This window comes from Monodelphis domestica, chromosome 2 (genome assembly GCF_027887165.1).
Source record: "Monodelphis domestica isolate mMonDom1 chromosome 2, mMonDom1.pri, whole genome shotgun sequence".
NCBI classification, from domain to species: Eukaryota; Metazoa; Chordata; class Mammalia; order Didelphimorphia; family Didelphidae; genus Monodelphis; species Monodelphis domestica.
Window position 1 is genome coordinate 377,771,599 of NC_077228.1, and position 121,839 is coordinate 377,893,437.

Below are 121,839 nucleotides of genomic sequence, written 5' to 3' on the forward strand. Positions count from 1 at the left end.
AATGGTGAAGACTATGCCTCTCTTCTTAGTAAATCAGTTTCCTTAAGTGAGGTAAATGAGAGAAACCTCTTTCACTGAGTCAACTAGGTAGTACAGTAGATAAAGAGTGGGGCTTAGAATTAGGAAGATCTGAGTTCAAATGCAACTTCCCTTTCTGCTTCAGTTTTCTCATTTGTAAAGTGGGAATAATAATAGCAATACCTCCAGGATTGTTATGAGGATATAATGAAATCATATTTTTAAAACAATTTGTAAACTTTTTTGGGGGCAATTTTATTTAATTAGTCAATTTAGAACATTATTTGTAAACTTTTAAGTAACAAATTAGTGCTAGCTATTATTATTCCCATTTAATAGAAGAGGAGACTCAACACCAGAAAGGTTGGGTAACTTGTCTTGTATCTCCTCCTTTTTCCCTACCTCTGACCCTCCTTGAGCTCTGGGCCACAGAGACCCCATCTTTTGGACTGGTGGGAAGAGCAATATAGCTGCTTATCCCATGTGGATTATCTTGGAGTCACCATTACTATCCTTCTTATCACTGACATGCCTTTATGCCCTCAGAACCTTGAGGCCATAAAAACCCTTTTCCTCTCACTAGAAGCAGTTCCTTCTGTTGAGTTTGGTTCTAAATAATATCCTTAAATACAGAATGTAAATCTTTCCTCACTTGGATGGACTATTTCAACTCAACTCAATGATGAGCTGGCTGATATTTTTATAATAAATTATAATATTACATTATGATTTTATGTATTATATGATATTTAAATTTAATTATAGATATCTATTAAAAGTTATATAAATTATTGAAATATAATTATAATTTTAGAATAATTATATATAATATGATTTCTCTCAATAGGTATGACTGGTTTTCTTGGCCAGTCATATCAATTTCTTTTTTTGACTTAATGAGATTCACATCTTGTAAAGAGAACACAGAGTTTTATTTATCAATCTCTTGTTTGAATAATTATGCTAAAAGAGGGACCTTACCCTTAAATATGTATTATACATCTATGTATATAACATATTATATATCCACTCTCATCTTCTGCCTTGATAGGGATACATCTCCAGGAGGATATCTTTGGAATTATCCTATTGGCAACTCAAATTCAATGCATATAAAATTGAACTTATTTTTCATCCAAGATCTGTATCTTCTCTTAGTGACTTTTTAAAAATTATTGAAGATGCCATCTTCTTACCAATCCTAACTAAATTGATATCACCTATTTTTTTAATTTGATTTGATTTTTTCTCTCCCTGACCTATATCTTCACCAAATCCATTCAGTCTTTAAGATCTTGGCCTCCATAATATATCTTGCTTCTACTCCTGCTCATATTTCCCTAGTTTAAACCCCTTTTATTACTTTTCTGGTCTAATATAAATAGATTCTTTAAAAAAAATAAACTTGTTACCTTCTGCCTTAGAATCAATGCTAAGTATTGGTTCCAACACAGAAAAGCAGTAAGGATTAGGAAATGAGTGTTAAGTGACTTGTCCAGAATCAAACAACTAGGAAGGTCTGAGGTCTGATTTGAACCCAGGATCTCCTGTCTCTGGGTGTGACTCTCAATTCCCTGAGCCACCCAGCTGCCCCAATGTAATTGATTCCTAACTAATTTCTCTTCCTTCAGTCTGTCCTCTTTTTAATTTAATCATTTATTCATCCAACATTGTAAAAAACCTTTACTTTCTGTCTTAGTAACAATTCTAAGACAGAAGGGCAAGGGTTAGACAAATGGGTTTAAGTGACTTGCTTGAGGTTGCTCAGCTAGGAAATGTATGAGGCCAGATTTGAATCCAGGTTTTCCATGCCTGGTGCTCTACTCACTGTGCAACAACACTGTGCCCCCCCCCCCCCCACAAAGATCTTTATTAAGTAATTTACTGTGGGTGAAAAAACTTTTAGATATTGAGGATACAAAGGCAGAAATAAAATAACATCCCTCCACCCCCATCCACAAAGACATTTCCACCATTTTAAAGGTGGGGGAAAACCCTTCACAAATTAGCAGTCTAAAATAATTTTCAGAGGGAGAAGGAGGGCACTAGCAACTGGGGAAATCAAGATGGGTCTGTGTCTCAGGTAGCATTTGAATTGAACTTTGAAGGAAGTGAATGATTCCGAGAGATGGAGAGCAGGAGGAAGGCATGGAAGGTAGACTGTGCTAAGGCATGGAGTCTTGAGATAGAAGGTCATGTAGGGGAAATATAATGGCCAATGTGACTAGATTGTAAAATGTGTGAAGGAGAGAAATATACAACAAGCCTAGAAAAGTAGGCAGGAGTCAGATTGGGAAGGGCTTATAAATACCAAACAGGCAAGTTTGTGTTTTATCTTAGAAACAAACAAACAAAAAAATCACTAGCATCTTAAGGCAGGAGTGATATGTCTCATCTCTGTAGCTATGTGGAAAAATAGATCGGAGGGGAAAGAACCTTGTGCCAGGGAAAACAATGAAGAGATGGTCCAGGTGAGGGACTGAATTAGGATGTGAGTCACGCTAGTGGAGAGATGACTTGTGTGAAAGATGTTGTAAAGGTCAAATCACTAGGACTTAGCAACTTATTGGATACCAAGAAGGTGATGGAAAGGATGAAAGAGAAGGAAAAATCGGAATCCCTTTGTCCATCAGCACATGTTTATTAAGTGCTTAGTATGCCAGGTATTGCTGGAGATATAAATACAAAAGTGATAAAAGCCTCTGCTTTCAAAGCTGAAGGATGACACCATCGTTGTGAACTTGGATGCTTGGAAGGAACAGAAAAGGGAGGTTGAGAAGAGGAGAGCATTTGGGGTGAAAAATGCTGAGTTCTGCTTTGACCATATTAAGTTTGAGGTAACTATAAAATATCCTTTTAGTGATGCCCAGTAGTCAGCTGATGATTCAGGTCTGGAGTTTGAGTTTAATTTCCCAGAGTGGGAAATTAAAATCTGGGAGTCATCTGCACAGAGATTACAGCTTGGGAGCTGATAAATCACTGAGAGAAAGGTTTTAGTGGAAGAAAAGAAGGAGACCCAGGACAGAACCTGTCAGCACACCCATGTATAGGACATGGATGATGATCCAGAGAAAGTTCCTGAGAAGGAATGGCCAGATAAGTAGGAAGAGAATCGGGAGAGAAGGAAACGTCACAAAGACCAATAGGGAGAATATATCTAGGAGGAGGAGTTGTCAAATAGTGTAGAGAGGTTAAGAAGGATGAAGGCTTAGAATGGGCCATCAGACATGGCAAATAATAGATTACTGATAATCTTGAAATAGACAACTAAATGATTTAGTAGATAGAGGACTGGGCTTTGTGTAATTGGAAATTTTGTACCCTCGGATTCCATCTCCCAGAATTCTTTCCTTGTCCCAAAATTCCTTTTCCCTTTCTGTTTACTTGGGTTCTTGCTTTGTTGTATATAAATTTTTGTAACTCCTCCCTCTCTCTCCTCTCTTTTTCCTGCATGCTAGGATGGGTGAGCTCTCTCTTGACTCTAGCCTTTAGTTTCCTTTTGCATCAAGTTAAATATTAATAAATCTTATTAAATATAATACTTGGAGTATTGGATATTAACTTTTTAATCTATAGCTTGGAGTTGGGAAGACCTGATTTCAAATATGCCCTCAGACATTTACTAGCTGTGTGACTCTAGGCAAGTCACTTACCTCTGTTTGCCCTAATTTACTGGAGAAGGAACTGGCAAACCACTCCAGCATCTTTTCCAAGAAAAACTCGTGGATCATATGGTCCTTGGGATCACAAAGACTTGAACATGATTAAATAGCAATCTTAAGTAGTTCACTTGACAGTTCAGGATCCAGATGGGGATTGAGAAGAAATGAAAGGCAAAACAAGTAGAGCTAACAAGTATAAACAGCTTTTCTGGGAGTTTGGCTACAAGAGAGAGGTGGAGTATAGGACACTACTACATCGGAGTGATAGGATCACATAAACGGGAGATCTACTTGTTTTTCCTTAAATATGGAGGAGTTCTGGACATGTTTGTAAACAATAGTGAAGAAATCCATGTATAAGATGAGAATGAAAATTAGGGAATGAGAGACTATAATCAAATGAGCATGTTTTCCTGATAGGAAAGGAAGGGTTAATGAGAATAAGTTGAAGGGTTAGCATTGCTACTTCTTTCTCTAAGACTAGAGAAAAAGAAGAGAGAATAGAGGATAATGCTGAGGAAATTTGATGTGGGGTGAAGAAGGAGCCTGATTTCAATATTTCTCTGCCTGTCCCCTAAGTCTGGAGGTCTGTCTTCACCTCTTAGACTCCCTGGTTTCCCTCAGCTGCTAGTAATTTTCCCTCTAAGGTTCATTTGTGTCTACTCTGTATGTGTTTTTTCTTTTCTTTTCTTTTCTTTTCTTTTTTTTTCTTTTCTTTTCTTTTCTTTTCTTTTCTTTTCTTTTCTTTTCTTTTCTTTTCTTTTCTTTTCTTTTCTTTTCTTTTCTTTTCTTTTCTTTTCTTTTCTTTTCTTTTCTTTTCTTTTCTTTCCTTTCCTTTCCTTTCCTTTCCTTTCCTTTCCTTTCCTTTCCTTTCCTTTCCTTTCCTTTCCTTTTCCCTTCTTTTACCTTCTTTTCCCTTCTTTCCCTTCTTTTCTTTTCTTTTCTTTTTCTTTTCTTTTCTTTTCTTTTCTTTTCTTTTCTTTTCTTTTCTTTTCTTTTCTTTTCTTTTCTTTTCTTTTCTTTTCTTTTCTTTTCTTTTCTTTTCTTTTCTTTTCTTTTCTTTTCTTTTCTTTTCTCTCCCTTCTTTTTTTTAACCCTTATCTTCTGTCTTAGAATAAATACTAAGTATTGGTTCTAAGGCAGAAGAGAAATAAGGGTTGGGCAATTGCGGCTAAGTGACTTGCTCAGGGTCACATAGCTAAGAAGTGTCTGAGGTCAGATTTTAATCCAGGAACTCCTGTCTCTAGGCCTGGATTTTACCCCTGAGCCCCCAAGCTGTCCCTGCCCATTTATTTTCATGTTGTTTCCTCCATTTGAAGGTAAGCTTTTTGAGAAAAAAAGGCTGTTTCATTTTTTCCCCCTTTGCATTCTCTGATCTTAGCACAGTGCCTGAAACAGAGTAAGAACTGAATGTTTTTGTTGATGGGTTGTTTGGTTAGTCTCATCCCTCTAGGAACTGGAGACCTGACAAGCAGAGCAGTTGTCTGCCATGGAAAAATCTTGGGACCTGGAATTTGAGGATCTGGGTTTGAATTTTGCTTTGCTATTTATGTGGAAGTCACTTAAAAGCTCTCTCTGGGTTGTTAAGGTAAATACAGGTTGAGTCAGTAACCAGGGAATTACAATGAGAAGAGAGGGAGCTAGGGTGTGAAAACCAGGCAGACATGAAGAGAGAATGATATTAGCTGGGTGGAGACCTGCAGGTCAGCCAAAATGCAGGGAGAAAGACAAGAGAATATTTGAAAGGAAGCCAGTCTTCCTTGGAAGTTCATAAAGCTCAAGACAGTCATAGAGAGGAGGAGAAGTTGCCATGTTACAGCATATAACTTCATGGCTTACTTCTGATTGTGAGTTGAAACATGCCAACCCCACACACCCTTGTGTCTTAAAGGTAATGGTTGATTGAGATCTAGGAATTAGATACTCTTCCCTTCCTAGTATAAGACAAATCATTCTACAATTCTGGTATTCAATTTCTTCATGTGTAAAATAAGGGGTTGAGATCATAGATATATAATTTTTTTGGGGGGAACTCTGAAGTTATCTAGTCCAACCTCCTTATTTTACAGATGAGGAAACTGAGGCCCAGAAAGTTTAAATGACTTTTCCAAGGTGCTACAACTCAAGTGTGTCAGAGAAAAGATTGAACCCTTGCCCTCTGATTCCAAAGCCATATTTACCATGGTACCACATCTAGCTGTTGCCCTTTGGATTTCTCCATCTTCATTCTCCATCATGCCTCCATTCCTGATACCTCTACCCCATCCCATGCTTCCTACCTTCCTTCTATGTGTTGTCTTTGCCCATTAGAATTAAATCATAAGCTCCTTTGTGGCAGAGACCATCATTATTATTTATATTTGTATTAATATCTATATTATTTATTATATACTATATAATGTAGATGTATTATATTATTTAAATATCTATATTATTTATATCTCTATTATGTATATGTATATTATATCCCCACCCCTTAGTACAATTTCTGGAACATAATAAGTGCTTAATAAATGTTTATTGACTGACTGACTGACTTTGACTATTTTAACTTCCAACCTTAAATCTATGATCTATTAGATCTATTTAGCAGAAAAGAAATGGAAGCTCAGAAGAAAGTGAAGTTCATAGTTAAGTAATGTGTCCCAGTTAACTTAGATAATAAGTGGTAGACCTAGGGGTTTCAGTCTCCAACTCTGGAACTCTTTTTACTACATGTAATACAAACAATCCCAGCCCCAATTCATTGTGTCCTTTCGGAGGGCAGCCAGTTTTTAACATTAGAAACTACCTTCCTAGCACAAACCCACTTAGAATAATGGCAGAAACATTGCGTTGAAATTTTGAACATCTTCTTATAAGCAGAATTTGGAACTCTTTCACATGCAAAGCCAGTTTTCTCCACCACCAGAAAAGGCCAGTTCATACCTCCACTGGCTCCCACAACCCACGCACAAACGAGACAAACCAGATCTCCAGCCCTGGTGTCCTTGTTGGTGTCTTCTCCTCTTGTCTCCTGCCCACAACAGATAGGAGAAGGCTTTAAGATTCCAGGAGATTTCCTTCCTATGGAAAGAAATATAAGAGAATGAGAACTATCTGCACATAAGAGTGGAAAAGACTGCATTTCCCCAAGTCATCCACAGTGTAGACATTCTTTTGGATCCTTGGTCTTCACCCTATGTCTTATCTAAGACTGCCATGACCCAGTATAACTGCTGCTTCTGAGTTGGATAGTAGTGTAAAGACCACTAGCAATGAATGTGTTTTTTCTCTGCTTAAATTGTAATGAGCAACCCTGGAGAGTCCATAATTCACAGTGGCTGCTCCTGGTTGCTGTCCAGCAGCTGGACTCAGCTGCTTTCCTTGTGCCACCTTAGGCAACGCTAATAACTTTGCTTCAGAGGAGTCCCAGTGGGTGAATCCAAGAGGCTGAGGTGAAAGACTCTAGTTTGGGATGGGTTATGTTTCTTTGGCATTTTTGATTCTCCCATGTCTTTTCCTGTGTTGTACAAGACTGAAGGGATAGCCCCTTCCATAATAGGTCTTTGTATTTATTCCTTTAATAATTAGAGCAGCCTGTTTTCTCACACTTGAGTGCAGTGGGAGAATTGAGCCATTCTTCCATTGCACAAGTTATTGCCTCAAGAGTGAAGAAGCACCAGCTTCATGCAGCTTCCAGAAATGCCTGATGTTCCCAAGGGCGTACCTTCAGCTCCTGGACAATCTGGATCATGTGGGTGTCTCTTTATATGCTTCTTGACTATTTCTCATGATTTTATATATGGGAGAACTCCCTTCACCAAGGCAGATCTCCATCCCCGGGGAGAGGACCGGGCTCTAGTCTCCTTCTTTTTCTTCTGGAGAGTGAGCCAAAATTGGCCTGGACTTTTAAGTGTATGGACCAATGTACTGGGTTTCATTCTCACTCTGGTCACTAACCAGTTGCTTGAACTTGAAAAGAAAGCAGTCTATTAAGGGCATCAAAGCTCTTGAATAGAATATCCCCAGAAAAGGAATATTATTATGTTATTTCATTATCATTAGCTGTAGGAAATGACCAAAGTTCCTTTTCCCTTTCATAGGAAAGTGAGCTATCTCCTTTCTTCTTAATCATCTCCAAACATTCATGTTGTGGTTTACATTAGGCGAGAAAAAGCAAAATGCTATGGAAGCCTCTGATGTTCATTATTCTAGGTTTCCCCCATCCTGATGCAAGATATATTGATTTAAATTTAATTGTACATCAGCTCAGAAGACAGGGGAGAGAGGCAGGATAACTTTACTAAACTCCCTTCTATTGTTGGCCTTTTTTGTCTGAAAGTCACTTTAATAAAATTTAAATAAAACTAAAGTCAGTTTCTTATTCTTGCTCTACTAATCAGAAACTCTCCTGATAAGTCATGGCCTGGATGTTACTTTCCCCGGTTCAAGGATAACCTCCTTCCACTCCACCTCACCACATGGATTGTTTAATGACCTTTACATAAAAGGGAAAGACATACCCTTTATTATTTTCTACCAGCTCGCTGCTGTGGGTTAACAGAGAAAAAAAGAGTGTCTCATTCACTCTACGGTACCAGGATGCTGGTATTTTTGTGGAGTTTAGCTTCTTGCTCCATTTTGTTTTCTACTTATCAGTTATGACCTCTTCCTTTCACCAGATAGTTCCAGTCAAGCGAGTTTACATTAGCATGTTAACACCTCTCTCCTCTCTTTTTTTGGAAGGAAGGAATGTCTTCCTGGAGATGTAGGAAGGAAACCTGCTCTAACGAGATAATATTTGTGAAGGGCTTAACACAGTGTCTGGCATGTAGTCGACATTTAATAAATGCTTATTTGCTTTTCTCCTCTTCCTTAATGTCATTGGTACCTGAAAATTAACTTTTATAATTAATCACACAACAAACAGCCTGTTGGGTTGTAGAAAAAAAATTCCTACTCTTTTTTTTAACATTTTTTTTCTTTTTTGTTATGAACTTAACAATCACCAGCAAACATTTCAATATCAAAGATCAAAAAAAGGCAATTATACATGAAAGTGAGAACTTCTGCTATATATATATATATTTTTTTTATTTTCTAAAATGTACATTAAATTTAACTAAGAAATAACATAATTTCCCCAGCTATGTCCCCTTCTCTTGTTTCTTTTTGTTTTCTTCCCTTTATTTTTATTGTACTATTTTCTTTTCCTCCCTCATCTTAATCTATCCTCACTATGGACATAACCAAGATAAACAAGACCCAAATCTGGTGCTACTTAGCTCATTCCATAGTAATGAGATAATAATGAGCATGAGGCAAATGAAAACAAAGCTTTTCTGATAAGAACTGGTGGGAAACTGAAAAGCAGCCTGATAAAAACAAGACTTAGGCCAATATCTTATACAACAATAAGCTCAAAATGAAGGAGGCAATTAGGTAGCTCAGTGGATTGAGAACCACTGAGAGTCCAGAGATGGGAGGTCCGGGGTTCAAATCTAGCCTCAGATACTTTCTAGTTGTATGACCTTGGCAAGTCACTTAACCCCCATTGCCTAGCCCTTACCACTCTTCTCCATTGGAACCAATACACAGTATTGATTCTAAGATGAAAAGTAAGGGTTTAAAAAAAAAAAACAAACTCAAAATGGATATGCAACCTGAATAGTAAATAAAATATTATACATAATTTGAAGACAATGAGATCAACTTCCTTTCACAACTATAGTTCAAGGAAAAGTTCTTAAACAAACAAAGGATAATGGCTATCACAAAAGTTCATAGGACCATAGTTCTTGAGCTTGATCATTGAGTTCAACATTCTCATTTTATAAATGGGAGAAGACCCAGGAGGGAAGACTAAAACACTTGCTGGGAGATTTGGGTTTTAATAATAATAATAAAATACCCCCTTTTTAAAACCCCTTACCTTTCATCTTAGAATCAATACTAAGTATTGGTTCCAAGGCAGAAGAGAAGTAAGGACTAGGCAATGGGGATGAAGTGACTTGGCCAGGGTCACAAAGCTAGAAAGTGTCTGAGGTCAGATTGGAACCCTACATAAATGTATTTTGACTGACAAAAAATGTTGTATATGACCCTTCCTTTTTCATAATACTGCCAGTACAGGTCCTCATCACCTCACATTTGAACAACTGCGATAGCCTGCTGATTGGTGTCTCTGCTTCGGGTCTTTTGCCATTCTAGTCCATTCAGTTGTCAGCTGTCAAAATGATCTTCCTAACATGTCTAACCACATTATCCTTTCAGCCAGCAAACTGTAGTGATTCTTTACCTTTATAACCTAGCCCACTGCTACCTTTCCAGTTTTATTACATTTTAGTCCTCATTATATAGTCTTTAATATAAAGATACTGACTTCCTGGTAGAATGGCTGGACTCAAAAAGTAGCTGTTGTTATTCAATATAGTTGATGCTGCTAATGGTTCAATATAGACTCAAATAGTAGCTGTTGATGGTTCAATATCATCAAGGCAAGAGATTGCTAGTGGAGTATTCCAGGGATCTGTGCTGTTGTACATTTTTATCATTGGCTTGGGTAAAGGCATAGAGAGTATGATCATCGAATTTGCAAATGGCACTAAGGTAGAAGGGATGAATAACACAAAGGATACCAGAGTCAGTATCCAGAAAGATTTTCACTGACTAGAATTGGGTTAAATTGGGTTAAAATGGAATTCAATTGGAATAAAAACAAAGGCTTACATTTGGGTGCAAAAATCAGTCTTTTCAGGATAAAGTGGACAAGGCTGGTTAGATAGCAGTTTGAAAAAGATGGAGGGAGATAAGTGGATTGCAAGTTCAATATGATACAGCATATTCAATATGATTCAGCATACCCCTCTCCCCTCATTGTGATCTTGGGGGCTACATTAGAAAAAGTTGTTTTTTAGTCATGTCCAACTCTTCATGACCCCATGGACCATACTGTCTATGAGGTATTGTTGTTGTTATTTCAGCAATGATACTGAATGGTTTGCCATTTTCTTCTCCAGGGTATTAAGGCAGAGGTTATGTGACTTGCCTAAGGTCACATAGCTAATATGTATCTGATTTTGGATTTGAACTCTGGTCTTCTTGATTCTAGGCCCAGTGCTCTGCCCACTGAACCATCTAGTTACCTCCTAAGTAAAGAAGTCAATTGACTTGCCCAGAGTCATACATCTAGTAAGCACTTGAGGACAGATTTGAACTGAGGTCTTTCTGATTCCAGGTCCAGCACTCCATCCACAGAGCCACATAGCTGCCTATGAGGCAGGAAATAGAGATTAAGGGACTTGCCCAAAGTGACATAGCTAGTAAGCATCTGAGGCTGGATTTGAGCTCAGATCTTCTTGACTCCAGGCCCAGCACTCTATTACCTGAGCTATTTAGCTACCTCATTAGGAAAAAATAGAGCTTCCCAAAAAAGTTGATGACAGTTCCACTATACTCTGCTCCCATCCAAATTCATCTAGAGTATTATAATGAGTCCTAAGGAATCTCAGATTAAGAAGAATATTGATGAACTGGAGAATGTATAAAGATAGACAACTAGGATGGAGTTGTGCCTTGAATACTCACCATATGAAGATTTTTTTTTGAAGAGTCTGAACTAAACAAGTCTGAATACTATGAATTCTGACAAGGCTTGGCTGCAAAGAAAAGATATAAAAAGTTGTCTTTGTAGAAATGGGGGACTATTGGCACAGAACATGGTAACACTGCCAGTCTTTTTCAATATGTTGGTTAGTTTTTTCCCCCACACCCCCATTTTTGATTCTTTATCTTAAGGAATGGCTCTCTGAAAGGGACAGAGAAGAAGTATTATTATTGATATAAAAACATTATGAAAATAAAATTTTTTTTTATAAACCCTTACCTTCCGTCTTGGAGTCAATACTGTGTATTGGCTCCAAGGCAGAAGAGTGGTAAGGGCTAGGCAATGGGGGTCAAGTGACTTCCCCAGGGTCACACAGCTAGGAAGTGGCTGAGGCCAGATTTGAACCTAGGACCTCCCGTCTCTAGGACTGGCTCTCCATCCACTCAGCTACCCAGCTGCCCCCGAAAATAAAAATTTTAAGTGAAAGGCATTTTATGAAATTCATAGTCTGAGGCTACTATAGCAACTCCCACTCAAACTTGCAAGTGTCATCTCCTTAGTGTTCTAGGGAAGGGTTCAGGGTGGAGAGAATTTTTAGTTGCATTACCCATAAGCCACAATCAATGTACTTCTCTCATTGATTATCAACTGACACCAATTAGACAGCAAAATTTAATTAACTTTTATTTAGGGGCATTGACTAAGATGGTAGAGTAAAGACATCTGGTACAAAATGTCCCATTCAAAAGTCTGTTACATTCTCTCTCACAAGTAGGGACAGCTGGCTGGCTCAGTGGATGGAGAGCCAGACCTAGAGACAGAAGGTCCTGGATTCAAATATGACCTGAGACATTTCTTAGCTGTGTGCCCTTGGGCAAATCACTTAACCCTCTATTGCCTAACCATTATCATTTTTCTGTCTTAGAACTTGGTATCAATTCAAAACAAAAGGTAAGAGTTAAAAAAAAAAACAAAAAAAAACATCACCACACAAAACAAGTACATAGAGAGTCCAGGGGAATGTGAATTCAAATTTAGAGAGCTTATCTGGCAAAATGGTAACTCATAGTTCTTGACAATTCCTTTGGTAGGCTCCATGAAGTTCCCTTGAGATATGGTATTGCTTAATGTTGGATTCTTTGTAGACTCCTGAAGTTACTCTGCCCCAGCATGTTTAATTTATCCCTGGTTTCTCATGTGGACACATCCTGCTGAATTCCAACAAAAAGTCTAAATCCTCTTTCTGTTAGAAATTCACAGTCATCTTCCAGTCAAGGACTGGGGTAGGGAGGATATAGAGGTTCTTCTTCCCCTCACCCTCTAAGTGCTTCCCTCTTAGAAACCTGGCTTGAACCCTTTCTCCTTTAGGTTCCCAGACACTCTCAGGCTGGGTATTAATTGTGAGACATGGGAGGCACTGGCAACTGGACATCCAACATGGTGGCCCCACATCAAGGAAGGCACTGAGCTCTATGAGCAAAGCAGAATGGCAGTAGCTCAAAAGAAATGTGAGATGTGTATATTTAGAGACATCTTTATTCTAACTATTCATATAGGCTCTTTGTACCTGATCTGTGGTAGGGTCTTCCAAGCCCTCACTGTACATTGACCCTGACAGGGATATCATTTTGGTCCCCTTTGTGTACGAAGGACAACAACCAGCCGACCTTCAGCTAAAGAATGACCCTGTGAATTTCAAAAGGCTAAGAGGGTTGAGACTTTTCATTTGCATCCAGCAGTATGTACGTGTATATATACACATAAATATATCTGTATGCTTCTGTTTATTCAGATAATATATCTGTATGGGGTGTCTAGGGAGAACTAGACCTATGATTTGAGGGCTTGCCAAACCCTTTTCAGGGCTCCTCATCCACCTCTGGTGTCCACCATTCACACACCTCTCACCTGTGGCTCCAAAAAGTTGTAATGTGCTCAATAGTCACATCTTGGTAAAACCATCTCAGCAGATGGATTTATGCAGATTGTAGAGTAACTGACAGGACTCAGACATGCCAGTGAATTAGAGGGATGTACAGCCCAGGCACGTGAGGCAGATGGTGTGGGAAGCTTAGAGCTTGACCAGCCATCAAAGACATCCAGGTCATTCACTGCATCTCAAGCCATCACCCATCATCTTGATTTTCATCTTGCCAATGGACTTTGATGACTCTGGAAGAGATGGGGCTGGCAACTTTGCACAATTCTGCCTCACTTAAATCCAGCTCATGCGAAAGTCAAGACAGTTCCCCATGATGCCATTGGTCCTCTTTGGGAATGAATATATATGTATATGTATTTATACAATGCATGCACACCACATGTAAATGCATACATAATACATGCACACATATATGTACACATACTATACACATATATTATATTTATGTATATGTGCTGTTCATCTTTTATTTTCCCAAAAGCCCCAAAGCCCATTGTACATAACTATGTTTGTATATGTGCATGCATATGTAGGACATTGTGTTTATTTCTCAGAGTGGTGCAAAGTCTAGATGAAATATAGTTTGGTCTCTGTAGCAGCTAATAGTTTAGTGTGCAATCAGTTCTGAAATGTTAGCTTTTGGTTCTATGGCAGAAGAATGGTAAGATCTAGGTAATGGGGTTAAGTGACTAAGAAGTGTCCGAGTTCAAATTTGAACCCAGCACCTCTCATCTCTGGGCCTGGCTCTCAATCCACTGAGATTATCTAGCTGCCCCCTTATTTAGAGTATTCTGGATTTCTTTCTTCTTCTTTTTTTAAAAATATATTTTATTTGATCATTTCCAAGCATTATTTGTTAAAGACATAGATCATTTTCTTTTCCTCCCCCCCCCACCCCCCATAGCCGACGCGTAAGTCCACTGGGCATTAGATGTTTTCTTGATTTGAACCCATTGCTTTGTTGATAGGATTTCTTTCTTCTAAACGTTCCTTCTCTTGTAGAGATCTGAGACAATTCCTTTCCCCCTTTTAGTTGGCTGGCTTGTCCCCTACATGGGAATTGGTGGGTTATTTTCACCTTTCTCCCCATTTATGTTGTTTCCAAAGGGGAAGATTCCCTTCTGGGCCCTATTTCACAGAAGTTGATCCAAGTCAGAATGGCCTGGGAGCAGAAAAGATCAAACTCTTAAACCTAATTTAAGCCTGGTACCTAGAGATATAGAATATTTTCACTTCAGTCTATAATAGCCCTTAAGTAATTGAGTTACTGGAGGCCCTTAAGAAACAGGGAGAAGGCTGAGGACTCCCTTTGGATTTTATTATGTATCAGAGATGTTGACAGGAGCCTTAGGAACTATTTAGTAGCCTTGGAATGATCCCAGACTCCTGCTTGCCCTTAATCTAACGTTCATAACCAAATAGTTATCAAATCTTGCTGTTTCTCTCTTCACAGCATCTCTCCCACCCAACCCCTTCTCCCTACTCACACAGCTATCACCTTGATTCCCATCCTCCTCACTTCTCAGTGGGCTTCCTGCCTCCAGTCTCTTACCGCTCTATCCATCCTACACATTGCTGACAAAGTCATTTTCTTTAAGTGCAGACCTGACTGTGGGACTCCCCTATTCAAACAACTCCAGTGGCTGTCTGTTGCCCTGAGGATAAAATATAAAACTCTCCTGTTTAGCTTTGAGAACTCGAATCAATCTATCTTTCTAGCCTCATTGAACACCATTTCCTTTACCACATTCTTCCATCTAGTCAAATTAGCCTTCTTTCTTCTTACAACACTTTCCTGATCTTCCCAGCTGCTAGTGTTGTCATTCTTTCAAATAACCTTGTGCATGTTTGCATTTATTAACTTTATTTCTCCTTATTAGAAGTAAGCTCGTTGAGAGTAGATTGTTTCATTCTTTAAGTTTGTATCTCTAGTGTCTGATGCTGACTGATACATAGGAGTTTAGTAAATACAAGTATCCCTTCCACATTGAGCGGGTGGCGGGGGTGGGTGCATGGTGCTCCTAAGATCTAGAAAATCTGTGTAAAATTTTTTTGGCCTCTCCTTTGTACCAGAGAGGAAGTCAGGCTCACTCTTCTTCCCTCCCTCCCTCCCTCCCTCTCTCCCTCCCTCTTTTCCTTCTTTCCTTTTTCCCTCCTTTCCTTCCTTCCTTCCTTCCTTCCTTCCTTCCTTCCTTCCTTCCTTCCTTCCTTCCTTCCTTCCTTCCTTCCTTCCTTCCTTCCATTTCCGAGTTTCTAAACTTTTTCTATGTCAATTGCTAACCTTTACATGTTGTCTGCTCCTTCTGCAAAACTAGACAAAATTCCATTTAATTTCTTATATCGACCTCAGAAGTCAAGATATGGAAAGTCATGATGTGGAAGGTATGCCTGTAGTCATTTGGTTAATTTAATACAATCATTAAGTTAAAAAAAGAACCATGGGCCTATAGAGACTAAATGATATGTCCACAGTCACATAGTTACTTGCAGTGCTAGGACTAGAAATCAGGGTTTCTGACTCTATGTTCAGTGTTGGGTAGCTTTGTGGCACAATGCCAGGCAGCAAGATTCATCATCCTGAGTTCAAATATGTACTCAGACACTTACTAGCTGTGTGTTCTATGGCAATTCATTTAACCGTGTTTGCCTCAGTTTCTTCATCTGTCAAATGACTTGGAGAAGAAAATGTCAAACCACTCTAGTATTTTTGCCAAGAAAACCTAAATGGAGTCACAAAGAGACAGATATGACTGAACAAGTTCAGTGAATTAAAAATAATAACAACAACTATTTTATTAAGACCCTGGATAAGTTACTTAACCCCAATTGCTTAGCCCTTATTGTGCTTCTGTCTTATAATTCAATCTAAGGCTTGGTTTTTTTAAACCCAACTATTTTATTGAGTAGTAAAAACTTGAGTTATTTAACAAGCACCATTTAGAAACTGTTGCAATATATGGTTTTTGTTGATTTTGTAATTGGTGTATAAAATAGGCCATATTTGTAATGGTGCTTTATAGTTTACAAAATATTTCAGTTTATACAAGCCTTTAGCTCCTAACACTCATATAAGAATGTTTTACACATACTTTGTTTATCAATAAAAGTAATTGTCATTTTGCTTTTGTGCTTGTGCTATGCACAATCTCTAGGAACCCTAAAGAGAAACTCTTCTCCAGGTATCTTGAGAAATAAAATAAAATAATAAGAGAAAATAGAGAAATAATAAGAGAAACAAAAGAAAGCTCAGCGAGAAAAGCCCAGTCAGGTGGAGCCAGCACATGGTTGGATGGCAGAGTGAGGGGCTTGAGGCAGTGTAGTTTCCCTCTTTCCCCCAGCCTCCAGCTGGTTGCCCACAGTAGAGCCCAGCCCCCTTCCTGAAGCTGCCAGCTTGGCTCTTTGCCAGGGGAGAGGGAGAGAGAAGAATAAAAAGCCTCAGGTGCAGGGAGTTGGTTCTGTTCAGAACATTGCAGAGAGGGATGGACAAAGGGGGAGAGACCCAAGGGAAGGGCTCCCATGTCTTACTCTGTGTATGTGTACATGCAGTTTTGTGTGCCTTCCAGATACTCTCTAGCTGTGTGATGATGGGCACATCTTAGCCTCAGTTTCCTTATCTTTAAAATGGGGGAAAGAGTTAGTCCCCCACCTCACTAGGTTGTCTTGAAGCTTGAATACCATCATCAATATAAATTACTTTACAAATTTTAAAAACAGTGTAAAAGTCTCAGGTATTATTAAGAAATTGTGGGGAGCAGCGAGGTAGCACAACAGTGGATGGAGAGTCTGGGTTTTAAATCTGGCCTCCGACACTTCATAGCTGTATGACCCTGGGCAAGTCACTTAACCCAGTTTGCCTAGCCCTTATTGCTCTTCTGCTTTTAGAATCAATACTTAATATCTATTCTAAGACAGAAGGTAAGGGTTAAAAGAAAAGTTGGGAAAGAGAGAGTAGGCATGGGGGAGGTCAATCATTTTAAACTAAAAGGGCAAGCTAGAGTGTCTGACTTGGTCCTCATTGACTTAGAAAGAAAAGAAAGATCACGGTTCAAATCAGAGAAGAAGAAGCCCTTTCCATCACGTCAAGTGTTGAGTGCAATGATTTTTAATTTTTTAAAACCCTTACCTTCCGTCTTGGAGTCAATACTGTGTATTGGCTCCAAGGCAGAAGAGTGGTAAGGGCTAGGCAATGGGGGTCAAGTGACTTGCCCAGGGTCACACAGCTGGGAAGTCTCTCAGGCCAGATTTGAACCTAGGACCTCCCGTCTCTAGGACTGGCTCTCAATCCACTGAGCTACCCAGCTGCCCCCTCTTTCTTTATTTTTTAAATGGCATTGTGATTTGAGATGAAACTTTAATAGCCATTGGACAGGAAGAACTCAATGGATCTTTTAAAACTGATTTAACTGTGTTATTCCTATTTGTTTTCTTTAGGTGCAGCAAAGGAAGTACTTAGGAACTAAATCTATGCTTTTTTTGGCATAGGGAACTATAAGGTAAGGAAACTTGCACCTAAATGGAAGAGTGGATAAAGCACTCAGTGGCTCTGGAGTCAGGAAGATATGGGTTAAAACTCAAACCCAGACACTTGTTAACTAAATGACCCAGGGCAAGTCACTTGGCCTTAGTTTGCCTCAATCTCCTCATCTATAAAATAGGTATAATAATAGCACATATCTCTCAGTTTTGTGAGGGACCAATTAAATAGTGCTTAGCACAGTGCCTAGCACATAGTAGTTTTTTTTAAACCCTTACTTTCCATCTTAGAATTAATACTATAGGTTGGTTCCAAGGCAGAAGAGGGGTAAGGGCTAGGTAATGGGGGTTAAATAATTTGCCCAGTCACAGAGCTAACAGATATCTCAGACCTTATTTGAATCCAGGACCTCCTAGGTCTGTTTCTCAATCCACTGATCCACCTAGCTGACCATCAGTTTATTAAATGTTTGTCTCTTGTTCCCTACCAAAACAGGCTGGCATTTTCTCTGTAATTTATAGTCATAAAGAGTTGCCCAGAACACTAAGAGGGACTTGCCACGGGTCACCCAGCCAGTATGTATCAAAGGTAAGACTTGAAATCAGATCTTGGTTTTGAGGCCACTTTCTATATTCTATACCACATTATCCCTGGAACAAGATGGTACTTGGGTAAAAGATAGCTACAGTGATGGATGTAAAGCTTTCTGTATCTCTAGGCTCCAGGCTTACTGTAGGTTTTAGATCCTCTCTCCTGGACCGCTCAGATTTGGATCTTCTTCTGACACCAGAACTAAGAAGAAATCTTTCACCTTAGTTATAACTGAGGTAAGCCTATGGGGTGGGGAAAAAAGGTGAAAAGAAGATATCTTTATACCTAAGAGATACGTTTACCAAGTAAAAGAGGGAGAAGGGTTACCCCAGAAAGCCACAAAAGGGATGTGTGTGTGTGTGTGTGTGTGTGTGTGTGTGTGTGTGTGTGTGTGTGTGTGTGTAACTGGGGTAGGCACCTACACTAAGGAAATCTTGGGAAGTTGCTAAGAAAAGATCATTAGCCAACAGGCTGCTTTCCACCCATCATCCTACCAGCCAAGTCACTCTTATAATTAGGTACATTTGGATAGAAACCAGCCAGTTGATTCCATTTGTCTATCCCTCTGCTCTTGGATTCTACTCCCCATCTCCCTCATTGCCCATTCTTTTGTAGCTAGTTTCTTTTGTGTGTGGGAGGCTTAGTTAAAATGTTTTGACATAGTAGGAAATAATAAATTGGAAGGATTGGTGGAGACTAGAGTACCCCGTCTGGAGTTAGCAATAGGTGGAGAGTGGAAGGACTGGGATTCAGATCTAGGCTCAGCCTTGGGCCACTGTTGTGACTTTGGACTTGTCTCCTCTCTCAGAGTCTCCAACTTCTTCACCTTTAAAGTGTGTGTGTGTGTGTGTGGGGGGTAGACTAGATGACCTCCAAAATCTCTTCCAGGTAAAAATCTGTAAATCTCTTTTTCTTTGCAATCAGCCTTGGCATCCATTCATGGGAATCTCTTCTCTAATCCTACCCGCTCACCAAGAGAGACAGTCCATTAATTAAATGCTTTTCCATTTTTCATATCTTTGTCTCCAAAAGCAGCCAGATTAAACTATCTCTTCAGATAAAGGACCTGTTGCCTAGTGAGACAGTGGAATAAAAGCTCCAGTCTCATTTTTCTTTTGTTGGATTTTGCCCTTTTATTTATGGTTTGAGCTAGGATATAGGCTCCTTTCTCTTTAAAACAAGGATCCCATCTCATTCCATGTGAATTTTACAGTGGTTCAAAGTCTCTGAATTACCCAGTAGGCTCCTGGCTCAGGGACATGAAGGAAACAATGCTCCCCATAGTGTGCCATGACATTGCAGGATGTCAGCCAGAGCCACACCAGCCCTTGATTTTGCTATCTTTAGGCTTTCTTGGATCCTTTTCAAGGTAGAATTCACTTTATTGTTATCACTTGACTTGGGTTGGATTTTGCCTTTGATCTCTCAGCAACTCTCGCCTAGCTCAGATCACAGACTTTCCTTAATCATTCAAAGACCTTAGTGTGTGTGTTCTGACATCCGACTTGCCCCTTTCCTCTTTCTCTGAGGGCTCTGAGATAGTTTCACTGGATAAATGACCCTTGACAAGTCACTTAACCCCCATTGCTTAGTCCTTGATATTCTTCTGTCTTAGACTTAATACTAAGACCAAAGATAAGTGTTTTAAAAAAAAGGAGAAATTATTTATAATCCATATGTGTCAGAGGTAGGAACTGAATTCAAATTGGTTAGTTTTTAAAAAATCTAAGACGATCCCTGTATCCATATTAGAGAATGTAGTGGACAGAGTGCTAGACCTGGAATTAGGAAGATCTGAGTTCAAGTCTTGCTTCAGAGACTTACTAGTTATATGACCCCACTGGGAAAGTCACTTAAACTGTTTGCCTCAGTTTTTTCTTTTGAATTAATTTATTTAGTCAATTTAGAATATTATTCCTTGGTTACAAGAATCACATTATTTGTCTCCCTCCCCTCCTCCACCCTTCCCACAGCCACCAAGCAATTTCATTGGGTATTATATGTGTCCTTGATCAGAAACTATTTCCATGTTGTCCTTTACTCTAGGATATTCATTTAGAGTCTACATCCCCAACCACATCCCTTGTCAACCCATGTATTCAAGCAGTTGTTTTTCTTCCTTCCTATGATTTCTAGTGTTTTAATAGGAATAGGTGTTGTATTTTGTCACAGGCTTTTTCTGCATCTATTGAAACAATCATGTAATTTTTGTCAGTTTTCTTGTTAATATGGTCAATTATGTGGATGGTTTTTCTAATATTGAACCATCCTTGCATTCCTGGTATGAATCCTACCTGGTCATAGTGGATAACCCTTGTGATAACTTGCTGGAATCTTTTTGCTAGTATCTTTTTTAAGATTTTTGCATCTATATTCATTAAGGAGATTGGTCTATAGTTTTCTTTCTCTGTTTTTGGCCTGCCTGGCTTTGGAATTAGTACCATGTTTGTGTTGTAAAATGAATTTAGTAAAACTTCTTCTTGGCTTCTTCTGTCAAATAGTTTGTATAACATTGGGGTTAGTTGTTCTTTGAATGTTTGATAGAATTCATTTGTGAATCCCTCTGGACCTGGGGATTTTTTCTTAGGGAGTACTTTGATGGCTTGTTCAATTTCTTTTTCTGATATGGGGTTGTTTAGGTAGTCTATTTCTTCTTCTGTTAGTCTAAGCAATTTATGTTTTTGTAAGTATTCATCCATATCACCTAGATTTCCATATTTATTGCCATATAATTGGTCATAATAGTTTTTTTTTAAACTTTAAACATTATTTTATTTGGTCATTTCCAAACATTATTCATTGGAAACAAAGATAATTTTCTTTTCCTCCCCCCCCCCCCCCCCACCTCTCCCATAGCCGATGCACAATTCCACTGGGTATCACATGTGTTCTTGGTTCGAACCCATTTCCATGTTGTTGGTATTTGCATTGGAGTGTTCATTTAGAGTCTCTCTTCAGTCGTATCCCCTTCCCCCCTGTAGTCAAGCAGTTGCTTTTCATCTGTGTTTTTACTCCCATAGTTTATCCTCTGCTTGTGGATAGTGTTTTTTAGATCCCTGCAGATTGTTCAGGGACATTGCATTGCCACTAATGGAGAAGTCCATTACGTTCGATTGTACCAGTGTATCAGTCTCTGTGTATAATGTTTTCCTGGTTCTGCTCCTCTCACTCTGCATCACTTCCTGGAGGTTGTTCCAGTCTCCATGGAATTCCTCCACTTTATTATTCCTTTTAGCACAATAGTATTCCATCACCAACATATACAACAATTTGTTCAGCCATTCCCCAATTGAAGGGCATCCCCTCATTTTCTAATTTTTGGCCACCACAAAGAGTGCAGCTGTGAATATTCTTGTACAAGTCTTTTTACTTATTGTCTCTTTGGGGTACAAACCCAGCAGTGCTATGGCTGGATCAAAGGGCAGACAGTCTTTTATCACCCTTTGGGCATAGTTCCAAATTGCCCTCCAGAATGGTTGGATCAATTCACAACTCCACCAGCAATGAATTAATGTCCCTACTTTGCCACATCCCCTCCAGCATTCATTACTTTCCTTTGCTGTCATGTTAGCCAATCTGCTAGGTGTGAGGTGATACCTCAGGGTTGTTTTAATTTGCATCTCTCTGATTATAAGAGATGTAGAACCCTTTTTCATGTGCTTATTAATAGTTCTGACTTCTTTGGCTGAGAACTGCGTGTTCATGTCCCTTGCCCACTTATCAATTGGAGAATGGCTTGATTTTTTGTATAATTGATTTAGCTCTTTGTAAATTTGAGTAATTAAACCTTTGTCAGAGGTTTTTATGAAGATTGTTTCCCAATTTGTTGCTTCCCTTCTGATTTTAGTTACATTGGTTTTGTTTGTACAGAAACTTTTTAATTTGATGTATTCTAGATTATTTATTTTGCATTTTGTGACTCTTTCTAAGTCTTGCTTGGTTTTAAAGCCTCTCCCTTCCCAAAGGTCTGACATGTATACTATTCTGTGTTTGCCTAATTTTCTTATAGTTTCCTTCTTTATGTTCAAGTCATTCACCCATTTTGAATTTATCTTGGTGTAGGGTGTGAGGTATTGATCTAAACCTAATCTTTCCCACACTGTCCTCCAATTTTCCCAGCAGTTTTTATCAAATAGTGGATTTTTGTCCCAAAAGCTGGGATCTTTGGGTTTGTCATATACTGTCTTGCTGAGATCACTTACCCCGAGTCTATTCCACTGATCCTCCTTTCTGTCTCTTAGCCAGTACCAAATTGTTTTGATGACCACTGTTTTATAATATAGTCTGAGATATGGGACTACAAGGCCTCCTTCCTTTAATTTTTTTTTTCATTATTTCCCTGGATATCCTTGATCCTTTGTTATTCCAAATGAACTTTGTTATGGTTTTTTTCTACATCAGTAAAAAAATATTTTGGAAGTTCCATGGGTATGGCACTAAATAGATAGATGAGTTTGGGTAGGATGGTCATTTTTATTATATTGGCTCATCCTACCCATGAGCAGTTAATGTTTTTCCAATTGTTCAAGTCTAGTTTTAGTTGTGTGGAGAGTGTTTTTAGTTGTGTTCATAAAGTTCCTGTGTTTGTCTCAGAAGATAGATTCCTAAGTATTTTATTTTGTCTAAGGTGATTTTGAATGGGATTTCTCTTTCTAGTTCTTGCTGCTGAGCTATGTTGGAATTTTATAGAAATGCTGATGACTTACGTGGGTTTATTTTGTATCCTGCAACTTTGCTAAAGTTGTTGATTATTTCGATTAGCTTTTTGGTTGAATCTCTAGGATTCTTTAAATAGACCATCATGTCATCTGCAAAGAGCGATAACTTGGTCTCCTCATTGCCAATTTTAATGCCTTCAATTTCTTTTTCTTCTCTAATTGCTACTGCTAGTGTTTCTAGTACAATGTGAAATAATAGAGGTGATAATGGGCATCCTTGTTTCACTCCTGATCTTAATGGGAATGCATCTAGTTTATCCCCATTGCAGATGATATTAGCTGATGGTTTTAGATATATACTGTTTCTTATTTTTAGGAATAACCCTTCTATTTCTATGCTTTCTAGTGTTTTTAATAGGAATGGGTGTTATATTTTATCAAAGGCTTTTTCTGTGTCTATTGAAATAATCATGTCATTTTTGTTGGTTTGCTTGTTGATGTGGTCACTTATGTGGATGGTTTTCCTAATGTTGAACCAGCCCTGCATTCCTGGTATAAATCCTACGTGATCATGGTGAATGATGCTTCTGATCACTTGCTGGAGTCTTTTTGCTAGTATCCTATTTAAGATTTTTGCATCTATATTCATTAGGGAGATTGGTCTGTAATTTTCTTTCTCTGTTTTTGGCCTGCCTGGCTTTGGAATTAGTACCATGTTTGTGTCAAAAAAGGAGTTTGGTAGAACTCCCTCTTTGCTTACTATGTCAAATAGTTTGTATAGTATTGGGGTTAGTTGTTCTTTGAATGTTTGATAGAATTCACTGGTGAATCCATCAGGCCCTGGGGATTTTTTCTTAGGAAGTTCTTTGATGGCCTGTTGGATTTCTTTTTCTGATATGGGGTTATTTAAGAAATCTATTTCTTCTTCTGTTAGTCTAGGCAATTTATATTTTTGTAAATATTCATCCATATCACCTAGGTTGGTATATTTATTGCCATATAGTTGGGCAAAGTAGTTTTTAATGATTGCCTTAATTTCCTCTTTGTTGGAGGTGAGGTCCCCCTTTTCATCCTTGATGCTGTTAATTTGCCTTTCTTCTTTCCTTTTTTAATTAGATTGACCAGTACTTTGTCTATTTTGTCTGTTTTTTCAAAGTACCAGCTTCTAGTCTTGTTTATTAGCTCAATAGTTCTATCACTTTTGATTTTATTAATTTCTCCCTTAATTTTTAGGATCTCTAGTTTGGTTTTCTTCTGGGGTTTTTTAATTTGTTCGTTCTCAAGTTTTTTGATTTGCATTTCCAATTCATTGATCTCTGCCCTCCCTAATTTGTTAATATATGCACTCATGGATATGAATTTTCCTCTAAGTACTACTTTGGCTGCATCCCATAAGGTAAGGTTTGAAAGGATGTCTCACCATTGTCATTTTCCTCAATGAAATTATTAATTGTTTCTATGATTTCTTCTCTAATTAACTGATTTTGGAGTATCATATTATTTAATTTCCAATTAATTTTTGATTTGGCTCTCCATGTACCCTTTCTGATCAATATTTTTATTGCTTTGTGATCTGAAAAGGTTGCATTTATTATTTCTGCTTTTCTGCATTTGAGTGCCGTGTTTCTGTGACTTAGTGTATGATCTATTTTTGTGAATGTGCCATGTGGTGCTGAGAAGAAGGTGTATTCCTTTTTGTCCCTATTTATTTTTCTCCATATGTCTATTAACTCTAATTTTTCTAAGGTTTCATTCACCTCTTTTACCTCTTTCTTATTTATTTTTTGATTTGATTTATCTAAATTTGATAATGGTTGGTTCAAGTCTCCCACTAATATGGTTTTACTGTCTATTTCCTCCTTCAATTCTCCTAGTTTCTCCATTAAAAATTTGGTTGCTATACCATTTGGGGCATACATGTTGATTAGTGATACTTCCTCATTGTCTATACTCCCTTTTAACAGAATATATTTACCTTCCCTATCCCTTTTGATCAGGTCTATTTTTGCTTTGGCTTTTTTTTTTTTTGGTGAATATCAACCCGCCTCATATCTGTTTCTTGAAGACAACAAATGGTAGGTTTTGGGTTCTAATCCAATCTGCTATTTGTCTATGTTTTATGGGTGAGTTCATCCCATTCACGTTCAAAGTTATGATTTTCAACTTGTGGATTCCCTGTCATTTTGATATCTTCCCCTAGTTCTGACCTTTCTTCTTTAGCTATATCCTTTTGAACCAGTTATTTACTTTAGGTCAGTCCCCCTAGTCCCCTCCCTTGATATGCTTCCCTTTCTAGCCCCTCCCTTTTTATGCTCCCTTCCCCTCCCCTTCTCCTTCCCACCCTTTTTATACTCCCTCCCTCCTCCCCCTCCTTGATTTTCCTTTCTTTCTTACCCTGTTGGATAAGATAGAATTCAGGATCCCTCTGGATCTAAATGTTGTTCCCTCTCAGATTTGATTTCACTGAGAGTAAGGTTTAAGTAATTCTACTTCACGCTCTCTTCCTCTCTTTCTCATATGAGAGTTCTTCCCCTCCCCTTCCCATGTGTATCTTTGTATGGGAAAGATTATTCTATTTAGCCCCCCCCATTTCTTGAAATAAATGTTAGTATTATTGATGATTCTCCCCCTTCCTTTTTCTTTCTTTTCCCCTCCTTTCACCAAATCTTCTTGATGCCCCAATCTTTCCCTATGCATGATTTTTCTAACTACTCTTATGATGCATACAATTTTTGAGAGTTACACAATACATTTTCCCCACATATTAATATATATATATATATATATATATATATATATATATAATTTGATGTAAATGTAGTCCTTATAGAAGAGAGTTTGACTTAAAGAAAAAGATAAGATTTATCTCCTTTTCCCTTTCTTTCATATTTACCTTTTCATGTTTCTCTTGCTTTCTGCGATTGGATATCAAATTTCCCCCTAAATTCTGGTCTTTTCTTAGCAAATGCTTGGAAATCTTCTATTTCGTTGAATGCCCATACTTTCCCCTGGAAGTATATAGTCAGTTTTGCTGGGTAGTTGATTCTTGGTTGGAGACCCAGCTCTCTTGCCTTTCTAAATATCGTGTTCCATGCTTTGTGGTCTCAGTGTGTTAGCCGCTAAGTCCTGTGTGATCCTTATGGGAGCTCCCCTATATCTGAAGCTCCTCTTCTTGGCTTCTTGTGGGATTTTCTCCTTTTCTTGGAAGCTCTTGAATTTGGCGATTACATTCCTGGGGGTTGTCTTTTGGGGATTTAGTATAGAGGGTGTTCTATGAACCCTTTCTATTTCTATTTTGCCCCCTTGCTCCAGAACATGTGGGCAATTTTCTTCTATAATCTCTTGTAGAATATCATTGAGGTTTTTGTTTATCTCTGGTTTTTCGGGGAGACCAATAATTCTGAGGTTGTCTCTTCTTCCTCTGTTTTCCAAGTCTGTGACCTTTTCAGTGAGATATTTTATGTTTTCTTCTAATTCATTAATTTTTTGGCTTTGCTTTATCGATTCTTGCTGTTTTGTAATCTCGCTGTCTTCCAGTTGCTTAATTCTGGTTGTTAGGGACTGGTTTTTCTTTTCAGCTTTGTCTGCCCTTCTATTAGATGCTTCCAGCTCTTTCTCCAATTGTGAAGTCTTGTCTATCATACTACTGATCTCTTTCTCCCATTTTTCTTTCCAAAAAGTTTCCATCTTTTGGGCATGCTCATTATCTTCCAGTTGCTTAATTCTGGTCGTTAGGGACTGGTTTTGCTTTTCAGCTTTGTCTGCCCTTCTATTAGATCCTTCCAGCTCCTTCTCCAGTTGTGAAGTCTTGTCTATCAGACTGCTGATCTCTTTTTCCCATTTTTTTCCCTAAAAGGTTTCCATCTTTTGGGTAAGCTCCAGTTTGAGATCTTCCAGAGCTTGTGGATAGTTTCCATTTTGGGAGGCATGTTCTGATTTTGTTTGGATTTCATCCTCATTCTCTTCTTTTCCTTGGGTACTCCCTCCATAAAAGTTTTCAATAGTCACTCCCCCCCCCCTTTCTTCTTGGAGGCTTGATTTGAGCCATGTGAGCCATCCCTTTGGTGATTTTATTCCACTTTCTTTTTTGGTCTGGGGTCTGGGTGGTATGCGTGGGTTTTCAGTGAATTTAGGTTGCCTCAGACTAGTTCTTCCCAGTCACCGAGGTTTCTTAGAGCACGGGCCCTTGTGTTCAGCCCATCTGCCCAGGTGTTCAGCTCCACTCAGGTGCTCAGCTCCACCCAGGTGCTCAGCACAACCGCCCCGGAGTTCAGTTCCGCAGCCCCCTATGCTTAGCGCAGGATTGTCCCGTGAAACTGCCCTGAGAGGTCATTTCCTTGCAGTCTTTAGATCCCAAGGACCCTGGTGTGCCCCCCCCAGACAGAGACGCTCTTCACTCACTTGCTGTCCCAGTGAGCGCTCTGATAGCTTACTCTGGTTTGATGAGGGGGTAGGGGGGAAGGGGCGGCTCAGTTCACGTTTTTGTGCGAGCTTTTCCTCCTCCTTATAGTGTGGAAATGTTCAAACCCCATGTACCTTCGTTTCTGTGGGATACTGGAGAGTCCCTCAGTTCTTCCAAAGGTGATTTTTATGCTCTTTTGATGTAGTCTATTTCATTCGGTGCCAGGGAGGGGAAGGGAGTCACGTCTAGTTTGCAGCCATGTTTACCCGGAAGTCAGCATAATAGTTTTTAATGATTGCCTTAATTTCCTGTTCTTTAGAGGTGAGATCTCCCTTTTCATCTTGGATACTGTCAATTTTGTTTTCTTCTTTACTTTTTAAAATTAAATTGACCGGTACTTTGCCTATTTTATTTGTTTTTTCAAAGTATCAGCTTCTAGTCTTATTTATTAAGTCAACAGTTCTTTGACTTTCAATTTTATTAATTTCTCCTTTGATTTTTAGGATCTCTAATTTAGTCTTCATCTGAGGATTTTTAATTTGTTCACTTTCTAGATTTTTAATTGGCATGCCTACTTCAATGACCTCTGCCCTCTCTAATTTGTAAATATATGAACTCAAGGATATGGATTTCCCCCTGAGTACTGCTTTGGCTACATCCCATTGATTTTGAAAGGATGTCTCATCATTGTCATTTTCATCAATGAAGTTATTAATTGTTTCTATGATTTGTTCTTTAATTAACCAGTTTTGGAGAATCATATTATTTAATTACCAATTAACTTTTGATTTGCCTCTCCATGTACCCTTAGTAATTATTATTCCATTTCATTGTGATCTGAGAAGGTTGCATTTATTATTTTCTGCTCTTTTGCACTTGTTTGCAATGTTTTTGTACCCTAATACATGGTCAATCTTTGTGAATGTACCATGTGCTGCTGAAAAGAAGATGTATTCCTTTTTTTCTCCCTATTTATTTTTCTCCACATATCTACTAACACTAATTTTTCTAAGATTTCATTCATTTCTCTAACCTCTTTCTTATTTATTTTTTTATTTGATTTATCTAGTTCTGATAGAGGAAGGTTCAGGTCTCCCACTAGTATAGTTTTTCTATCTATTTCATCCTTGAACTCAACTAGTTTCTCATTTAGAAATTTGGATGCTATGCCATTTGGTGCATACATGTTGAGTAGCGATATTTCCTCATTGTTTATACTGCCTTTTATCAGGTTGTAATTACCTTCCCTATCTCTTTTAACTAGATCTATTTTTACACTGGCTTTGTCAGACACCATGATTGTGACTCCTGCATTCTTTTTATCAGTTGATGCCCAATAGATTTGTCTCCATCCTCTTACTTTTACACTATGCAAATCCACCTTCCTCACGTGTGTTTCTTGTTGACAGCATATGGTAGGGTTTTGGTTTCTAATCCACTCTGCTATTTGCTTGCATTTTATGGGTGAGTCCATTCCATTTACATTCAGAGTTATGATTACTAGCTGTGTATTTCCCAGCATTTTGATTCCCATTCCTAGTCCTGCCTTTTCTTCTTTCACTATTTCCTTCTACACCAATGTTTTATTTTTAATCAGTCCCCTAATTCCCCCCTTATTTTACTTCCCTTCTTACCCCTCCCTTCTTATTCCCCCCTTATTTTCTTTATAGTCTTTTTAAATTACCCCCCCCCCCCATACCTTGTCCCTCCCTTATACTGCTTCCTTCTCCACCAGTCTGTTTGTTACCCTTCTACTTTCCTATAGGGCACAAATCAATTCTCTGCCCCAATGGATTGGATTGTTCTTCCCTCTTTGAGTCAATTTCTATGCACGTAAGAGTTGAGTATTTCCTATCTCCAACCTCTTTACCCATCTAGTGTATTGATGTTCTCCCCCCTCCCGCCATGAGCTTCTTTGTGACATAAAAAATTACCCCCTTTTGTTTCTTTTCCCATTTATTTTAGTATTAACATCTTTTTGTAGCTCTACTTGTATGTATATATATATACACACACATATATATATAAACACACATATGTATCTATTTATGCTTAAATATATCTATGTACATATTTATGTCTTGGCATTTCATCCTATACAGTTTGATACTGTTCTCTCTTAGTGTAATTTTTCTAGCTGCCCAGGTGATAGTAACAATTTTTAAGAGTTACCAATGATCTTTTTTCTTATAGAGATACATATCATTTTAACTTATTGGATCCCTTAAAATAAAAGTTTTTTTTTTGTTTTGCTTTGTTTTTCTTTTTTACTCTTTTTAAATTATCTTTTGATGATTCTCTTGAGTTCTGTTCTTGGGCATCAAATTTTCTGTTCAGATCTCATTTTTTCTTTACAAATGCTTGGACTTCTTCTATTTTGTTAAATGACCATGCTTTCTCCTGTAAGAATATAGTCAGTTTTGCTTGGTAGTTGATTCTTCATTGTAGACCTAGTTCTCTTGCTTTTCAGAATATCATATTCCATGCCTTTCGGCCCTTCAGTGTAGATGCCGCCAGATACTGTGTTATACTCACTGTGGTTCCATGATATCTGAATGACTTCTTGGCAGCTTGTAATATTTTTTCCTTGGTCTGATAGTTCTTGAATTTGGCTACAACATTCCTGGGTGTTGTCAGTTGGGGATTGAGTACAGGAGGTGATCTGTGAATTCTTTCAATCTCCACTTTTCCTTCTTCTTCTAGAATATCAGGGCAATTTTCTTGGATAATTTCCTGTTGTTTGATATCTAGGACTTTTCTTTTGTCATGGACTTCTTGGTAGACCAATGATTCTTAAGTTGTCTCTCCTGGAATGATTTTCTAAATCTTCTGTTTTGCGAATGAGATGCTTCATATTTTCCTCAATTTTTTCATTCTTTTGATTTTGTTTTATAGTTCCTGCTGCCTTGTAAAGTCACTTGCTTCTAATTGTTGTATTCTTGTTCTTAAAGACTGGATTTCATCCCTGGATTTTTGGTCATCCTTCTCCTTCTGGTTTGATTTTCTTTGGAGTTCATCTTTCATCTTCTTTGCCTCCTCTTTCATCTCCTTTGCCTCATTTTCAAGCTGATTAATTTTGCCTTTCAAGACACTGTCTTCTGTTTCCAGATGACTTTATCTTGTTTTTAAAGTTTTCTTCAGCTTCTCTTAATTGTGTTTTGAATTGTATTTTGAGTTCTTCCAAAACCTGTATCTAATTTGCTGGGTTTTCTTTTTTTTCTTTCTTTCTTTCTTTCTTCTTCTTTTTTTTTTGCTTGGAGTTTCCTCATCCTTCTCTGTTTCATTTGCTCTTTGTTCCTTGTCTTTATAGAAGTTGTTGATTATAATTTCTTTTTCTTTTTCTCTTGTTTGCTCATATTTACCCCTTCCCCTGCTGTTGCCTGAGCTTTTGCTCCTTTCATTTTTTTGTGGGTGTGGTTTTGGACTTTTCTTTCTGCCTACACCCTTGGAATTTTGTCAATAAATCTCTCAGTGCAGTCTGTGGGGGAGGGGTGTTGGAGCTTGAGCTTCTCTACCCTCTGGAGGCTTTGATGAGATTAAGTCTGGCTGGGTTGCTGGATGTGCCCTGGGGCCAAAACCTTGGGAAGGGGGGGAGCAATATAGAATGACTCTGCTGCTGTAACTATGCCTCCCCCTCTACGATCTGTGTTTCTCCTCTATCTGCTTCTTCACTGCCTGTGTTGGGTGCTCTGAGCCTGGCACAGCTTTGCCCACAAGGTACTCCCTTAGCGTTTTAGGTGGGGGAGGGGTCCTGGGACCTTCCTTCTTTCATCCTCTTAAACGGGAGTGTTGTGGGCATACCTTTTAAATTGAGTCCAGCAGGAGTGTTCCTTGGCTCTGTCTTCTTCTTAGGTTTGATTTTCAGTCCCCTAGTAGCATTTAGTTTGCAATTGGTAAGGAAGGTTTTTCAGAGGTCTGAACGTTTGCTGCCTCTACGCTGCCATCTTGACTTCACCCTTGCCTCAGTTTTTTCATCTATAAAATTGGAATAATAATAGCTTCCATTTCACAGGTATATAGTGAGGTTGAAATGAGATGATGTTTGTTAAACACTTAGTCCAAGTGCCTGGCATGTAGGAGGTCCCTATAAATATTAGTTATTATTTAATCTTTCTCAGATTCAATGACCTTTAGAAGTGTTGTTCTGAGGGACAAATTAAACAATATTTGTATTGTAATCTGAAAACTTTAAAATATCACATACATGTTAGCTGTAGTCTTAGTAGGCTTTATATGGAAAATTATGGAAATATTTTTTGAAATTTATACACTATGAGGCAAGAAACAAAAAAAAACATTGCTTTTATTTGCATATAGAGAAATAGAAATTTAAGTGTTTTGGAGCCTATTGTCCTTTTCCAATGTAGGCAGAGGTACCTATTACAAAGACATATGGAGATAATTTTTGGATGTTTCCCGTTTTACTAACTCGTAATATGATCTCAAGCATGTCAATGTCTCAGGTCCTCCAGCTCCTCCTCAATAAGAAGGCTATATCAGATACCAGAAAACAATGTCTTAATTGTTTTAGACACACTTCTACATAAAAAAGGCTGATGGAGTTCATGACTGGCAGATATTCCTACTAAAGGCAGGAATATGGACCAAGAGGGTGGACAGTAATGACTTTGCCTCCTTTACATACTTTTGGGTCCTGTCAGATTCATTTGCTTGCTAGTCAGGGACCCTAGCCTTAAAATAGTCATTTTGGAGTTTTTTTTGGGGGTGGGGGAGCCCAGGATCCTCAGGAGAATTAAATAGTTGTTACAAGTGTGACAGAGGCTGGCACTAGAGAAAAAGTACCAAGCTGAAGAGTGTGTGGAACTGATCACCTCAATGGTGGAGGGGACCCAAGAGATTGGAATCTTGAGGGCAGAAGATTCTGGCTGGAAGAGCAGATGGTCTCTCATCCTGGTGAAACCAAAGAGAGAAGGTGGATAAAGACTTTCTCCTGAGGGTTACCCACTTTTTCCTGCTTGTTGCAGGAAATCCCCCCCCTCCCCCATTTCCCAATTGAAAAAAGACTATTGAAGGGAAACCTGAGAAAGGCATTTTAAATCTGTCAGACTTTACCTCAGCTCCTGTTGCCCTGGTTCTGAACTGTGGCCAAGGGGCCAAACCCAGAGTCAGTCAACCTGACTTTCTTTCAGGGGACTCAGGCTGTCAAAGCCCGAGTTTCCTTCAAATTTGAGGAGGGAGGGAAAAGGGTTTAGATAGAGAGAGGGACCCCCTTTTCTCCACTTTCATTTCCCATTCTTTCCCTGTCAGTTATTCCTTTTTATTACCCTGATTGAGTTAATTGACATTAAAGCAGTTATCTTTCCCCCAAGTTGTGAATCTAGTGTGAGTGAACAGATCAAGGGGAGAGAAGAAACCCTTTAGTCTCAAGTAGTGGAGGGGAAACAAAGGGGACAAGAGCAAATCTGGGAGAGTAGCCATAGCTAAGGAGGGAAGGCAGAAGGGGGAAAATCCTCAAACCCCCTCTCCTCTCTCTGAGCCAACCCTAAACATCACCTGTCCTCTACTAGGTCCTGTTCCCTTTACCATCCCCAAATCTTTTCTCCATTACATCTGCTGTCTCCCCTGAACCCCACTTTGAGAAGGGAGGTCTCTATTCTCTTTCTCTCTCAATACTGAAAGACTTAACCCCTAGAATACACAAGGAACTTTCAGTCAGATAACTCTCTGGGACAACAAACTTCAAATAAACCCCAGACACAGACAGTCAAAAGAATTGACTTAACTTTAGCTGGAAACCATTCTATCTGACTTTTCATTCAGTTCTCTTGAGCTAGGTATGGTGGCTCCCAGCCCCTTGCCACTAAGTCAGGGGGAAACTTTCTAATCATTGCTCTTTAGTAGAGATTTTCAGTGATAAAGGCAGATATCAGATAGCCCCGGGTGCTCCTGGTGCTAAACAGCAGGTCTCTAAGTTCTCTTTCATCTCCATAATTCTGTGGATATTTCATAAAGGAAAATCCACCTCTCTTCTCCATTATCTAGCCCTGTGTTGGTGAGAGGGTGGGGGAAATGTATGCATGACACACTTGAAAATTTAATCTACCTTGTTAACATTTTCTTAAGACTAGAAATCAGGTAATAAATCACGTCATGACTTATAGCATTTGCCAACTTCTAAGGTATAAATGCTGACAGTGAAAATTTAACAAACAATTCTTGTGAGCAGGTTTGAGCTGGCTCCAGCCCAAACCTGCCTCATAAAATCTCTAGTTTCTGGGGGACAGCTGGGTAGCTCAGTGAATTGAGAGCCAGACCTAGAGATGGGAAGTCCTGGGTTCAAATTGGACTTCAGACTCTTCCTAGCTGTGTGACCCTGGGCAAGTCACTTAGCCTCCACTGCCAAGTCCATATCGCTTTTTTGCCTCAGAATCAATCTAAGGTGGAAGGTAAGGGTTAAAAAAAATCTTTAGTTTCCTTCAGGTCTCAGCTTAAAAGCTAACTTTGTCATGAGATTTAATCTGCTTCCTCTAGATACTGATGTCCAAGATTATCTTTGTATGGGTGGGATTGAAACCTCCCACCCTATTTTAGCCTTTATATTTTAACTAGTGAGAGCATGTCTCAATTAATAACTGAACAGACTTAAATTTGTTAAAAGGCCTTCAAATCCGAGTGACACAGGAACTCACAAATTAGAGTAATTACACATGAATCATGTTTGGATAGGCTGAGGAAATTTGGCTATGCCTCAAGGACCATCTTTAAATTATCAAGTGAACTGAGAAAGAACAAGTTTACAGAAATTGGACAAAATGTGGATTTAGTCATAAAACATATATGTGCAAATTAGCTGAGGTATCCATGATTTTAACTCTTAAGACTTCAACATAGTCTATATGGTACTCTTGAAATTATGTTTCTTTATGCTAACATTTCTTTAATTTTTAATAAATAAAATCTTTCTCTGCTTTTTGATAACATGAAACTGTTCCCACACAATTAAGGCCCCACTCCACCTCACTGACAAAGAGATTCAGGTCCTAACATCGATGCTATAGATCATTTTCCTTTGACATTGTTCAAATCCCATCTGAAAGTTGATTCTTCATATTCAGTATTAGCAGTGTATATTAAAAATACATTTTCCTTGTTTTTCTAATCCTATGAGCCATCACTCTTTCATCCATAAGAGCAGCAATAGCTTACATCATTTGATATTCAGTATTGGCATATCCCAAGGAGGACCCAACTAGGAGAAAAGGTGAATCTTTAACTTGGGTCTTGGTCAGTCAGATCTTCTTACCCTCTGTCCCTTTGGCAAGAGGTGAGCATCCTCAAATGATCTGAAAGCTTTGAATTTCCCATCTTCCCATTGGTGTCCTAATAGCATCCTATATCAGCTAGTGACAATGTCTATGTTGAGAGCCAGGGACAGATGGGCACAAATTCACCATGCCAAAGGGGGAACTTCTGGAACACTTCACAAATAGGAGAAAAGGTCTTCCAGGAACTAGATTATGTTACCTCTTTGAGACATGTGTTTTTCTAAGTTTGAGCCCACTTTTCTCTAGACTTTGTATGAAATAGGGGCATCTTTTTGAGTTAGCTTTTCTTATTGTTCCATCTTAGTATGTTTTTCTAAAGCTACTTAAAAATGGCTGACCAAAAGGATTCTCAGCTGATAATCTTGGGGAAAACATGTCAACTTGAGCCAATGGTATTTGCAAATCACCTTTGAGACATCCCTAGAAAACTGAGGGGGAGATGTAGCCAAGTTTGGTGGGACTAATTTATGAGTGGGAGTGACATTTGATAAAAGGATCTTTAGAAAGCATTTGGGTTATATCTTGTAACAATTTTGCTTATGTTTTATATATGCCTACTGTAAAAATTAAAATTAATTTCCAATAATTTTAAATATTATATTTTAAGAGATTTATTAATGATCATTAGAAGTAAAGGAATAAAAATGTATCAAAATAAAAAGCGCATGCCCATGGCTAATCTACTGGTTCAAAAACCCCATGTTCCACCACAGTCACTGATAGGAAGCAAAGAGAGCGAGACAGGAACCCCGCCCAATATATCCCCCTGTCTATGTCAGCTTGTGTTGACAGGAAGTCAGTGGGCTCCAGGGAAATGTAGTTTTTAGGATAGCATATTTCCAATTATACACTACTTAAAGTATTGTGTTGTTATTGTTGTTCTGTTGTTTTTCTCATGTCTGATTCTTTATGACCCCAATTGGATTTTTCTTGACCAAGATACTGGACTAGTTTGCCATTTCCTTCTCCAGTTCACTTTACAGATTAGGAAACTGAGGCCAACAGGGTTGAGTGACTTTCCCCAGGGTCACACAACTGCTGGGAAAACTGGAAAACAGTGTGGCAGAAAGTAATCTTTAACCAATATCTCTTGCCATATGCCAAGCTAAAATAAAAATGGATATGACTTAGAAATAAAGAGTGGTATCATAAACAATTTAGGGGAGCACAAAATAGTTTTATCTGTCAGACCTCTGGATAAGGGAAGAATTTATGACCAAACAAGACATAGAGAGCATTGCAAGATATAAAATAGATAATTTTCACCATATTAAATTTAAAATGTTTTGCATAAACAAAAGCAATGTAAACAAGAATAGAAGGGAAACAACAAATTGGGGAATTTTTTTTATTTTTATAGCAAACATCTTTGACAAAGACCCCATTTTTCAAATATAGCAAGAACTGAGTTAAATTTATAAGAATACAAGGCATTCCCCAATTGACAAATGGGTAAAAAAATATGAACAAGCAGTTCTTAATTTAAGAAATTAAAATTATCTTTATTCATATAAAAAAGATGTTCCAAATCACTATTAATTTGAGAAATACATACTAAAACAACTCTGAAGTACTACCTCATACCTATCAGACTAGTTAATATGATAAAAAAAGAAAACTGATAAGTGTTGGAAGGCAAGAGGGAAAATCAGGACACATACACTATTGGTGGGGTTGTGAACTGATATAGCCATTCTGGAGAACATTTTGGAACCATGCTCAAGGGACCAACCAGCAATACCAATACTAGGTCTATATCCCACAGGCATTAAAGATAGGGGAAAAGAATCCACCCATACAAAAAATTTGTAGCCTTTTTTTTTTTTGTGGTGGCAAAGAATGGAAAACTGAAGGGATGTCCATCAATTGGGGAATGGCTGAACAAGTTGTGGTATATGAATAAAATGGAATACCATTGTTTCCACAAGAAATGACAAACAAGATGATCACAAAAAAACTGGAAAGACAAATTAATTGATGCGAAGTGATCAAAACCAGGAGAATAATGTATACAGTAACAGTAATAATATATAATGATCAACTGTGAATAGACAACTATTATCAGCAATGCAAAGATCCAAGACTCTAAGGGACTTATAATGAAAAAGGCTATCCATTGCCATAGAAGAAACTGGAGTCTGAATGCAGATTGAAACACACTATTCTTCATTTTATTTCTTGCATGAATTTTTCTCTAGTATAAGTGATATGCATCTTCTTTTACAACATGACAAACACAGAAAAATGTACTGAGTGATAGCACATGTATAATATATATCATATTATCTGCCTTCTTGGAGAGAGGTGGAAGGAAGGGAATATGATGAGAAAATGTCAGAAAATTATTATTAAAATTGTATCTACATGTAACCTGTAAAAATAAAAAACCCAAGACAAAAGAAAATGATCTATTCACATACTTGGCCACTTTTCCACTTGTCTTGATTTCCCCATTTTATAGATTAGGAAACTGAAGGTCAGTCAAATGAGATGACTTGCCTTAGATCACAAAACTTGTAAGTGTAAGATCTTGGACCTGAAGCCAGCTCTTCCGATTTTGCCCTTTTTGTGATGCTTCTTCTGTTAGTCACAGTCTGTAAATAAAATATATGGGACATGAATTTAGGGAGGTATTGGAAGGGAGTAGGGAGGAAATATAATATTTTTTCTTTCATTTAATGTGCTTTAAAAAAGATAAATAAGCTTAGAAAGGGAAGCAACATCATCTAAATGAAATTGGCAGATGTAGCTATGTCAGGAGGTGATACAAACATTGTGGAAGAAAGAGAAATAGTACACATGGACCTAAATAAAAATGTGGCTAGGAAATAGCAGAGATTTACTTTGGAAAAAATCCAAGTACAACATCTGGGGGAAAATAATTTGGAACACACACAGCCATCTAAGGGTGGGAGAAACCTGGAAAGCAGCAATGCTGAAAAAAAGTCAGTGAGGGCTGACAGAAAATGAACAGGGGAATTCTGCACTTGAGGCAGCCTACAAAATGGCAGCAACTTGTTAGGCTAAAGGTGATTGCCTTCTGTTTAAGACATGGAAAGAACAGGGGACATCTGAAGCCTCTTTTGGGTAATGTAGGTCAAGAAGATGCCAATAGATAGGGAGAGCAATCACAACCATATAGGGTATGAAGTAATTGACTGAGAAAGAAAGATAAAATGCATGGTCTTATCTCCCTTAATGTCTCCATGACCTGGTTAAGGGGCAAAACAATTCAATCATTAAGATAGTTGTTTTATTTAATGCCAAGCAAGTATTTTGACATTTTTTCTCAATAAATTGATTGAGTTGGCCAGTAGGGATTATGTTGTTGCATAGATATCGATCAGGGCAATTTAAAAACCACAAAAACAATGAAAAAATTAGAGAAATGCAAATCAAAAGGACTCTGAGATACCATCTCATGCTGAGAGCCATCAGACCATGATGCCTTGACAGAGTCATGCATGGTAGTTGAGGAGACCACAGAGTGGTCCTTGGTGAGATGTGATTGCCCACCCAGTCCCCCTTTACATGACCTCTCTCATCAACATCCCTTACCTATGAATTGACATGATTATTATTCCCCCTAGTCTCAAAAGAAATAGTGCAAGAGCAAAACACCTTTACTCTAACTCCCCAAAACATAACCAAAAAGATCAGACCCTTAAACCCAATCCCCAAAAGACTATCATGGGTTACCTTTTACTTAGGTACATAATTCCCAGCAAAACTGCAGCTAGAGGCCAAGCCCAGAACTTCCCCACTCACAGAAACCTATTCTCATGAAGTCAGCACACAAATCAATCATAAAGGCCCATACAATACATACAGGTACACTACAAGCACATCAAGCTCCAATATGCCTCAGTGACTCAATCACACAAATCAGTAACTGAGGAACTCCCTAGAAGCCACCAGTCTAAATTTGAATTATGTTCCTAGTACCCCTCAGCCTCAATGATATGATTTTTGAATTGTCTTTTAAGAATTGCTGATTATTCCATTTTATTAAAAGCAACAAATAATTTTCCTTGATTGTTTGTAAGCTCAAAACTTCTCACAGGGTAATGAGAAAATTAAGCCACCTGTGACAAAATCATTTATCTTGTATGCTGTCTGTAATGACAATATAAGAATATAGAATGTCAATCAAGTGATTTGTTAAAAGTTAATGTATCACTTTTCCAATTATCTCTCTTTGAATATGTGTGTTAGGTAATGCAATCTGCATGCCAAGAAAATGGGTATAAAAATAAAAATCAAGCCTGGGAATGACAGAGCAGCTGTCAGATGCAAAGCAGTCCCATGGCCTTACTGGTTAAGCTGTCTTCCATTTGTTATTTATTTTGACTGATCATTTGGCATTTTTTGGGAATTCTGGAGTCTCCAGTGAGGCTGGACCCTGACCACAGCAATCTCACATCTAGCAGATTGGCCAAAATGACAGTAAAGGAAAATGATAAATGTTGGAGGGGATGTGGCGAAATTGGGACACTAATGCATTGCTGGTGGAGATGTGAATTGATCCATTTTGGAAGGCAATTTGGAATTATGCCCAAAGGACTTTAAAATAACACATGCCCTTTGATCCAGTAATACCACTACTGGGTTTGTACCTCAAAGAGATAATAAAAAGGGTTGTGCAAAAATATTCACAGCTGTGATGACAAAAAGTTAGAAAATAAGAGTATGTCCCTTGATTGGGTAATGGCTGAACAAATTGTGGTATCTGATGGTGATCAGATAGATCACAAGAGAATACTATTGTGCTGTAAGGAATAACAAACTGCTTGATTTCTATATGAATTGGAAAGACCTCCATGAACTAATGCATAGTAAATGAGCAGAACCAAGAGAACATTATACACAGAAACTGAAACACTGTGGGACAATAAAATGCATTAGACTCTGCTACTAATAGTAATGCAATGATCCAGGACAATTCTGGGGAACTTATGAGAAAGGGTGCTATTCACATCAAGAGAAGAACTGTGGGAGTAGAAATACAGAAGAAAAACGTATGATTTATCACTTGGTTACATGGGTATATGTTTGGGGGTTTCAGTTTTAAAAGATTACTCTATTATAAAAATGAATACTATAGAAATCAGTATCAAGTGATAACACATGTATAACACAGTGGAATTGCTTGTCTGCTCCAGGAGGGGGTAAGGAAGAAGAGAGCATGAATCATGTAGCCATGGAAAAATATTTTAAAAATATTCTATAATTAAGAAATATATAAAATCATGAATTCAAGTCGAGTGAACAACATTTATTAAATTAAGTACCTATTGTATTAAGAGTACTGTATTTTTTCATCTGACTTGTACCTGAAACCTTCCATGTGTTTCTCCCTACAAAAATGTAAACTTGAAGGCAACTGTCTCATTTTTCCATTTTTTCACCTAAAGTTAGCATGATGTTTTGCACATAATAAGTGCTTAAAAGTGCTTTCAAATTTTGTTCATTTATTTATTCAATAATTTCTGTTCTTGTGAAACCTACAGTTCAGTAAGAGAATATAACATATAAATAACTCTAACTGTTATTCAGTTGTTTCAGTCATGTCCAAATTTTCATTGTACATTTGGGATTTGGGGGGTAAAAATACTAAAGTTGTTTGCCATTTTCTTCTCTAGCTCATTTTATATATGAGGAAACTGAGGCCAAGTGACTTGCCCAGGGTCACACAGCTAATAAGTGTCTGAGGCTACATTTGAACTTAGGTTTTCCTAACTCCAGGTCTGGCACTCTATCCACTTCATTATTTAGTTCCCCTCTAAGTAATTCTAATACAAAATACAATATAATCCAATACAAAATAAGAGTATCAGAGACATACAATTAGTTTGGTGAGGCCCAAGTGGTGGGAGAGGGGGAGATCAAGGAAGATTCTCTAGAAAAGCCTTTTGGGATTTAAAAGGTGGATTCAGGAGTTCAATAGCTGGAAGGGCATTTCAGGGATAAGAAGTATTATGAGCAAAATACAGAGACAGAAAACTGTGGATATTTAGGAGATGTCAAGTAATCTAATTTGAGTGGAGTGTAGAATATGTTGAAAGATCAGCATAAATAGGACTAGAAAAATAAGGCTGTGCCAGACTGTACAGGACCCTGAATGACAGTTTAAAGACTCTGAACTTTATTCAACAGATAATAGGGGAGCTACTGAAGAGTTATGAATGCATAATGTCCTATATACATAATGGCAGACCAAATCCATGCATAAGATTTGGCTTGGAAGGGAAGATAAATAGAAAATATGTTAGGGGGCTATTGAAATAGTGTAAGACATCCCTTAGGCTAGGTTGGCATCAGTGGGAATAGAGAAGATTATAGGGTCATAGATGTAGAGTTAGAAATGATACTTGATAGAAACAATGAAGTCAGGATGATGTTTTTAGGGAAAGATAGAGACCTTGCTTTGGAACAGGTTGAGGTTAAGTGCAAATAAAGGTGGAGATGTCTTGCAGGCAGTTGGAGAAGTGGTCTACTGCTGAAGAGATAACAGTTGTAGATGTTCATCCTTCATTTTCAAAGAGGACCAAAAACATCGAAGGGTGATATTTTGACATATAAATTCGATTTAAGTGAAGCAGAATCCAACAAAGTCATCAGTTTCATTTAATTTAATTTAAGAGTCAGCCATGTCCAGTGACAAGACAAAAGTGAGAATGACTGGGACATACTGGATGACCTTGTCTCTTAAATGTCTGACTGAGCTCTCTAAGAACCATGGAGCCTCCTTCCTTCATCTTCATGGCCATTGGAACAAATTGTTCTCACCTGTCCATTTGATCTGGGAAGTCTTCACATGCTTGAGGTAGACATTTTCCTAACTCATTTATGGGTTTGAGGCTTGTCAGTTATACTCAACCTGGTTTAAACTATCTACTGACACAATTTTACTGGGGTGTTGCTGCTGCCCAAGCTTCAGCTTCTTGGAGCCATGGGTGAGAGTTGGGTGAAGGTGGACACCAAAGGTGGATGAGCTGTCAGAGATGCTAGTCCTCTCTGAGTACCTCATACAATCCCAATAGTTACAGATGTTGCTTTAGGTTCCTCTGTAGAGAAGAGATTGATGAAGTTCTAGGAATGAATGAGATTGGCAAGGGAGATATTGGAGAGAAAAGAGAAGATGGGACAAAACCTTGAAGACTGCTTACCTCAAGGGGTCTGGAAGAGAAATGGATCTAATGGTTAGAGGAGTAAGAGAGTTAGGAAAGTTTGGTTCCTCTGAAGACAAGGAAGGAGAGGATTTCTAGAAAGGAAGTGATTAGAGTGTTAAGTACTACAGAAAGGTCAAGGTGGATGAAGATTGGAAAAATTATTGGAATTTTGTAATTGAGAGGTCATTGATGGGGCAACAAAGAGTTGGGAGGATCTGGGTTCAAATTTGGCCTTAAATATGTCCAGACTTTGTGACCCTGGGCAAATCACTTAAACCCTAATTGTCTAGCTCTTGCCACTCTTCTGTCAAGACAGAAGGTAAGGGATTAAAAAAGAAGAAAGGAGAGATTATTGGCAAACCTGGAGAAAGCATTTTCAGTAGCATGATAGGGACAGAAGCCAGATTACAAGGGACTAAATAGAGGAGCGGGTAATGAAGTAGAACTAATGAATATAGACAATTTTTTGTTAAAAACAAATGATTGTGAAGTATGATTTATAAATAATGATCCAAATAGGGATGGATGTGAGGGAGGGAAGAGCATAAATTCAAGAAAGGGAATTCTCTCATAGGCATCAGGAATCAACTTGTTTTTTTTATTTTTATTTTTTGTTGTTTCTGTACTAGTTTGTCAAGGTTGATACATTCAAACTAGATAAACCCAGAGAAGATATGTGATAAGGGAAATATCCTGTATTGGCATCACCTTTATGAGTAATCTAATATGTATGTTTTTATCTTTAATTTGGAAGGCATTTAGGACAGGGCTTCCTTTTATTGGTCAATGAGTAAGTATATATTAAATGCTTGTATGTGCTAGACATAATATGTGTTAGACACCATACTGGGGATACAAAGATGGCCTTTGTATCCTTGAGAGAAGTTCCTGCCCTCAAGAACTTTGCATTCTACCAGAGGAACTGTGTCTTTTGAGATTATTGCCCATTGTTAATGTGAGTGGATTAATCCAGGGGGCATAATTTAGAGAACAAGTCATGATTTATTTTTACAATTTTGTCTTATTTTCATTGTTTTGTTTTGGTTATCATCACATTTGTGTTAAAGCATGTCCCTCTTGGATGTCCATCAATTGGCTATTGGCTGAACAAGCTGTAGTGATATGATTATAATGGAAAAGCACTGTGCTATAAGAAATAGATTTAAGAAATTTAAGGATTTAAGAGAATTCTGGATTTAAGAAAAATCTAGAAAGAAACTGATGGAGTATGAAAGCAGGCTGAGACATACTACATTTTACTTTATTTCTTTTCTTTTACTTTGGTTATTCTAGCTCTCTTTCACAAAATGATTAATGTGAAAAATGCTTTATGCTATTACACATGCAAAATCTCTATTAGATTACTTGCTCTCTGAGGGAGTGGGGAGGGGAGGGAGGAAGTCAGGGTGAGAATTTGGCTCAGATGGATAAAATATTTTTTTTTTCATGTAATTGAGGGAGGTACATTTTCTTTATTTTTCTCTTGGGCCAAATTTCATCATTTAAATTACATAGTTTTCAGGTTGGTTCCTCTTTTTTCTTCTTTATTTTCTATTTACATTACTGGAGTCATGGCAACATAGACTGCTTTTCTGGTTCTACTGACTTCTCTGCATCAATTCGTATGCCTTCCCATGAGTCTCTGAATTCTTTTGATTTTTTCATTTCTTATGGCAAAGTAATATTTCATTACATTCTTGGGCCACAATTTGTTTAGCCATCTCCCAAATGTTGTACCCTGTGATTTACTATAGTATTAGTGTCAGAAAAGCCTTCTGGAAAGGAAAATCAATTTTTATTAATGATGATTTATTATTTAAGTAATCAATCAAAAAACTATTATTAAGTGTATACTATGTACCAGGCACTGTGATAAATGCTAGGGATGCAAAAAGAGATAAAAGACAGTCCTTGTCCTCAAGGAACCTATAATCTAACACTGGAGGTAACATACAAATGAATATATACAAAATAAGATATTATAGAGAATAAATAGGAAATGATTAACAGAGGAAAGGCACTAAAATTAGGAAGACCTGGGGAAGGCTTCCTGTAGAAGTTAGGATTTTACTTGGCACTTCAAGGAAATTAGGGAGGTCAGTAGTTAGAATAGAGGAGCATGGGATGGCCTGAGTAGAGATGGGGGTGTCTTTGTTTATGGAACCCCTACTTACTGGCTAATTTGAGAGTAAAGTGTTTGCTGTGCTGGGATATTCCTAGTAATCTATTCTACTTTGCAGATACTGTTAATAAATTAATCTTCACCTGTGGGAGTCTCCTGCTGATATTTGAATTAAAAAAAAACTTTCTGCTTTGTTTTTAGAGGGAGTATAAAGCCACTGGGAGATTAAGTTTTTCTAGAAAACTTCTGTTATTAAAAATTAAGATAAACCACTCCTCTTTGCCATGATATTGAAACAATAGTCTTCAGTTATACCTTTTTGAGAATTGATTTTAGTTAGAAGAATGAGTTCTGGAGGAAAGGATTGGATCTTTTGAATTTGTTCTGTTAACACTTAGCTTAGTATCTTGTATCAGATGATCCCTAATTAATATTGTTTGATGTTGAACCAAAAAGAAAGGTCTTTTGCCTCAATTTTTTTTTAGCCTTTGTCCACTCATCTGTCAGTTTAAAGTCATCTTTTCCTAGACACCTTGTCTTGATTTCGGCTTTCAGTGTGCCCATTTCCAAACCCAGGCTTACTGCCAAGACCTCCTTTGTTTCTTCTCTGGCCTTCAGTCAAGTCTTCAGTTCTCTGCAGCAACTTCTTTCCTTCTGTCCTGCCATCTTTCACTCTTTTCCTTCTGTCTTGTCAGCTTCCTGCATTATTCTTTTGGCTTAACTCTTTGCTCTTCCTGCCAGCCCATCTTTATTATTTTTTTCCCTCTTTTCCCACTTTCTACATCACCGGGTGTGTGTGTGTGTGTGTGTGTGTGTGTGTGTGTGTGTGTGTGTGTGTGTGTGTGTGTGTGTGTGTGTAGGGTCTTAATGAAAGGGAAAGTGGGCATTTGTGTTACCAAAAAAATTAGTAGCTAAATTAGAGACAACTTGATCTGGGTCAGGAAGTTAATTTCTCTTCAAAGCCCAACTCAGATCTCACCTTCTCAGTGATACCTTCTCTTCCCACCTGGAATCCCAAATGGACTCACAGTTTTGTGACACTTAGGGTCTTGGTCATCATATGGGCATTTATTCAAGGGTGTTTTTTTTTGAGGGGGTGGGGACGTGAACCTGTGATTTCTGCTATGTACAGAAACTTCCTCTACTGATATATCTTGGCAATTGCTTTGCATCTAGAAGCTTAGAGGTGGGCTCCCAGACAGATTTTAGGATTAGAGCTTCCTTAATGAAAGAAACAGTGGAGGAAATAAACATTTATTAAGAAAGTCACTGGGTTAAGTATGCATTTTATAAATATGATCTCACTTGATCCTCACAGCAACCTTGGGAGGTAAGCGTTACTATTTCCCCCACTTTACAGTTAGGGAAACTGAGGCAGAGAGTAATGAGGTGACTTGTCCAGGTTCACACAGCTAGGAAGTATTTGAGGTTAGATTTGAGCACCAGTCTTCCTTACTCCAGGTCCAATACTCTATCTACTTTGCTACCTCTCTGCATCCAGGCTACTGATACCAGTGAACTTCAGGGCTGTAAACTCATTCTAGACATTCCAAAATTCTCTGGACTGTCAATGGAAATGTATGATTTGAGGTGACTTAGTGGATAGAAGGCCAGGTCTGGAGAAGGGAGGTCCTAGGTTCAAAACTGGCCGCTGACATTTCTGTGTGACCCTGGGCAAGTCACTTAATTCACATTACCTCGTCCTTAACTTTTTTTTTTTTTGCTTTGGAACCAATACTCAGTATTGATTCTAAGACAGAAATATGGTTTTTAAAAAAAGAAGAAAAAAAAAGAAAGAAATTTATGATTTGGAATTGCCCCATTATCACACAAGATTGGGAGTCAGACAATGGGATGTCTCTCATTCCTTCTAATTTCCATTAGACAATGTAAGCTCCTTGAGGGCTGGAGTTGAATAGTCCTGAGCATTTAGCAGACTGCGCATTTCAAACTTTAATAAAAACTGGTCAATTGTCTGTTGATTCAAGAACCTGTGATTCTGTGCTTTTTCTTTCTTTTTTTTTTTTTGCTGAGGAAGACTGGACCATTGGCCAAGTGTCAGGCTAGAAATCCATTATGTGGGATAATCCTTTCCCTCCACTTCCCCTGGAAGGTACAGGTTGCCTTACAGGGCAGAAGACAAATGTCCAAATACTTTTCATTGTAGTTCAGTTCTGGAGGTCCTTCTCCGGGTTCATATGATATTCTGAAATGGTTCTCAAACTTTTTGTCTTCAGGACACCTTTGCAATAAAAAATTATTGAAGACATGAAAGAGCTTTTTTATTTATATGGGTTATATCTATCAATATTTATTATATGAGAAATTAAACCAGATACATTTAAAAATATTTGATTGATTCATTGAAATAACACAATATATTACGTCTTAATAGAAGTGATTATTAATGAAAAATAACTGTTTTCCAAAACAATAGATGAGAAGAATAATATTATTTTATATATTTTTGTAAGTTTCTTTAATGTTTTACCTAATAGAAGACAGCTGTATTCTCATATCTGTGTCTGTATTCAATCTGTTGCAATCTGTTGTTTTGGTTGAAGTATGTGATGAAAATATAGTCTAACACAGATTTGTAGATGGAAAAAGGAAGAATAATTTAATGGACAAATAACATCTTGGTTTTATTATGAAAGTAGTTTTGACCTCATGGACCCCTTGAAAGAATCTCTAGGATGTCCAGGGGTCTTCAGTTTGAGAACTGCTAGATTAGATTATTTCTGTGATCCCTTCCAATGCCATTAGAATTTAAGCTCCTTGAGGGCAGGAACATAATAGTCCCTAGTACTTAACTATGTCTGGAACATATAAATGCTTAATTAAAGCTAAGCTTGATTGACTATTGATTGAAGAGCCTGTAATTCTATGTTTTCTTGGGGAAAACTGGTTCACTGTATAAACTAGTCATGGAAGATTACCCAGGTGAAAGGCTAATAGTCAGTTGTAGGGAAAATACTCCTCTCTCAAGTTTTCTGGAAGGTACAAGTTATCCTACAGGTCATCAGACAAATAATTAATTTGGGGGAGGGGAAAGCCCTTTGCAGGGCTCCTCATCCACCTTTGGTAGCCACCTTTCACCCAACCCTTAATCTCTGTTTCCAAGAAGCTGTAGCATACCTGGTGGCCACACTGAGTAAAATTGTCTTGGCAAATGGACTAAACCAGATTGAGGGTAACTGAAGGGCCACAAGCCCATTGGTGAGTTAGCAGGTTGTCTGCTTCAAATATATGAAGATTTTCCCTGGTGGAATGGGCAGATGAGAATAATTAATTCTAATGGCCATGAAGATGACTAGAGCAGGTGCTGTGGTGTATTCAGAGCTTGGTCAGGCATTGAAGGCATCCACTCCATCCAGGCTTATCACCAGTTGTCCTGACTTTTTTCTTGCCACTGGACTTGGATAACCCTGGAAGAAAGAGCCAGACTGATGACTTTGGGCAACTCTGTCTCATTTAAATCCAATTCACACACAAGTCAAGACATCACTCCATGATGTCATTGATCCTCTTAAATAATGAAGGATGAACTAAACCCTAATTAATTAACAATTTAACTTAACCTTTCTTTACCTCATTTTCTTTCTCTCTAAATGAGGTTAGATTCAATGGCCATTTTAAACCTATGACACCATGATCCAATGACAATGAATGAAGAACCTAATAGCCAACAATTTTCAACTACTTTTGCTTCCCCAGGTACAAAGCAAGGACAAAAGGAAGAGAAGGGAAACAGACTACCAGCCATCCCATTTTAGTTGTAATTTATCCAGGTAAAGACACCAATTTGAATCTTAATCGGAAGCAAGCCAGATGGCTTTGTTTTGTAGTTGACTATAAGAGGCCAATTTTTTTTCTCTAAAACTTGAGTTCAGAAATCTTGAGCATTGCTTTCGGGAAACTCTCAGCATTTGTTTCTCTAGTGGTGAATTCTCCTAACACAAATAGGAGAAGCTGCTTATAGCAAAGAAAGAACCTGGGGCCTGGAAGATGTGCCTTCCATCTGCTGAGTCGTTTTTCTGCACATGGCTCAGATTTTCTTTTTTCTTTAACACTTGTCCAGTAACTGTGTGTAACAAGCCACTTGTGCCAAGAAACTGACAATCTGTGGGCCCAAAGATGAAGAAAATGAATTTCTTAGTGGAAATTATAAGACTTTAGGACAAAAATGCAATTTTTACTTTTCCTGTCCCTACTATTCTTTCTCTTTTGCAAGACAGAAAAATTCTGGAATTTCCAGCATTTTCAAGTTATTTAAAAAAAATGAATCATAGTGTAGTGGACTATAAGGTAAATGTCTCAATCTCTTGAGTACAATATTTGCTGCCAAAAAACAGTCAAGTTTTTGGGGAAAACCAATAATGGCCAAACCTTCACAATTTTCTTCTCCTATCAAAAATAATTCCCAATTTCTATCATAAAATATTTAAAAGTCTGTTTTTAACAGGAAGTAAACTTAGAGGTCACTCTTTCCAGTTTCTTGTTTTAACAGCAATGAGGAAACAGCTCTCAGAATGGACTTAACTGATGTTGTTGTTGTTTGTATTGTTTGTCCTGGTTTTAAAGAAGACCAATGACATCATGGGCAACACCTTGATTGTCTCTCTTCCAAAGTCATGAAGTCCAGCGGTAAGACAAAAGTCAAGATAACTGGTCATGGCCCTGAATGCACTGGATGCTCTTGGTGTCTTCTATATCTGACCAGCTCTAAGTGTTACATAGGTAGTAAGGAACCAAGCTGAAATGTGATTTCAGATCCAATGATTCTAAGTTCAGAATTCCTTCTATTACACTTAAAAATGCAATATTGTTCTATTTCTGACCCTACTCCTTACAACTCTTATTTCTGTTTTCTGGGGATCAAAAAGAGTAAGAGTTAGTGATTAGTGGTGGCTTGGCTCTCTTGACTAATGGAATTATAGAGTATTAGAGGAAGAAGGGGTCTCAGATCATAGAATCTCAGAGTGGGAAGGAGCCACAGAAGCAATCGTTACCTAACCTATACATAAAGCAAGATGAATGAATGAATGAATGGATGGATGGATGGATGGATGGGTATAAAAGCATTTATTAGGCAATTACTATGTGACAAGGATATGCTTAGCACTGGAAGTACAAAAAAAATCAAGCAAACAGGATCATTTTTGACTTTATTTTCTAAAAGAAGAAGACAATATTTTTGTCATTGAGTAGTTTTTCAGTCATGTCTGAATCCTTGTGACACCCTTTGGGATTTTCTGGAAAAGATATTGGAGTAGTTAGCCATTTCCAGCTCATTTTATAGAAAAGGAAACTGAGGCAAACAGAATTAAGTGATTTGCCCAGGATCACACAGCTAGGCAATGTCTGAGGGCAGATTTGAATTCAGGAAGATGAGTCTCCCTGACTCTAGACTCTTCACTCTATCCACTGTGCCCCACTAGTTGATAGCACCTAAGGGGGACCAAGAGTTGGAAGGGGATGGGCTGTGAGGGTACCCAGTATATGTGAAGGGTTGGTTTGGAAATGATCAAGTAGAGGACTGGCTCTGTGGCAGATAAGGAAAAACTTACCTCTTAGGGATCAGTACCAAGGGTGGGAGTCAAAGTTCCAGAGGTGAGAGGAGGAGGACTATAGGGCAGGAGGCATAGTTTAGAAATGGATCTCCTTCCTGGGTTCAAATCTGGCTTCAGATACTTCCTATCTGTATGACCCTCAGTAAGTCAATTACCGCCATTGCCTAGTTCTTGCCACTCTTCTGTCTTAGAACCAATGCACAGTATTGATTCTAAGATGGAATGTAAGGTTAAAAAAAAAAAAGATGAATCTCCCCTAGAACATTCCTGTTTTACAGATGAGGGTAAATGGTAAAAGGGTTGATTGGGTGTTAGTCATGGGAAGATCTGAGTTCAAATCCTAAGCCATCTAGCTGCCCCTACATTTTTTTTTTATATATAGCATATAATAAATCTTTTAACCTACTTTGAACCAGAAGTAGAACCAGTAACAGTCATATTGAACAGTGATCAACTTTGAATGACTTGGCTATTTTCAGCAATGCAATGATCTAAGACAATTCTGAAGGATTTATGATGAAAAATGATATCCACCTCCAGAGAAAGAACTTTTGAAGTCTGAATGAAGATCAAAGTATACTTTTTAAACTTTCTTTTTATTTTTTTTGTGGTCTGTGCTTTCCCCCCCACAACATTACTGGTATGGAAATATGTTTTGCATGACTGAACATGTATAACCTATATCAAATTGCTTGCTTTCTCAAAGGAGGAAAGGATATAATTTAGAACTCATAATTTAAAAAAAATCAATGTTAAAAATTATTACTTGTAATTGGAAAAAATAAAATATTAAACAAAGTTATCCTATTTTGACTGTTTCTTTTTGAACTTCCTTTAATTTCTATTCTGTACAATTAAAAAAATGCTTCAATGGCCCTCTGTCTTTTATTTGGCAATCATATTGATGGCTCCTTTCTCCTTGCCAAATCCAGGGCCCAATAAAAAAAAAAAAGCAGAACTTTTTTTGGTGGGTAACAAATAATCATAGTCAAACAAAACAAATGTATGCATTTGCAATCAGCAAAACTGTATGGCCTGATTCTGGCCCTTTGTGAGTCCATTCTTTTTTGGTCCTCTGGATTTGTGATTGACCATTATAGTGATAAGTTTTTCAAAACTGTTATTATTTGCAAAATTATTATTTCAATATAAGAAAAGTTTTCCTGTTTTTGTTTATTTCCCTTTGCTTTCTTTCATAAGAGTTTGTCCAGATTTCTTTGAAACCATTTCTTTCGCTATGTCTTAAAATGAAATAAAATTTCATTACATTTATTTAGGGGGAACTAGGTGGCTTAGCAGATCACTGACCTTAGAGTCAGGTAGACCCTAGTTCAAATCTACCCTTATAGACTTATTAGCTGTGTGACCTTGAGCAAGTAACTTATTCTATGGCTGCCTCAGTTTCCTCATCTGTAAAATGAATTTTAATAATAGTATCTATCTTCCAGGTTTGTTATGAGGAGCAAATGAGATAATTGTAAAACAAATTAGCATAGTGCCTGGCTCATAGAAGGCATTATATAATGGTTAGCTATTTCTTCTTCTTAATTTACCATAATTTGTTCAGACATTTTCCAGTTGATGGCTATCACCTTTATTTCTATTTCCTTGCTACAACAACTAGAATTGCTATAAATATTTTTGTACACATTTGTGCATATAAATATTTTGTACATATAACCTCTCTCTTTGGAGTATTAGACTAGTGGTGGTATTACTAGGCTTTAATAAAGAATATAGTTTAATAACATTTTGGAAATAGTTTCAGATTGTATTCCAGAATAGTTGAACCAATTAAAAAAATCCATCTCTAGTATGCACCAATGTGCTTGGCTTCCCATTCCTCTGCCATTAATTGTTTTTTTTTCCCCTTAATTTGTCATCTTGCCAATCTGATTGATAGATGTGAGGTATAATCCTGTAGTTGTTTTCATTTGAATTTCTCTAATTATTAGTGATTTGGTTGTTGATAGTTTAGATTTCTCCTTCTAAGAATTGCTTAGTTGTACATATTGGCTATTTTTTGGGGGGAATGGTTTTTGTTTTTATATATTACAACCAGCTTCTTATGTATCTTGACTATCAGGCTTTTATTAGAGGAGCTTGCTGCAAAGGTTTATGAGACATTGCCAAAACTTATGTGATTCTTTACTTCTGTATTCTTGCTATATTTTCCCTAGGACCCGGAAGCTCTAGATTTTGGTTGTTTTATTCCTGGGACTTTGAAGAATTTCTTTGGGGAGATGACTAGTGAATTATTTCATTTTTTTTACTTATTCTCTGGGTTTAGTTTTCGTTGATGAGTTCTTAAAATAGCAATAGATATTTCAGTGTAAAAGAGTGCTGGGCCTTTATTTTGTGGTCATGGCTTTCTGGTAGATTTGTGATTCTTAGACTTTTTTTTCTTCTTGACCTCTTCCACAGGTTTGATGAGTTTTTTTTTTTTAATATGTGATATTCTTACACACGTTTCTGTTCTTTCAGTCTTTTGATTTTATTTCATTATTTCTTATTGTCTCATGGATTTTTTTTTAAACTCTTACCTTCTGTCTTGGAATTAATACTAAGTATTGGTTCCAATGCAGAAGAACACTAGGCAATTGGGTATAAGCATCTTGCCCAAGTTCATATAAATAGGAAGTATATGAGGTCAGATTTGAACCCAGGACTTCCCTTTTTGAGGCCTGGTTCTCAATCCCCTCAGCTACTTAGCTGTTCTGTCTCATGGAGTCAATAACTTCTCTTTGTTTTATTTTAATTTTTAAAGATTCTGTTAATAGTAAAGTTTTGTACTTCTTTTTTTAAGCTACTAATTTTCCTTTTGACTCTCTCCTCTAGAGCTCTACTTTCTTTTTTGGTTCTTTCCTCTAGAGTTCTAATTTAATTTTGAATATCTTAAAAAACAAACAGACAACATTTACTTTTTTTCCCCAAGAACTTGAGTTGACCTTATGGCTAAATTCTAGCTTTGTTTGAAGAGCTCCTTGTAGATCAGAAGAGTTATTCTCTTCTTTCGAGATTGCATATTGCTATGTTTGTTTGCTTTTTTTGTTTACTCATTTTTCCACTCTTATACTTCCTGAATTGAAACTTCATGTTAAGGCTAAGCTCTGGGAACTGCTGGAAGAAATGATGAGGGTCTTGTTTGGTCTAGATCTATATAAATTGATGCCCTGATATTATCTTTTCCAAGGGATGAGCACTATGTTCCTCCAGAGTCTGGGGGCAAATTAAACCAGTGAGCTCCATACTGAGCAGTCTGATCTTGGGTCTAATCAGATCACGGCTGTCTTGGTCTGATTTTTGTCAGCTTCTGATCTGACTCCCAACCTGGATCAGGACCTGGGTGGATCTGCCTTAGGCTTTACTCTGTTAAGAACTCCAGTAAATAGCACCTGGCTCTAAAGTCTGTCAGCCAGCTAGATTCAGAGAAATGGAATTACAGGATTTCCCTAGGTCTAGGCTTCTTTCCCTGATTATTCAGCTGAAGTGCCAGTCCCTATACCCTGTTCCCAGGTCACAGCACCCAGTGACAGAATTGCCCTTGTCCCACTCTCTATGTCATGGTAAACAGCACTGGATCCCCATGATGACCCTTCAAATATTCAATGATAATAGTCATGTTTCATCAAGTCTTAAAATTCTCTAACTATATAAGTCCTTTCCTGTCTTAGTCACCACAGAAGTTTTCTACTTTGCCCAATCTGTACTTCTAAAATGTGGTGCCCTGCATGGAAAAGAATACTCTAGCTTAATTATTGTTTTAGAAATTGGGAAATAGACCTATCAGGATTCAATGACTTGATATAGTAGTAAGAGCATAAAATTAGGAGTCAGGAGACTTTAACTTCTGGTTTTGCCATTAACTAGCTGTTTCAAGGGCAACTTGGTGGTGTATTGAATGGAATGTGGAACCTGGAGTCAGGAAGATCTGAGTTGAAATCTGTCCTCAGATACATTCTAGCTGTGGGAACCTGGGAAAATCATTAACTGTTTGCCTCAGTTTCCTCATCTATAAAATGAACTGAAGAAGGAAATAACAAAGCACTTCAGAGTTTCTGCCAAGAAAACCCAGAATCAGGTCATGAAGCTTTGGACACATTTGAAAACAACTGAACAACAACAAAATTTTGCCTTTGGGTCTGCATTTTCTGCCTCTTCTGTCAGCTACAGATTCTTAACTCTGTTATAGTTTAGATGTGACAGATTCCATATCATCAAAATAAAAACCCAGAGACCCCCAGCTTTAAGAAACCAGGAACATGATGTTTTTATTTGAAAGCCCCATTTTGTCCAGAGCATTCCTATTTTGAATTGAGGGTTTTGAGGGTTGTGGTTGAAAGGGAACCACATTTACATGACAATTCAGCAGCAGCTCAGCCTTCAGAGAGGGAGAGAGAGAAAAAGAGGGGGTGGGGAAAGAAGGGACAGATTGAGGGAAGCAGGGACCGAGGGAGGGAGTGACAGGGAAGGGAGGGAGGGAGAAGAGAGAGAGAGAGAGAGAGAGAGAGAGAGAGAGAGAGAGAGAGAGAGAGAGAGAGAGAGAGAGAGAGAGAGAGAGAGAGAGAGAGAGGAAAGGAGGAAGGAAAAGAGGAAGGGAAGGATAGAGAGAGGGAGGGAGAGGGAGTAGGAAAGAACAAGAGATGAAGCTGGACTCTGGGAGCTTATGTTGGAGCAAGGATTCAGAGGCAGAGTTTTCTGTAGCCCTCTCTAGATCCCAGGCACCTTATTTTTGGTAACAAATGCTGACACTTCACAGAATCTCAGAGTCAGAAAGGGCCTCAGAGGCCATTAAATCCAAATGCCACCTGGGCAAGGGTTCTCCCTCCCTCCAACCTCCACTGTTACATAGGAAGGTTGAAAGGATCGATGCCTTTGAAATGCCAAATGCTATTCTTCTTTTTCTCAGCAAGAATGATTTTTCATGACTTTCCGTTGGGCTTTGTGGAACGTTGGTATAGTATTGCAAGGGAAAAATAAAAACCCAAACTCCTCTCTCTATGCTATGCAGATGTTCAATATATTCATGGAAGCTGACTGGTGAACTCAAGGAGAGATGCCACATTCTTCACATCTCTACCAGTTGTGAATGAAATTGGAAATAGAAATAGAAATAAATGAACATAAAAGACATACTTAAAAATTTTAGTTATTAATTTGTTGTTCATTTGTGTCTAACTTGTGAATCCATTTGGGGTTTTCTTGACCAAAATACTAAAACCATTCACCATTTCCTTCTGCTCATTTTAAAGATGAGAAACCGAGGCCAACAGGGTTCAGTGACTTGCACAGGGTCCCCAAACTGGTCAATATCTGAGGTTGAATTTGAATTCAGATCTTCTCAACTCCAAGCTTTAACTGACATAAGCTCAAATCCCCCTTTCTCAGATTTACCTAATCTATTCCTTCTGACAAGTAGTGTTGTTTTTTTAAGGGAAAGAAAATACAGTAGAGTTGATTTTTACCCTATAGAAAGAGCTATAGTGAATGGAGGGCTGGCATTTGGATTCAAGAAATCTTGGGTTGAAGTCCTACCTGTGACACACTAGACCATAATTAAGTTACTCTCAAAGATTTCTTACCTGTCTTCATTGGTACAGGAAGATACTGAATCAGGAATTCTCTACAAATTTGGAAAACATAGGTATGGATTAAACCCTCTATCTCTGTCTGTCTGTCTCTACCCATCCATTCGTCCATCCATCCATCCATCCATCCATCCATCCATCCATCCATCCATCCATCCATCAAACTAGCTAGCTATTGCTAGGTAACTATGGGCAGAGCACAGGATGGGGAATCAGGAAGGCTTGAATCGGTTTGAATCCTGCCTCAGATACTATCTGTGTACTCCTGAGAAAGTCATTTAACTTTTGCTAGCTTCAGTTTCCTCATCTATGAAATGGGAATAATAATAGTACACGTCTTCCAAGGTTGTTGTGGAGATCAGATGAGATAAATATTTGTAAAACCCTTTGCAAACTTTAAAGTGCTTTATAAATACTAGCAATTATCATATCTATCTGTCGTGTGTGTATATTTATTTATACACAGACTCCAAAGCCTGTTCACTATACCATGCTATAATAATTATCAGAGCTGTAAAATCCTGTGCTGGGGATCAGATGTATAGAATCTGAAAGCTGTGTTGAGACAAGCAGTTCATGTGCCAAAGACTAGGGGGTTTGATTGCAAGTATATCAGCCATATGATGTAGCTTCAAGGATTGATATAATTTTATGCTTTGATACTAAACATATACAAAGAAGTATATACACACATGTGTAAACACACATACATAATACATGTTTGTATATCTGTACATATGAATATACAGACACAAAATACACACATTCTTATACTTATATGCATCTTATGAGAAATAAATATGTATAAAGTATTTCCTATTATTTGCATACTCTACTCGCAATTATTAAATTGAGAACCTTGTTTTTATGAGCGTTTCTGACTACCATTTGCTCAGGGCCAGAGAGATTAAGTTATCCCTTGGGAAACCCAAGAAATAAGGCACTAATATCTTCCTCCTCCAGCTTTTCTTCCAAGCCACTGTGTGTATTTTCAAGTGAAAACATCTTTCCTTACAAATGTCAGAGTCTTTCAGTAATTTTATTTTTTTTGGTCTTGAAAATAGGGGCAGGATGGGGGGTGAAGGGAAAGAAAAACCACCTTGAGGTATATAATTATTCCTTCTTATTTCCAAGCACGAGTTTTCGTTCCCAAATGCACTGTCGGGATGCAGGATGATGCACAAGCATGTGATTCCGGGGGAGGAAGGGGGAGCCATCAGGGTTAGCAGGAATCACTGTCCTGAAATGGAACTTCAGATAGTCTCAAGCTACGTGGTGCGTAGGCGTTGTTCAACTACTCACTTAGGGTTATGGTACTTTCTCAAATAAAGTCTCTTACATGGTTTTTCAGTTGTGGTCCTTTTTCCTCCCAGTCTGCCCACATTGCAGATTAATTGCAGAGAAACAGTCCATGCACCAGTTCAAGGCTAGATGGTATCGTTGTGTCTTTAGATACCAATGTAGAAAGCTGGGGACAAAACTTGGTCCAGGCCAGAAGCTGGGAACCATGTGTGGTTTCTGCATCTGTAAACTGATGGCATTGAACTAGATGCCCACAAAGATCCCTTTCAGCTCTAAATCTGTGATTATATTATCTCAAGTAGGCAGTGGCCTAGGGTCAAGAGCCTGAAAGGGAACTCAAGAGGTGGTTTAGTGAAAAGGACACATTGACTTTGGAAGCAAAGGATCTGGGTTCAAATTAAGACTCTGTCACTCAGTATCTGGGCAAGTCACTTCACATCTGAGTTTTCTCATCTATAAAATTAGTGGTTTGAACTAGATATTCATGAACGTTCTTTTAGTTTCTAAATCTATGATTCTATTATCACAAGAAGGCAGGGGCACAGATTTATAAGTCTGAAAGGGAGCTTGAAAGGTGAACCTTCATACTTAATGCCATTTTAACACAACTGAATTGAGAAAATCATACACAAATTGTTGTCTTTCTAATTGCCGAGGCTCTCCTAGAGAGTTTTTTTTAAAAGAAAAAAGGGTTTAAAGGTTTCATAAATAAGTTAAGGCTTTTGTTCTAAGAGGGAAATGAAGTCTGCTTGCTGTATAGCTCAGCAGTCTCTGTGACATTTCAACCCTCTACTCTGCCATTAAAGCCCAATTTCCATTAGGAGTTCTATTTTTGAGATCCACACACATATATTTAAGAATATCATCTTTGGCACTAGTGTACATAATTCTCCTGTTCTGTCTGGTCACAGTAACCATTTCAAACACTCTTTATCAAATCCAGGTACAAATTTCCAATCCCTTTATAATTTGACATCATCTTGCACTGGTGGATGTTGCTAAGCTTTGTGTCTGCCCTGTGTTTCCTTAGTAACTAATGCACTTCAAAGGATAACAAGCATGTAGGAGCTTATGGGGGAAAGGAGAGAAAAAAAGGAATAGAATAAATGGCACCAAGAAAAACAGGGGATTTCTTGGAAGGTAGTGAAAATTTGTTGTTACTGTTCTCTTTAGCTTCCAAGTCCAGTAAAAGTTCTCTTAAATATTACCTCTTTTTTATTTTATGAATTTTTAGAAACTCATGGCATCAGATCCTTCTGGGCTCCTCTAAGATCTCATCTGAAACTATATATATGTAGAGAGGAGAAAAGCCTTGCATCATTTTTCTAGTAGGAGGTCTGGGCTACGTGGTACTATGGGAAACATTTGGAGTCAGTCAAAGGCTTCAATTGCTAGCTGTATGAGGTTGGGAAAATCACAACCTCTATGAGCCTCATTTTCCCTATCTGTAAAATTAGGGGGTTGGATTATCTCCAAGATCCCATCTTTTTCTAAATCTATGATCCTTTGATTGGTGTTGAGACATACACATAGGGCCTTAGATTTAGAGTTGGAAGAGATTTTAGATCTCATAATTTGTAAATGAAGACAACTTCCTCATTTAGCTCTGAAGCACTGAGCTCCAGAGAGATTAAGTGATTTGCCCCAAAGTTACATACACAATGGTGGAGTCAGAATTTGAATTCAGTTTCTTGGTCTTCACACCCAGCAATCTTTTAACTGAAACACATTGCCTCTCACTAGGACCCGTAGGTGACCGATATCTCCTATTCCCAGTGAGGGGGACAAAACTAATTGAAGCTGCAACCTTGATCTCTTTGCTATAATGTTCTAACCAGCTGATCTGGTTGGCACAAGCTACTTTATGAGAGACGAGTACTAGTGAGACTTCCATTAATTGTCCTAAATATGAAGAAAATACATTTTTCCCTATGATTGTTCTCTTTCATTACAATATTTTGAATAATCTGAATATGAATAAAATGAGGAAGATCCATATTTTAAGAGCGGCCAATGAATGTAATAAAGGAGAAGAGGTTGACTTAACAATCTAGAACCCTTACAGTGGCGATCCATCTTTCAAGTACATACTATTATATTTGGGCTATTCATTTTGTGTCAGTTGGCAGAAATTAAAAACAATTTAAAACTGAATGGAATGGCTGTTCCAATGGAGTTGCTGTAGTAGATGGAGCTGATTAGATTTTATGCTTGGAAGAAATAAAAACTCCACTCCTATCCTAAAGGTTAGCAAACTGAGGGCAAACACTGGTACCCATGCCCATTCCCGTAAAATAGCAGAAATGACATTAAAGCTTCTCCAAAGAAAGGGGATGAACTTAACCCAAAGAGAAGGATGCCCAGCAACTAGAAACAAATAAGTATATTTATGATAGAAATGGGATGTTATGAACTCATGACAACATTCAAGGCTTTGAGAAGTGATCTTTGAAAAGAGGTTTAGATAGTTAAAGAAGGAAAGAACTGGGCATCTTTCTCTTAAAAAGGGGATTTCTTTCATGGCCACTCAAGGACAGTTAAAGAATGAGATCTGTAAGGCCTGCCCTCTAAGTAAATGAATGAGAATTAAACTGGTAGGACTTGGCCAAATGGTTAAGATTATGCCTCTTCTTTTAGTAGAGCAATTTCCTGAGGTGAGATTAATAAGAGAATCCTCTCTCATTGAAGGAGCTAGAATCAGAAAGACCTGAGTTCAAATCTTATTTCAACTACTTATTAGCTATATGATTCTAAGCAAGTCACTTAACTGTTGTCTGCCTCAGTTTCCTCAACTGTAAAATGGGGCTAGTAATATGACTTATCTTCTAGGATTGTTAAAGATTAAATGAGATAATGTTAAGAGCTTAATCTGGGACATTTGTTGTTCAGTCATTTTTCAATTGTGTCAGACTCTTTGTGACCTCATTTGGAGTTTTCTTGGCAAAGATACTGGAGTAGTTTGCCATTTCCTCAAGCTCATTTTATAGTTGAGGAAATGGAGGCAAACAGGGCTATAAGTGACTGTCCCAGAGTCATACAGGTAGTGTAAGAAAGGAAAATCAGACCCAGCATAAAAAAGAGCAACCCAAGCAGGGAAGGAGGAAGGAAGACAGAGAATTCCAGGAAGGAACAGAAGAGCTGAGAAGATTCAAAGTAGTTACTTCACATCTCTTTGGGAGCTCCTCAAAGGTGGTTGGTATAAGAGAAATCTCTGAGGCAGAAGACCTCCTAAGCATTGACCATCTCTCAGTGAACCTAAACCACTTGGATCTAGCTAAAGATTAAGGAGTGGATAAGATTTTAATATAAAGCCATCCACCCAAACAAGACTTTCCTCTCTCCTATCCCCTAAAGTTGTCCTATGAGCTTCATGCTACAACTAGGGTAGATAGAATTCAGGACAGAGATCACAACTGACCAAGGAGACAGCCTGACCCTCAGGATTTGGGGAGGGGGTCAGTTGTTAGTTTTAGGGATCTCCCACTTCCCACTTCCCACTTCCCTTACTCAACAACCCTATGCTCCCTGTCTTGTGTGTCCCTTTAGAATAAAAGCATTTATCTTTCTAGATCAAGTTGCCTGCCTCATAATACCCAGGAAGAGATCTGGAGCTTGGGGAGGACTCTCCCTCAAAGAGGGAGAGTCAGCTTCAGTCCTTGACTTTTTTTTTTTTTTTGATTCAACTCAGGCACTGAAGGGACATATTCTGTCCCTCTAAAAGACAACTGGTGCTGTCTTCACTGGGGAAAGAGAGGGGAGGATCAATCTATCCCCCCTATCCATCTTCTGGCTCCATCCCACCTCTCTTACTCCTGAGTCTCAAATTAAACTTAGTGGGTGACTTCATTCTCCCATCCATTACACTAGTGTCTGAGGCCAGATTTGAACTCAGGAGAGTGAGTCTTCCTGACTCCTAGCCTGGAACATAGTAGGTGCTTATTTTCTTTCTTAAGCTAGGTATTAGAGAGCTAACATGAGATAATCCTAAAGTCAATCAATCAATAAGTATGTATTAAGAACCTACCAGGAAGTTTTTTGACTAGTTCTTGCATCAAAACTAAATTCAAGGGACAGCTAGGTCCCATCCAGAGAGTGCATCTAATCCCAGTGCCAGTGCTCAAAGACTTTTTTGCCCATTTTCTACATGAGATCTTGACTGGAAGGGAGCTGACCATCAAACAGTATTTTCTCTTTTCTTCTCTCTTCTACTGGGATCTCAATGGATGGCCCCACCAGGAGGTACCCTCTGGGAATGATGACCCAGCAAATATCTTTCTTGCCTCTCTCCTTCTTCCTTATTAAGACCAGCTTATTGTTCTTGTATCTGATGGGATTTCACTTCTTTGGTGGGGACCAGGGAAAGGAAGGCTCTGTTCTTTGCCTGCCCTGAAGCTGCCTTTGAAATTCCAGGGAGGCCCTCATTTGAATCAGCTCCATGGGGTGCCCAGAAACAGAAGAAATAGGCCCCCTGCAAAGGAAGCGAAAAGCATTACATGCTGCCTAACATTCTGCAAGCTGTGAAATTCCACTGAAAACAAAACAGGGCAGAATAGAGCAAGGTAACCTGGAAATTCTCATCTAGAACTTTGGCCTCAGATGCCCAAGTTGAATCGAGCACTTTACTAGCTTTAAACTCTGGGAAGTCAATAATAATATATGCTTATTTTAAATCAGAGGAAATAAGAGTAGGTAAAATGTAATTTTTGAAGGGTGCAAAGGAAGACCAGAAATATGAACTTTAATTATTTCATTATTAATTAGATCTGTAGCCGGGTGGCACAGTAGATAGGGTGCTGGGCCTGAAGTCATGAAGATTCATCTTCTTTAGTCCAAATTTGGCCTCGGTCACTAACTCTATAATCCTGGGCAGGCCACTTAACCTTGCTTGCCTCAGTTTCCTCATCTGTAAGATGAATTGAGAAGGAAATAGTAGAACACTTTAGCATTAAAAACAACAACAACAACAAACAAACCCTTACCTTCCATCTTAGAATCAATACTGGGTATTTTAAGTTGAGACCTGAAAGAAACTAGAGATTTCTTAAAAACTCTTACCTTCTGTTTTAGAATCAATACTCTGTATTGGTTCCAAGGCAGAAGATTGGTTAGGGCTAGGCAATGGAGGTTAAGTGACTTGCCCAGGGTCACATGGCTAGGAAGTGTCTGAGGTCAGATATGAACCCAGGACCTTCTGGCTCTCAATCCATTGAGCCAACTAGAGGCTCTCTATTTTTTCCAAGAAAATTCCAAATGGTGTCACAAAAATCAGACATGACTGAAATGACTGAACAAAAATGATTAGTATTGTGTAATTAGAGGTATGATCTAAGAAAAGTCTCTTTTCCTTTCTAAATCTTAATTTTCTTATCTGCAAAATGAGGATGGTGGACAAGGTGGGCTTCAACAATCCCTTCCATTTTCAACATTCTTTAAGTCCATGATTCTATGACTTTTTTCAAATGACATATTCTTTTGGCATCTCCCCTTGTATTCACCCCTCTTTGGAACTTTTCCTGTTCCCATAGTGGGAACCATCATTCTTCAGACCCCCAAGTTCTCAGCCTTGGTGTAGTCCCAATTCCTGAACATCCCACTCACCTTGTATCAATCACAATACCTTGATTTTACCTTCAGTACTTCTCTCATATGCACCCTTTTCTCTCCACCTCTACAGCCACCATCTTAATTCAGGCCCTCATCACTTTTCATCTGGAGTCCAGTCAAATTGACTCCACCAGCTTTAATTAGGAATATACTGTATGATAGGTGCTGTGCTAAGTGCTGGAAAAGACTCCTATTTGGTCTCCCTGACTCAGGTTTCTCTTTTGTCCACATACACAGTTTTGTCGAAACCGGCTTCCTTTAATTTCCAGCTAAAATCCCATCTTCTATAAGAAGCATTTCCTGAACCCTCTTAATTCTTGTGCCTTCCCTCTCTCAATTTTTCTTTTTTTTTTTTAATTTTATAGTATTTTATTTGATCATTTCCATGCATTTTTCATTAAAGACAAAGATCATTTTCTTTTCCTCCCTCCCACCCCCCGTGGCCGACGTGTGATTCCACTGGTATCATATGTGTTCTTGACTTGAACCCATTGCCATGTTGTTAGTATTTGCATCAGAGTGTTCGCTCCGAGTCTTTCCTCTGTCATGTCCCCTCAGCCATTGTAGTCAGGCAGTTGCTTTTCCTCGGTGTTTCTATTCCCTCAGTTTGTCCTCTGCTTTTGGATAGTGTTTTTTTCTCCTTGATTCCTGCAGATTGTGCAGGGACATTACACCACCACTAATGGAGAAGTCCATTATGTTCGATGATACCACAGTGTGTTTGTCTCTGTGTACAATGTTCTCCTGGTTCTGCTCCTCTCGCTCTGCATCACTTCCTGGAGGTTGTTCCAGTCTCCATGGAATTCCCCCACTTTATTATTCCTTTTAGCACAATAGTATTCCATCACCAACATATACCACAATTTGTTCAGCCATTCCCCAATTGATGGGCATCCCCTCATTTTCCAGTTTTTGGCCACCACAAAGAGCGCAGCTATGAATATTTTTGTACAAGTCTTTTTGTCCATTATCTCTTTGGGGTACAAGCCCAGCAGTGCTATGGCTGGATCAAAGGGCAGACAGTCTTTTATCGCCCTTTGTGCATAGTTCCAAATTGCCCTCCAGAATGGCTGGATCAATTCACAACTCCACCAGCAATGAATTAATGTCCCTACTTTGCCACACCCCCTCCAGCATTCATTACTTTCCTTTGCTGATATGTTAGCCAATCTGCTAGGTGTGAGGTGATACCTCAGAGTTGTTTTGATTTGCATCTCTCTGATTATAAGAGATGTGGAGCACTTCTTCATGTGCTTATTAATAGTTTTGATTTCTTTATCTGAAAACTGTCTATCCATGTCCCTTGCCCATTTATCAATTGGGGAATGGCTTGATTTTTTGTACAATTGATTTAGCTCTTTATAAATTTGAGTAATTAAACCTTTGTCAGAGGTTTTTATGAAGATTTTTTCCCAACTTGTTGTTTTCCTTCTGATTTTAGTTACATTGCTTTTGTTTGTACAAAAGCCTTTTAATTTGATGTAGTCGAAATTATTTATTTTACATTTTGTGATTCTCTCTATGTCTTGCTTGGTTTTAAAGTCTTTCCCTTCCCAAAGGTCTGACATGTATACTATTCTGTGTTTACCCAATTTACTTATGGTTTCCTTCTTTATGTTTAAGTCTTTCACCCATTTTGAATTTATCTTGGTGTAGGGTGTGAGGTGTTGATCAATTCCTAATCTCTCCCACACTGTCTTCCAATTTTCCCAGCAGTTCTTATCAAATAGTGAATTTTTGTCCCAAGACCTGGGATCTTTGGGTTTATCGTATACTATCTGGCTGAGGTCGCTTTCCCCCAGTCTATTCCACTGATCCTCCTTTCTGTCTCTTAGCCAGTACCAAATTGTTTTGATGACTGCTGCTTTGTAATATAGTTTGAGGTCTGGGACTGCTAGGCCCCCCTCATTAGTGTTTTTTTTTTCATTATTTCCCTGGATATCCTTGATCTTTTGTTATTCCAAATGAACTTTGTTATGCTTTTTTCCAAATCAGTAAAGAAGTTTTTTGGGAGTTCCATGGGTATGGCACTAAATAGATAAATAAGTTTGGGCAGGATAGTCATTTTTATTATGTTGGCTTGTCCTACCCATGAGCAGTTAATGTTTTTCCAATTGCTCAAGTCTAGTTTTAGTTGTGTGGCGAGTGTTTTGTAGTTGTGTTCATATAGTTCCTGTGTTTGTCTTGGGAGGTAGATTCCTAGGTATTTTATTTTGTCTAAGGTGATTTTGAATGGGATTTCTCTTTCTAGTTTTTGCTGCTGAGCTGTGTTGGAGATATATAGAAAAGCTGATGACTTATGTGGGTTTATTTTGTATCCTGCAACTTTGCTAAAGTTGTTGATTATTTCAATTAGCTTTTTGGTTGAATCTCTAGGATTCTTTAAGTAGACCATCATGTCATCTGCAAAGAGTGATAACTTGGTCTCCTCCTTGCCTATTTTGATGCCTTCAATTTCTTTTTCTTCTCTAATTGCTACTGCTAGTGTTTCTAGTACGATGTCAAATAATAGAGGTGATAATGGGCATCCTTGTTTCACTCCTGATCTTATTGGGAATGCATCTAGTTTATCCCCATTGCAAATGATATTAGCTGATGGTTTTAGATATATACTGTTTATTATTTTTAGGAATGACCCTTCTATTCCTATGCTTTCTAGTGTTTTTAATAGGAATGGGTGTTGTATTTTATCAAAGGCTTTTTCTGCATCTATTGAGATAATCATGTGGTTCTTGTTGGTTTGCTTGTTAATGTGGTCAATTATGTGGATGGTTTTCCTAATATTGAACCAGCCCTGCATCCCTGGTATAAATCCTACTTGATCATGGTGGATGACCCTTCTGATCACTTGCTGAAGTCTTTTTGCTAGTATCCTATTTAAGATTTTTGCATCTATATTCATTAGGGGGATTGGTCTATAGTTTTCTTTCTCTGTTTTTGACCTGCCTGGTTTTGGAATCAGTACCATGTTTGTGTCATAAAAGGAGTTTGGTAGAACTCCCTCTTTGCTTATTATGTCAAATAGTTTGTATAGTATTGGGATTAACTGTTCTCTGAATGTTTGATAGAATTCACTGGTGAATCCATCAGGCCCTGGGGATTTTTTCTTAGGAAGTTCTTTGATGGCTTGGTGGATTTCATTTTCTGATATGGGATTATTTAAGAATTCTATTTCCTCTTCTGTTAGTCTAGGCAGTTTGTATTTTTGTATATATTCATCCATATCACTTAAATTGGTATATTTATTGCCATATAATTGGGCAAAGTAATTTCTAATGATTGCCTTAATTTCCTCTTCCTCAGAGGTGATGTCCCCCTTTTCATCTTTGATGCTGTTAATTTGCTTTTCTTCCTTCCTTTTTTTAATTAGATTGACCAGTACTTTGTCTATTTTGTTTGTTTTTTTCAAAGTACCAGCTTCTTGTCTTATTTATTAAATCAATAGTTCTATCACTTTCAATTTTATTAATTTCTCCCTTAATTTTTAGGATTTCTAGTTTGGTTTTCTGCTGGGGGTTTTTAATTTGGTCACTTTCGAGTTTTTTTATTTGCATTTCCAATTGATTGATCTCTGCTCTCCCTAGTTTGTTAATATATGCACTCAGGGATATGAATTTACCTCTGATTACTGCTTTGGCTGCATCCCAAAAGGTTTGAAAGGATGTCTCGCCATTGTCATTTTCCTCGATGAAATTATTAATTGTTTCTATGATTTCTTCTCTAACTAAACGATTTTGGAGTATCATATTGTTTAGTTTCCAATTAGTTTTTGATTTGGTTTTCCATGTACCATTACTGATCGTTATTTTTATTGCCTTGTGGTCTGAAAAGGCTGCATTTATTATTTTTGCTTTTCTGCATTTGTGTGCCATGTTTCTGTGACCTAATGTATGGTCAATCTTTGTGAATGTGCCATGTGGTGCTGAGAAGAAGGTGTATTCCTTTTTATCCCTATTTATTTTTCTCCATATGTCTATTAATTCTAATTTTTCTAAGATTTCATTCACTTCTTTTACCTCTTTCTTATTTATTTTTTGATTTGATTTATCTAAATTTGATAATGGTTGGTTTAAGTCTCCCACTAATATGGTTTTACTGTCTATTTCTTCCTTCAATTCTCCTAGTTTCTCCATTAGAAATTTGGGTGCTATATTATTTGGTGCATATATGTTGATTAGTGATATTTCCTCATTATCTAAAGTCCCTTTTAACAAAATATAATAACCTTCCCTATCCCTTTTGATCAGGTCTATTTTTGCTTTGGCTTTATCAGATATCATGATTGCCACTCCTGCCTTCTTTCTGTCACTTGAGGCCCAGAAGGTCTTACTCCATCCTTTAATTCTGACCTTGTGGGTGTCTACCCGCCTCATGTGTGTTTCTTGAAGACAACATATGGTAGGGTTTTGGATTCTAATCCATTCTTCTATTTGTTTACATTTTATGGGTGAGTTCATCCCATTCACGTTCAATGTTATGACTGTCACTTGTGGACTCCCTGGCATTTTGATATCCTTCCCTAATTCTAACCTTTCTTCTTCAGCTCTACCTTTTAGTCCAGTGATTTACTTTAAATCAGTCCCCCTTGTATTTCCCTTTCTACCCCCCTCCCTTCTAGTTCCCTCCCTTATTTTCCCCTGTAGTCTTTTTAAAAATTCCCCCCCCACCCTCTCCCTCCCTTGTACTGCTTCCCTCCCCACCAGTCTGTTTTTTACCCTTCTACTCCTCTATAGGGCGCAAATCTATTCTCTTCCCCAATGGATTGGATTGTTCTTCCCTCTTTGGGTCAGTTTCAAAGTACGTAAGAGTTGAATATTTCCTATCTCCGACCTCTTTACCCTTCCAGTGTATCGATGTTCTCCCCCCTCCCGCCATGAGCTTCTTTGTGACATATAAATTTACCCCCATTTGTTTCTTTTCCCATTTCTTTTAGTCATAACCTCTTTTCTTTTTTAGCTTTAGTCATGTATATATATATATATATATATATACACATACACATGTATATGTATTTATGCATGCATATCTCTATATACCTATTTATGTCTTGTCCTTTCATCCTATACAGTTTGTCCCTTCCCTCTGAGTGTAGTTCTTCTAGCTGCTTAGGTGATAGCAACAGTTTTTAAGAGTTGCCAATGACCTCTTTTCTTATAGGGATACATATCATTTTAACTTATTGAGTCTCTTAAAAAAAACCTTTGTTGTTGTTGTTGTTTTTCCCCTCTTTTTTAATTACCTTTTGATGATTCTCTTGAATTCTGTGGTTGGACTTCAAATTTTCTGTTCAGGTCTGGTCTTTTATTTATGAATGCTTGGAATTCCTCTGTTGTGTTAAATGACCATACTTTCCCCTGTAAGAATATAGTCAGTTTTGATGGGTATTTTATTCTTGGCTGTAGGCCTAGTTCCCTTGCTTTCCGGAATATCATATTCCATGCCTTTCGGTCCTTCAGTGTGGATGCAGAAAGATCCTGTGTTATCCTCACCATGTTTCCATGGTATCTGAATGGTTTCTTTTTGGCAGCTTGTAATACCTGTTCTTTTATCTGATTGTTTTTGAATTTGGCTATAACATTTCTTGGTGTTGTCAGTTGGGGATTAAAAACAGGGGGTGATCTGTGGATTCTTTCAATCTCCACTTTCCTCTCTTGTTCTAGGATTTCGGGACAGTTTTCCTGGATAATTTCCTCTAGTATTATGTCCAGGCTTTTTCTTTTGTCGTGGTCTTCTGGTAGTCCAATTATTCTTAAATTGTCTCTTCTTGAATGATTTTCTAAATCGTCTGTTTTGTGAATGAGATGCTTCACATTTTCCTCAATTTTTTCATTCTTTTTGTTTTGTCTTATAGTGTCCTGCTACCTTGTGAGGTCACTTGATTCTAGTTGTTTTACTCGGGTTCTTAAAGATTGGATTTCATCTTTGGCTTTTTGGTCGTCTTTTTCCTTCTGGTCTGAGTTTCTTTGAAGATTGTCTTTCATCCTCTTTATCTTGTCTTTCATCTCCTTTGCTTCATCTTTCATCTCCTTTGCCTCATTTTCCAGCTGGATGATTTTGGCTTTCAGGACACTATTTTCTTGTTTTAGTTCAAGTGCCTCTGTTTCCAGATGACTTATCTTAATTTTTAAGTTCTTTTCCCAATTGTCTTCAGCCTCTCTTAGCTGTGTTTTGAGTTCTTCCACAGCCTGTATCCAATTTGCTGGGATTTCTGGTTTATCGTTTGCTGATCTCTCCCCCTCTGTTCCATTTGGTGAATAGTAGCTGTCTATTGTAGTTTCTTTCTTCTGTTTCTGTTGTTTGTTCAAATTCACCCCTTCTTTCCTCCCTGTATTTGTCTGTGCTCTTGTTCCTCTCATTTTTTTGTTTTTTAGGGACTTCTATCAGTCTCCCCTCTTGGAGCTTTAACAGAGGATCTCTTGGTGTAATCTCTGAGGGAGGGTTGTTGGGGGTTTGAGCTTTCCTGTCCTCTGGAGGCTTTTGATTGGCTTAAAGTTCAGCAGTCAGTGAGGATGGATGGGGAGCCTGGGCTTCCCTGTGTTCTGGAGACTTTTGATGGGATTGAGTTCAGCTTATTTGGGATGGGTTTATTCTGAGTTTTAAACTTCCTGGACGGCTGGAGCAGATATGGAGGATCTCTAAAGCTCTAGCCAGGCTGCCAGGTCTATGCTCCTTCTAGGCTGCCATCTTGACTTCGCCTCTAGGTTTCTGTTTTTTCAGAAGACCCAGCTCTCTAAGGGGGGAGGGGTTGTGGCTTGCCTGGACTCTGAGGGCTCCTGATGAGATTAGGTTCAGGTGGTGTGGGCCGAAAGATCCCAGAGCCAAAAAAGGGAAGGGAAAAAAAAAAAGCAGCCACCTCCTCTTCCACAGCCTGTGTTGAGTGCCCAGAGACTGGCCGAGTTACTTTCAAGGAAAGCTCTTTGGAGCAACCCCTTTGCCAGCCCTGAGTTTTCTGTCCTTTCAGTAGCTCTGAGGGCTCCTGATGGGATTAGGTTCAGCTGGTTCTTTCAGAAGACCCTGCTCTCTAAGGGGGGAGGGGTAGTGGCTTGCCTGGACTCTGATGGCTCCTGATGGGATTAGGTTCAGGTAGTGTGGGCCGAATGATCCCGGAGCCAAAAAAGAAGAAAGAGAAAATCAGCAACCTCCTCTTCCTCAGTCTGTGTTGAGTGCCCAGAAACTGGCCCGGGTTACTTTCAAGGTAGGCTCTTCAGAGCCACCCCTTTGCCAGCCCTGAGCCCTCTGTCCTTTCAGTAGCTCTGAGGGCTCCCGATTGGATTGGGCTCAGCTGGTGCCCCGAAGCTGGGACCTCCCCTGAGACCCAGAGGGAAGAACCCAGCCAGGAGGCCACAGGCTTCCCCCTTCTTTCTATGCTTCCCTGCCGTCTGTGTTGGGCACTCCGGAGACTGGCTCGGGTTGCTTTCAAGGTGAGTCCTCAGAGCCCTGAGGTTCCCGCTGCTGCCTTGGGCTCAGCACTCTGGGTTGGGGGGGATGGGTCCTGGGACCTTCTTTCTGTCTACCCCTTAGATCTGAGTGATCTAGGGTTCTGGCTTTTGGGGTGCGGTACCTTTTGATCCAGGTCCAGGAGGAGGTTTCCCCAGGTCTATCCTGTTGTTCAGCTTGAATTTCGGTGGCCTAGGAGCACTTTGTTTGCGATCGGTAGGGAAGGGTTTCGGAGGTCTGAACTTTTGCTGCTTCTACACCGCCATCTTGACCGGAAGTCCTCTCAATTTTTCTTATTTATTCTTTATATAGATTTTCCTGAGTGAATATTTATTTGCTTATTGTCTCCCCTATTAAATTGTAAGCTCCGTGAGGGCAGACACTTTTTATGCCCCTTTTTGTTCCTGAAATATTGTTGTTGCTTGATTGTTTCATTCATGTCCAACTCTCTGTGGCTCTATTTGGGGTTTTCTTTACAAACTGGAATGGTTTGCCATTTCCTTCTCTAGTGCACTTGACAGAATAGGAAACTGAGGCAAATGAGGTTAACTGACCTGCCTAGATCACATAACTAGTCTGAGGCCAGATTTAATCTCAGTTCTTCCCTACTCCAGGTTTAGTGCTCTCTCCATTATACCACCTAGCTGCCCTGCTTAATAAATACTTATTGACCAACTAAGGGATTTTCCTAAAGTGTTAAGTCTGACCGTTTTACCCCCCTAATCAATAAATTGTAACGTCTCCCTATTGTGTCTAAGATCTCTTTGAAATATGAGGTTTTTTACAACCTAGCACTAAAATATTTGATTGCACATCTTTTTCCTCCTTATACCCTACAGTTCATACAATCCAAGTTTCTTATTCTTTATTTTTATATATAATATAACAACATTATAATGTAATATGATATATGATATGATATAATAAAATAAATATAATATAACATAATATAATATGATATGATATAACACAACTTGACATGACATACTACAATATAATATAACGTAACGTAACGTAACGTAACGTAACGTAACATAATATAATATAATATAATATAATATAATATAATATAATATAATATAATATAATATAATATAATATAATATAATATCCTTATAATACTCTGTCTTGGCATTGGCTGTCTTCCATGCTGAATGCATTGCTTCTTTACTTCTTGCCCTTTAGAGACCCTATTGTCCTTCAACAGTCAGCTCAAGTGCTACTGTCTTCTGGACAGCTTTCCTTCCTGGGGGCTACAACTTGTTCTCCATTCCCCATCTCCAACCAAGGCCATCTTTTATGAGTTTTATATGTGTTTTGCATACAGGGACATGTGTGTGTTGTTTCCTTTATTAGAAGGTAATCCCTTAGAAATATATCACTCTTCACTTCATTTCCTCCATGAATTTTTCTCTAGGGTAAGCAATGTGTCTTGTTTTACAAAATGGTGAACATGGAAATATGTATCATATGATAAAACATGCACAGCTTATATCATGTTACCTGCCTTTGTGATGAGGGGGAAAAGGTGGGAGGGAGGGAAAGAACCTGGATTACAAAATGTCAGGAAGTGACTATTAAAAATCATTATCACCATGTAATCGGGGAAAAAAAGAATGTCATCTCCCTGAAGAAAGAGACAATTTTGCCTCCCTGGTCTTCAAAGAAATTCTAAATGACTTTTATTTGGTATGTTGTAGAGAGGGTTCTTACTCAGGTATGCGCTGGATTAGATGGCAGCTAGGTTCCCTTCTAACTTCAGAATTCTAAGACTCTATGAGGATGTCCTTCTCGTTGTGCAATTCTTGTCCATATCTTTCCACAAGTCTCACAAAGATTTTAAATTTTTTTAGTCTACATATAGATATAATTTTTAATATTCATTTTCTGACATTTTGCAATCCATGCTCTCTTTCTCCCTTCTACTCCTTCTCCCTCCCCAATAAGGCAGGTATAATATAGGCTGTATATATATTACCATATAATACTTATTTCTATGTTCATCATATTGAGAAACAAGATACACATTGCTTACACTAGAGAAAAATTCATGGAGGAAATAAATTGGAGAATGGCATGTTTCATTCTGCATTCAGAATCCATCTCCTCTTTCTATGGTGGTGGGTATCCTTTTTTACCATGAATCCCTTGGAATTGTCCTAGATTCTTGCCTTCTTGATAATAGTTAAGTCATTCACAGTTGAGCTTCCTACATTATTGTTGTTACTATGGACAACTTTGCTTTGCATCACTTCATGTAAATTTTCCCAAGTCACACAGTTTATTTATTTAGAATGCAGAGGATTCTTTCTTTTTCATTCAATATTTTCAATGTACATGTATACTGTTTGGAGGCAGATAGATGGCTCAGTGGATAGAGCACTGAGCCTAGAGTCAGGAAGGACTGAGTTCATATCCAGTCACAGACATGTAGTAGCTATGTGACCCTAGATAAGTCACTTAACCTGTTTGCCCTAAACCACTGCAGAAGGAAATGGTAAACCACTCCATATCTTTGCCAAGAAAACTTCATAGACATCATGGTCCACAGGGTCACAAAGAATTAGATATGACCGAATAACCAAGGAACAACAAAATGCACTATTGGGGATGTCAGTTATCTCCTATTTTTAATACGTGACTCTTTTACCATTTTTTCCTGTTCATACATGAATGATCAGAATTAAATTAAAGAATAAAAAAATTTACAAAATACTCACTGTTTTTCATCTAATATGCTAGGGGCTAGACATGTAAATCTAAAACGTAAACCAGTCACTGTTTTCTAAGAGCTTAGATAACATATATCAGGAAATGGTGGACAAGGAGGAGTGATTTTTTCTGAGATGTCGCAAGGTGGTGAATAACGTCTCAGGGCAATTGGTTAATTAATATGTTCTTTCCCAGTGACTTCTCACTAGTCAGGAGAATATAATTCCAAGGTAAGAGCTAGGTCTTTATTTGTTTTTATACTAATTTCTACAACAAGTTTTCCTTGTTAATATAATGTAGACTCTTCATATCCATCATTCATGTTTCTTGTCTTTTGGGTGATTTGTAATTTTAATTATTATGATATCCCCCCTCCACTAAAAAAATAGCAGTATAATATCATTGGGATATTAGAGGTTTTAGAGGTCTTGGATATTAGATATTAGAGGTCTTGGAGGTCTTGGAGAAATGGGTTTTGAGTTGGAATCATTGAAAATATTCTCCATTTTCCCAAACAAGACCCAGTCTCATTTCCTTCTCCTTAATCCTGGGTTTCTCTTGTTTTCTATCTGCAGTTCCTGTCCAAGATATACATGCTAATGGGCTACCTTCGTGGACTGTCCATCTAGATACATAAGATAGTCTGGGTAATGTATGTTTTTCATACATATTGCTTTCCTAGTGTGGGTAGTTATTACTTATTTTTCTTTCATATATCTGTGGATTTTACTAAGGAAACTTGGTAAGTGTCCTGGGGATAGATTTAATTTGTACCACATCATCTGTAAATAAATGAATTGGGGACCATTATCAATGGTTTATTCTTTCATCTGAACCTTTTTGAGAAATCTTCTGTGACATTATACTAATGACTAGTTGAAAGAGCATTTTCTCCCTATTTTTATACTTTGCTTTGTAGCAACACTTAGTTTAGTGAACAGTGTTATCACCATAGTTGTATATAGTTGTATAATTTTTACCTTTTTCCTTAAACCCTCACCTTCTGTCTTTTCCAACACATGACAGAGGCAAGGGCTAGGCAATAGGGATTAAGTGACATGCCCTGGGTCACACAGTCAGAAAGTATCTGAGGTTAGATTTGAACCCAGGTCCTCCTTACCACAGGTTTCTGCACTCTATCCACTGTGCTACCTAGAACATTATCTTTTAAAGAGAGCCCTTCTGAGGCTAATCTTGTTCTACCAAACAAAAGTCTGTTTCCCTTAATAGAATGTAAACCCCTTGAGGACAGGAATTTTGGGCCCCTGGTCTTCAAACAAATGCTGGGTGACCTCATGTTGGGTACACCGTAGAGGAGATTCTTCCTCACACGGGTTGGATTAGTTGAATTCTGAGGTCCTTGCCAACCTGGAGAGTCGAAGATCCTGTGATGATTTCCTTTTTGTGTTTTCATCAAGTGTCCCTTCAAAGCATGAACAGTTTATTCTTATAAAAGTTTTAAGGTAGTGGTAGCATGTGGTAAGAAATGATGAGCAGGTTAATTAGGAAAAAATATAAAGACCTACATGAAATTTTGAAGAGTGAAACAAGCAAAATCAAGAGAACACCTGACTGTGTGACCCTGGGCATGTCACTTAATCCTGATTGCTTATCCCTTGCCTCTGTTTTGTCTTGGAACTGATACTAAGACAGAAGGTAAGGGTTTTAAAAAAGATAATGCATATATTAAAATTATACAACTATATAAAATTATAGCAACAGAAATATGTATGAAGAATAACTGTGAATGTCTATCTCCAGAGAAGGAACCAATAAATAGAAACATGCAAGATAAAGTTTTAGACGTGTATATATGCACATATATATATATTTTTTTCAAATAATACCTTTTATAGTTTGGGGAGGGGGGGAAGGGGGAAGATACCCAGGAACTTTAATGTAATAGATATATTTTTTCAAAAAAGAAGAAAAAGTTGGTTTTAAGAGAGTAATAGAGAGACTGTTAGACTAGAAGTCAGAAGGAGCTCAGTTCAAATCCTGCCACACACACTTATTAGCTGCCTGACCCTGGGCAAGTAATTTAACATCTATTTTCCTCAGTTTTTTAAATTATAAAATAAAGATAATGAAAACAACTTCCTCCCAGAGCTGTTGTCAAAATAAAGTGAGATAATATTTATAAAATGCTTTTCAAGCCTTAAAACACTAAGTTCTAGTTATCAATATTATAGGAATGAAGACATAATACATAAGATTGGTAGTTTTCATGTTTCCTTTTTGTAAAGCAACATCCATGATCTAATCACTGAAAAGATGAGTTATGAACATATTGATTTAAGAAACTTTTTAAAGATTTTCAATATTTCCATGGAATTCTATCATAGTTTTAGAATCAAAATGAAATGTGCTGCTTCTAAGCTCCATTTTGGGACTATGGTTCTAAATGTTTATCTTCTTAAGAGAGGGAGGGTGAGTGAAAGAAGATTCAATCAAGATTGGAAACTGATGAGCTTTGGTTCCTAGAAGAATTGTCCACTGTCTGCTTCCATGTGTGTCTGTGCAAACACTAAGAAATAAACTTCTTTGCAACATCTGTTAGTGTCTTCTATATTCATAGACTCTATTTGTATTAATATCTATTTCTTATTAAAACTACATGTCATCGTCAGGGTGGTATGGAGCAATGCCCAGAACCATTGAGTCATCAGGCTGACAATCAGAAGCTTGTTCTCAATTGTTCTTGCACCATCTAACATCTAGCAAAGGACCCTGGAGAGCCATGGAGCTCCCTGTGACCCTCAGAGAGTTGCTGCTTCTCTTCTCCTTTGGTGGTGGCAATGTTTAAATCATTAGTCCAAGAGTTTGTGTGGATTTATGCAATCCAACTACAGCATAGCATGCCCTCACTCACTTGGGAAACATGACCCTCTGCCTGGTATTTGATGCATTTTAATTAATGTATTTTAAAAGGACATAGCTACATACAAAGCTTCAATAACAATACCATAAAGGAATACCAAACCCATAGGCATTAGGGTAGCTAGAATAAGTAACTCTTTTCAGATCTTGAATCTCCCCCAAGCCAGGTAACCACCTCATTAGAGAGACATACCCCAAATCCAAGAGCTCAGTCTTTCTTTCCAGCCACTCTAACAGAGGCATCCAACCATTCCAAAGATGTTTTACTGATGGCAAAAACTCATAGAAGGTCAATGCATAGTCAGTTAAGGTGACTTAAGAACTCAGTTAACTCAGATTTGTCCTTCTCTCTCTCTAAAGCAGAGGTTCTTGACCAAGGATCTATGGACTATGTAAAAGTGGGTCTGTAGATATATTTCAGGAAAGTTGTGAATTTGAATGGGAAAAAATTATATAAAATGGATATAAATTATATAAATTAATTATATAAATTAAACTTTTCAGCCTATTTCTGTGTCTCTCTGTTTTATTCTCCCTCTCTCTCCCTCCCTGGTTCCTAGGATGATTCCTTTTCCCATGATTCCTCTTCATGTACTCTATGTTCTAGTCAAACTGATTTTCAGATCTTCACTTAGCTTTCCAAATCCTGCTTCCATGACTATAACCTAGCCCAAGGTCTCCCCTGGGCTTTGGGTGTACTCCTTTCTCAATTCCTCCTCTTAGATTCCTTGACTTTCTTCCACATCACCTCAGATATCACCTCTTTCTCCATATATCCCTAATTACTGATCCTTTCTCCTCCCTCATATTATTTCATATCTATGTAGAATTGTTTCCTTTGCCACCATCACTCCCCACACAGCAGGATGGGAGCTTCTTGAGGGCAGAGAATGCTTCATTTTTTCTTTCTATCCCTTTAAAATGGGGATCCTAATAGCACCTCTCTCACAGGACTGATGTGGGGATCAAAGGATATATTTGTAAAGTGCTTAGCACAGTACCTGGCACAGAGTAGGCACTCAATAAATACTCTTTCCCTTGTGTTGCCTTCCCTTCCTTTGCCTTGCCCTGCCTTGCCTTCCCCTATATATAGTGCTTGGCACATATAGTAAGCTCTTATTAAATGTTTGCTGAATTGACGAGGATGAGATAAGAAGCAGAAGTCAAGGCTATAAGCTTTGGTTTGCCCAGATCTGCTCTGAGGAGTTCCAGATTTTCTGCTAACTGGGGTGACTAACGACCAACTTTCTCCTTCCCTACTCAGGCTCTGCTGGAGTCTTGCCATTGTGCCTGAAGCCAAGGTCACCAGTTCCACATGCTTTGCACAGACATGTTGGCAAAGCTCCAGAAAGGGGGCATGCTTTCCTAAAAAACTGAAAGAGTTTAAACAAACCTTTACATATTACATATGCTGCCATATTCCCTCAGGAATTCTGAGTTTGTTTTTTAGAGCTTCTTTTCCAATGAACTTAAATGACTTCCTGGAAGCTTAAATTCCCTCAAACAAGTTTGAGACTACTTGTAAGTCTTTCAGTAGAATTGATGATTCATTCATTTATTCTTCTGACTTTTGTTAGGAGACAGCAGACTGCTGTGAAAAACTCTATGAATGTGGAGATACAAAGATCTGAGTTCAATTGCTGATCTGCCACTTGCTACCCATGACTTCTAGCAACAATTTTCTGGGCCACAATTTTTTCATCAGTAAAATGGGAAGATTGGATGGGATGAAATCTAGAGTCCATTCCGACTCTAATGCTATGAGCTTCCTGAGTACAAGGCAAATGAAAAATGGCCTAATCATGGAATTTTAGAGGAAGAAGGGACCACAGAAATCATCTCATCTGAGTCACTCAGTATTCAGAAGAAACTGAGATTTAGATTTATTCAAAGATCAGACAATTGGCTAGTAACAAAGTCAAGAACTCAGATCGTTTGATTCCCATACTAGTTCCATCTTCACTACTCCATATTCCTTCCCTCCCCCCAAAAAAACCTAATTCTAGCATTAAGATACAATGTGTAGATAGACATCTTGAAGTATCAAAATTGATAGGACTTTTTCTAAGGGTTTGTGAGTGTGTATGTGTGTGTGTGTGCATATTAGAGAGAGAGACAGAGACAAAGACAGACAGACAGACGAAAAAAGACACAGAAAGAGGAAAAAAAGAGAAATAGAAAGAAATTTAATTTATATTATATTTGCGTTAAGCCCTTTTCCTCTTCTAAAACATGTACATGATTAAATCATAGGAGAAATTATAGAGTACCCTGGTGCACAAATTTGGATATGGTATATCTCTACTATATTTTAATACTTTTATTATTTTGAAGATTTAAACAAAGATATAAAATATTGTTAGAAATAAGGCAAGAAGACTCATAAGGCATATAAATATTTGTATATTTATCTGCATGTTCACTAAGAAATCTCCTTTGACATTTCAACTGAACATTTCTCGATGGCATCACAATTTATTACAATTACAGTCATATTTTACAATTTTACAACCCATTCCAATCATAGTGACCTACAAGCTATTGCCTGCATAAAACATTCTTTTTCTTGCCCCCCCCCCCAGCCCCGGATTTTGCACAAGGCATTTCCCATGTTCTGGAACACATGTCCTTTTCACCTTGGCCTTACATAATCCTTAGATTCCTTCCAAGCATAGCTCTATGTGAAGCCTTTTCTCATTTCCCCAGTTATTATTACTCCATCCTCTTTGAAATTACTTTTTAAGATGTTTTGTGTGTATTTACTGGTGTACATGTTGAGTATCCCACCCTGCCTCTCCTCATTAGAATGTAAGCTTCTTGAGAACAGGGAATATTTCATTTTTTTGCCTTTGGGTCTCCAGTGCCTAACACGATTTCTGGTCTAAAACAAGCTTTCAAGAAATAAAGCCTTTCTGAATTAAATTGTCAAATGCATATTCTGTCTCGTATTATAGAAAATTAGGAAAAGCTTGAGAGAGAATAACCGGTCCTGAGTAGATAGTCTGAATCACATTCTCATTACAGACAAAAAAGATAAATTTTGGCTAAATTTTGGTCAGAGTAGAGGAAAATAGCCAAGGACTTGAAGAGTCAAATTGACCTGGATCACTGAAGAGAGGAGAATGGGTTTAGGATTCTGCTGCTGGACTTTTGACTTAAGTCAAAGAGGGAAGAGGGAAGAGACTGAGCCTAAGGCATGAGGCCAGGAGGTAGGGAAATGGTGTGTCAGCTGAAAGAATCAATCCAAAAGGATCTTGACAGACTGGAACAATGGGCCAAATCTAACAGAATAATATGTAACAGGAATAAAAATTAGTCCTAGAACTTAGATTTAAAAAATCATTTCAAATATTCGATAGAGAGGCAGGGCCAGTTTACAGTTAATGTGAAAAAGAATGGAGAGTTTAGTGGACTTTGAGTTTACGCTAGGTCAAGACTGTGATGTGTCTCCTCTACTCCCTAACCAAATGGAGAGCCATTTCCCAAAGGAGTTGTTAAAGGAAATGAACAAATAATTTTCAAAAAAAGAATGGCAAACTATTCATAGCCATATAAAAGATTGTTCTAAATCAGTATTAGAGAAATAGAAATCAAAGTAGCCCCAAGGTTTCACCATATACTCAGCAAAATGGCACAGAGGGAAAAAAAAATGGATAGCCATTGTTGGAAGGGCAAGTTAACACAGCAGAGGTTGAACTGTGACTTGGTTCAATCATTGTAGAAATTCATTTGAAATTGTGTTATATAAATGACTGAAATGTCCATATCCTTTGATTCTGAGATCTTGCTACTAGGTATATGACCCAAGGAGGTCAGAGACTGAAAGGATGGTAAAATCTTTACAGCATCACTTTTTGTGGTAGTAAAGAATTGGAAAGGACAGCTGGGGAAAAAATGGATAGAGAACACTGGTTTAGAATCAGAGAAACTCATCTTCATCTGGCCTCAGGCATTTCCTAGCTGTGTGATCCTGGGTAAGTCACTTAACCCTGTTTGTCATGGTTTCCTCATCTATAAAATGAGCTAGAGAGGGAAATGGTAAATCACTCCACTATCTTTGCCAAGAAAACCCCTCGATGGGTCTATGAAGAGTCAGATATTAATCAACTGACTGACCAAAAAAGAACTGGAAACAAATTAGATGTCTGTCAACTGAGGAATACAAACTAAGCACAGTTCACTGAATGCAATTTAACATTATTTTGCCATAAGAAGCAAAGCATGAAGAATTCAGAGAAACATGGGAAAATATATGGATGAAGGTAGAATGAAGCAAGTAGAACCAGGAACACAATATACACAAAGACAAAAATAACATCAGTGGGAAGGAAAGGAAAACTAAAAAAACAACAAAAAAAGGAAATTAAACAGTGTATAATTACAAAGCTAGGTGAGTAGGTGAGAGAGAGAGATGATAAAATGTATCTTCCTCCCTTCTCTGTAGAGGTGCAGGATTATAGGTGCACAACATTACATATATTATTAGGCTATCTGTTAATTAGTTTTGAGGAACTCTAAAAATTTTGTTAAAAAGAATGGCTCTCTGGGAAAGGGGGGAATATACTATGAAATTTTGTAAAAAAAAGACAACAATAAAAATTAATTTAAAATAATACAATCAGCCTATATTAATAGAAGTATAGTGTCCAGGATAATAGTCCTTTTATGCTTTCCCCTGGTTAGACAAGATTGAATTATTTAATTCTGGACACCACATTTTATAGAGAACAATGACAATCTAGTATATTAAGAAAGTGATGAAGATGGTGAAGTAACTCAAAACTATATCTTATGAAAAATATTTGAAATAACTGGGTTTATTTTGCCTGAAAAAGAAAATATTTATGGGAGATATGGTAGCCATCTTAAAATATTTGAAGAATGGAATATGAATGAGATATGGAAGATAAATTAGACTTACTCTGCATGTATTTGAGGAGCAAAACTGGAACCAATGAATGGAAATTTTATTCTTACCCTGGGATCTAATGTAGAGTCAATAAAGAATGGGAACCGAGAAAGATCTGTGGTACAGTTTGAATGTTCCTTCTTTTGCAAAGAGGATTACTATCAAGAATTCTTGTACAAGGGGATCAGAATTGCAATTCTAATGTAATCCTTTGCTCTGAAGATCCATATTGATATGAAGGGCCCAGAGACATTCTGAGACTTTATTTATCTTGCTCATTTCTCTTGCCCAGGTGGGACCTGGAATGACAGTATTAGCACTCTTGTCATCAGCTCCCCATATAAGCACACATGCTCACAATGCTTCAAAACACAGGACAATTTTTATTGATATGGTAAAGGTCACAGAAAGGATTTACTTTGGAGCCAGTGAAGGGTCAACCCTTTCTTTCAGGTGACCATTTTCTTCCAGTTTTTGTGACTACAATATTACTTTGGATGATGCTTAAAGAATATTTGGATTCTATCCTCCACATTAGGTCAGGATTTTCTCTTCTATACTATACCAGTTATTCTTTCATTGACAACTCTTGTCTCATTTGTACTTTATTGCTCAGTGATCACTGGTCTCTACCCTTGGCAGATGTCATGGATTCTCCTTTAAGTGTTGTTTCCTGAATTAGAATATGAGCTATTTGAGAGGAGAGACTGTCTTGTTTTTGCCTTTGTATTCCTAGCACATAGCACAGTGATAGGTCCTAGCAGTAAGAGCTTAATAAATGCCTTTTTATTCATTCATTTGCACTGCTGTCATATTTGTTCTTCTTTGCTTATCCCCTCTGTCTGATTCACCTCCAAAAAATGTACATAAACATCTGACTAGTGGAGAGATAACATTGGCACCTGAACTGACTGGGTTACAACTGTTTCCTACCACTGGGGCACTGAATTCCTCTGGCTTGTTTGAACTTCTACCTTTTTTAAAAAAAATGCCTGAGTCCACCAGTCCCTCTTTTCACGTATAAAGAGTTTCTGCAGGTGGCTTGGGGAATGCTTCTTTCTTGGCTGACTCACACAAGTCTCTGATTTCTCTTTTGGGTCAGCTCAGGTTGAGGCCATGGCCCTTTGTCTACTTTCTTCTCCAGTGTCCATGTACTTCCCACTGATTTTAACCTCACTCACTGAGTCTTCTGGGGTTTGGAAAAAACAATACTGCTTTCTTTCTTTACATGTCTTTCCATCTTTCTCTAAGATTCATGAATTGGGTTGCGCATATTATATCAGATGGCTTCATTCAAAAAGAAGAAGGGAAGGGCAGAGTATATAGTTTCCATGGGTTGCTCCCAAAGCAAGTACCCCCAAAGAATTAGGAGGGAGAGGGGCAACAAATTGATATAAGAATAAGTCAAGATGAAGACTTTGCTATTTGATTTATGAATCTGCAAGGGCCAGAGGTAGATGACAGTGTCTGGAGCTAAAGAAGAGTCAACATCAGAGGTCGTAAGATCTAAGAGAGGGTAGCAAGAAGTGAAGCCCAGAGTTCAGGCTCCAGTTGAATAGGACTGAGTAAGTTTTGCACCTCATGAAATGGGGGAGGCCTGGGGTGTGTATGTATTAGTTATTTGGGAAGGGAGGAAGAGAAAGATAATAATAATAGCAATTTATATTTAAATAGGATTTGAAGAATTGAATGGTACTTTAAATAGGATGATAGATCACATAGTTAGATCTGAAGGGAATTATAGAAACTGAGTCCAAGCCCCTCATTTTACACATGAGGAGACTGAGGTCTATGAAGATTGTGACTAGTTTAGAGTCATTATTTCATCTGGTCACAAGTACCCTGTGAACTAGAAACTGTTATGCCCATTTTACAGATGAGAGAGCTCATGCTCAGAAGGGTTTTACTGCCTTTCCAAGCATCACAGAACCACTGGTTTAGAGTTAGAAGAGACCTCAGAGGGCATCTACTCCAACAATTCATTTTATAGCTAAAGAAGCTGAGGAAGAGAGGGATTAAGTAATTTGTCCAGGGTCACACAACTAGGAAATATCTGATGTGGGATTTGTTCTCAGTCAGCTCCTCAGGCAACAAGCATTTATTAAATATTTACTTTGTACCAGGCTCTGTGCTAAGTGATGGGGATACCAAGGAAGGCAAAAGTTTAGTCCTTCCCCTTGGGGAACTCATGTTCTAATGGGAGAGTCAGACCCCCAATCCAATGCCCTTTCCATTATATTATGTTGCCTTTCAGGTGAATGAAGTGTCTTATTTTTCTTTCTTAGCCAAGAATAAACTTTGCAAAACCCCATAAGAAAAATCCACAAACAGTTTAATATGAAGGTCAAGAACTCCTTCACATTCAGCTCTTCTCCCTGTGTTCATTATGCCTAGAAGTGGTCAGTCACTCATTGTCTAACATATATACTTCCTTCTCTCCCTCTCCTACCCCCATACCCTGTGATGCTTTGTCTTAAGGAGAGCTGGGTTGAAACCTGAACATATGTGAGACTGGTTTTTGGCTAAGATGAACTGGGAAGGGGGAGGGAACTCTTAAGAGAGCTGGAGAGGCCAGAGTCCAAGGAGGGAAAGCCTGAATTGTACTTTTAGATAAATGGCAGAATTAAACATAGGTTGTGAAATTTGGAAAGACCAAGGAGGAAAATCCTACCAGTTAATAATACAAAAGCAGGCTTTTGGCATCCCCATTTTGGTTCATTCACACCCTCCCTGCAGTTCATGGGAGTGTTGAGCCTGTGTTTACTCAGCAGTACACATTGTGGCTCAGACCAGCTCCATGGGGTGTGGAAGACTCATAGGACAAAGATGAGGGATGATACTGACAGACAGTATGCTCTGTGGGAGGGGGGCCAGGCAGGCTGTGGGAGCTCAGTGTTCACACTAAAGAACTCAAAACCTCACTCAAACACTGACTCAGCCTGGGACCTGCTGGTGGCAGCCTATGGGTGACTTGATTTCCCAAGCTTTAAAGGAGGGATAATGATACTCATTTTACAAGGGGGAATTGAGTTAATTAATGTTTATGAAAAGCTTGGCAATCCAGGGATGAAAGGGGCTAAGTACAAAGCATAATTGGGTAGTGGAGTGGGTCATATTACTAGTAACGCAGTTTGTCTTCTATCATGTGATTAAAATAAAAATCTACAGATCAGATTCATTTTGGAAAATGTGATTTACCTAGTCTGTGGAAAGAAGGGTTTTCCCTTTGGCAGGCTAACACACTCATCTGTTCAAAATGGTTTGTAACAACTACATTTCTCTTTGGGCAGCTAGGCAGCATAGTAGATCGAGCACAGGGACTGGAGTCCAAATCTGGTGTCAGACACTTACTGGCTGTGTAACCCTGGGCAAGTCACTTAACTCTGTTTGCCTTAGTTTTCTCACTTGTAACATATGCTGGAGAAAAGTATATGATTGTGATGGAATGTTACTGTGCCTTAAGAAATGATGAACAGGTTAATTTTTTTAAAAAATGGGAAGACCTACATGAAATGATGAAGAGTGAAATGAGTATAGCCAATAGAACAACATATATAGCTACAGTCAATATTTTAAGAATAATTTATAAATGTCTACCACCAGAGAAAGAAACTAATAAAAAGGAACACTAAAGATACAATTTGTATATAAAAAAATAAACTGGAGAGAGAAATGGCAAACCAATCCAGCATCTTGGTCAAGAAAACTCCAAATGGGAGCATGAAGAGTTAGATGCAACTGAATGACAAGAAGTCATTTTAACCTCTTTGAGTATGTCTGTTTCCTTAATTCTCAGGAAATAATAATACTTCTTCTCCTTGCTAAGATAATGTATATAAAGGATATTTGAAGTCTTCATATTCACCAAAATATTTCTGGCCGTACATTTTGTCATGGCTATGAATTGGAAACAAAGTAGATGCCCATTTATAGATCAATAACTAAATAAATAGTGGAACATACATGCAATGGTTTAGTACTGGGCTATAAGAAATGATGCATGTGGTGAATGTAGAGAAATATGGAAAGATCTCTATGATCTGATGCAGAGTGAAGTAATCAGAGCCAAGAAAATAATGTGCACACTAACTACAATGCCAGTGGAAGGAACAGTGACACATTTAAAAAAGCAGCTGGATAGCTCAGTGGATTGAGAACCAGGCCTAGAGATGGGGGGGGGGTCTTAGGTTCAAATCTGGCCTCAGACACTTCCCAGCTGTGTGACCCTGAGCAAATCATTTAACCCCCATAGCTTAGCCCTTACCACTCTTCTGGCTTAGAACCAATACATAGTATTGATTCTAAGGTAGAAGGTAAGGGTTTAAAAAAAAGCAAAAGTAAATGTAACAAAATGATGAAGATGAACAGAATTCAAATGAAGAAATATCAGAGGACACCTCCAACCCACCTCCTTCATGGAGCTGGGAAGCCCACAGATGTTAAACACTGCAAATATTTTCAGACTTTTCCAATATATTATTCCTTTGTGTGGATTTTCCCCCTCTCAAAACAAAAATTACCATTCGTTATATGGGCTGATTTTCTGGGAGAGGGAGGGATACTTTGGATAACTGTCATGATGTAGGAAACAGAAGATTATCAGTAAAAACTGATAATAAAAAAAATCAGTAAAAAAAAAACCCAGAAAAATAGTAAAAAAAAAGAAAAGAAAAGAATATTTAAAGTCTTCTACAATTAATCTCCTAAGAATTTTTCCAGGCTTTTCTCATATAAGTATGTGAAGTAGTGGTAAAGTACTGGACCTGGAGTCAGAATTGATTTGAGTTCAAATCCAGGCTCAAACACTTCCCAGCTACGTGACTTTGGGCAAGTCACTTAACTTCTTTTTGGCTCAGTTTCCTTAAATGCAAAATGGGGATAATAACACTTATCTGACAAGATTGTTCTGTGAATTAAATGAGATACCTGTAAAGCACTTAGCACAATCCCTGGGATGTTATAGGTGCTATATACTTATTCCTTCCCCCATTCCCTTTTTACTTTGTCCTTTTTGGTTGAACTGGACTGTTATCTGTTTCCCATATACTACATCCCATTTTCTGTCTTTGCACAAGAATCTTGGCATGTTTCCCCTCTTTCCCTCTGCCCCCTAACTTCTCAGAATCCATTGCTTTCCTATACAAGACCTTTCCTAGTCCCCTATAGTTTATATAAATGTAAGATGACACATTTAGAGTTAAAAAGGGCTTTAGAGGTTATCTAAACCAATCCTCTAATTTTATAGATGAGGAAACTGAGACTCAGAGAGGTCATATTAAATGACTTGTCAAAGATTTCATAGGTAAATCTTAGAGGCTACATTTGAGCCCAGTTGTTTGCTTTTCAATCTAGTGCTTTCCCCATCTTGCTTCTCTCTAGTTATTAGCATTCTTTCCCTTTAACAATTACTTTGTACTTATTTTTGTACACATTGTATCATCCCCAGGAGGATGTAAACTCTTTGAGGGTGTAGACTTCTTCATTTTCTTCTTAGTATCTCCAGAGTCAAGCAGTTGAATGAAATTCAGAAACTGTAAAGAGCTACATAAATATTGTCACTATTATGATCAAGATATATATTTTATTTTAAACCCTTACATTCTTTCTTAAAATCAATACCATGTGTTGGTTCCAAGGCAGAAGAGTGGCAAGTGTAAAGCAATGGGGGTTAAGTTACTTGCCCAGGGTCACACAGCTAGGAAGTGTCTGAAATCAAATTTGAACTCAGAACCTCTCATCTCTGAGTTGACTCTCAGTTCACTGAGCCACCTAGCTGTCCCTGAGATGTGCAGATTTTAAAACAAGTGCCCCATTTTCCCAAGTGCCCCATTAAGACCGTTAAAAAGAAACACCCTATGAGAAAAAAAAAGTTTTTCACTGCTCCATCAGCTCCGGAGAAGAAGGTAACAGTGAGCACCAGAAGAACAGTGAACAAAGAAGTGTCTTAATATAATGCAAATTGTTCCTGAACAAACCATGGTCATCAGAACCTGCAATCCAGAGTTTGTCACCTGGGAACCTAGATTTCCTCCCTAATGTGCTCTTCTACTAGGTTTCTGTATATCTATTCTCCTTCCTGGACACTGTAACAGTATGGCTCAGGCTGATGGGTTTATCCTGCTTCGATTGAACAAATGTTATGATTACTATCTTTGCTTATGTGTTTTTATTCAGTTACTATTATGTGTTTCATCTCTCTCCATTTGTGAAATCATGTATCCCATCCAAAAATTATATGGCATGCCAATAAGTGGTCATTTAGCCTTTCTTTGAACCACCCCCCACCCCCCACCCCATTGTGAGAGAAAACACAAGGGAGTCCATTCCAATTCTGGATAGCTCTGATTACTGAGAAGTTTTCCTTTCCTTCTTTCTTACATCATCCCTTTCAGAGAGATATACCATAACAAATAATATTTTTCAAAGAAAAAAAAGGAGAAAAATAACAACACACCTGACCCATACCCAAACATATAATGGTAAATGAACAAAAATACTTGAGCAATAATAGTAATCATAATATTTGTTCAATTAATGGGAAAAACAGGATAAACTCATCAGCCTGAGGCATACTGTTACAGTATCCATGAACCCTAAATTTGCCTTTTTGTATACTAGGAAGGTATAAAGGTATAAAGGTATAAAGAATTAACATTAAAAAAAAAAACCCTTTACCTTTTGTCTTAGAATCAATACTGCAAATTGGTTCTAAGACAGAAAAACAGTAAGGGCTAGGCTATGGGGGTAAAGTGGCCTGCCCAGAGTCACCCAGCTAGGAAGTGTCTGAGATTAGATTTGAACCCAGAAACTCCCACCTCTGGGGCTGACTCTTTATCCTCTAAGCCACCTTGCTTCCCCTCCAGTGAGATAACTTTCAAAATTGTGGCTGAATTTTTCAAAAAGTCTCCAAAAAGACATCATTTTAGAGATTAACTTTCATGTGTATCTCCATGTCCATGTCTGAGAATGAACATTTGACTCAATGAATAGATAATTCCTTGAGAGGAATGGCACAGCCCCTGGGGTAGGCTTTGATGTAGCAATGTTTTCCTTCCAAATCAGCACCTGCATGTTCTCATTATGTTGGTTTACATAAAGAATACCAATCAGAAGCCACACCCTTGGTACAGGTGGCTTGGTAACATTACTGTCAGGGGCAGTAGTCATGGAATTCAGAGTGAAGACTGTGAGTGCATTAATGAAATACCAGTCCTTCCGGTTTCTAAACTCTCATCATGATTAGTAATATAACCACTGCTTTTATTACAACCCTAATTGGTAATTGTCTGGTGCCTGAAGGACACTGTTGGTTGGGAGCCTTTTTTTTCTATTAAAAAATTTAATAATACTTTTTTTTAAAGCATCATTGTCACTTCCCAATAACTAACTCTACACCTCCTACCCCACAGAACCCTCTCTTGTAACCATGTAAGTTCATTTAATCAAAATGCAACTAGTTAATGCAACCACATTGGCCAACTCTGACAACATATTCTCTTTCTGCTCATGATCCACCACTGTATTACCAGTTTCAATCCTCTGAAGGCATGATTGATCACTGCATTAGAGCTCTGTAGACTTCCCCTCCCCCTTCATTCCTCCCTCCCTCCTTTTGTTCCTTCCTTCCTTCCTCCCTCCCTCCTTTTGTTCCTTTTGTTCCTTTTGCTCCTTCCTTCCTTCCTTCCTTCCTTCCTTCCTTCCTTCCTTCCTTCCTTCCTTCCTTCCTTCCTTCCTTCCTTCCTTCCTTCCTTCCTTCCTTCCTTCCTTCCTTCCTTCCTTCCTTCCTTCCCTTCCTTTCTCTCTTAGAATATGTATTGGTTCCAACACAAAAGAGGTAAGGGCTAGGCAATGAGGATTAAATGACTTGCCCTTGGTCACAGAACTAGAAAGCATGAAAGGTCATATTTGAATCCAGGTCCTCCTGACTTCAGGCCTGGTGCTCTATCTACTGAGTCACTTATTTGCCCCCTGAAGTCTTTCAATGTCTTTAAATTTTAATCCTTCTATAGATTGTTCTCTAGTCTTCCCAAGTCTCTCCAAATTACTCATACTTTTCCTTTCTGCCAATGTAATAATATTTCATTAATTCATATTCCACAATTTGTTCATTCCCCAATTGATAGTTACCCATTTTTATTCTAGTTATTTGCTCTTCCAGTTCAACATCTATGCTATTCATAATTCATTTTTGAATGGCATCATAAGAGTGATGTCTTATCCTTGGGTGAGTTGGATTTAAGTGAGGCAGATGCATAAAATCATTGACCTTGCTTTCTCTTCCAGGGTCATCAAAGTCTAGTGGCAAGACAAAAGTCAGGACTATTGGTAATGGCCTGAGATGCGATGGATGACTTTGGCATCACCAATGTCTAACCAAGCTCTAAATGCTACACAGTACCTGCTACAGCCATCTTCATGGCTATTGGAATAAATTGTTCTCATCCATCCATGGAGAGAGGCAAAGAGAATGACTCATCAGTCAAACTTAATTTCCAGTACACTGCAAGGAGTACTAGGGGGTGGTGAAAGGAACACTGGACTTATAAGTCCTAAATTTAAGTTTCAGATCTTCTTTTAAGCCACGTGTCCTTTGGCAAGTCACTTAGCTTTCTTTTCTTCAGCTGTACAGAAAAGAGGGGAGAATGGGTTCCTTGCATTTGCTTGGTATGCTATATAACTTTTTCATGTATATATTGAAGTAGATGTCTACAGAGGTCTCTTAAATCTTGGAAATTCAGTGACTCTGGGACTAGATGTAACACAATATAGTGGAGAGACCACAGTTCTAATATTAAGATTCCAATCTTATATAAAAAACAAATAGAGAAAAAGCAGCCCCAAATCTAGGTTGAGATTTGTCTAGTTAGGATGTGGTCTTTAGCTACCATGCACTTATGATCATGTGGTAGTTGCAGTGGGAGTTGAAATGAGATGATTTTCCCTGCCCCTCATTTGAAATCTAGAGAGAGAGAGAGAGACAGAGAGAGAGACAAAGAGAGAGAGAAGGCTGCCATGATGGAAGAGTTGAAGGAATATCATGAGATGTTTAGAAGGACAAAAGGTATTCCCTGTGTCCTTGGTTTACTGACTCACTGAACAATTACCCCACAAGTAAGAAATAAAACACAGGAACTTTAGGTCATGGATTTAGATCTGGAAGGGACCTTAAAAATCATTTAGTCCAATGTCTTCATTTTACTGATGAGGAATCTGAAGCCCAAGGAGATTTAGTGACTTTGTAAAGATCAGAGAGGTAGTAAAGATTGGAAACTGGATTTAAACCTAAGTTTCTTGACTCTAGAGAGAGTACCTTTTCTATTATGCACAAAATTTGCTCCCAATTACACATTGTTGTTCATTCATATTTTGGTCTAGTTCAACTATTTGTGACCCTATTTAGGGTTTTCTTGACAAAGATCTTAGAGTGGTTCACCATTTCTTTCTCTAGCTCATTTTACAGATGAGGAAACTGAGGCACCTGGGGTTAAATGACTTGCTCAGGGTCACACAGCCTAGTAAGTATCTGAGGCCAGATTTGAATTCAGAAAGATGAATATCCCTGACTCAAGGCCTAGCCCTCTATCCACTGCTCCACCTAGCAGCTTAGCTCTCAAACTATAAAGGAATAAAATTGAAATTTGCATTAACAAATTGAATCAAAGCACATTCAAATTTATAAAGCACTTTTCTTCATAATACACTTAAGAGTAAGTCAGTATAATTTTTTTTATATAGATGAGGAAACTTAGAGGCATTAATTAACTTGCTGAAGGTCACAAAAATCATGTCATGGAGTCAGAATCCAAACCCAAGTGTTTTGCTCCCATACCCATTGCTCTGCACACTCTACATGGTACCTATCACAAACATGGGCTCCCACCCAGCTAAAACCAAACGTTGAAACAAAAGCAGTTGAATCTTTAGTTAATACTTTCCAGCTGAGCTATTTCCATGAGGAACATAAGAGCACACTTATTAATATTCTGTGCTATAGTGCTTGAGCCCTCTACCAGCTTTCTCTTCTGATAAAGACTCATTCCCCCTTCACCTCCATCTTGTAAAATCCCTAGTTCCTTTCAAGGCTCTCCTCAAGTGCCACTTTTTATAGAAATCTTTCCCAATCCCTACAACTTCTAGTGGCCTCTTTCTGAAAACCATTTCGCATATGCCAAGTTACATTTAATTGCCTTGTATTTATTTTATGATAATAGCAACCAATAAAGTGCTTACTATGTGCCAGGTTCTGTGCCAAACACCTTATCTCATTTGACTCACAGAACAATCATGGATGATAGGTGCTGTTATTATCCCCATTTTACAGGTGAGGAAACTGAGTCAAACAGCAGTTAAGTGACTTGCCCAGGGTTACACAGCCAGTAAGTATCTGAGGTTGGATTTGAATTCAGCATTTCTTGACCTTATGCTCAGAACTCTATCTACTGTGCCACCTGGCTGACTTCATATGTAGTTCTTTACTAACATCTATTTTGAATAAAAACTCCAGGGACTGTTTCATTCTTTAATGAGTGGGGGCTGGATTGGAGTACCTCACCAGGGAGCATGCATGGATTGGACCCATAGAAATCATCTCAGGGATTCTGCTGGGAGGAGATCTAGCTACATCTAGGGAAATACCTACTCAGTACTTCTGAAGGGCCTGCCAATCTGGCACAAGCAAAGCACCCTTAGGCAGTTCTTGGGAATGTATATTCAGCTATGTAGTAGACTAGACTCAAAGAGAGTACAGCAGTAGTTATAAATCGTTGTTGTTATTCAGTTGTTTTTTGGCCACGTCTGACTCTGTGACTCCATTTGGGGTTTTCTTGGCAAAGATCCCAGAGTGGTTTGCCATTTCCTTCTCCAGCTCCTTTGACAGATGAAGAAACTGAAGCAAACAGGGTTAAGTGACTCACCCAGGATCACATAACTAATAAGTGTCTGAGACGAGATTTGAATTCAGAAAGAAGAATCTTTCTGATTCCAGGCTCTGCACTCTACCCACTGTGCCACCTAGGCACTCCTAGTTATAAATTAGGTTATGAGGTGGGCAGCTAGGTAGCTCAGTGGATTAAGAGCCAAGTCTAGAGATGGGAAGTCCTGGGTTCATATTTGACCTTCGATAGTTCCTAGCTATGTGACCCTGGGCAAGTCACTTAACCTCCATTGCCTAGCCCTTACTACTCTTCTGCCTTGGAACCAATACACAGTATTGATTCTAAGACAGAAGGCAAGAGTTAAAAAAAAATTAGATTACTAAATTCCATTTTAGGTTGTTCTGTTAGTGAGCACTTGTGAGTGTTTTATGGTTAGCTTTCCTTTTGTGTATAGGAAATGAATACCTATCCCATATGTGATTGAAATTGTACTTTGAATGCCTTTCTACCATTCCTTTTGGGGAGATCCTAGACTTAAGCCAGCACTTTAGCTTTAAATAATTTTATCTTTGAGTGGTCAGATGGAAAGAATATGAAGAATCTGAGCCTTCCTAAAGGGTCAAGCTTCCCCAAGATTGAACCTTACCTGCATCACATCAATGAATTGAGAGTGGAAGACTCTCTTAGTGGAGGAGTGGGTGCAATGGACCTCTTGAACTCAGGAGTTGTTCTTTAATACTAGATTTTATTTGCATTCTTTGTACCTAGCACAGGGTAGCTCTCTGCATATAGTAGGTACTTAATAAAGGTTTGTTGATTGAGTAGTTGACTGATTACTATCTACATATGTATTATATCATTTGATTCTCAAAAGAGTCCTGGGAAGTAGGTACTGTTAAGATGCTCATTTTACAGATGAGGAAACTGTTAAATGACTTCACAGGGTTGCACAGGTAGAGTCAGACATCAAATCTGAACCCAGGTCTTCCTGACTTCAGGCCCATTGTTCTATCCACTGAGGCACCTAACTGCCACCTACATTTGTTTTACTGAATAATAATATACCCAACTTTTGTGTAGTGATTTAACATTTGCAAAGTGCTTTAGATATAATATCTCATTAATCCTATGAACAACTTTATGATAGGATCTATTTTTGTATATACAATTTATCATTTATTCATTTGTCCATTCATTCATCTATTTATTCATTTGTTTATATCTGTGTGTCTATCCATCTGTATTTATCTATTGATTTGTAAGATATTATTATCCCTATTTTACAGATAAGGAAACTAAGTTTCAGAGAAATTTAAGTGAGTTGCTGGAATCATACAACTGTATCTGTATCTGAGGCAGGGTTTTAATAGACTCTAGTCCCAATACTTTCTACATTATACTCTATGAAGGGGGCAGTGGTGAGGGGGGAACATGGACCTAAATGACTTAGTCATTCACACACGACCAGTGGTAGAGCCAGAATTGTAATGGACCTTGCTCAATGATGAATTATTATGGCCAAAATAAATTCAGTACCAAATCTAAAATAAGGACTTAAAGGCCATCTGGTTCAACTCTCTTATTTTCCATTTAAGGAAATTGATTGAAGCTCAATGAGATTGTGACTTGCTTAAGTGGAGAGCATCAGAGGTAGGTTCTGAACCATGGCATCACAGATTATTTGCTATGTATCAAGAAATAATGGAAACATGCTCAACGCATGAAGAGTATCAGCATGGACGTAGCTGCCAGACCCTTCAAATGAAATGAACTGGTTCTGAAAAGAAAATCTGTTACTGGCCATTACTTTTTTGCAAACTCCTATTGTAGGAGTTGAGAATAGCCTCATTTTTCATTGATATACCCAAAGTTTGAACAATGGCATTTTTCACAAGGTAGGTATCACTTCTACTAAGGTGCTGTTGGATCTAGAGAAGTTTTATAAATTTAAGAAGAATAAATATAAGAGATATGAAGTAGAATGGATGGATGAATGAATGAATGAATGAATGAATGAAAAAGCATTTGTTAAGCTCTTATTATGTGCCAGGCATTGTGCTAAGTGCTGGAATGGGTATTAAAAAAAAAAAAGAAAGGTTGTCCATGCCTTCAGGGAGCTTATGTTCTGATAGAAGAAGCCTAAGCATAGAGAAGGAGGAGTGCTCAGGAAGGGCATTTTGGTCTAGAAATTAACAATGATGGTGAATTGATATATAAGATGTTCCAAAAATCTTACTGCAATTAGCTTTTGAAACGTAAAGCTAAACTAAGACCTTTGGTGTATAGGGCAGTCAATTGATATGCCCTTTCCAAAAGTAATGGTAGTATTGATTATATGACTGTGTTCTGAGAAAAAGGTGAAAGGTTTGTGTGAGTTGTATGATGTAATTTCCTTACTTATATCTATTTCTCATTTTTCTACTTACTGTTCCCTTCTCTGAAATCATGATTAATATCCCTGCTTTTTTTTGAGTTTATTTGAAGCATGATAGATTTTGCTCCAGTTAATTATATTAACTCTCTGTGAATCTTAATGTTTCAAGTTAATTTCTTTTTTAAATTTTTAACCCTTACCTTCTCACTTAGAATCAATAATAAGTACCAGTTCTAAGGTAGAAGAGCAGTAAGGGCTAGGCAATTGGAATTAAGTGACTTGCCCAAGGTTGCAGAGCTAGGAATATTTAATATCATATTTGAACCCAGGACTTCTTTTTCTAATCCTGGCACTCTATCCAATGAGCCCTCAAGTGCACTTCTTATAAATAACCTATTATTGGATTCTGTTTTCTAATCTGCTCTGCACTTCATTTCCCCACCCCTTTCCTCCATTCCTATATAGCCTTCATCTTATTCACCTCTGTTGTGCAATGCTGATATACTTTCCTTTTCCTTCTTTTTTCTCTTCTATCCTTTCTATTTTTGTGTTCTCCTGAAAACATTAAAATAGGAACAAAGTTATCCACAGAGACCTTCTGTCATATTAACTTTTCTCTATAACCTTTAAAAATGTTAGAATTCCGAAAAGACATTTGTTTTTATACCCCTACTAAGATGTAAACAATTCATTCCTATTCTCTTTTGATTATATGAATATATATATATGTATATATATACATATATATTTGTATTTTTTTCTGCTGCAGGACTGTACATAGTTGTATCACATAGGTTTATCTTGTTTATTGTTTTTTTGGAGTAACATATTCCAAGTTCTACTCTTCTTTATGCCAGAAGTTGCTAAGTCTTGTGAAATCATGTGGCTACATTGTATTTGAACTCTTTTTGGCATTTGGAATATTTTATTTTCTTTTGCCTAGAATGCTTGGATTTGGGCTGTGATATTTCTGGGAATTTTAATTGGGTGTTATTTTCTAGAGGTGAACAATGAAATTTTTCTGTTTTCATTTTGTCCTCTGGTTCTAAGAATACCAAGTAATTTTTATTTATAATTTCCTGAAATATTGTATCCAGAGTTTTTTGCTAAGTATGACTTTCAATTTTCTCAGAAAACTCATATCTATTATCTAATATATATTGTTATCTATTAGATGATCTATTAGATTAAATAGTGAATGTTAGCCCCTATATATTAGACAGTTTAGCCTTCAGTTAGTCCTAGATTGTCTTTACCTGAACTGATTTTTACATCATGATTTTTTGATATATATTTTAGATTTTCTCCTATTTTTTCAATATTTTTGCTTTTTATATTTCTTGTTTCAATATAGTATCATTGTTTTCTTACTGGATCATTCTTATTTTTAGGGCAATTTATTTTTAAGTGAGGCTTTCCCCCACCTAAAGTATCAATTTTTTTCCCTATTCTTTCCCTTGTTTTCCAGTCAGTATCTCATTTCATTGCCTCCAAGTGTTCTTTTTTTTTTTTTAAACCCTTACCTTCTGTCTTAGAGTCAATACTGTGTATTGGCTGCAAGGCAGAAGAGTGGTAAGGGCTAGGCAATGGGGGTTAAGTGACTTGTCCAGGGTCACAGCTGGGAAGTGTCTGAGGTCAGATTTTAACCCAGGACCTCCTATCTCTAGGCCTGACTCTCAATCCACTGAGCCACTCAGCTTCCCCTTCCCAAGTGTTCTTTAGAGCATTTTTAGGACATTTTAGAGTTGTGAGATCATTTTGGTCCTCTGAGGTTCTACCTGGACTCATTGTAGGGTCTCTATCCTTTTTGCTACTTTACTCCCTTGGTGTCTCCCAGACTGAGGTATTTCCTCATGGGGTTCCAAATTTTCCATGGTTTGTTTCTGAGGGTGTCTCTGCTAGGATCAAGCTACATTAGGGCTTATGCAAGGAATCCTGAGCAGTGGGACAGAGTAGCCGCCTTCTTGAGAGGACCATTGAGCTCTAGACTCTGCTTGAGGTTCTTCTCCTCTCTGGTGCTAGGCTCAGGGCTTCTCCTATACAGTTTCTCACCATAGCCTTCAAGGACTATTCAGGCTGGGTTTTGCCCACAGTCATTCCAAAAGCTTGGCTGGGGCCACTGGTACTCCATGGACCCTTCTCAGAATGTCCTGAACCTGTTTTCTCTGCTAGGCTAGGCCTGAGCTGAGGCTTCATCCATCAGGAACTTGGCTGGCCTCAGGCTTTGTTTCAGGAATTCATTGCTGACCAGGAACATCCTGAAGTTTTTCTTTCGCAAGTGGGGCTCAGGCAGCCAGCCACAGGCTTGGGAAAGGTTTGGGCAAGGAGACTTGGGTTCCTGCCTAGCCTGGACAGAGAGTGCTATGCTAGACCTGACCAGAACTCCACAAAGTCTGTCTTCTGTAGCCATGGGCCTCAGAGAAGGTATGGATTGGACATTGTGTGGGCATCCCTGACTCAGGTGGAGGATGCCCTGTCAAAGCTCCAGGGGAGGCTGCTTGGGTTTTGTGATCTGTTTTTGGTGCTTTAATCTTTACATTTAGCTCTGGTATCATCCCAGGACCATATCCTATTCAGGATCTCTGAAGGATTCTGGGGGGAGAAGGGGTCCCTTTGTGGATTCCTGGGTTGTTTTTAGGTGATTCTTTCCACCATCTATTAGAAGGGGACCTCTGATCCCTCTTGATGTTAGTTCCTCCCCTTTGTTGATTATCTCCTGTTCATCCTATGTGGCTCTTGTTTGCACATAGTTTGGGGCATATCATCACCCTTGTTAGATTGTGAGACTCATAACAGCAGAGAGCCCTGCTTTTGCCTTTCTTTAGATCCCATATTTTCTGAAACATAGTAAGACCTTAATAAATGCTTCTTTTTTATATTAAACCCTTACCTTCCATCTTAAGAATTAATACTATCTATTAGTTCCAAGGCACAAGAGTGGTAAGGGTTAAAAATGGGGGTTAAGTGACTTGCCCAGGGTCATATAACTAGGACATATCTGAGGCCAGATTTGAATCCAAGACCCTTTGTTTCTAGTCTGGCTCTTAATCCACTGAGGCACCCAATAAATATTTCTTGGTTGACTTCTTTTTCCTTAAACTATCTGATACATTACCAATACATTTGGTTCAAACATTAGTTTCTTAAAATGCAAATATTTAGGGGAGGATGAAGAGGGTGATGAGTCTGTAAGAATTTGTTCAGATATATACTAGCATTAGGATCCTGAGCAAATCATTTAATCTTTCAAGCAACTTTCTATATCGTAGGGCAGTTGCTGCTCTGCAGGGGGAGAGGCAGTTACTTTTTCAGGAATTTATTAGTCTATTAAAAAAACAACAACAGAAAGCTTAAAAAATGTTGCTGCTTCTGCTCAGCTTCTAATATCTAAATTCTGGGCAAAGTCTGATGTGGGCCTGGCTCTTTCTTATTCTTCCTTCCCAAACTGGGTCCCTCATTAAAAGCTGACTTGATGTGGCATTTTATGCCATTTGCCCCAGGGATGGCTTGTCATCCTTACCCAGATACAAAAACGGTTAGCTATATTGATAATGGGAAAGAATAAGGCTCTAATTTATTATTATTTTTTCAAATCACAGAAAGGAAGCTGACTTGAGATCTCTAGGGATCAGTCTAGGAGGAAGTAGTTGACTTGTCCTTGTGAAGCAAAGGCTTTGTGGGGGCTGCAGGGCCCCTCCTGCAATAGGATATCAGCCCAAAAGCTACTTCAGGGCCAGGGGAAAAGTTCAGGATCTCAGCAGTGTAAATATATCCTTTATATGGTTCAAAGTAGAACCATCCATATTTCACTGAATCTAATCAATCTCCTGGGACATCAGGCCCCAAGGATAGCAATTACTCCCCAATCTCTGAGCTGGCAAGGAATGAAGCTGAGCCTCCCTTCCCCTCTCTCATCACCCACTACCCCACTCAGAGCCCCAGTGTGCCTCAAATTGCAGCAGGCCTGGGAGGTCAAAAACAGAAAAGGTTCATTTCATTTTGATTTGTTGCTCTTGAAAAGAGAGTAGTGGAAAGGAAATAGCTTGAAGAGATAGTGCTGAACAAAGCCTGGACCTGTCTTTATTTTTAATAGCCTGAAGCTGAGAAATTCTGGGCTGGGGGTTAAAAGGCTCAGCCCTTTGAGGTTCATATGACTCACTGCAGCAAGACCAAGAGATCAGAGATTTAAAACTGCAAGGGACCTTAGATATCATCTAATCTAGGCCCCCTCCTTTGACATGAGTAAACTGAGGCCCAGGCAGAAGAAATGCTTTTCTAGTTATTAACAGAACCAAAACTAGAACTGTTGAAGAATATAAGGGGGTGATTAAGTGAAACCTGAGACACTTAACAGTCACCCCCAAAACTCTCCTTTACACAGCCGGGTATGGTGATTAGCTAGAGCTACATTTGATTCGAACAGTAACCCCTTACAATGGAACTATCTAAGGGAGGATGAAGAGGACAGTCTGTCTTAATGAGACTTAGTCTAGATTCCTTTCTTCCTACTCAGAAATCAGAGCTCTTTTTTTATTGAGGAAGGAAAGGGAAACCACTGAATTTGGAATCAGAAGATATGTTTGAAATTCAGTTCTGTTTCTTATTTTCTGTATGACCCTGGACAAGTCACTTTGTTTTTCTGAGCTCTGGTTATTTCATCTGTAAAATGGGAATAATATTACTAGCCTAACCTATACTATAGGGTTGGGGTGAAGAAAGTACTTTTGTAAACCTTTGAGTTCTGTGTAAATCTGAATTGTGATCATGACTTCCACCATTTTGAAATCATTTTGGAGCATTCAGCAATGCATGATGGAGCAGGAGGAACCATAGTGGTGATGAGGGACATTGAACAAAACAATCAGAAAGTAATGTAATAATAGCCTTCAGTTCCAGGTTTATTTTGCCTGACTTTGCATATTTGTTACAAAGGGTTTTTTTTCATTTTTTTCTTTAAAATTTTTTTTTCAATCGAGAAAGGTGAAAAGGAAAGAAAATAAATTTTATTTTTTTTAATATATTTTATTTGATCATTTCCAAGCATTATTCGTTAAAGACATAGATCATTTTCTTTTCCTCCCCCCCCCACCCCCCATAGCCGACGCGTAAGTCCACTGGGCATTAGATGTTTTCTTGATTTGAACCCATTGCTTTGTTGATAGTATTTGCATTAGAGTGTTCATTTAGAGTCTATCCTCTGTCATGTCCCCTCAACCTCTGTATTCAGGCAGTTGCTTTTTCTCGGTGTTTCCACTCCCATAGTTTATCCTTTGCTTATGAATGGTGTTTTTTTCTCCTGGGTCCCTGCAAGTTGTTCAGGGACATTACACCACCACTAATGGAGAAGTCCATTACGTTCGATGATACCACAGTGTGTTTGTCTCTGTGTACAATGTTCTCCTGGTTCTGCTCCTCTCGCTCTGCATCACTTCCTGGAGGTTGTTCCAGTCTCCATGGAACTTCTCCACTTTATTATTCCTTTTAGCACAATAGTACTCCATCACCAACATATACCACAGTTTGTTCAGCCATTCCCCAATTGATGGGCATCCCCTCATTTTCCAGTTTTGGGCCACCACAAAGAGCGCAGCTATGAATATTTTTGTACAAGTCTTTGTGTCCATTATCTCTTTGGGGTACAGACCCAGCAGTGCTATGGCTGGGTCAAAGGGTAGATATTCTTTTAGCACCCTTTGGGCATAGTTCCAAATTGCCCTCCAGAATGGTTGGATCAGTTCACAGCTCCACCAGCAATGAATTAATGTCCCTATTTTGCCACATCCCCTCCAGCATTCATTACTTTCCTTTGCTGTTATGTTAGCCAATCTGCTAGGCGTGAGGTGATACCTCAGAGTTGTTTTGATTTGCATCTCTCTGATTATAAGAGATGTAGAACACTTCTTCATGTGCTTGTTAATAGTTTTGATTTCTTTATCTGAGAACTGCCTATCCATTTCCCTTGCCCATTTATCAATTGGAGAATGGCTTGATTTTGTGTACAATTGATTTAGCTCTTTATAAATATGAGTAATTAAACCTTTGTCAGAGGTTTCTATGAAGATTTTTTCCCAATTTGTTGTTTCCCTTCTGATTTTAGTTATATTGGTTTTGTTTGTACAAAAGCTTTTTAGTTTGATGTAGTCAAAATTATTTATTTTACATTTTGTGATTCTTTCTATATCTTGCTTGGTTTTAAAGCCTTTCCCCTCCCAAAGGTCTGACATGTATACTATTCTGTGTTTACCCAATTTACTTATGGTTTCCTTCTTTATGTTTAAGTCACTCACCCATTTTGAATTTATCTTGGTGTAGGGTGTGAGGTGTTGATCTATTCCTAGTCTCTCCCACACTGTCTTCCAATTTTCCCAGCAGTTTTTATTGAATAGTGGATTTTTGTCCCAAAAGCTGGGATCTTTGGGTTTATCGTATACTGTCTTGCTGAGGTCGCTTTCCCCCAGTCTATTCCACTGATCTTCCTTTCTGTTTCTTAGCCAGTACCAAATTGTTTTGATGACTGCTGCTTTGTAATATAGTTTTAGGTCAGGGACTGCAAGGCCCCCATCATATGTGTTTTTTTTCATTATTTCCCTGGATATCCTTGATCTTTTGTTCTTCCAAATGAACTTTGTTATGGTTTTTTCTAAATCAGTGAAGAAGTATTTTGGTAGTTCAATGGGTATGGCACTAAATAGATAAATAAGTTTGGGTAGGATGGTCATTTTTATTATATTGGCTCGTCCTATCCATGAGCAGTTAATGTTTTTCCATTTGTTCAAGTCTAGTTTTAGTTGTGTGGCGAGTGTTTTGTAGTTGTGTTCATATAGTTCCTGTGTTTGTCTTGGGAGGTAGATTCCTAGGTATTTTATTTTGTCTAAGGTGATTTTGAATGGGATTTCTCTTTCTAGTTCTTGCTGCTGAGCTGTGTTGGAGATATATAGAAAAGCTGATGATTTATGTGGGTTTATTTTGTATCCTGCAACTTTGCTAAAGTTGTTGATTATTTCAATTAGCTTTTTGGTTGAATCTCTAGGATTCTTTAAGTAGACCATCATGTCATCTGCAAAGAGTGATAACTTGGTCTCCTCCTTGCCTATTTTGATGCCTTCAATTCCTTTATCTTCTCTAATTGCTACTGCTAGTGTTTCTAGTACAATGTCAAATAGTAGAGGTGATAATGGGCATCCTTGTTTCACTCCTGATCTTATTGGGAATGCATCTAGTTTATCCCCATTGCAGATGATATTAGCTGTTGGTTTTAGATATATACTGTTTATTATTTTTAGGAATGACCCTTCTATTCCTATGCTTTCTAGTGTTTTTAATAGGAATGGGTGTTGTATTTTATCAAAGGCTTTTTCTGCATCTATTGAAATAATCATGTGATTCTTGCTAGTTTGCTTGTTGATGTGGTCAATTATGTGGATGGTTTTCCTAATGTTGAACCAGCCCTGCATCCCTGGTATGAATCCTACTTGATCATGGTGAATGATCCTTCTGATCACTTGCTGGAGTCTTTTTGCTAGTATCCTATTTAAGATTTTTGCATCTATATTCATTAGGGAGATTGGCCTATAGTTTTCTTTCTCTGTTTTTGACCTGCCTGGTTTTGGAATCAGTACCATGTTTGTGTCGTAAAAGGAGTTTGGTAGAACTCCCTCTTTGCTTATTATGTCAAATAGTTTGTATAGTATTGGGATTAACTGTTCTCTGAATGTTTGATAGAATTCACAGGTGAATCCATCAGGCCCTGGGGACTTTTTCTTAGGAAGTTCTTTGATGGCTTGTTGGATTTCAATTTCTGATATGGGATTATTTAGGAATTCTATTTCCTCTTCTGTTAGTCTAGGCAGTTTGTATTTTTGTATATATTCATCCATTTCTCCTAAATTGGTGTATTTATTGCCATATAATTGGGCAAAGTAATTTCTAATGATTGCCTTAATTTCCTCCTCATTGGAGGTGCTGTCCCCCTTTTCATCTTTAATGCTGTGAATTTGCTTTTCTTCCTTCCTTTTTTTAACTAGATTGACCAGTACCTTGTCTATTTTGTTTGTTTTTTCAAAGTACCAGCTTCTTGTCTCATTTATTAAATCAATAGTTCTATCACTTTTGATTTTATTAATTTCTCCCTTAATTTTTAGGATTTCTAATTTGGTTTTCTGCTGGGGGTTTTTAATTTGATCGCTTTCCAGTTTTTTCATTTGCATTTCCAATTGATTGATCTCTGCTCTCCCTTGTTTGTTAATATAAGCATTCAGGGATATGAATTTACCTCTGATTACCGCTTTGGCTGCATCCCAAAAGGTTTGAAAGGATGTTTCGCCATTGTCATTTTCCTCGATGAAATTATTAATTGTTTCTATGATTTCTTCTTTAACTAAACGGTTTTGGAGTATCATATTGTTTAATTTCCAATTGGTTTTAGATTTGGTTTTCCATGTACCATTACTAATCATTATTTTTATTGCCTTGTGATCTGAGAAGGCTGCATTCATTATTTCTGCTTTTCTGCATTTGTGTGCTATGTTTCTGTGACCTAATGTATGGTCAATTTTTGTGAATGTGCCATGTGGTGCTGAGAAGAAGGTGTATTCCTTTTTATCCCTATTTATTTTTCTCCATATGTCTATTAATTCTAATTTTTCTAAGATTTCATTCACTTCTTTTACCTCTTTCTTATTTATTTTTTGATTTGATTTATCTAAATTTGATAATGGTTGGTTTAAGTCTCCCACTAGTATGGTTTTATTGTCTATTTCTTCCTTCAATTCTCCTAGTTTCTCCATTAGAAATTTGGGTGCTATATTATTTGGTGCATACATATTGATTAATGATATTTCCTCATTGTCTATAGTCCCTTTTAACAAAATATAATTACCTTCCCTATCCCTTTTGATCAGGTCTATTTTTGCATTGGCTTTATCAGATATCATGATTACCACTCCTGCCTTCTTTCTATCAGTTGAAGCCCAGAAGGTCTTACTCCATCCTTTAATTCTGACCTTGTGGGTGTCAACCCGCCTCATGTGTGTTTCTAAAAATAAATTTTATTAATGAAAAACATTAAATTAAATTAAAAAGGAATATAAGTAAACAAATCTGAGATTATTTCTTTCTTCTTCAAGTTAGGTTCCTTAGAATTAAATAACGAGACACCCTTAGAGAATTCTTGTATCACACATAAACTTCATTAAACAGTAAGGTGGTGAAGTGAATAAAGTGCTGGGCCTGGAGTCAGGAAGACCTGAATTCAAAGTTGATCTGATGCAATGATAAGTTGTGTGAATCTGGGAAAGTTATTTAGCCTCTCCTTGTCTCATTTCCCTCAACTGTAAAATGGATTAATAATAGCATCTACCTCTCAGGAGTGCTATAAGGCTTACTAGGGATGATATTTGTAAAGCTCTTACTATAGTAGCTGATACATAGTAGACACTAGATAAATGTTAGCTATTATTGTTGTTAACCTGCTGTCAGGCCACCATTTTGACAGCCTCCTTACTTGGGTTGGATTTCCAGTTCTTCTCCATTATCCATGGCCCCCAGAAGACTGTTTTCCCAAGAATACACACATAAAGCATTCTTTAGTGGGCCCAAATCTGGCAGTGTGGAACCCAAGTATACACACTTTAATGTCATATAATGCAGATGAAGATTCCCAGACTGTTAAGGATAGAAATTCTGCAGGGCACATCATTACTAATGACAATTAATTTTACTGTTACAAAGATCAGATCACTAGCATTGGGGAATTCTTAGCTGGTTTTTTTATTGGTTAAGTTGGCTGCTTTCATAGGGATGGAACATTAAATGATGATTATGCCACCTAGTTGCTTTTGCTGCCTGCCTTCAACTTCAAGGTCCCACAATTCTAGTGTATTTGGAAACTATTCCTTTTACTTGTATATCTGTGTGTAAGTTACCCTATTTTTTATTTATTGCTTTGCCTTTGGTGTCTCAGCCAGTCGCCTCTGCCCCTTGGAATATTAGGAATAGGGGGAGAGAGAAGAGATAGCCAATGATCCAATAAATGGGTCCATTCAACAAACTTATTGTGCCTTTGGTCCTGTGAGACTACTAAGTTACATGGAATTTACTGATTTTAGTGATAAGTAGAGATCAAGCAAAACTGCTCCCTTGAGAAAATGAAGAAATGTTAAAAGAACCTAAATATAACACAAATATTAAGAAAAGGACAAAAAAATGAGTTTTTAACCAAATGGTGGTACACAAATGTAGTAAAATATTATTATGCCATAAGAAATGATGACTGTGAAGAATGCAGAGAAGTATTGGAAGACAGATAAAGTGATCCAGAGAAGGCAGAACCTTGAAAACAATATGAATAATAGCTACAATGGTCTAAAGGGGAACAACAACAACAAAATCCAGACTGAATGTTAAATGATTATACTGATCAAAGTTGGCCCAGAAGAAAAGTTGAGAAAATGCATCTTTCATCTTTGTAGAGGACTATTATGAATGTGGAATACTGAATACACCATCAGACAAAGTTAATATGTTCCTTGTGCGGAACTGTTTTTCTTTTCTCTTTTTTTTTATGCTTTCTTATAGGAAGGAGAGGGAAGAATATATTTTGGAAATTATGGTGATATAAAATGAAAAGATATCAATAAAAAGAGCTTTCTATAGACAATATCCCCTTATCTGCAAAGTGGAGCCAATTATCCATTTGTTGATGTACTTTCTTCCTTATACTAAAACATCCATCTACACGTTGAGAGATTTAAACCAGTTTTCTTCCCTCAGGATATATTAGTAATGCTTAATTGGACATTCCCACTGAATATTTTGGGTACTAGGGAGAACTGCCCACCCTTCTTTTCTCTGAGTCTTATATTTCTGTGAAGCAGCAAGAAATAAAAACAAAGGTTAGAGTGTGATTTCATTTGGAGAAGATCCCAAGGAAAGCCAAGTCATTCATCATCATGTGTGTAGAAGGGAAACAGATGGGGTCAGAAACAGAATTAGCCAAAAAAGTAATCTGGTCTGAAAAAGCCAATGCTTTGTTGATATACAGGCCTGGGAAACATTTCACATTATTTATCTTTGTAATCACCTCATGGCTTAGTAGAGTGCTTTGTATATAATAAACACTCAATCAGTGTTTGTTGAATGAAAGAATAAAGGAATCAATGAATTTCTTATCTTGTCCAGGGATGAATTATCATCATCATCATCATCAATATGTATTCCATCAGTACAAACAGAACTATCATTTGGCAGGACATACAAATTAGGCTTTAGATAGAGTCAAAACTGGCAGGAGCCCTAAAGATCATTTAGTCTTCTCTCTTTGTTTTAAAGATTAGATTGCTGATGTTCAGAAAATGGAAGTGAATTTTTCTAGCACATGTAGTGACTTTAGTCAAAGAGTGGAATTGAGAATCCCTATCTGCTGCTTTCCAGGTCCATGCTTTCAACTAGTCCTTGTGCTCTTCTACTGTTGAGTGCTCATCACAATTTCTTTAATATTTTTGAATTACAGAATGGACCTTTTATAGAAATCACTTCATTCTTTTATTAAAGTGTATTTATTTAATTAATTTAGAGTATTTTCCCATGGTTATATGATTCATGTTCTTTCTCTCCCCTCCTCCACCCCCTCCTGTAGCCAATAAGCAAGTCCATTGGGTTTTACATGTATCATTAATCCAGACCCATTTCCATATTATTAATATTTGCCCTTAGGGTGTTTGCTTATAGTCTATATCCCCAATCATATCACCATTTTTTAAACTTGAAAAACTTTAATTAATTAAGAATATTTTTCTTTGTTTACAAGATTCATGTTCTTTCTCTCCCCTCCCATAGCTGACTCAAAATTCCACTGGGTTTTCCATGTATCATTGATCAAGACCTATATTCATATTATTGATATTTGTACTAGGGTGATCATTTAGAGTTTACATTCTCAATCATATCCTCATCGACCCATGTGATCAAGCAGTTGTGTTTCTTCTGTGTTTCTTCTACACAGTTCTTTCTCTGAATGTGGTTCTTTCTCATAAGTCACTCAGAAATGTCCTGGATCATTGCGTTGCTGCTTGTAGAGAAGTCCATTACCACAGCGTATCAGTCTCTGTGTACAATGTTCTCCTGGTTCTGCTCCTTTCACTCTGCATCACTTCCTGGAGGTCATTCCAGTTCACATGGAATTCCTCCAGTTCATCATTCCTTTGAGCACAATAGTATTCCATTGCCAACAGATACTGAAATTTGTTCAGCCATTCCCCAGTCAAAGGGCATCCCCTTTGCATTTCTCTAATTATAAGAGATTTAGAACACTTTTTCACGTTCTTATTGATAGTTTTGATTTCTTTATCTGAAAATTGCCTATTCATGTCCCTTGTCCATTTATCAAATGGGGAATGGCTTGATTTTTTTTTGTACAGTTTAGCTCCTTATAAATTTGAGTGATTAGACCTTTGTCAGAGGTTTTTGTTATAAAGATTGTTTCCCAATTTGTTGCTTCACTTCTAATTTTGGTTGTTTTGGTTTTGCTTGTACAAAATCTTTTTAATTTAATGTAATCAAAATTATTTATTTTACATTTTGTAATATTTTCTAACTCTTGCTTGGTCTTAAAATCTTTCCTTTCCCAATGATCTGACAAGTATACTATTCTGTGTTCACCTAATTTACTTATAGTTTCCTTTTTTATATTCAAGTCATTTGCCCATTCTGAATTTATCTTGGTGTAGGGTGTGAGATATTGATCTAAACTCAATCTCTCCCATACTGTTTTCCAATTTTCCCAACAGTTTTTGTCAAATGGTGGATTTTTGTCCCCAAAACTGGGATCTTTGGGCTTGTCATAGACTGTTTGGCTGAGGTCATTTATGCCAAGTCTATTCCACTGATCCTCCCTTCTGTTTCTTAGACAGTACCATATTGTTTTGATGACCACTGCTTTAGAGTACAGTTTAAGATCTGGTCCTTGTAGGCCCCCCTCCTTCACATACTTCATTCTTAAATGATGGATTCCGACCAAACTATGACTCTTACCCTTTGGATTTGACAAAGAAGATAGTATCTTTCCATTCCAATTCTTACAAATGGAAAAATACCACTCTCACCCTGCCCCCCCCCCCCAGTTGATTTCTCTATCCAGCCATAGAAATACAGACATAGTGGGGACAATGATGGGATATGTCTAACATACGGTGCTGTCTAAAATGCCTGGTAGTAACCATTATGAAATAAGCCAAGTTTTGCCCCAGGGATCTGCTTTACAGTGGTAATGTGTAGAATGTTTTCTCCCTAAGATAACCACCAGACTTCACATCAAAGTCTTCTGCCAATTCATGTTGCTGTAAATTGCACCTAGATTATCATCCTCAAGATTTGTGGTATTCATCTCCAAAGGTCTGCCTTTCCTCTAACTCCCTTTGAAAGAGATCTAGACCCTTGGAATCTCTCACCCTTTTTTCTGCTTTCTGAACTTAACTGAACCCCATTCACCATTCAACTGAACTTTTACCCTAGAAGCAATAATGTCTACTTAGAGTTCTATTCAGGTAGACAAGTTGTATGTGGCCAAATTCTCATCATATCAATGCCTATTGCCCCCCTCCATACTAGGTTCTTCTTAAAATCAGATTGACTTCTCAAGCTTTACACTGCTCCTATGAACTCCTTTTTCTATTTCTTGCCTAGCTCCTAGATTTGGTTATTCCCATAAGCTCTGGCTTGATTTGGCAGGTCTTCCTCCTTATTTTCTTAGCTCAAGATATGGAAAATACCCTTCTTTCCCAAGAAAGTTCTCCTTTCATATATTTCTAATTGCCTTCTCACCACATGCTCTAATCAATTCCTCTCCTTCCACAAGAAGACAAGTTTTGAACATGCAGGGTCTCAAGTTGCTTGTTAGCCACAAACTATACCTTTTAAGGTACTTCTGAGTTAGCCATTGCTAGAGACCCAGTCATCTTCTGGTTTGTTTGTTTTTCAAGTCATTTGAGGGACCATGGGGAGGATATTTATGAGCCTTTATTTGGGGATTAAAAAAAAGAACAAACAAAACACTTATCTTCCATCTTAGAATCAATACTGTGTTTTGGTTCAAGGGAAAAGAGTGGTAAAGGCTCGGTAATAGGGGTGGGTGGGTTAAATGACTTGCCCAGAGTCACACAGCCAAGAAGTTTTGGAGTACAGATTTGAACCCAGGACCTCTCATTTTAGATCTGGCTCTGAATCCACTGAGCCATTTACCTGCCCCTTTCTCGGAGATTTTTGAAGCTTCAGAAGCTAATCATGGCTGATCTCATGGGGAAATATCTTTGGAATGAGAAGGCAATTGGGGGTAGAAACTAAAGGAAATAAAAATAACATGATCTTCTGCCTTAAGAATGTGAAACTGGGCCTCCATCTGGAGCAAGATTCATTGGAGGAGTACAGGAGGCGAGTTATATGTTGACAACTCCGATAAGAGCTCTTGGGCAGGATGTGCCAAAAGAAGATGGGTAAAAACACCAGGAACCATGAAGCTATAAAGGAAACCAAACAGGAAATGTGGCATGAATCATCAGAAAACAGCCCATGGATGGGCTGTACTGCTTAGTCAGACATGAAATAAATATTGCACTATTTGGAAGGTGGGGGATAAAGGAGGGCAGCAAATGGATGAAGGTCCATTCAGCCAGCTCTAAGATGGTGATGTGCTTGGATTCAATGGAAATGGATTCTGCTGGCTAGGAAAAGATGGGTTCTGATCAGTAACTGGTCAGCTTTTCTAAAGGCATTGGAAAACTCCTCAAGGGTTATCGTCTCATCTCTTCATTTACAGATGAAGCTTTTGAGGTCCAGAAAATTGAAGTGGGTTTTCCTAGGTCATATACTGAGTTCATTGCCAAGTGTAAGTGACAATATGCATGTCCTAAACCTCAGTCCTATACTCTTTATTTACTTATCTATTTAAAAATCCTTATCTTCCATCTTAGAATTTATACTGTCTATAAGTTCCAAAGCAGATGAGTGGTAAGGGCTAGGCAATGGAGGCTAAATGATTTGTCCAAGGTCACACAACAAGGAAGTATCTGAGGTCACATTTGAACCTAGGACCGCCTGTCTCTGGGAGTGACTCTCAATCCACTGAGCTACCTAGCTGTCCCCTGTCTTGTACTCTTTAAGCTAAACCATATGATGTCCCCCCTATTGATGGTTTATAATAATAATAACTAGCATATATATAAAATACCTACTATATATTTAAGTATATATGTACACATATTAATAAGCTATATGTTATAGCTTTAAAGTTTTCAAGGTGCTTTACCAATACTGTCTCACTCTAACTTCATCACAACCCTTGCAGGTAGGTGCTATTGTTTCCATTTTAAAAATGAGGAAATTGAGGAAAATAGAAATAATTTGTCTTGTTACATAGCTAGAAATGTCTAAGGCTAGATTTGAATGCACTCAGTTCTATCTACTGGGCGACCTGATTGCCTCAATTTTTAATAGTTAAAATAATTGGGACAGAATAAAATTAGGGCAGGGAGAATGATACCAAGATGCTGTCTTCCTTGTCAAATCAAATGGGAATGTGATTTCTTTTGTAGTAGCTACCATTTCCTAATGAAGTGACTTCTCAAATGACTATGGGTGGGATTAGATGAAATCTCACTCAGCCATCTCACAGTGATTCAATTTTTAAGTCTGTAGGAAGCCAGAAATCCCCCTGAGCTGAAGGAGCAGCTGCCGCCTGCCTTACTTTCTTGGCCATTTGTTCTCCCATCTGTGTGACACCTGCCACTTCTGGGTCATCTTCCACTGTCAACACTTAGGCCCATTGAAAAAAATGAGAGAAAACCAGAAATCATCAGGTTCGTGTAGGCCAGGATGGGTTGTACTTAGAGCAAGCTCCTTCCATGTTGAGAAGACCCATTCTTTGTGTTTGAATTCTTCCTGATGATGCTAAGAACCTTCTGTGGAGGAAGTTGTGGCCTCTGTCCCTAATTCTTCCCGACTGTCACTTTATAGAGATCAGGGACTCTTTATGTCCATGCCTATGGAAACCCAGTATATAAAAGTGTTGGGACATTGAGGAGATGCTTAAGGACACATTTCCTGGAATAAGAATTTCAGAATCCTAGATTAGGATCAGAATCCTCATAATAATTTCTATTTCAAAATACAAAATGTTTTTGTTTCAGTTAAGGAAAACTAGTGATGATAAGATGAGGATGTCAAGGCATTTAAAAAAATTATCTCGATCATATTCCATGAAGAATCTTGAAAATGAATGAATTCATCTGAAGGGGGAAAAAGCATTATTAGGCACTTACTACATACTAGACACCATGCCTCTGGGGTTAGCAATAATGTAAGGGTTCTTAACCTTGAACTTCTTTTGCCATATTTGTATGTATGCACATATACACATATTGTGAGGTAGATAGAGAGCCAGTTAGGAAGACCTGAGTTCAAGTTATACCTTTGACATATACTGATTCCCACAAGACATTTCATCTCTCAATGCCTTAACCAACTTCTTAATGCCAGAAATTGTGAAATAATTTCTCATCTACATTGACAAAGAATTTTCCCCCTAGGATCTTCCTATTCTGGGGGCTTTTAACATGGGGTCCAGGAACTTTCATTTTAATAAATTCTTCTTAAAAAAAAAAAACCCTTACCTTCCTACTGTGTAGTATCAGTTCTAAGGCAGAAGAGCAGAAAGGGCAAGGCAATGGGGTTAAGTGACTGCCCAGGGTCATGCAGCTGGGAGTATCTGAGGTCAGATTTGAACCAAGAACCAGGGAGCATATGAAGCATATGAAGACATCCCTGGGTTTGCCTCTTAATCCATTGAGCCACTATTTACCCTGATAACCATTTCAATATAATTTGTTACTTTGTAATTCTATATAGCTTATTTTGTTGTCCTTTACACATATTCTGAGAAGATGGTTCATTAGACTGCCAAAGGGGTTCATGACAACAAAAAGTTGAAGAATCTTTGTAATAAAGGGAGAGAACAGATATAAGCCAGTAGTAGACAGGGAAGAGTGTTTTGGCTTAGAAAACCACAGGGATAGTGAGTAGAACCCTAAAGTAGTCTTTGGCACACTTTTTCCATGACCAGTGATGGTATTAATTTGATCAATGTTTCCCAAAGAAGAAGAGGAAAGAAGGTGGGGACTAGGGGATGAGGGGTACCTCTGTGGTGGCAGAACAAAGACTCTGTCCAGGTTGGATGTTGAAGCCTGGCCTGGTCTAGGCCATCTAGATATGGTGGTCTATATGAGTATGCTCCCATACACCAATTAAGTCTATTCAGCTCTCAAGCGTTCCCAAGTTAAGTGAAATTTAACTCACCCAGGGCATGGTCCTCACTCAATGGGGCTGGTGCAGAGTGACTGGGTGGATGGGGTATATGAGATCTTTAGGGAGGACGGGCACTTCTGGTCTGAGGGCTTGCCAAGGTGACCATCTGCACTCAGTTCTCATGAGTGGCCCCAAGAAGTTGTAGCACACATTAAACCTGGTTGGCAGAAGAGCTAAATCAGGTTGAGGGTAAGGTAACCAATAGGCCTAAAACCTTTTGGTGAGTTAAGGGGAGCGTATGAAGTATATGAAGATTTCTCTAGGTGAAATGGGTGGAGGAGAAGAATTTGCTCCAACAGCCATGAAGGAGGCTTCTTGGTCAGGCATTGTAGTTGTCAAGGTCCTCCCCTGCATCTTAGGCCATCACCAGTCAACCTGACTTTTGTCTTGCCACTGGACTTGGATAATTCTAGAAGAGAGATTGAGGCTGGTGACTTGGTGCAACTCTGCCTCACTTAAATCCAATTCATTTGAGTTAAGACATCACTCCATGATACAATTGGTCCTTTTTTTTTTAAACCCTCACCTTCTGTCTTAAAGTCAATACTGTTTATTGGTTCCAAGGCAGAAGAGTGGTAAGGGCTAGGCAATGAGGGTCAAGTGACTTGCCCAGGGTCACACAGCTGGGAAGTGTCTGAGGCCAGATTTGAACCTAGGACCTCCCGTCTCTAGGTCTGGCTCTCAATCCACTGAGCTACTCAGCTGCCCCCAATTGGTCCTCTTTAAAAACAAAGGACAAACAATAATAACAATAAGATGGCAAGAAGATACCCAGGGTAGATGTTTAAATGGGATGTGGAATAAGGGAAGCTAAAATAAAATAAAATGAAAATAGAATAGTAGTTGCTAGAGAAGAATGACCTATGTTATAGGAAAAGCATTGCACTGGGACTCACAAAGCTTAGAGGCTCTTTTCTGGAACCATTAGTAAATATCAATATGGCCCTGAACAGGGCACAGGTTCTCAATTCAATTCAATTTAATTCAATTCAATTCAACATAAATTTCAGTTCCTACTTTATATAAGATAGTGCCAGATACAGGTAATATATAGATAGATTAAGTAATCACTGCCTTATAGGAGTTTACATTCTAATACACATGTAAAATATGTATATGGTTAAGTAATTACAAAATATATTCAAAGTCAGGAGAGAAGCAAGCTGAAGGGACCAGGACCTTGTGGAAGAGCTTACCCCTAAATGATACTTTGAAAAATCTAGAGATTCTATGAGGTGGAGGCAAGAAAGGAATGCATTCCAGACATGAGGAACTGGACAAAAGGTTCTCAAAGGGAGGAGATGATCAGTTTTACTAAAATGGAGAATGAATTAAGTAATATAAAGTAAAGTAAGTAATATTATATATTACATATATGATGTATTAATATTATGTTGTATATAAGTAATATATATTACATATAAGTAATATAAAATAAATTGAGAAAGGAAGATGAGAGCTATATTTTGGAGGGCTCTAAATGCCAGGCTGAAGATTTTGCATTTTATTCTAGAGATAAAAGGAATTGAAGATTTTTGAGTAGATGAGTGATATGTTATATCTGCATTTTGGAAAAATAAATTTGAGAGTTGTATGAAAGAAGATTTGAGAGGAAGCTGTCTAGAGACCAGTTAGAAGAAGTTCATGTGAGAGGTAATGACAGCTTTAACAGAGGAAAGGGGAGAAAATGAATGGGTGCAGAAGCTATTATGGAGACAGAGGGACAATAATTTGCAACTGATTGAACACAATGGGTAAGGAAAGCAGAAGCATAAGGCTGCTTCCAAGGTTGTGAACCTGGTTGATTGGAAATAGGATGGCCCTCCAAGAAAAAAAGGGACAAATTTGGAGAAAATCATGAGTTTCATTTTGTTCTTGTTGAGTTTGAGATACTAAAAAGATTTCTTAACATAATGTTTCCGTATTCTAGGATGCATGTTTCTGAGGCAGCTAAAGCCCAAGACTCCTAACTCAAAGCTCACTGAGTATTCTTTCCACATAGAGATGGCTGGATCTTTCCATATAATAAATTTATGACTTGGAGATTTGAAGGCTTATCAAATTAATACCACTGTCATTTAAGCACCTCCAAACTCTTCTTCCTCTTTAAATCCATATTGAAATTTAATTTTCAAACTACACATTCTTCAAATGCCAATTTCTTTATTTAAGCACTTAGAAGGAGTAGAGAGAGTGCTGAACTTAGAGTCAGGCAGACTGGAGATCAAATCCTATTTCAGACACTTACTTAGCCTTGGAACCCCAGCTGAGTCATTTAGCTTCTGTGTGCCTCAATTTCCTTATCTCTAAAATGAGGATAATAATAGCACCTACCTCCCAGGTTTGTTGCAAGATTATAATGAAATAATAGATGTAAAATACTTTGTAAATAACTCATGAAGTATAATGTTTAAAAAATATTAAAACATTACAAAGTATAAGTATACATAAATATTAAAACATATAAGCATAGACATATAAACATTATAAAATATATGTTATATATAACATAGCTATTCAAGTGAACTATAAATAAACATGATAAACATGATAAAGTTTGTGAGGTTTACAAACCTTGAACTTAGTACATAAAGCTTCTCCTCCTCCTCCTCTTTTTCCTCTTGTTTCTATTATCTCTCTTCCTCTTCATCCTCCTAGTTCTTCTTTATCATCATCCTATTATCATCACTACCATTGCTTTGCTGCTGCTGCTGCTGCTACTACTACTACTACTACTACTACTACTACTACTACTTGGCATTCTCTATTCCTGTACCTGTGACAGTAGTAGTAATTATTTATCATATTAAGTTACTTTTTTAGACTTTTACTCAAGGCTCTCTACCACATGGTCCTCATTCATCCTTGAATATGCAGATCTTCTACTCTAGCTAGGACAGTCTTCTCACTGTCCCTGACGTTTTGCCACTTCACCTTTCTCTTCTTGAGAGTAAGTGGGGAAGGGGACCAAGCTAGAGCTATAATTCAGTTCTGAATATTGAATAATAAATTTGGTGTGAAAGAAAGAAAGAAAGAAAGAAAGAAAGAAAGAAAGAAAGAAAGAGAAGAGAAATAAAAAGGAAGGAAGGAAGAAAGAAAGAGAAAGAGAGAGAGAGAGAGAGAGAGAGAGAGAGAGAGAGAGAGAGAGAGAGAACTAGCCACAAAATTGGGAGCAAGTGGTCCATTTGGATATTTAGAGTGGAAGTAGCATACCAAATCTGTCTTCTCAAACTCTGCATACCCAGTTTGTCAGGCAGGTCACTCAAAGACATGGCATTGGGAATATTCTATTAATTTGCAAATACCAGCCTCTCAAATATCATCCTCTTAAATATCATCCTCTTGGAGCATTGTCTGAAGTTCACCAGCTGATTCTTGGATCCATTCTTGATCATTGTTGTCCACTACAAAGATAAGACTCTGAGTACTTTAAAAGTAGTGTATCCAGAGAGGCTGGATTTTGTCCTGGTCTCCCACATCCCAGATTGTGAAACAAATGTTCTTATATTCCCCTGTCTCCATGATGAAGTCTATGGTGGGGATAGAAGTGGCAATCTCTTCCAGCCTCAGTTTATAGAGACTTGTGGTCTTGCCTGTGGCATCCATGACCATGAATATCTACATCTGTTTCTTACAGAATATTCTGGAGAAGAGTGTGGACACTGTGAGGTCCATAGCTGAGTCAGAGCTAGGACCCCCTTCCTCTCTTTCTCTGTGAAGCAGCTTCTAATATTTTAATAGAGCTGAACTGCCAAATATTCAAACTCTATTGCAGAAAGCACAACTCCACTGGACTCCACTGGACTGGCCGCATAGTTCAAATGCCAAAGGCACCCTTGCATAAAAGATTACTTTTATGGAGAACTTGAACAAGGTAAGGCATGATGGTCAGAAGAAGCCATGTTGAGGAAATTCCCAAGGTATCTCTGAGGAACTGAAATATTGACTCAGATATAGAATTGTATAGCATAGCATGTCCACATCAAAGAATATTTGAGCAAAGCAAAATCATGGAAGCACAAAGGAAATGTGACCTGCACAAATCCAGAGCCACTTCCCCTCGAAACGTCCAAATGGACCACTTGTTCCCAATATGTGGTAGAGCCTTTCCAACTTGAATTGATCTAATCAGCCACAATTGAACATATGACCCCAATATCATGATATCATTGGTCTTTGAAAAGGAAGGATGAACAACAATTATTTTAATCAAGCAGCCAATCTGCCAGTAAGCGTCTAGTAAACATTTACTTTTTACCAAGTGCTGGGTTAGAAACTGGAGATTTTTTTTAATGGCAAAAAATAGCTCAGCCCTTAAAAAGCTTACATTTTAAGATAAAAAATAGATAGTTAGGATTGTATAACCATCTAAATCCATGGTAGTAGCTGATCAAAGTTAAAGTCTGTGCTAAAACTTAATCTTTTGCAAATTGGGCTTATTGACATTTGCAGATTGTATTCTGCCTACTCCCACCCCTAAGGCTCCCACTTATCATATTACATGCCAGGGATGTATGTCTTCCAGCTTTCTCTGCCTGCCAAAAATGATTTCTTTCTTTAAGGCCCCACATTACATGATGCCTCCTCCACGAAGTCTTCCTAGAACTTATCCCTCCCTCCCTTAGTATTTCAGGCTATTTTGTGAGTCCATTTTATGCACTAACCGTATGCTATTTAAGTATATGTCATATCCTCCCCTAAAAGATTATAAACTCTTTGAGGGCAGAGATTATTATAATTTTTTTATATTTCTATGCTTCCCATATCTAGTCCAATATCTCACCCAAATTATGTGTTTAATAAATATTTTCCTAATCAAAGTCCTGGTTATTGCAATAGCATTCTCCTATCAGTTGCTTGTTGAGCTAGGTGGTTCAGTGGATAGAATACCAGATGTGGAATTTGGAATCTGAAAGATTTATCTTTGTGAGTTCAAATCTGACTTAAGACCTTGTCTGTGTGACCTTGGGCAAGTCACTTTACCCTGTTTGCTCCAGTTTCTCATATGTAAAATGAGCTGGAGCTGGAAATGGCAAACCACTCTAGTGTTTTTTCTAAGAAAACTCCAAATGGGGTCCCAAGGAGTCAGATACAATTGAATGACAACAAAACAAGAAATGCTTTGTGTGCTATCTGGAGAATGAGTTAAAAACATTTTATTAAGTTTTTTTTAGCTTCATCAAGTATTGCGCTAAGTGGTAGAGACAGGGGGAATGGCAAAAATAATCCCTGCCCTCAAGACACTTACATTCTTTTTTTTTTTTTTAAACCCTGAATTTCTACTTAGGGATTAAAAAAAACAAAACAAACCCAAACTCTTACCTTCCATTTTAGAATCAATACTATGTATTGGTTCCAAGGCAGAAGAGAGAAGTGAGGGCTAGGCAATGGGGGTGGGGTGGTGGTAAGTGACTTGCACAAGGTCATACAGCTAGGAAGTGTCTGAGGCCAGATTTGAACTGGGGATCTCCTGTCTCTAGGGCTAAGCCACTTGCATTCTAATAGTGAGACAACATATACATAAATGGGTATATACAAGGTTCATATAGAACAGATGGAGAAAAAACTCTAGCAGCTGAGAGATTGGTGAAAAGGGGCCAAGAATGGAAAGAAGCTTCAGAATTGGTTGCTGGACCTTTTGAAGGAAAGAGGTAGCCCAATAATTTCTAAAATTTCTCTATAATGAACATTTTTAAAATTTTATTAGCTTTAAGGGATAATTACTGGATCCTTTCCATTGAACTTATGTGAGGACATAGACAGGAGTCATACAGGATAGTCAGGCATAGACAGATTGGGAGTGGCATCCCCGGAGAGGGGGAAGCTTCTGAATTCATGAGATCACTAATCCAATTGATTATTTGTGAATGAGGTAATGCTTTGAAACCCTTATATATATATATATATATATATATATATATATATATGTATATATATATATATGTATATATATATATATATATAGTATTTTATTGTATTGTATATATATTGTATATATATGTACATATATATAATATATGTATATATTACATATATGTAAAGGCATCATTTTTAAAAAATGTCCCTCCTAAGTAATCAAAGAGAAATCATTTCTTGGTTTTGACCTGCTACACCCTATTTTTACACTGCTAGAATATAAGCAAGCAGATTTCCCTTTTTCTCTTACAAGCAAAGCATTCCTGGGCTGGCTTATGCGATTGATGAAAGGCTGTGCTTAGGATCCTGGCTTCCCTGGCTGTTTACAAGGCAGGTTTGGTTCTAATAAACAGCTCCCTCTGGTGTAGAGCTCAGAGCTTGCTAGAGGCTGTTGTAAAATGAGAAACTCCCTGGTTGGTGGATAGACACTCCATCGAGTACAAAAACAAGGAATCATGAATGATTGAGCCAGGAATCCAGGTCAGACTCCTTTGATGCTGAGATCCAAGCTGGAGACAGTCAGAACGAGTATTTGCAGATTTCAGTCCTACCTTGGGTAGCAGATCAGACTGAAATCTGAAATGAAGTCTTTTTTTTTTCATTCAAAGAGGAGTCAATTGAAATTAATGTGGAGTGAAAATGCAATAGAGTATCTCTTTTGCAGTTATGGAAGTCAGGAGACTTTGGTGGCTTTGACAAAGCCATTTAACTTTAGTAACACTTGACAAAATTGTGCTTTAATTTCCTTATCTGTAAAATGAGGGCATTAGAATAAGTGATCACTAAAACACTGTCCAGTTCTAGACTCCTGTAACCAACTAAAATCACGGATATGGTTGTGTCTGGAGGCTGATGAGATGATAGAGATGCTCTTTTCCTTTTCTATTAAGCTCAAGTTCAAATAATTTCTTTCATATTGACCTGTAGGCTTCTCCTATGGTGTACTCCCATTTTTCTGTGACCAGTCCCACAGCTTTCTTTGCAGTTTGAAACTCAGAGGGTGATTGATGCAAATGCCAGATTAGCTCATAGGCTAACTGAGTTCATTTCCCACTGAGGAGTTGGGAGGGAGTTTCTGACAAAAGCTAGTTTCTGACAGTAGCCAGGATCAGGGAAAGGGGTAAAATCTCAGGCCCTAACCCAAGACTTTATAGGTCTATGCCTGGAAACAGTACTTCTGAGTCCAGATGATGCAAGATTAATGGATGAGATACCTCACTTGTTATACTTATGGGACTCGGGCTGTTTCTGACCTTTAACCCAGATTCAAAAATAGGATTCTGATGGTTTTTGTTGGTTTTCTGGGAAACTATTTGGCCTGTAAGATTTTTATTTGACCCCACCCAGAACTTCTAGTACCATACCCTCACTAGACTAAGATAACATAAGCAGCTGCCTGCAGCCAACTCTATTTCTCCAGATATAATTTCTTATAAATTATGCAAAGATACCAAATAAACATGTATATGCACACATATGTGTGTATATATCTATATATGTATACATATTTATCATGCATTATATTTTTTGCTAACCATTTGATTTCTATTGAGCCCATCCTAAATTATCTATCATCTATCTATCTATCTATCTATCTATCTATCTATCTATCTATCTATCTATCTATCTATCTTCTCCATTCCAATTGAGTCTTCATGGCATTAAATGGGAGCAGACATTGGTTTATGGCACTTAAAATACTACTTTGCACCTTTACTACAAGTCAAGTATAGGGAGCTTTTTTGAAGGAAGCAGTGGTTCTTGCTAGAGGAAAGGAATCTAGGTTGGGAGATTCTTTAAAAAAATTTTATTTAAAAGGTGGGGCTTTGGAGAGAGTGACCATTCCCAAAGGCTACTGAATGCAAGGCTAAGCAGAGAGGCTACTAGTAACTTTGTGTCTGATAAATTATAATTTTGGTGAGGCAAGAATACTGTGCATACTGGTTCATGACTACTCATATCAGTTTGTATGAAATGAAAATTAAGCCTTGCATACCAAAATGGCTCTGGCTCCTGAGGGAATCAGGGAACCACAGTCTTAACTTTTCTTCTTGCTGGGGAAGTGTGGGATGGAGAGTTCATCTGGATCAGTTGGCTACCCAGGGCATATGCAGTTAACTATGTTATCTTGGGGAAGTGGACTTTAGTAGGAGTTTCACTAGTTATGTTTCTCTATGGCCCTGATGGCAAACCTATGGCACATGTGCCAAAGATGGCATGTAAAGACTTCTCTGTGGGCAATGCCATCTCCCAACAGTTAGTTACTAGAAAGGCAGAGGGGCTCGGGCAAAGCTGCTCCCTTCCTCCTTTCCACAGTGCCTCCCTACCCCTCTGCCCAGCAGTCCAATGGAAGCACTTACTCCCTTGCCTGAGCAGGAGGCATGGCATGGCATGCAATGTGGGGATGGGGTGGGGCATGGTACACAGTCTGGGGCAGGCATGGCATGGGGTCTTTAAAAGGTTTGCTATCACTGGGCTAAAGGAACAACAGAGAGCAGAGACTTGGGAAGGTTTATTGCCTGGGGAAATTTCTGTGATTCAGTGTATGGCAATAGTTTGTGAGATAGAAACAGAAAAGGGTGCAAGTGACACCTTGTATGAAGTTTGGGAAATGTTTCCTGGGACATCCCTGTGACTCTGGGGCTTTAGGGAATCTAAAGGCAGCAAGTGAGATTGCATCAGGAATAATTGATATTCAATTAACAGGGCACAAAAATGTCATTTAATGAAAGTGTTTAAGGAGGAGAGAGGGTAGCTTCTATGGTCGTGGATGTAAGACTGGAGGGCTGCTTTTGAGCAGTTATGAGAGAATGGACTCATTAACATTAAAACCAGGTAAGCCATTTGTAAAGAACTAGGATCATGTCTGTAGGAAGGTAGATGAGTCACTATCCCTGTGTGTGTGTTGGTAAGATTCCTACCTGTGTGCCAATCCACTGGGAAGGCAGTGAGGAGATGGGGTACAACAATTTGTCTGTCTCTTCCCCTAGGTGCCTCAAGTTCTGTCAGCTGTGCTTGGCAACCCCTGTGAGAATAGGGTAGAATAAAGGCTAGAGTCTGTGATGCCATGGCTAAGTTAGTTTCAGCCTTTGCTGCAAAATTGATGCTGTGAGCTGAGACTCTGCCCCATTACTCTGGACCAGGGATTCTCAACCTTTCCTGTCAAGGACCCCTTGAGCTTATTGGTGAGGCCTATGGACCCCCTTCTCAGAATGTTTTTATGTTTTAATGCATAATGTTTTAAATGCGTAAAATAAAATACATAGGATTCCAAAGTAAACCAGGTATATCAAAATACACATTTTAAAAATTCAATTGTAAAAAAACATTCCTGGACTTGAGTTTAAAACTTCTGTTCAGAAGGTGATGTGAGGGTGTCTTTGATAGAGCCCTTGTTGTAAGGCTCCACCCTCCATCAGGCAGTTGCGCCCTCTTCTCCCATCCACCTAGTGTCAGTGCAGACTACTCAGAGGTTTGGGGGCCAGCTGCATGACCTCAGTGACGGCACTTTAGTTATCAGTTATTTGCTAGGCAAATAGTTCCTAACTGTTCATAATTCTTAATAACTATTTGCCAGGCACTGCATTAAGCACTGGAGATACCCTCCACCAAAGAAGGCCAAAAGTAGTTCCTGTCCACAAAGATTTTATGTTTTAACAAGGAAGACAGATGTATAAATTAGAATATACAAGATTTGTGCTGATTAGATACCACTAATTATAATTACATGTATATATATATATATATATATATATAAATATATATAGGATTGTAAGGGAGGCAAAGTGCTTTACATATGTTAACTTATTTGAACACAATAATCTCACAATAGGAGGAGCTATAATGTTACCTCCATTTAAAAAAATGAGACAATAGAGGCTGGGAGTGTTAAATTGACTTTCCCAGGATCTAACAGGTAGTGAATAGATGAATCAGTATTCAAACTTAGTTTTTTTTTACTCCAAGTCCAATGCTCCAGCCAACCTCACCAATTGGGGAGTAGATGGGGAAAAACAGCCTGGAACCTGGATCAAGGCAACATGAGGATCAGAAAAGGCTTCATGGAAGAGGTAGCATTTAGGCAGAGTTTAGAGGAAGTTAGGGATTCAAAGTATTGAAGATCTGGCAGGAGAAATCGCCAATGAAAAGACCCAGAGATGGAAGATGGAGTATCTTGTGCAAGAAATCAAAAGTAGGCCAATAAGTCTAGATTGTGAAGTTTGTAAAAGGGGATAAAATATAAAAAGACTAGCAAGATAGACCAGGTTGTAAAGAGTCATCCTAGCTGTGTGTCCCTGGGCAAGTCACTTAACCCCCATTGCCTAGCTCTTACTACTCTTCTGCCTTGAAACCAATACACAGTATCGATTCTAAGATGGAAGGTAAGGGTTTAAAAAAAAAAAAAGTAGGGCATGTACTAGGCACTCTGCTACCTACCACTAGGGATACAAATATAAGCAGATAGCTCAAAGGAAGTTAAAAAGAGCATGGGGCTTGATAGAGAAAGTCTGGGGAATTAGGAATATATTCTGTTAGAGAAATGAAGACATGACTGGCCTTGGCATCCTCTTTATAAAAGAGGTTCCTAGAGGATCCAGCTAATCAGGAAGAGGTCAGAGGGACAGAAGGTACTCCCAGCATGAAAAGTCCAATGGTGAAGCTTTAGATGCTGAGCAAAAGTATTTTATCCTTGAGGTAATAGAAAGCCATTTATTTATTTATTTACTTATTTGTTTGTTTGTTTTTTAAGTAGGAGATGAGCCACAGAAAGCCATAGCTAGTAGAGAACACCCATAAGAAAGCCAAGAAAGGGATGAAGCAGAAAGTGCTGAGGACTAAACATATAATGGCTATACAGTGACATACCTTACACAAACTAGATTAAAAAAACACACAAAGATGCCAGTGCAGGAGAGGAGCAGAGAGAGAGGAGAGATCCCAGCTGACAAGATGTAAACAACATACCAAATGGTAGACAACCACAGAGGAAGAGAAAAAGAGGAGAATCAAAAGAAGAAGGAAGGAAAGAACTACAATCCAAAAGAGAACTGCAAGCTGATATGGACAACTAAAACTCTCTGAGCTATGTACATACAACTATGAAGAGAGAGGAGGAGAAGGAGGTTACATAAGATGTGTGGTGAAAACACAAAAACACGATTAACTTCACACTTTAGGGAAATGCATCCAACATAGTACATAACAGTCAAGACAGAAGCTGAACTCTTCCGTCAATACGTACACAAAGGACAACATGCAACCCCGGGTGAGTATATGCATCCACCACAACATAAATAGAACACAAACACAACACAGACTGATCTCTAAGGACCTCGTGTAGATAAATGAGTGCCCAAATTTGCAAATTGCAAATATGTATATATGTAAATATTAAGTCCCATA

The 121,839-nt window shown here is 38.1% G+C and overlaps 1 pseudogene; it reads right to left on the reverse strand.

Moving 5' to 3' along the window:
• Window positions 1-6,559: 6,559 nt before the first annotated feature.
• LOC100617307 (ADP-ribosylation factor 4-like) lies at window positions 6,560-114,195 on the reverse strand (annotated as a pseudogene).
• Window positions 114,196-121,839: the final 7,644 nt, after the last annotated feature.